Source organism: Plecotus auritus (assembly GCF_963455305.1).
Source record: "Plecotus auritus genome assembly, chromosome: 5".
Taxonomy (NCBI): domain Eukaryota; kingdom Metazoa; phylum Chordata; class Mammalia; order Chiroptera; family Vespertilionidae; genus Plecotus; species Plecotus auritus.
In genome coordinates, this window is record NC_137776.1 from 181,146,626 (window position 1) to 181,284,638 (window position 138,013).

At 57.5% G+C, this 138,013-nt stretch overlaps 4 protein-coding genes across 6 annotated transcripts; 2 read left to right on the forward strand and 2 right to left on the reverse strand.

Moving 5' to 3' along the window:
* Positions 1-2,290: 2,290 nt before the first annotated feature.
* DOLPP1 (dolichyldiphosphatase 1) lies at positions 2,291-11,909 on the forward strand. Of its 2 annotated transcripts, XR_013960619.1 has the most exons (9): positions 2,292-2,386; positions 6,212-6,312; positions 6,583-6,667; positions 6,765-6,864; positions 7,093-7,191; positions 7,706-7,834; positions 8,315-8,404; positions 9,632-10,784; positions 11,047-11,909. XR_013960619.1 is itself a non-coding variant. In XM_080668620.1 (8 exons), the coding sequence occupies exons 1-8, from the start codon at positions 2,311-2,313 to the stop codon at positions 9,666-9,668; spliced, it is 717 nt and encodes a 238-aa protein (XP_080524746.1). In that variant the 5' UTR covers positions 2,291-2,310; the 3' UTR covers positions 9,669-11,042. The 2 variants fall into 2 exon arrangements, 1 of the variants encoding a protein (XP_080524746.1); XM_080668620.1 differs by lacking the exon at positions 11,047-11,909 and having other exon boundaries at positions 2,291-2,386; positions 9,632-11,042.
* Positions 11,910-12,463: 554 nt separating this feature from the next.
* CRAT (carnitine O-acetyltransferase) lies at positions 12,464-27,862 on the reverse strand. Of its 2 annotated transcripts, none has more exons than XM_080670044.1 (14): positions 27,226-27,862; positions 24,606-24,869; positions 21,839-21,957; positions 20,656-20,709; positions 19,981-20,146; positions 19,460-19,634; positions 18,842-19,020; positions 18,238-18,338; positions 17,722-17,841; positions 17,440-17,562; positions 17,227-17,362; positions 16,881-16,943; positions 15,925-16,062; positions 12,464-15,275 (listed from the first exon to the last, which is right to left on the reverse strand). In XM_080670044.1, exons 1-14 carry the CDS (start codon positions 27,250-27,252, stop codon positions 15,060-15,062), a joined length of 1,881 nt encoding a protein of 626 aa, XP_080526170.1. In that variant the 5' UTR covers positions 27,253-27,862; the 3' UTR covers positions 12,464-15,059. The 2 variants fall into 2 exon arrangements, with proteins under 2 accessions (XP_080526170.1, XP_080526171.1); XM_080670045.1 differs by lacking the exon at positions 27,226-27,862 and adding an exon at positions 25,543-25,681.
* A 37-nt stretch (positions 27,863-27,899) lies between these two features.
* PTPA (protein phosphatase 2 phosphatase activator) lies at positions 27,900-55,822 on the forward strand. The gene is made up of 10 exons (XM_080670097.1): positions 27,900-28,197; positions 31,448-31,545; positions 34,249-34,335; positions 38,704-38,829; positions 40,511-40,628; positions 42,469-42,568; positions 43,767-43,891; positions 44,834-44,934; positions 50,428-50,535; positions 54,396-55,822. The coding sequence occupies exons 1-10, from the start codon at positions 28,167-28,169 to the stop codon at positions 54,471-54,473; spliced, it is 972 nt and encodes a 323-aa protein (XP_080526223.1). The 5' UTR covers positions 27,900-28,166; the 3' UTR covers positions 54,474-55,822.
* A 16,186-nt stretch (positions 55,823-72,008) lies between these two features.
* On the reverse strand, positions 72,009-74,679 carry IER5L (immediate early response 5 like). The gene has a single exon (XM_080670144.1). It carries the CDS (start codon positions 74,485-74,487, stop codon positions 73,282-73,284), a length of 1,206 nt encoding a protein of 401 aa, XP_080526270.1. The 5' UTR covers positions 74,488-74,679; the 3' UTR covers positions 72,009-73,281.
* Between the last annotated feature and the right edge of the window lie 63,334 nt (positions 74,680-138,013).

Below are 138,013 nucleotides of genomic sequence, written 5' to 3' on the forward strand. Positions count from 1 at the left end.
GACCCTTCAGTCCTCGGTCCGAGGCTCTATCCACTGAGCTAAACCAGTTAGGGCTGGGGCCCTGATTCTTGATCTAGGGGCTGCTTATAAAGGTGTGTTTTGTTTGTGAAATTTCATCACATTCAATTTCAGGAATTTCATGTATGAATGTTTAATTTTTTTAAAAAACCACAATCAGTCCAGCCAGTGTGGCTCAGTGGCTGCAAGTCAACTTATGAACCAGGAGGTCACGGTTTGATTCCTGATCAGGGCAAATGCCCAGGTTGTGAGCTCGATCCCCAATGTGGGGCGTGCAGGAGGCAGCCCATCAATGATTCTCTCTCATCATTGATGTTTCTCTCTATCCCTCTCCCTTCCTCTCTGAAATCAATAAAGACATTTTTTTTTAAAAAGCACAACCAAACCAAACATCACTCCCATCCTTCACATCTCCCATCTGTCCTCACCACTAATAGTGGTTCTCAAAGTTTTGGGGGCCAAGCCCCTGCTGAACCCTCCCCCGCAGCACCTCACTCTCTCTTGCCCATTTCATCCAGCCACACTCCTGCCTCAGGATACTTGTTTATGCTGTTCCCTCTGCCAGGAAAACCCCACACAGGATAACTCTCTGTCCATAGTTCTTCTTGGAATGCTCCCCCTGAAGCAAGAGGGCATGTACCTTGGTTTTCAGGGGCTCTGCCTCTCTAGGCCTCATCAGTGAAATGGTCCCTAACCAAGGAGGGCAATGCAGCCAGACCTGAGAGGGCGGCCCTGTCTCAGAGGATTATTGTAGGAAACTCACAGCCCATTCTCCTCACACCTCCTGCTTCTCAGAAGCTAATAATGGCAGTGCCTGAGGTAGCTGAGGGTAGGTGACAGGGAAATGGGGCCAGCTGACCCAGACAAGCCCAGGCTGGGCCTGGTGGGGAGCTGAGCACAGTTGAAGGGGGCCAGGGGAGCCCTCCTGGCTCGCTGGTGGACTCCAGTCAGCATCATCCCCCAGCCCTCTCAGCTGAGCCATGGTCCTGGCCTCACCTGTCCTGCAGTCTTGCAGAGCTAGCCATTCCGGGTTTATTTTCACTTCTCACAAGCATTTATGTCATTTATCAGGCTGTTGTTCTAGGTCTGGCCTGGGCCCTGTCTTCATGGCGCCCTGGGCTTCTGCAGGCATGGCTGAAATCACTTGTATTAGAACCCAAAGCACATTAAGAATGCAGACTGTAACCCAGGCCCTAGTGGGACCCAGGAATCTGCATTTTCTATAAACCGATCTTGGTGCCCATGAAGTCAGAGAACCATTGCTTACTGGGAGAGACAGACAAGGAACCGATTCCAGTCCGGTGTGGTCAGTGCCGAGGCAGGAGAGGGGCTCAGTGGAGGCCCCTCACCTGGCCACAGAAACCTCCAAGTGAGAATTGCCACTTGAGCGAGACCTGGCAAGGCGAAGTGGGGCAAGAGGGGCGATGCTTTCCAGGCAGTGCAACAGCATGTGCAAAGGCTGGGAGACAAGAGTGGGTCAGGCTAGCCTGAGAGGGGGGTAGGAGAGGGAAAGGTGGGCGCGAAGCTGTGGCTGTTTATGCAGGGCGGCTACCGAAAGGAATGTTTTGGGAAAACCGGCTTCTGGTTTAAATGCTCTCAAGATCCCAGCATAAATGTGACCGAATCAACAAATCTTTGTTAACTGAATGAAAGAAGGAAGGAGCCTTTCTGAACTTCAATTAAGCTTCCACTCCTAGTATGACTTAAGAAAAGAGTAAGTGCCCTCTGGGGTCTTGGGTTTCTCATAACTAAAAGGCAGTGAACCCAGACCCTATCGTAACGTAGTGCCCCCCCCCCCCCCCCCCCCCCCGTTTCCCGCACGTGCTCTGACGGACGCCCAAGTCCCTTTGGCTCCGGGCGGGCTCGGGTTACCTGGGAAGCCTTCCCTCCGCGCAAGTCCTGGCCAAACCATAGCTCCCACCAAAGTTCAACACGCCTCCCAAACTAAGGCCTGATTGGTCCGTCCTGCCCACACTGGGGAGCCGGCTTCACCTTCTGATTGGCTATGCTGCTCTGTGTTTTGCACTGGAACCCTCCTCTCCCCTGATTGGCCATAAACCTACCTGTGCTAGCCCCGGATTGGACGCTGGCTTGGTCGGCTCACAAGCTCCTAGGGGCCCTGCTCTCTGATTCGCCGCTGGGACCAGCCCTACGGCCTGCACGCTGAATGGCTGCGCCGCTACCTGTACCGGCTTCCGATTGGATGCGAGGCGCCTCCCTGGCGTGATAGGCCAGGACCACCGCCCCCTGGCACCCCATTGGCTGCTCGGCGAAGCCCGGTCTCCGGGTAAGATGGCAGCGGACGGACAGTGCTCGCTCCCTGCTTCATGGCGGCCGGTCACCCTCACCCACGTCGAATATCCTGCAGGTAAAAGGCGGCCCCGGCTCTAAGGACACCTTCCCGGAGCCGGCCCCTCAGCCCCGGGCGCTGCGGCTCGCGCTAACCCGCGGAGGGGGCGCCGGGATATCGGGGTGGGAACTGTCAAATAGTGAGCCGTGGAGGGGCTCGGCCGGCGCGCGCCGCGCACGCGCGGTGGTGCGGCGATGAGCTGGGCGAAATTGTGAGGCTCGCTTGTGCGCTCTGCGGCTGCGCGACGGGGGTGCTCCCTCGGGTTCCGGGGCGCGGGTGGGCTGTAATTGGGAGGGGGTCTGTGTGAGGCAGCAAAGGATCACTGGCCTGGACCTGGGCCCTTCTTCCCCGCCTTCCCCGGAGCCAGAGAGGCCGGACCCCCTCCCCGGCGTGCAGGGAGTGCCTGCTTCCTTCAGACAGTGCATTTGGGTCGCCTGCGAGAGAAAGAGCTCCCTGTCGCTGGAAGTGTGCAGCCGAGGCCAGGCAGCTGTTCGTAGTTAGAGTACTTCTGGTGTGCCACGCCCTGAGCAGGGCGCTGCTCCACAACAGAGGGGACCCGTGACGGGCAGGGAGCCCCCAGGATCTTGACTTCTGGAGCTTCCCATCAGACAGCTCTAGAAGCACAGGGTTTTCCAGCCGGGAGGTCCTGTAGCTACAGTTCTGGAGGCGGTCTGGCAGCATGGGGCAGAGCTTGGGCCTTGGGGTCAGTGGTGTCTGGGCTCCAGTTCAGGCCTAGGCCTTGTGCAAGTGACTTCACCTGTCTGTGCCCCAGTTACTTCCTCTCTAAAGTGGGACTAATCGCAGTGCCTCCCTTCTAGTGGCGTGAGATTCAAATAACAGGGGGCGTGAGAAATGCTGAGTAGGGTGCCTGGCGCACAGGGAGTATTCAGTAAATAACCGCAGTTAATATCAGCCCACCCCGCCCTCCTTGGGTAGGATGGTTGGGTATCACGTGAGCCCCTCATGGAGCCCTGGTTGTCCTAGGAAGGACCTGCTCAGATGCTGCTCTTTGGGGTGGAGATGTGAGAACTTGGCCCTGCTGAGGGCCCCAGGGCTGGCTGCCAGAGAACTTTGACCCTGGGTGTTCTGGGTTATACTGGGGGTAGGGTGGCCCTGCCAGGTGCTGGGCCCTACCAGCCTGCCTGCCCTTCCACCCATCCATTCACTCAGCCAGTATCCATTGAGCGCCTCCTGAGTGCTAGGCCCTGGTCTAGCTCTGGTTTAGCATGGTGAACAGGCAGATCAGTCCCTGCAGTCCTGGGCTATGAAAAAACCCATTTTACAGGAAGGAGTCCATAGCCTGGGGAGGGGAAGGGACTTGGCTAAGGCCTCAGCACCTTCATGACTTCTCTGAGTGCTCACATTCTAACAAGCCAGGAGAAGGCAGCTGGCCGTTGTGAGCAGCATGATGCAGGCTGTGATGGGGACCCTTTGCAGGACTGTGGGAGCCCGACGAGGGAACTGGCTGAGCCTGGGGGAATCCCACAATGTCTAGCCCCCTGCTAACTCTTCTGTGGCCCCCCTGTACTTCTCTGTACCCCTCATCACACTGATCCTTGCTGCCTTTATCCATTCTCCATTCATTTGCCGTTATTTTTGAGCCTAGTTAAGTGCCAGGTGCTGTTCTGGGCTTGGGGGATTGAGTGTTGTGTAAAGAGACCCTGTCCCTGCTCTTACGGGACCTGCAGAGGGAGAGACAGACACAGCCTGATATCTACACCAATAGGCATGTCATGAATGGCGCATGGTTACCTATTCATGTTCCCCGGCCAGACAGAGCTCTGCAGGGGCAGGGACGGATCTTTGCCACTGTGGTGGGTGCTCAGTTTATGCTGCGTTAACCCAGGCAGCGTCCCAGGTGTGGAAGCTGCAAAGTAGGACAGCACATGGCGTGTTCAGGGAACTAGAGTGCGGTCCCTGGAACTGGAGCAGAGGGTGGGAGGGGAGCAGGGCTAGGACGGCCCAATGAGCTGGCTGAAGTGGGACTTATCCCAAAGGCAGAGGGAGCCATGGAGGGGCTGGGAGCAGAGTGGCGAGGCCAGAGTCCCAGCATCTGCAGGAAGGTCCCAGGTTAGTGCTGGTGCGGGATAGGTCATGGAGCTGGCCAAAGTTTGGGGACACCAGCTCCTCCTCCCTGTCCTCACGGCCAGGTGCTCTGGGCATCAGCTGGGTAGCTGAGAGACCCAGAATCTCCGGGCTGGAATCGGCCAGGCCACTGTGTGGGTGAAGGGATGGGTCCAGGAAGGGGAAGGCTCACCGCGCATCACCCAGCCGGCCCGTGGCAGCACCAGCCCGTGAGCCAGCCCTGCGTTAGGTAGGTGTGCGTGAGGCCAGGTGTGTGCCCATTTCTTCAGCCTGAGTCTGGGCTCCACCTATGTGGGCACCTTCCGTGCTGCTTCTGTGAGGCCAGGCTGGTGGTGTGGGCCATTTCCCACGCTGGGTTCTCCCAACTGCTTGGAGAGCAGAGTCCCGAGCGTGGACGTATCCTGGGTGCCAGGGGCCGAGCTGGGTGCCACACAGGCCCCATCTCATTCAAGCTCACATAGTCATAGGAGGGGGTACTCGTTACCCCTTTTCACAGACGAAGGAGCTGAGGTCAGGGAGGTGGAGTTTTTTGGTTTTTTTTTTATATATATATATTGATATTTTACAGAGAGGAAGGGAGAGGGATAGAGAGTTAGAAACATCGATGAGAGAGAAACATCGATCAACTGCCTCCTGCACACCTCCCACTGGGGATGTGCCCACAACCAAGGTACATGCCCTTGACCGGAATCGAACCCGGGACCCTTCAGTCCCCAGGCCAACGCTCTATCCACTGAGCCAAACCGGTTTCGGCTAGGGAGGTGGAGTTTTTGCTTGAGGTCATGCAGCAAGTGCTGGCACAGGAACTGAACCATGCCCTCTGACCCCAGAATGGCCACGTAGCTGACCTGTCTTTTTTTAAAAAAATTTATTTCAGAGAGGAAGGGAGAGGGAGAGAGAGAGAGAAACGTCAATGATGAGAGAGAATCATTGATCAGCGGCCTCCTGCACGCCCCCTACCAGGGATCGAGCCCGCCACCTGGCCATGTTCCTTTGACTGGAATCGAACCTGGGACCCTTCAGTCCGCAGGCCATCACTCTATCCACTGAGCCAAACCAGTTAGGGCTAGCTGTGCTGTCTTGAATGGTGAGGGTGGTCTTTGCACTTGACATCGGCCCTGTCCTTGAGCAAGGGGGAAAGTGGCTCTCATCTCTTGGCTGTGGTGTCCTCGGCTCTCAAAAGGGGCTGGCAGTCCTCACACTGCCTCCCCCCCTGGCCGGTTAGGATGGTAAAAAGCAGGTGGTGAATAGGTAGCCAATTTCTTGCCAATAGAGGCAGTGAGAAGCTGTTACCGCAGCTGGCGTCCATACTGGGCAACACAGCCTTCTCCCTACCCTTGGCCTTGGTCCTTGTGGGAGCCTGCAGCACAAACCCAAGTCTGTGTGTGGCCAGACAATACCAGGTCCCCTGGAGCCCAGGGCTCGGCTGGGGCAGCCTCGGCGCAACACTGTGCTCCAGAGGCACCCCTGTGCCTGCTGGGCTGCCCCCGGTACAGAGCCCCGTCTCTGGGTCAGACGAAGCCGGGTTCAAACTCCTGTCTTGGCAGCGTGGTGGGGGTAGTATGTGGACTAGGCCAGAGACTTGGAGGTTAGTCCGGCTCCCACTCGTGCTGACTAAGGTGTCCACAGCTCCTGGCCCTGCACTCCAGGTCTTATTGGCACCTCCTTTCTAGCTCACGTGCTAATGACCTTGCACGGGGCTGGCCCCTTGCTGATGCTCATGCTCTGTCCTCATCCCGTTTTCCCTGTCGCACCCAGGTGATCTCTCTGGCCACCTCCTTGCCTACCTGAGCCTCAGCCCTGTATTTGTCATTGTCGGTTTCGTGACCCTCATCATATTCAAGCGGGAGCTGCACACGGTGAGTGAGTCTGTCCCCCCCCCCCCCCGCCCCAGGCCCTCCCACTGCTCCCCACTGCCCCCCGCCACGGAGGGGGGTTGCACCAGCTCATCCCAGGTGCTTCACCGCCCCTTCCATGCCACCACCTTTCTTGAGATGTGTGGAGCCTCCTGGTTGGTTCCAGGTTGTTCACCAGTTGGGCTGGGAAATTCAGTCGGGGGCCATGGTCTCTGGGGCTGGGCGGCGGCCAGCAGGCACAGAGGCCCAGCTGACCACACATCTTCCCGACAGATCTCATTCCTCGGGGGCCTGGCACTGAACGAGGGGGTCAACTGGCTCATCAAACACGTCGTCCAGGAGCCGCGGCCCTGTGGAGGTAAGGCCCAGGCTGCAGGAATCTGGGGTCCACCAAGTTGGGGCATTACTGGGAGGCCTGCAGCCTCCCATCATGCCCTGTTCTCTCTCCCCCCCAGGTCCCCACGCCACAGTGGGCACCAAGTACGGGATGCCCTCCAGCCATTCCCAGTTTATGTGGTTTTTCTCCGTCTATTCCTTCCTTTTCCTATATTTAAGGTGAGCTTCTTTCCAGTTGGAGTGGCCCTGGACTGGCCCAGGCCAGCCTTTGCCAGGGACTCACTGAAAGTCCTTTGGTTGCCACTTGGGGTTTGGCCTCCTCCGGGGGTGGGAGCTGCAGCCAGGGCTGAAGGTGCCCAGGGAGCCTGTGGATGGGGCCAGGAGCTGTTTGGGAAGCCTGGGCGCCAGGCTGTGGGCTGAGGCCATCTGACAGGCCTGTCTTCCCAGAATGCACCAAACGAACAACGCCAGGTTCCTGGACTTGCTGTGGAGGCACGTGCTCTCCCTGGGTCTCCTCACCGCGGCCTTTCTAGTCTCCTACAGCAGGTATGGAGGGAGGGAGAACCCCACCCCCACCCTGCCCACTGGGTCTTGCTGGGTTTTTGGTCCCGATTGGCCCTCACTGTAGACCTGCGTCTCAGAGCCTGTAGGGTAGGGCAGGGAAGGGTCCCGGCCTCTTGTTTCGTAGGGTCAGGGCTCCACTGCCCCTTCCCGCCAGTCTTGCTGTCTCCTCCCCACTGAGCCCAGGGTTCGGGGGACACCTCCGCACATCAGCCTTCTGTGGCAGCATCCTGGAGGGGCCCCTTGCAGACACCCGGAGTTCAGGGCTAAGGAGAAGGGAGGCGAGTCTCATCTCCTCTCTTGGAGTCGGAGAGGCGCTGTCGGGTCCACCCCCTGCCTTCGTCCAGAAGTAGATCTGAGGCTGTGTGCACAGGAGTTCCTGCCCGTCTGCATGTTCCCTATGCGCACGCAGGTCCCCGGGAGCTAGGACTGGGCGTGGGGGACTGTGCAGGCCTGTTTCTGGCTGGCTCTCATGAACTTCCCTTTGTCCTCGGCCCAGGGTCTACCTGCTGTATCACACCTGGAGCCAGGTGCTGTATGGGGGTGTCGCTGGGAGCCTCATGGCCATCGCTTGGTTCATCTTCACCCAGGAGGTCCTCACTCCTCTGTTCCCCAGGATAGCATCCTGGTAACTGCTTCCCGCCCTGCCGCTGCCCGCCCACCTTCCCCGGCACCAGGGTCCCGGCCCCTCTGGTGGAAGGGCCGTCGGTGGGAGGGCCTAGGATTTCCTGGCCTGGCCTCGGTCTCCCTGGCAGAGCCCTAGTGTCCAGGCCTCCGGTGGGCCTGAGGCTGCAGGCCCCGTCTGCCTGGCTTCTCTGTTGCCCAGGGGCTCCCTCACGCCCAGAAGCTGGGGTGGCTTCTCTGTCCTCGCCTAGGCTCTCAGCAGCCTGAGTCCCGCCAAGCTGTGTGCACTGTGGGGCGGCCCGCTCAGTGTCACAGGTGGCACTTCCATTCTTGCAGTGGCCGGGGGGGGGCACAGTCCGGGCAAGGACTCTGAGCGGTGGGGGGGAAGGTGCAGAGCTGACTCCAGGCACTGACGGGGGACTCTGGCTTGATGACAGGCTTGTGCCCTGATGGGTCCTGGGGTTCTGGGTGTCTGTCTCTGCAGGCCTATCTCTGAGTTCTTTCTAATTCGAGACACGAGCCTCATTCCCAACGTGCTCTGGTTTGAGTACACAGTCACCCGGGCAGAAGCCAGGTGAGTTAAGGGTTCAGCTCTCACGGGGTCCTGGCTCAGTGGGGCCGCCACTGCTCCCGTTCTTAGAGGCTTCCCAAGATCCAGGCACTTAGCTAAGCACTTTTTTGGCACTGCCTCATTGAATCCTCCTCTGGATCGCATTTTACAGATGAGAGAACAGGCTGAGATGAGGGGGGAGTCACTATGGATGACTTAGAGGTTGTGAGTGGGGAAGCTGGGCTGGGAACCCGGGCCGTCTGACCCAGAGCCAGGCTTTTAATTAACCCCTGTGGCCCAGGCCAGAGAGCTGGGCAGCCAGGATTCTCAGGGTGCTTGGTCCAGACACGTGCCCCATAAATGGGTAAACAGGTGCAGTTGCACAGCAAGTTGGTGCCAAGCTGGGCTTTGAAGCCTACGGATTGAGCTCTCGCTCCTATGGGTCAGGTGCCAGCCAAGGTTCAGAGGGGAGCTGAGGCGAGGTCAGGCTCCAGAGCGAGCCTCTGAGGTTTCCCCAAGGAGGTGGTGAGAGGGGTCATGGGGCAGGGCAGGGCAGGGCATCTCAGCAGCCTGGAAACGTGTCTAGTGCATCCTGGTCCCAATTATCCTAACGAGCTTAAAGGGAAAGCCCTGGATCCAGGAGGAAAGGGGATTTGAGGTGGTTAGGGCAGGCAATCCCATTATTGGAGAGGCCCCAGCTGGCCCAGACTCTCCACCTGACTCGCAGAATGGTCCTGTCCCAGGGCCCTGCCCTGCCTGGCCCCACCCCTGCCACCTGGCTCCACGGCCACCATGCCTTCATTTACCGAAGTTTCTGTATCCGCATGCTCTGCGCCAGGCCGTGAGCTGGGAGGCAGAGAGGGAGACGGCCACGGCAGTCGGGAGCCGCGAAGAGCAAGGCGCCGCCCTGTGTGATGCGTGCCCTGGGCCTGAGAGCTCAGGACACACCCGACGTGGGGGCCGGTGGTTGGGCCTGCTGCTCGGGAGACAGACCTGAGTGTGGAGGGAGTGCGTGCCTGCGGAGTCGGGGGGGTGGGCGGAGTGTTCTCAGAAGAGGGAATAGCATGTGCAAAGCTGCCAGGCGGGAGGAAGTTTGGTGAGTCAGGTCCTGGGGCTACTGGGGTGGGCATTCACCCATTTTGATGGGACCGTGGGTAGGGAGGGGACAGCTAGGGGGGCCACCGAATGCCAGGTGTCCCCTTCTCGGACCCCCAGGCGTCCTCACTTCAGACTCCCACCCCTGTTTTGCAGGAACAGACAACGCAAGCTGGGGACGAAACTGCAGTGACTGGTGAGTGTGGCTGGGTCCAGCCTCCAGATGTGGCCTGCACAATGCCATGCGGGATGGACAGAATGCAGAGGGATGGAGCGGAGACCTCAACAGACCCGTCGCCAAGTGGAGCCTTTTGTTTTCTTTAATTTTAATGAACAAGGTGGCCCAAAGGGCCAGGCCAGCCCCTCGGCCAGGGTCCTGGAGCACCTGCTGACGGGGCCACTCAGCTAGAGACGCACACTGTGCTGCCGCCAGCCCCTAGCCTGGTGGGAAGTGCTGGTGTGGGCGCTGGGGTGTGGGGTAGAGGAGGCCCCGCACCTGTGCTCGCAGGGCAGGAAATCCAGGGGCGTGAAAAATACACACTATTTATTTTTTGGTTTTGTTAACGGCAGGCAGGATTTTGGAGATGGGGCCGGAAGCGCCTGCTCTGCGGTGGCTGTCCCAAGTACAGAGGGCCCAGGCCCTTTGCCCTGAAACGTGGCCTGGGGGCCCAACAGAGGGGCCCACCCCTGTGCCCTCCCTGCCACCATTGCCATTCCAGAACCTCATTCAGTGTTTCCTAGTCTGGGGGGCCAGGGCCTGGAGAGAGCGCTCATCTGGCGGCTGCTATCATTGTGTCCTACCCCGCACTGACCCTACACCACAAGGGCTTTCTCCGGTCCCCTGTCCCCCAGACAGTGGTCCCTCCCTGACAAAAGAGCCTGCACATGTGGGTGAGCAAACCCAAGCTGTTTACAGCTCTTTTTGGTCCTGCCCGTGGGAGTAGTTAGTCTTCATCTCCACGAGAACAAAGTGCAGAGGAGCCGGAGCCGGGTGAGAGGAGGGGTCAGTGGGCGCCTGGCATCCGCGCCCTTCCCTCCCCTCTTCGCTCTGAACATTCCTTATCCTTCCCGACCCCCTCTGAGAGGCTGGGAACCTGCCCGCGGGCACCCTTGAGCCTATTTTGGGGTGTGGCACAGAACCCCACTGTCCAGCTCAGAGGACGGCTCCTCCTAAAGGGACTTGATCTCTCCGTCTCTGTGAAATGGAGTTGTGGAGTGGACACGCTTCCAGACTCTTGGAAGGTTCCAGAACTGAACCAGGCTGCTCGGGACCTGTGTCGAACCCCGCCCCCTCCCTCTCTTTGTGGAGGTTCGTAACCTGCTGCTGAAGCACAATGTTTGGGTGCTTTCTTCTCCCAGTTGTTAAAGACAGTGTCCAAAAGCCATTCCAGATGCCAGGGCCCGGGGCCTGTTTCTGGGGAAGGTTGGTCAGTCCCCACATTTGCCTCCCCTCCCCTCCCCTCCCCTTATTTTTTACATTTTGCCTGAGACAAGCCAAGTGTGAGGTGGTTTAAGAAAAATCAATGAAATTGTTTACTATTGTTTTAAAATAAAATCTTGAACTCTGGCAGCTTGAGCACATGTTGACTTGAGCTCATGAGAGGAGGCTGGAGACACGTGACCCTGAGGAGGCTGGACCATAAAAACACAGAATCATGAGCATCTCAGGTATCGAGTCCCTCCCAGCCCCCAGTGCCGCACTTTGACTGGCTCTGCGACGTTGCCCACTGAGGAGACCTCACTGCCACGGAGAGTTGGAAGTGCCCCCTTTTTGGTCCCGGCCACCTCCCTGCGTGGTCCTGGCTGGCTCTGGACCTGCTCTCCGCCTCGTTCCTCCGTGGCAGGCCTGGGGGACTGGGGACAGCCAGGGTGTACGCCCCTCCAGGGTAACCTCCACTCCTTTAATTCAGTGTTTCTTCAGTGTGCATGGCTGAAGGTCTTGCTCTGGAAGAAATGACTGCAAACAGCTGGTTTTTAGAGGCTTGTAGGAGTGAGGTGAGTGTAAGTCGATCCCAAGGGCTGGCCAAGATGGGAATCTAATCCTTGATTCACAGCTGAGATGCAGAATGGCTACACCCTAGAGTGAGGGGGCCAGAAAGAATTCTGTCCCCACACGAGCTCGAAGGCTGTGGGTCAGGGCCCCTGTGGTCCACAGAACCCTGACGTTCAGTAAACGTGACCTTACCCGATACGAGGCAGAAGCAAACAGATCTCTGGAGGAAGGAACCTCCATCCTAGACTTCAGTCATTCGTATGAATAGTTTTTAAGTTACGGTGAACAGAATGTGGATAAAGATGGCCAAGAGGACACGACACCGTGATGGAGAACCAGCGGGAAATAGGTCCCGGAAACAAACCTGCCAATACCTCGTGCTGGAATGATCAGCCACAGACTGTAAATGTTGTGTTTTTAAAGAAATAAAAGACAAACTTGAAAATGTCTGCGGGGAATGAGGAACTCCAAGGTGAACCCTGGAAGACGTTCAAGTGAATCAAAATGGAAAAATCCAATCGCTGAAAAACAAGCTGAGCTCAACAGGTAGGTTTCAGTTGAAGGAAAAAGTAAACTGCACGACAGGCGGAAGGTCCAGAGTGGAGAGGAAAGGGCTGGTGAGCCCTGGATGTCCCCGAGTCCCAGCCACACTCGCTGCTTTCACCTCAATGGGCACCCCCACACTCCACCCCCCCTTCTTTTCGTTGTTGGTCACCAAGTCTTGCACACTCCAGCCCCGTCTGCCTGGAGGCTGCAGCGCCCCCCACGGTCAGGCCCCCTTCAGCCCCTGGGCACCTTTCTAAATGCCCTCCCTCAGGGTCTCGGATGAAGCACTAGTCTTTAACGTGGCCTCTGTGTGGCTCCCTCTGTGTAGCCCTCCCCCCCCTGCAGGCTTCGTGACAGGCCTGCCCTTGCTTCCGGCCACTGCACTTTCCCCAGGAAGAGCCAAAGTCAAGCTCATGCCAACCTGGACAGACAGACTTAGGGGATCTCGGTAAGAGCCAAGTGATCTTTAATTCGTTTATTACATGTTCACATTTCAAGTAATGTATTGCCCAAAATATATTACTTTAGAACAGTTCTTTTTCACTCAAAAAAAAATCAAGTTCTTCATCTGCATCATTGGCCTCAGGGTCTTGTCCCTGGCCCGCCTCTGGGCCAGCTGACCGAATTCTCCGGGTCCGCTGGCTAAGCTCATCCGTGGCTTTGACAAAGGTCAGCGATTCCGTGGATGCTAAGCGGATGGTTTGAGACCCAGCAGCACTTTCTGGATTTCACACACAATGCTGTCACTGGAAGTTTTATCCCGTGCCCCGAGTGCCCACTGGCATAACAGTGAGACAGTGGAGTAAAAGAACCCTACAGGTGTGTCATCTCCCCAAAACGGCTCCCCGTGCATCCAGAGACCTTTGAGCACCTGCCTGGCCCACACCCAACACTCCCAAGAGTGAGTGACAGTCACATCCTCGGGAGGAATTACTAAATGTCTTCGTTTCCTTGCTTCTCCCCCGCCCCCCCTCCCCCATGCCACCAGGGCCCTCTAGGCCGTCCCTCACACTGACGGTTTGTTCAGGTGCTAACTGGCTTTCCCTGTGGACTTCCGGCTCTAAGGAGTTGAGTAAGCCGTCATACGAGACCTGTCACACCCAGTGCAAGGGCGTGCCCCCACTTCTGAAGGAGAGTTTGGGGGAAACCTGCCTTCTATTCAGCCCCGTGTGGTTCTTAGAACTTGAGTTTTGGGAGTTCCAGGTGTCTGTGCCGTGCCCATGGCCTGGCTCACTGCTCCCCTCCCCCTGCAGCCCCACCCTAGTACTACTCCCACAGCACTCACTCCACGCCTGCGGTGGGCCTCCACTTCCTGGGACTCCCAGGAGCGCCCAGAGGGAGCAGCAGCACCCCCACTGTACAGATGAGGACAGCAGCCTGTGTATCGTCATGGTCTTTTCCTGGTCTCCTACTCTGGCCCAGGAATGGGCATTCATGTCCCCTACCCCCTTCTCCTGGCATCACTCCACTCTGCTGGCCTTGCTGCGGGGGAGGGGGACCAAGAAATGGCCAGGCCCCGGGCAACACCCACTCCCCGCATTGTGTGGGTTCCGCCTCTTGCTCCCTGGGACTTTGGGCAGTGCACACCCTCTTACCCTCATTGGAGGGAGGAGGTTGAGTCCCTACCTCGTGGCTGTGGGGGACTCGGTAGGACCCAGCAGGCCCAACACAGGTCAGCGCCACCTTGTGCCCCAGTCCAGCCAACATCTGTCTTCCTGCCCTGGTCACCTGGGCGGGTGTGATGTGGGCCTGGGGGCTTGGCTACAGGGGCTCCCCATACCCTGACCTGAAGGATGGCTTCTGGGAATCGGTTCTGCTGTTGAGTGGCCTGGTGACTAACCTGAGCCTTAGTTTTCTCATCTGAGAAAAGGAGAAAACCACAGGACCCACCCTCAAGTGATTGTCCCAGGTCAGCCAGGCCAAGCACTTCTCAGGCTCGAACTCTCCCACCCGCATCCGGGCATCTGCCCTGGTTTGCACGTGCCTTAGGGCCAGAGTGTCCCCTGGAGAGACTGACTTTGGCAAGACACCCAGCTTCTGCCAGGTGCCTGGTGTTGGGGACAGGTGGGTTTAGGGTTCTGATCAGGTGGTCGCGTGATCTGGAACGTCACTCCTATTGGGTTCTGTGGGGGCTGCAGGATGAGGCCTTAGGCCCTGGTGGCAGCCACACCTGGCCCACCAGACCCGGGCCTACAGGGTCCTCCTGGCCCTGGGAGAATTGTGCCCATCCATGTAGCCCATGGTACTGGAGAGGCCCAAGTCACGGGTAGGTGGGAGTTGTCTGAGAATGGGGTCTGGGATCTGGTGCCTGAGGACACCTCCTCTTGGCTCCTCGGAGCCCTTGGGGCCACTGGTTGCTTGGACACCATCTCCCAGGCCGGGAAAGCCGGGAGGAGGCCAGGTGCCCCCCCACCTGCCTGCCTCGCAGCTGGAATGCCTCTTCACCAAGACACTTCCCCTTTATTAATTACCTCGTACGGTACTATCATACAACCAGGAACATTGTTCTGGAATCAACAGTGGGCGCGAGGGCGCTGGGGCTCTTGAGCCATATTCTCCAAAAGAGTAGGGCAGTCCTGTGGGAGACGGCCCGTCCCCAGTCCGCCTCGCACCCTGGCCTTGGCCTTGGGGAGGCCTGGAGTCCCCCACTCCAGAGAGTCCTGTCTTGAGGCCCGTGGGCGTTTGAGGATTGGAGTACGGATCAGCCCAGATGGCAGGGACTGGCCAGAGCACAACTATCAGAGAAGGACTTCCCAGTCTCACTGGTGGGGGCTGGAGGTGACTGGTTCCTTTCCCAGAGGAAGGCTGCTCTGGGCGATACATGGGGCGCCTGGGCCTCCGTCCTGCTCAGCCTCTGAGCACAGCCCACGACGCTGGGGGGACCCGTGGAAGGCATTTGGCGTGGGCCTGCAGGCCCCTGGGGGAGTCAACCCTGGCTTGGTCAGATCTGCGGGGCACAGGGGGAGAGGGACAAGGGGGAGCCCTGGTGGGTGGCCCATCTGAAGTGGTTTGGCTGTGGCACGGGCAGGCCAGGCGGAGCATGGCTCAGAGCTTGGCCCGGGGATGGCTCTGCAGCAGCTCGCGCATGTCCAGGAGCGCCTTCTCCAGGTAGTGCACCATGCGGGCAGCATTGGTCTCGGCACAGCTGTTGTAGGCCGACACCGAGAAGTTGATGTGCGACTCCATGGGGTTATAGCAAACGCCATAGCCGTCTGGGACCACAGGCCCAAAGAACATGACGCAGTCCGTCTTGGAGGGGACCTGGGGGTGGCACAGGACTAAGGCACTCGCCCTACCCCACCAGGTCCCTTCCAGCTCCTCAGGGCACCAGCCTGTCTTCCCATGACTCTGCTTCTACTGTGCTCTGCCCGGGAACCCTTTCCTCTTCTCCATCAGACAGGTGACTCCTCCCTCTGTCCTCCGTGTGCAGTTCTGGTGTCACTCTCCATGGAGCCTTCTCTGCATTCTTGGGGGCTCAAACTGCTCCCTCCTCGGGACTCCCTGACCCCCAGCACTTCCTGTGCGTCCAGCCTACTCTGAGAGCCCTGGGGCAGGGCTGGTGCAGTCCCTGCTGTGCCCCAGTACCCAGCACAGGCTGGCATGGATCACATGTTCCTTCATGTCTGACCAGTGAATAAATGAATGATTCTCCCCTGGGGGGTCCCCAACTCCTCAGCCTGAGCTGTAGTGAAGCCCCTGACCCAGACCCTCTGCCAGAACTCAGCCGCTTCGCAGTGGCCTGTGCGGGCCACGTCACCACCGAGGTCTGACCATGTTCTAGACCTCAGCTCTAGTCAGTGCAGCCTTTCTGCTCCAGCTCCAGTGGTTCTGTTCCACCCCAGCCCAGGGCACCCAGGGCAGTGGCAGGGACCCAGAGGGCAGGGATCCCGGGCTCTGGGGCAGTGCCCACCTGGCTGGTGGAGAGGTTGAAGTGCATGGCGATGGCGTAGGACGTGTCCATGAAGATGTCAGGCATGCTCACCAGGTCCTCGATGGCCTGCAGCTTCAGGCCCAGCAGGTGCCGGTCGAAGGCCTCCCCGCGGATGGCCTGCAGAAGGGGGAACTGTCAGGAGCGGGGGCTGAGGGACCATAGGGCGCTGCTGCCCTCCACAGAAGCCTGTGGCAGCGACACGTCTTCCATCCACTGGCCCCTCAGACCCATGAGACCAGAGCAGCCAGGTAGGAAAGCCCTCACTTCAGAGATGGGGAAACTGAGGCCCAGGGAGGCAGGACAGTGTAGGATTTAAGAGCACAGGTCTGGAGCTGGGTGGCTTAGCCCCATCCTGGCTGGGGGACCTTGGCACATATCCATTTGGAACCTCAGTGTCTTCATCTGTAAAATGGGGACGGTCTTTGAACTCCCCTCGTAGGGTGGCTGTGAGATCTAAATGGACATCTGTGTATAACGTGGGCAGAGCCTGGCACACAGGTGCTCAGAGGCAGGGTCAGGATGGGAATCCAGGCCTCCCCACTGCCAGCTGAAGCCTGAGCTGGCACATGGCAGGAACCCTGTTGTCGGCCCGCTGTGTACAGCCTCAGCATCCTGGCTCTATGACACAAGATTCAGAAGGTCACCTGGAAGCTGGGGCCACGGCAGTCACTGGGCCCAGCCTCAGTTTCTCCAACTTTAAAGTGGGGATGTACAGCCTTGCTTCAGGTGCCCCAGGGCTCAGGGGAGGGGTCGTTCAAGCTAAGGGTGAGCAGCTATTTGCTGCAGGAATGGACAGGCAGATGGACAGACAGGTGCCAAGGGTCTGGCACAGTGGTCGGCAAACTCATTAGTCAACAGAGCAGCAAACCGAGGCTCGCGAGCCGCAGTTTGCCGACCACTGGTCTAGCAAATAGGGACAGAAAGGGCTCACTCACCCGGTCGGTGTAGGCGCGGTGGGCTTGCACGGCCTTCCGCAGCAGCTCCACCTTCTGGTGCTCCTGTGGGGTGAGGCAGAGGGAGCTGAAGCACTGTCCCTTCCCTGTTCCTGCCACCCACCTCAGGAGCCCACCCCCCACCAGCACTGCATTCTGGGAAGAGGAAGTGGAACGACCATCACTCCAGGGCAGATGCTCACTGCTGATGAGCGAGTGAATGAAAAGCTCCCTTTTCTCTTGGGCTGCCAGGGAGCTCAGAGCTAAATCCATAGCTCTACCGGACAGAGTAAAGAGGCAGGGAGATGGCTCAAGCCCAGCTCACCCACCCTCACCCTGAATCTCTCACCGTCACACTGGAGTCATCCATGGCTTTGACAAAGGTCAGCGATTCCGTGGATGCTGAGCGGATGGTGTCAGTACGGCCCAGGTGAAACATGCGCAGGGAGGCGCTTTCGTACGTGGCACATGCCTGCCCGTAGATCCTGCGCGGGAGATGGGGCTGAGCACATCCCCTGGCCCGGGTCCCCCCTGCCTTCCTGGCGGCCGGGGCGGGGCTCACCTGTAGTAGGCCAGCTGGAGCGCCATCTGGATGAAGGCGTCAGGGCTCAGCTTCTCTGACTTGGGGAAGTCCTTCCCGAAGTGGTGGAACACGGTCACGATCATGTCCAGGTCCTGGATCATGCTGGGGGTTGGGGACAAGGCAGGTGAGGAGCAGGCACCTGGCAACCCTGCCAACGCCCGGGAGAGAGGTCTCGGAACCAGCCGGGTCCAGTGACGGACCTGGAACAAAAGCCTGCCCGACTCGAGGGGCCTGGCCCCCCACCCAGCGCCCGGCGCTCACATGCTAAGATTCTGCTTGGCCTTCTCGATGTCATTCTTGATCTCGGGGGTGATGTTGAACCGCAGCTTCTTGGGCATGGGCAGGGGTACCATGGGAGACCGCACGACCTCAGCCTTCTTCCTGCATGGACATGGGCTCGGGCTCATGCTGGTGCGGGGAACCTGGGCCCATCCCTGGGATTGGGAGGGGAGGATGGATCCCTAAAGCTGGAGGGGCCAGGCCAGGGAGACGCTTGGGAGTTATTCTTCTGGAGTCACCTCCAGCTTTCAGGTGGCCAGATGAAGGAGGCCTGGAGAGGGACGGGACTTGTCCAAGGTCACGCAGCTGGGAAGTGGCAGAGCCAGAATGCAAACCCTGGTTTGTCTGGCTCTAAAACCCAGGCCGCCTCCTGGCTTCTTTTGAAGGAACAGATGCCCAGGCACAGGGAAAATGCCATCCCCCCAGGCCAGTCTCACCTGTGTGTCACCCTCACCAGGAGCTGGGGAAATGGGTGGAGGGTTGGGGAACCACACTCACGTGTACTCGATGACGTGGTCCACGAGGGAGATGATGGGTGGCCCCTCTGCTGCTGCGTGCTCGTAAATGAGCCCACAGGAGCCATCTTCTGCCACGATGAACTGCAGAGGGGGATGGGGACCTGTTAACCCAGTCCCTGGAGCCACTCTGGTTGGTCCCAGAGGAAATCACCTCAGGAGTGAACGCTGACTGATGACAATCATTAATCAGAGCTAACACCCATGGGGTCCTTGGACCCGTCCTAGGCCACTCCAAGCACACCCCATGCTTGTGCACCTCGTTGGGTCCCCATAACCATTCTACCTGGGCGTCCTACCACAGCCCCATTTTACAGCTGCAGAGAGGGAAAGTCAGGGCCAAATTGCACCTCTCTGCCTGGCCTCTGATGTGCCGAAGGGATGTGTTGGGGTGACAGCAGTTTCTGGGCCAGGCCCAGTAATGATAGGCTGACTGCTGGGTAATTACAGCCGCGTCCACCTGATGACTTCCATCTGTTTACAAGCCAGGAGGCCAGGACGCCGCCGGGGACAGGAAGTCCCGAGGCTGCAGGGGACCATGTGTGGGTTTGCGTCCGGGTGGGAGTCAGGGCCCTGCCGGACCTCACCTGTAGCGTCTTGTCGAACCAGCGGTTGCCACTGTTGAGCTTGCTGCCGCCCCCGTGCAGCATCTGGCCGGCCACCTGGCTGCGGTACATGTCTTCTGAGACCCGAGGTATGACGGCATCCAGGCACACGGTGAAGATGCTCTTCTGGATGGAGCGCACCGACTCCCGGTTCACCTTGTCTGCAGGGGGCATGGCAGGAGGGGGCACAAAAATGGGGGTGTCAGGCCTGGGGCGGCCGGGCCTCCAGAACGTTCCCGAGCGCTGGGACGGGCTTCAGAGCTTCCCACTCAACAGGGCCCTGCGGCCCTGCGGCCCCTGTGAGGAGCGCCCAGTGCCCGGCCCACTTTAGAAACGGGGCAGATCCCACCCAAGTCCCTGACTCAACACGGGGTTGGGGGGACTGTGACGGCAGAGGAGGGCTCCTCGGCCAGGGGACTCAGACTCTCATCCCACTTGCTCCTTACTACATATGGGAAACACATTTGAGCCAGCTGTTTCCTGAGCTGAGGCTGAGAACACCTGCTCCGAGCTGAGAGGGTTCAGTGAGAAGCGTGCACCTGGGCCTGGTGGGGGCAGAGCCTGGGATGTGGGCCTGGCCCCCGCCCCCTCCGCGGGCACCTTTGATGAGGGTGTTGTAGGCCTTGGCCCAGGAGTTGCGGTGGTTGGAGGTGAGGATGCCCACAGGCTCTTTGTTGGTCTGCAGCGACGAGTTCCAGATCTTCTCCAGCTGCACGAAGAGCTGGTCCGAGGTGAGGGGCGTCCCGTCGCTGTGGTACACGTCCAACTCAAAGAACTGTCCGGGTGCAGGCGGGTGGGGAGGAGGGGCTGGTGACGACCTCAGACCCGCCGCAGTCACGTCCCGCCCCCTCCGCCTCCTGGCCCTGGCAGCTCAGAGGCCACAGTGAGTGCTGTCCTGGGCCCAGCTGAGGGGACAGGGTCAGGCCAAGGGTGAGGGAGGAGGAGGATGGCCCTGCATTGTTCTCCGCAGGCTGGGCAGGCCAAGGCCCCTCTTGGCATCCCTGAGGCTGGAGCCCTAGCCGGGCACCCAGTAGAGATGCCCAGAGCATGCCTGTTCCTGGGCACAAGGGTGTGTGTGGGGGCCCTGCCCCTCCTCCCCTGCCCAGCGTGGGCCCACCCACCTGGTAGTTGTGCACCACCGTGATGTGCATGGGCGGCTTTTTGGTCTTGCTGAAGTTGATGACCGAGTCCTGCTTGGGGCCTGGCACGCGGCAGGAGGACAGGATCTGATAGTACTGGTTCATGCACAGCGGCTTCCCGCCCAGGTACTCCACAGGAAGCGTCTCACTGTGGGCAGGGGACAGGGAGGGGCCGCTGGGCAAGTATGAAGGGAGGAGGGAGCAGGGAGCTGCTGGGTCCGGCTGGGGGCCTGGGCAGAGCTGAGTCAGGGTTGACAGCAGTGGCTGTCTGCCCTCCTCATGTCCCTACTTCCCCTGAGCCTGCGCAGGGCCTGCCTGCTGGGCTGGGGCAGGAGGCCTGCCGTGAGTCACCCTGGGAACTCCCTTCCCCGCTCTGGGCTTCAGTTTGCCAAGGGGGAGACGACCTCCGGGGGCTGTTTGGCTGGAACGCCATTGCAGGGGCCTCTCGGGACAAGGTCACCAGGAGGAAGTCCCGGCAGCTGGAGACGGACCGCGGCACCCCAGTCCCCAGGCTCTGTCCCCCATGCCCCACAGAGGCTGGGCCAACAGGAAGTGAAAGCAACCGAGCTCTGGCCTGCCCAGCACCCGGGGCTTGGGTCAAGCTGGAGTGACTGTGTCAATTAGGCAGGCAGGGTAGGGGCGGGCCGGACTGCTCACTTGTCAACCATGGCCTTGAAATCCAGCACACCCTCGATGAATTTGGCAGCAAACCTAGAGGGAACAATCAGAGATCAGCAGAGGTGTGGACACCCTGAGGACAGCCCCAGGTCAGGGATGCCTGCGGGGTGAAGGGAGCCATCGATTACTTCACTCCTCGGGCTTGCAGAAGCTGAAGGAGTGGGTCTGAGTTCAAGTTCCAGCTCGCCCATCTGAGCCTAGAGGGAGATGCGGAGGGCGCAGGGAGAAACTGTTGGCCAAGTGCCTGCAAGATTCAGGTGCGGAGGCACGGCAGCCTGACCGTGGCGGGGTCACGGGTCAGGGCAGCTGGTTTCACTCATAGGGCCCGAGCCCCAAATCATAGTCGGGAGTCTGGCAGGAGGACACCCTTCTCTCAGGAACCAGTTACAGAGGGAACCGGGCCCCAGGGGAGGGGGAGTGTGAATGGGAGGGCAGTGGCTCACGGTGTCCCCTCCCCTAGGTCTCTACCTGTTTCTGGGCCTGTGTCTCCCAGGCCACCTCTCGTACTGGCCTTCGTCCCTGAACTATGTGAGCTACACCGACCATGTCGGGCGCCTGGGCTGCCCCTGGCCCCCAACATGGGGACCACCATCTGGAGTTCCTGGGCCTGAACCCCCAGACCTTCCCAGGGTGCCCTGGTGCCTTTAAGAGAAGCAGGTGGTGGCCACAGTGGCTGGTGCTTGGGCAGGCGATGCTTGCCACTGGTATTTTTATCTCTGGTAGGACTGGAACAGAGGCCAGGGCAAGTGACATGGCCGAATGTGGAAAAGGGGACTGTGTACAAAGGTCGTTCCTGTGGCCAGAGGCGAGAGGGAAGGAGGGGTGAAGTGCCAGAACTGGGGTGGGGGGTGGCCCCAGGTTTAGGGACAGGGAGGGGACCCAGTCCACAGTGTGGTGGTGAACAGCTATGAAGCTTTGGAGCCAGGAAGACCCTGCTCCCTGTCCCAGCTCAGCCAATACTGAAAGGTGATCTTGGGCAGGCCCCTCCCTGCTCTAGGCCTCAGTTTCCCCATCTGTAAAATAGGAATGACACTCGCTACTTCATAAGGCTATTTGTGGGGATGAAAGATAATGAGCATGACTGGGGCCCCTCCAACCTCCTGGAGGAAGTGGTCCTCAGGCCCTGCCCCCTCCTGGCCCTGCCCCAGCCTCAGCCACTCACCGGAGTTGTCCCTGCAGATCCACAAAGTCCTGCCTGGGCAGCACTAGACCGGGGCTGGAGTAGATGACCAGGGGCTGGCGGTACTGGAGGTAGGCCGTCTTGAGCCACCACTCGGACAGCTGGGGAAAGGACCAGAACCTGTTAGGAGGGGTGGTGGGGACTTGGTGACCCTTCCCCCCCAGGGCAAGGGGACCCTCTGTCCCCTCTGTGAGCACATATTCTTTTCTTTTTTTTTTTTTTTAAATATTTTTATTGATTTCAGAGAGGAAGGGAGAGGGAGAGAGAGATAGAAACATCAATGATGAGAGAGAATCATTGACTGGCTGCCTCCTGCATGCCCCCCACTGGGGATCGAGCCGGCAACCTGGGCATGTGCCCTGACCGGGAATCGAACCAGTGACCTCTTGGTTCCTGGGTCGACGCTCAACTGCTGAGCTACACCCGGCTGGCAAGCACAGATTCTTAAAGCAAATACTCAGACCCAGAACCCCCCACTCCCCTACACCCAGTAGTGTCCCATCATCTTCCCTCAGCCTGAGCCAATCAGCAAGAGAAATCAGACGCCCCGGCCAAGGAAAGATGTGGGAAAAAGACTGGCAGGAAACCGGGGCGGGGGAAAAGAGGCAGAAATGTGAATCATGTTTCTTTTCCTTTTTTAAAAAATATATTTTTTATTGATTTCAGAGAGGAAGGGGGAGAGAGAGAGAAACATCAATGATGAGAGAGAATCATTGATCGGCTGCCTCCTACACACCCCATCCTGGGGATTGAGCCTGTAATCCAGGCCTGTGCCCTGATCAGGAATTGGACCATGACTTCCTGGTTCATAGGTCGATGCTCAACCACTGAACACATTGAATCATGTTTATCTTACAAATTTTGGTCAATGATTTTTACTACTTTTCGAAATAAAAACGTATGCCTGATAGGTAGAAGAGAGAAAAATATAGAAAAAGAAAGTCCAATGAATGAGTTTTTGCTCATCCCAAGTGGGCATTTTCCAGGAAAGCGGGGCCCAGGGTTCAATGTCAAACTGGAGATCCTGGTCCCCGGCGGCCTCAGTTTTGCTGGTGTCGGACTGGGCAGTGGACACTCCCTTGGATCTCAAGGTCAGGCCATCCGGGGGAAGCCACCGAGGATAAATCGATGTACGAGTGACAGAGCATGGGCGGCACCAGTGGGGGAGCACTGCCTCTCTGGGGACCGACCGTGGACATGTTGAAGGCTACCGTCCTGGGGCCGTGCAGCTCCCAGGGGACTGGCACCCTTGAGCCTTACGCGCTTGACTGCAACACTGTCCGCCCCACGCCCCTCCCGGGGGCCTGCCCAATGGCCTCTCTCGGCAGGTCCTTTCCTCCCTGGAGACCGCCCCCCGCCACAAAGAGCAGTGGGCAGGGTGTGCCTCTTTACCAGACTCCCCCTGGGAAACTGCTGTCTGTGGCACCAGGCCATTAGCCTCGGGCCCTTGGCAAGGGGCGGGGGGTGTGCCGTGCTCAGGTGCACAGTATGCCAGGGGGTACTTGGAGGAACTGCAGGCTAAAAAGGAAGTTACAAGCTGCTGGACCCCAAACTCTCAGCTCCAGATGCCGGAGTCCAAGGCCCTGAGCTTCCTAGGCTCGGAACAGCCACCCACCAGCCTGCCTCCTCTGTGCAGCCCCCCCCCCACTTCCATCTGCGCCCCTCAGAGCACCTCCCTTATGGGGCTTTCTGTGGCTCTCTCCTACAAACCGGCCTCTCCCTCATCACCCCTTTCTCCAGAAATCCTCCTCTCCCTCCTCCCCCCACATAGTTGCTTTAGGTCAGAACTGTCCCCCCTCCCAGCAGCCCAATCAACAAGTACCACTGGCACCAAGACATACTCTGGACCTAATGACTTCCCACCCTCTTCCTGCCAGCATCTCCCTCGGGGTGACGGCACCGCCTTCCCACCGCCTCCTGTCCCCACTCTTCTTCCCTCCCAGCGGCCAGGGCGGTCAAGTTAAACTTTAGGTTAAGGTCTAAGATGCATACAAAAGTGCACGGAGCATCAATGGACACACATTCCCGCGAGGGGCACGCACCTGAGTGACTGAGACACAGACCGGAGCGATCCGTCACTGCACACAAACCCCTCCTAGAAGCCAGCCCGCAGCCTCTTCCCACTGAGCTCACGTCCAAGTTCCTTCTGCTGGCAGCTCCCCCTCCCACCCTGGCACTCCACTCCAGCCTCTGTCTGTTCCTGGATTCACCAGGCTTGCTGCCTTTGCTGGTGCGGTTCCGTCCGTCTCAGACCCACCACCACCTCCTCGCTGCCTTCCCTGACCATCAGAATAAAGACACTGCCATCCTCCACCGCTCTTTCTCATCACCCTTAAAAAAAAGTGTTTTCATTGATTTGAGAGAGAGAGGGGAGAGAGAGAGAACTGGGAATCGAACCGGCGGCCTCGTGGTGCATAGGACAACGCTCAACCAATTGAGCACACGGGCCAGGGCACAGCACCCTTTTTCCTTTCTACAGAAATGACCTTGACCACCGCCTCTCTCCCCTTCCTACTTGAATGTCAGCTCTTCGAGGCCATCAGCTGTCTCTTTCTTGCTCATCCAGTCTCTGCCTAGAGCCAGCCACAGAGTAAGTGCCCACGAAACTGCACGCATGATTCTGTGTGCAGCAGGGGCAGACCTCACCGCAGGACTCTCACAGCGACCCACCCACGGCCTCTGGGGGGCCCCTGTTCCCTGTAGCCCTCGTGGGAACTGGGGGATGGGTGTACCCGCAGCTCTTACTCACCCAGTTCTCCATCTTCTTGGCCCTGCGCTCCAGCCCCTTCTGCAGGCGCTCTCCGACGCCCCCTGCAGCCTGAAACTCTTCCACCAGCTGCTTGGTGTGGGCCCATTCCTCCTCGCTCACGATGGGCTGCAGGGTCTTCAGGTAATGGTCCAGGGTCTGCTGGAGCGGGGGAACGGGCAGCCGCGGCAGAGACTCCTGGTGTGCCTTGAAGCGGCTGGCAACCTTCGTCAGGGAGGAGGGCTTGAGGAAGCCCAGGGGCTTCACCTGCAGGCAGCAAAACATCCTGCTCATTCTCCCACCAGCTCTGGGAGGCCCTGGCAATCCCAGGCTGCAGTCCTGGGCACTTATGTGCCCATCTCTGCGATCAGAGACAGCCTCTTGGGTGGTGCCAGCCCTGGCTTCCCAGCCCTCGAGCTATAGGCGTTTCCATCTCTCTGGGGCTTGGAGGTGCAGGTATGGACAGGGGCGGGTGGGGTGTGGCCACTGATCTTGCCAAGGCTCAGGGGAACCAAGTCAGGATGAATGGCACCTGCAGAGGTCAAAGGGACCTCTCACCTGTCTGAAAGCACAGGGCCCCGCCTTTCTCACTCTGCGACTATGCACCAGCCAGCAGAGGTGACTGCCCCCTCCCAGAGCTCCCCACCTCCTTTTCTCCCACCCCTGCCAGGTTGAGAAACAGGAGGAAGAAGAAAAAATCAGAGAGAGCCAGATGATTACAGCACCTTTGGATGAGGGTGAAGCCACAGGTTTTTTTTCTTGTCTGTGGGATGGGATGGGGGTGGCATGGGGGCAGCGCTGGGACAAGAAAGAGCCGAGTGGCCTGGCAAGGCGGGTGAGAGCTGGCAGAGAGAGAGAGTCCGGCAGAGAGAGAGAGACGGGAGGGTCTGGGGCTATTGGCGGCAGTAGGCAGGCAAGAGGCAGAGGCTCCGTTCCGTACCTTCTCTTTCTGCTGCCCGTCCTCCATGGCAGGACTGAGGTTCTGAGCCCTGTCTGTCTGCCTTGGGCTGGATGTCTAAGCCTAACTGTGCTACCAAGTGGGCGAGCAGAACCTAGCAAGAGGCAGCCACTTGCCTGGGCTGGAAAGAGAAGACAAGAGCCAAGATTCAGGGGGGTGGGGGGGAGGCAGAGGTGGCAGTGGCGATGGCTGTGGTGGCATCTGGGATTGTGGCTATGGCAGGAGCCCTAGCTTCCAGAAGTGGGGGGATGGGGAGCAGGTGAGTGGGCTGGTGGTGGGCACTGGAGTAGGCGTAAACCTGGAAAACTTTCTCCTTTCTTCTCTGGATGGGCCCGGAGCCAGGGAGACAGGCCAAGAGGTATTAAAAAATCCACCTGCTAGAATCTGGAGGTCTGTTTGATGAAGGGAAACTTGGCTGGAGGGCAGAAACTGACGAGCTGCTAAGGATACCACAGCCCTGAAATCGGGGTTGGAACAGGAGAGCAGACACTGGGAAAGGCCACAGCGGACAGTGGCCACAGAGCTCTGCGCATCCCGCTTCCCTCCAGAACTGCGGGAGCCCTTCTAGGCCGCCCCCCACCAAAGCCTGGTTGTCTCGAGCTGTTGCTCCTTCGGCTGGGGGCCAAGAGCGGGGGACTTGAGGCATTAAAAATAAACCAAAGGACACTGGCTTTGGGATTGGACTAGATTTGAGTCGCCAGATCTACGGGATTCTGGCCAAGTCTCCCCTCGCCTCAGTTTCTCCAGCAGTGAAGTGATCAGGTCACCCAGGAGGCCCTGGAGGGTGACCCAGAGGCTCTCTGTGGGATGGGGACGCAGCTCAGGTGGCAAGCGGCAAGAGTGAGGTGGAGCCTTGGGGTCCTGGACGAGCCGCCAGGCCGGAAGCCAGTGGCTGGGACTGTCAGTTCTCTGGGCCTGGCATGTCTGCGGGAACGATCTTCTTGGCACAGAGGGAGATGCAAACAAAGATAGGCTTGGATTCGAGAGGAAAGGAATCCAAATCAGGGCCGTGGTGCCTCTTGCTCCAGGCTGCCCACTGGGGAGGACTGGGGGGTAGATGTGGACAGGTCCGGGGAGGGCCTGGCGGAGAGGGAGGGCATTGGGGCTGCCACCTGCCACCTCCTGCCAGTTCTCGGGACTTTCTGGGCAGCCCAGTTTGATGCCTCCACGTGAGTTTCTCTGGCTACATACACCCAGTGCCCCTCAGGGACCATTTGATAAGTCCAAGGAAGCTGACCAACTGGATGGGGTTGGAGAAGTGGCTCTGGCCTGGGCAGAGACGGCTTAGGCTGAGCATGCAAAGGGTGTGTGAGTCAGAGAACAACAGTGACAGAGGCTCCATGTCAGCCTGCTCCGTGGCTCCAGGTCTAAGGGTGGGGGTGCTGCCCGGAACCGGGTGCCACTGTGTTTTCCAGGTCTTTGAAATTTAGCGCTACAGGACCTGGGTTCGATCCAGCCTCTGACCTTGAACCTCAGTCTCTTTCTCTGCCAAACCCGGGAAGCCCACCTGCCGATCCCACCCCAGCAGCTGCCGGCCAGGCTGGACAGGGCCTCTGACAGCCTGTTTACCGGTTCACCCATTCAGGCGCAGCTGCAGGGCTGGCCCGGCCCGCGGCCCGACCGCGCCGTCCAGGGCCCGCCAGGCCGGCTCCTGGCCGCACTTACCGCTGTCCTGACCGCGAATGCCAACATCGCCACGGCCGACCCGCGGACTCACAGTCCACCCGCACCCCGCGCTGGGCAAAGTCCGCGCCGCCGCCGCCGCAATTGGTGGGACCCGCTAGAGCCTCCTGGCCAAGGTCGCCGCGTCGCCGCCGCCAGCGGTCCAGGCGGCCCCGCGCCCACCCACCGGCCGGGCGGGTGGCGGGCTGGCGGCGGGGGAGGAGGGCTCTAGGCGCGGTCACGGGCCAGTTCCGAGCCCGGGAGGCTAGTCGCGGGCGCGGGGCGGGGCCGGAGCGCGGGGCGGGGCCGGGGCGCGGTCTGCAGTCGGGAAGACCCGGGAAGACCCGGGAAGAGGGTCCGCTGCCCAGCTCGCTCCCTCCGCACCCCAGATGCCGCCCACTCTTTTGGAGACAGTGGTGTCCCCCCTTTCAGTCCGTTTGGTGTCCTTGAGCGCTGGTCTCCGAGTGGTAGGAAAACACACCCATGTTGACAGGGCAATGTCTTCTAATGTCCCTCGGAGCAGGGTCAGAGCCACGCACGAAGATGACAGGTGGGGGCCGCCCCGCAAAAGCATGGCTGCCGCAACGGCCTTCGCCCGCCCCGCAAAAGCATGGCCGCCGCGCTCCCAGGACCGCGGGCCGTTGTCGCGCCGGGAGGCGAGCCGGCCGTTGGTGCGCATGCTCCGGGCGCCCCGCACCAACATGGCCGCCGCCTCCCAGGCTGCGCCGCCGCCGGAGCCGGCCGTTGCTGGGCATGCTCCCTGAGTGCCCCGCACCGACATGGCGCTTGTCTGCACTGGGTGACTTTAATGCTCGGCTCTCGGTTATAGCCGGCCGGCGCTCATTTCTATTGAGGAAGCTCTGAGCGCGGGGAAGGGAAGGGTGGGTGCGGGAGTGAAAGGTGCGGGACTGCAGGCGTCGGGGCCGGCTCCTGGCGGGAGGAAGATGGCTGAGGGCGAGCGGCAGGCGCCGCCAGGTAGGATGCGCCGGGCCGGTCGGGCCGCGGTGGGGGCGCGGGGGCGGTGCCAGGAGTGGGGGCGGGCGGGGGAGGGTCGGGAGATGGAAGACCTCGAGGGGCCAGAGAGGATGGGCCCCGAGGAGGACCAGAACCCAGGGCTGCGGCGAAGGCTGGTGGGTGGGGCGCAACACCGGGACTTGGGGAGCCCGGGCTGCCGGAGGGTCAGGCGGGCAAGGCCTTGGCCAGAAGCGGAGGCCTTTTCCACGCCCGCGCTGCTCGTTCCGAAGTCAGCCCTTGATCTGGCGGGGAAGATGCCAAGGACGGGGGCTGCCCTCTTTATTAGACCCTGCTCCGGGACGGGGTGCTCCGGGAGGGGGTGCTCCGTGGGCTGGGCCTGCTGGACCCCATCCCCAGCTTCCTCCCCCCCCGCCCCCCCCTCCCCCCCGGGAGGCCGGCCTCTGGAGTTTCGGTGGCTGAGAATTTATTGAGAGAAACTGCTCTCGGTCGTCTAAACCACTAATTTAAGAAGGCTGGTTGTGCAAGGAGATGAGTCTCTCCCTGGCATCACCATCTGTAACTTTTATTGACACCGTGGCCTCTTTTACGTTCATCTCAAATACCCGGGGTGGAGGTGCTAGGGAAAGGATCTGATAGAGACCTGCAACCTGGAGAACGGGGGTGGGGGGGTGGGGGGGGGAGGAGGGGGGGGCTGCTGACACCCCCTCACCCCCACCTTGAGCTAAGAAGACTTAAAATTATGTCAGGAGCACATCGGTTAGCCAAACACACAGCTAGTGTTTGAAAAGCATTTGATATTCCCTCCACCCTGTCTTACATTTTGTGATCCTTGGGAAGGGCTCAGGAATTTTGAAGATCAAAAGAGTCCCTCACCTACAACCCCCCCCCCCCCCCCCCCCCAGCAAAGACCTGGGTGTGGTCTCCTAGGGCGAAACCAGACATACACAAAACTTCTGTGCGTGTGCCCTTAGAACGGGTGGGGAACCTTTTTTCTGCCGAGGGCCATTGGCTGTTTATAACATACAAAATTCTCAACTTAAATATGAGCCTGCTATATTTGGTCAGACGTTTAATTAACTCACCCCTGATGCCTTGGCAGGGCCGGACCAAATGCTTTCCTGGACCTTATATGGTCCTCCGGCTGAATGGTCCCCCCACCCCCCTCCACGCTGCCTCAGAAGTCCTGGTAATGGCATCAGGAGATAGAAGGCATTCTCAACAAGAATTCCCCGTGGGATGTGTCCCTGAGGGTGGGTGGTGGGGGAGGGAGAGAACCTGTGCACTGAAAGATGAAGGCCCGGGAGGTCAGCTCTGTATGGCTGGATGCGTGGCCCTGCTTGGACGTTTGAAGTAGGACGTTTTGGGGCAAGTAGAGAGAACTGCTTATCTCAGTGTAGTGGCGAACACCTTGGCTTATGGAGTTACACAGCCCTTGCTCTGCTGGCCAGTCACAGCCTCTGAGCCTGTTCCCATATTTCTTAAAAAGAGGCTGCCCCTTCTGCATAGGGCTGCAGTGTGCCACAGGGGCTGTGGGCAGCGCATGGGGCATGGCGGTTACGTCAGTGTGGGCTCCTGTTATCCTTTTCAAAGGTGGTACAAGTTGAACACGTGGACGGGTCCCAAATGGTAGATGATACTACATTCACTTTCTGGGGATGTTGAGGAATATCTCTAACACTTGGGGTGTTTCCATCTTGCACTGAGAGGTTTTAGGGGACCCAACGGTCCGGTGGTCCCTTTGTCAGAGGCAGAATCTTGAGGCTGAGAGACTGTGGGTCTGACCTCGTTTGTCGCAGTCCTGTGGTTGAAGGCTTGCTTTTTTTGATTTGGGATTTTGTGTTCTGGCAACTTGGGTGTTGCATCAATGCTTTGTTGCAATGCTTCCTATAGGGCAACCTTTCCCCTGGTAACAGGGCCTGGCCTGCAGGTTTTCCTCTCTGGGAAATAACGTCAGGGGGACCGTCCACTTGCAGGGAACAGTTCTCTCCAACGCACAAAAGGGCTTCGTTCACAAATATCATTTGCAAGTTGCTTATTTGGAATGTGGACCACATTTTCCCATAAAAACAATGTAGTTAGGTTACTAGCCTGACCTACAAAGCTTTTTAAAAATATATATATTTTATTGATTTTTTTACAGCAGGGGTCCTCAAACTACGGCCTGCGGGCCACATGCGGCCCACCGAGGACATTTATCCGGCCCGCCGGGTGCCGCTGCCTGTCCTGCTTAGCAGCCGACTCGTCCCGGGACCGCAGTGCGCATGGGAATTTGTTCATAGTTTTTTTTTAAACTATAGTCCGGCCCTCCAACGGTCTGAGGGACAGTGAACTGGTCCCCTGTTTAAAAAGTTTGAGGACCCCTGTTTTACAGAGAGGAAGGGAGAGGGATAGAGATTAGAAACATCCATGAGAGAAACATCGATCAGCTGCCTCCTGCACACCCCCTACTGGGGATGTGCCCGCAACCAAGGTACATGCTCTTTTTTTTTTTTTTTTTTTTTAAATATGTTTTATTTATTTTTTACAGAGAGGAAGGGAGAGGGAGAGAGAGTTAGAAACATTGATGGGAGAGAAACATCAATCAGCTGCCTCCCGCACACTCCCCACTGGGGATGTGCCCGCAACCAAGGTACATGCCCTTGACCGGAATCAAACCTGGGGCCCTCAAGTCCGCAGGCCGACGCTCTATCCACTGAGCCAAACTGGGTTAGGGCAAGGTACATGCTCTTGACGGAAATCGAACTTGGGGCGCTCTATCCACTGAGCCAAACCGGTTAGGGCACAAAGCTTTTTATTAAGCATCTTACAGTAGCAATTTACTAATAGTAGGGGGTCTCAATTTTGGCTTCTGGGAACAGGCTTGCAGAACAGGTGGGAGGAGGAAGAGAGTTTCTGGTCTCTTTCTTGGGCCCTGGTTTGGATTCTGAATTAGGTAGAGGTTTGCTTTGCTCTTATCTCAGATTCCCTATCCTACTCCTTAGATCTCCAGGTCTCCTGGCACTTCTCCCTCAACAACTGATACCTTGTTTTCCTCGCCGAGAAAGGAAAGTCAGGAGGCCAGTGGGTTAGGTTTCATAAGCCAGTACTCTGTCCTGGGAGTCTGTGTCTGGTTTACACTAGGGCTTGGGTGTTGGAGTCTTGGTTTAAGAGTGTGTGCGTGCGTGCGTGCGTGCGTGCGTGCATGTGTGTGTGTGTGTGTGTTGGGAAGGGTTTCTATTTATTTGTTTGCTTTTTCATTTTCTTTGTCAAGATTCTTCGGAGGAGACCCCTCCAGCCACTCAGAACTTTATCATTCCAAAAAAGGAGATCCACACGGTTCCGGACATGGGGAAATGGAAGCGGTCTCAGGTACCGTGGTGTCTACACTGCAGGGTCAGAGCTGAGAGGAGAAACTTGGGCTTTTTCAAAGACACTGGTTTTCTAGACATGATGGGCTCTGAGCTCCTGACCCTCACGCCCTTGGAGCCACAGCTCTTAGAAGCGAGGAAGAGAGGTGACAGAGGAGATGACATCCCTCCCCATCAGGGGCAGCACTCAGAGATGCTTCAGTGGGAAGATCTCTGGGGGCCGGGGCCGGAGGAACCCTACAGAGTTGTGCTCCTGGTTCTCATACACCATTGCCCCCGAGTGTTGTATTGGCCGAACATGAGTGTCCTAAATGAAGGAGTGTGTTACCTGATTCTTGGCTCCAAGTACCAGCAAGTTGGGGAGCCAGTGTATCAAAGGGAGAGGAGGTTATTCCATGAAAACCTGGGCCAGGGAAGTGACTGAGCCTAGACATACCTGGAGAGCACTCTGGGGCAGACCAGTTTTCTGTGCTGCAAAAGGTAACAGCGTGTCCCTCCTGGCTATGGTCAGGCCGTGGAAAGACTGGGACTGAGAAAAAGAAAGCCAATTTCAAATTCCCAGGGAAGGCCTTGGGTCCAGCTCCAGCCGGGTGCCTCCCTGGTCTGGTTGGCTGGGGTGGGAAGTGTCCCTTGTAGAGAAGGGCAGGCTGGGGTCCTGGCAAGCGTGGCAGGTTTCTTGTGAGGAGTGTGCTGTGCTTACATTGGCCTAGGCCACAGGTTGGCAAACGATGCCTGCCCGACGAAGCTGGCTCTCCGCCTGTTTCTGTAAATACAGTTTTATTGGAGCACAGCCATGCTCATTCCTGTATCTGTTGTCCATGGCTGCTTGCACACTGCAAGGGCAGAGCTGGGAGTTTGTGAACCAGACTGCATGGTCCAGGGAGCCCGAAGTATTTACTGTGTGGCCCATTGTAGGCAAAGGTTGCCAGTCCTGCTCTCGGCACCAACACTTTTAGGGAAGTGTGGCCACTTTCTCTTCTGATGTGCATGATACCTGGTGGCAGTCTCACTCTGAGGCTCACCAGGGAAGTGCGTGGACCTCTTGTGGCCAGACAGGTGACTCTGTGCTGTGGCCACAGTGTTCCACCAGGCAGCAGAGAGCAGCGGCCAAGGGCATGGCCTTGGGGGCAGAGAGGTCAGGGCTGGAAGCCCAGGACTGCCGTCGTCTCTTCTGGTGACTTAGGGAAGTCGCCGAACCTGGCCCAGCCTCGGTTCCCTCTCCTGTAAGATGGGGCTCTTTGGAGGCTTGAATGATTTAAAACCCGTAAAGCCCCAGGCCCAGTGCTAGGCATGCAGTGAGCCTTACTGAGCAGTAAATGTGATGTTTACTGCTCTGATGATGACGACGACGATGATGGTGGTGGTGGTAGTGGTGGCATCTGTAGAGACTTTGTACACAGTCACCTTCATAAGAACGTCCTGAGGTTTAGTCACCAAGAGACTCAGACCCGCCTAGGAGCAGGGACTGTGGAGGGTGACCCTGCCCCTTGCTACTTCCTCTCCTTGCATCCCAGTGTACTTTGCAGAGGCAGTTGTGGACACTAGCCATAGTCAGGATGAGGGCTCAGACTTGCCCTGGGCCAGGAGAGTTGCTGTGGGGGGCTCACTGGGCCTGCACTGTCCCTCACTCTCACCTGCAGCCATTCATAGGCTGGCAAGAGGATCTGCTGTAGGAATACCCGCTTCTAGATACTGAGTGGTTGGTTCTCAGGACTCAGCTGGGGCTGGTATCCTTTAGGCTTAGATAAGGAGGAAGGAAGAAAGCGAGGGGCAAAGGCATGATGAGGAACCAAGACTGAACAGTCACTTGCTCCCAGGAACTGCCCCTCCAGGGGCCTGTACCTCAAAGCTTTTTTATCCCTATGCTGGGTGCAACCTGCAGCCCAACAGGGGAGGGAGTGCCCAGCGGGACGCTGGGATGCGTGTGCCGAGAGCCCTGGCCATGGGCAGAAAACACTTCTCCTGGGAGCTGGCGTCTACACCAGGGCAGACAGCCTGGTGGGGAACCATCTGGAAGATCAGCAGGGGAGAGGGACCCTGTGGTGTCCTTGGAGTCCTGGTGGTGTAGTACAATGGCCGAGCACTCAGCCACTCCGCTTTGGAGTTTGGTTGTCTGGATCCTGCTCCACATCCAATGAGATCTCAGTCTTAGGAGACCTTGGGCAAGTCACTTCTCCTGAAGCCTTGGTTTTCTCGTAGAATGGGGTCAGTGATAGGGTCTAGCATCAGCCGTGGGCAAACTACGGCCCGTGGGCCGGATCCGGCTGTTCTATCCGGTTCTCTTGCTCTCCCCTCTGCTCCTTTACTTTGAATTTATATTAGTTCACACAAACACTCCATCCATGCTTTTGTTCCGGCCCTCCGGTCCAGTTTAAGAACCCATTGTGGCCCTCGAGTCAAAAAGTTTGCCCACCCCTGGTCTAGCTTGTGGGTTGTTGTGTAAAGAAACTGCTGGTAGCAAGGGTGAGCACACAGTAAATTCTGGCTGGAGGCCCAGGGGTCATTGGCTTGCCAGTGGTGTGGGATGGAGGGTAGGGGTGGGGTATTTGACATTATCTTTCTACTGCTCCTGCTACCCAGTTGGGAGCCAGGGGCAGCTTGGAGCATTTTGGTAACTGGGTGCAGCTGGGGCCTGGCTGGGATATAGAGAGAGTGGGGGTCTGACAGCCCTTTCCACATCTCACTGTCCTCCCCTGTTTGGTAGGCATACGCCGACTACATCGGATTCATCCTGACCCTCAACGAAGGTGTGAAGGGGAAGAAGCTGACCTTTGAGTACAAAGTCTCTGAGGTAGGCATGGCAGGGTGCCCGCTGTGGCAGGGCCTTCCAAAAATAGCTCCACGGAGTCATGTGTGCTCATTGCCCACAGCGGGGCCAGTGCAGAAAATCAGATCATCCAAACACACGTGCAGTTGACATTTTTGTGTCTATACTTCTAATACTTTTTAAAATCTGTGAATAGAAAATTGGGATCGAGGTAAAGATGCCATTTTATAGCCTGCATTTTTGCTAACTGGTATCTTTATATACGTTTTCAGTCAAAAGAGATCACGAAAGAAATAACCGTGCTCGCTGAAGAGATTACTGAGGAATGTGTATAACATTAGCCAAAACCTGGCCTCTTGCTATCTTCCCTCTCAGACCTGACTGTGCACAGTGTGGGGAGTGTCATCCCGACCTGCCCTGTGAGCCAGGCCCTCGTTTGTCTAAACGGTCGCCTAGCTGTAGACTTTGAGGATGTTTCCCTCCACATTGCTGCTCTGAGTTCCCTTGCACCAGCATGTGTGGGCATTGTTTCCACTTCTAGGAGTGGAAATGGTGAGTTGAAGGGCACACCGCTAGGTGGGTGCTCTTTGGCTGGGTTTCAGAGACAGGCTTGTCTGTGGAGGGAGGGCGAGAGCTGAGGGGAGGCTGATACCCATGGGAAGGCGTGGTCTTGCCAGTTGTTTGCTCTGCTGGATGCCATCTTCCAGGGCTGGGTCCCAGGCCTCCAGTGGCCTCTTGGATCCTGTCCCAGTTGGCCCAGAACCACCTAGAGCCTCTTATCTGAGCCACCAGGGCCTGAGGAGCCTCTCTCAGTGTCTTGTTTCACCCAGCTCTCTAGCTGTAGCCTGGGCCTGTTGTGTAAACCCTGGCCCTGCCCTGGCCCAGTCTCCCCACCTGTCCTGAGGCTCACATTGGCCCTAACTGGTTGCTGCGTGGCCGAGGTCCTCTTCTGTCACTTGAGGAGAGCCAGTGCTGGGGATTGCCAGTCTTCTCTTGGGAGCTGGCCCACTCAGTGCTCCGGGACTTGAGGCACAGGTGCAGAGGATGGGAGAGAGGGCTCCTCTTTGAGCCTGTGGCAAGAGATGCTCTGCTCTGCTCTGCTCAGTGGGTGGGGAATGTGGTGGGGAAGGCTAGTTAAAGGGGAATGTTATAATTACCCCAGCAGATTCTGAGCTGCCAAATGCCTCCCAGGCCCCTTAATTGCCCCTGAGACTTTGATGGTAGCAGGCCACACCAACCAGGTGTTGTCTTAGCACAGGAGCTGTTCTTTTGGCAGAATTGCAGCGTGGTTAAATGCTTGAATTCTGGAGTCAGGCTGACGGGGTTTTGATAACCTTTCACTTCCAAGCTGAGTGGCCTTGTTCCCTGTGACCCTCTATGTCCTAATCTGTAGAGTGGGAAGAGCCACAGAGTACTCATGGTTCCTGGGGAGGATCTGCTAAGATCCCACATGTAGGGTGGTTTTGCACAGTACTTGGCACATACTAAATGACATTATCATTGTTAGCTACTAGAGGCCCAGTGCATGATTTCGTGCACTTCGTGGGCGGGGGGAAGGGTGGAGTCTCTCAGCCTGGGCCTGCGCCCTCTTGCAGTTCGGGAGTCCCCTGCTGGCCTGGTTGCCCCCAACTGCCCCCCTGCCGGCCTGGCCGCCCCACGCAGCCTGCTGTTCAGTCATTTGGTTGTCCCTCACTAACCCCCCTGCCGGCCTAGTCACCCCACACAGCCGCCTGCTGTTCAGTCATTTGGCTGTCCCTCACTAACCCCCCTGCCAGCCTTGTTGCCCCATGCAGCCTGTGTTCGGTTGTCCATCCGGTTGTTTCAGTTGTGATGGCCCCTGGCTTTTTATAATTAGGATTGTTAGCATTAGCTATTTTGTATTTCTAATTTCCAGTAGTATTATTGGTTCAGTTCCGCTCTTCCTGAGCTGGGGTTCATCCCAGCACCGGGGCAGTGCCCAGAGGTGATAGTCTCCAGAGGGCCCCCAGATTCTGCCCACAGCTGTCAGGGGCAGCAGGAAGCACAGCTCACAGCAAGTGGCCTCAGCCCACAGATGGGAGCTGTGTTCTGCAGAGAGCCGAGGTCCAAGAAGGCCTCAGCATATTGCTTGCCAATTCCAAATAAATACCCAGAGGGCTGGCTGTGAAAGACATGAGTTTATTAGGACATAGTGTATGCCGGGGAGGCCTGTCAGTGATGTCTCTGCTACACAGGTTTTGTCAGTATAGGGTTATGTAGAGTACAGGAGACAAAGCAGCCCTGGCCAGTAGCTCCATGGTTAGAGAGTCAGCCCACCCACCGAAGGGTCTCAGGTTTGAATCCTAGTCAAGGGCATGAACCTGGTTTGCAGGCTTGATCCCCGGCCAGGGGGCATGTGCAGGAGGCAACCAATGGATGTGTGTCTCTCATATCAATATTTCTCTCTCTCTCTCTTTCTCTCTCTCTCTTCCCACTCTCTTTAAAAAGAATCAATAGAAACAAAGTCCTTGGATGAGGATTAACAAACAAAAACAAAGCAAACAGGGTGATAGCAAGCTGAGATAAAAATGCCAGCTGTCTGCCGTCCGGGCTCAGGTCCGGTAATGGCTTCGTTTGGGCCATTCCTTTATTGGGGAGCTGGCCGGGCTCCCAGGGTCCCACAGCTCACTTACAGCGGGTCTTCCTGACAGGCCCCAGCGGGGAGGTGCATGGAACTTGGGAAGGGGCCGGGTTCTCACGTGACCTGACCAGGCCTTGCCCTCCTTATCACAACTTCTTCTGTGGGCACCACCCTGCTAGTTCCTACCAGTGCCAGGGGCTCTGGAGGCATCTCCTTAGACCAGCGGTTGCCAACCAGTAGTCTGTGGACCACTGGTGGTCCGTGAGGTCCGAAAGGTTGGCGACCGCTGCCTTAGACTGTTATGGCCGGTAGACACGGGGTGAGCCTCCTTTGGGCGGGCCCTTCCTCCCAGGGCCACCTGACTTGGACTGTCTTCTGTATCGTGTTCTCCCTGCGCCTTCCGTTGCCCCTCACCTGGCCCATTTCTGTCAGCCTCCTCTGCAAGGAGCACTTTGCTCACCGTCCCGCAGACCTGTGCCTTGGATAGGCCGCCTCCCCGAGTTCTTCGTTGAGTAACATCTTGTGTGCTCATGTTGCCCTGGCCTGTGACACCGATTCCACTCCTCAGGCCCTGCCTTCTGTGGGAAAGGTGGAGATGGGGGACGGGATCTGGAACACCTGTGGTCCTACAAGGCCTTACCCACGTTTATACCTTTGACCCAGCCTTTTCACGGAGGATGAGTTGCCAAATTGTTTATCTCAGTGTTAGTTGTGGTAGCGATCAACTGAAAAGAACCCAAACATTTAATAGCGAGGGATTCGGTAAATAAATTGTAGTTCACTGGCACAGTGAAGTCTTAGTCACTTATTAGAGGCTATTGTAAAGTCATGCTTACATGTTGATGTGGAATGAGGTCCGTGAGGAAACAGGCTACAAAGCAGCGTGTGCCCTGTGCCCCTGTTTAGAGTCTATGTATAATCACACACCGTCACCCTGCGCCAGACACTGCACAGGCATCCTTCACGGGTTGTTATTTAGTTCTCATGACAGCCTCGAGAGCTATTAATCAGCATGCCCATCCATTTTAAGATGAAGAAATAGGCACAGAGAGTTAAAGTCACTGGCTCAAGGTCTTGTGGCAACTAAATGGTTTTTTTTTTTGAATCAGTCCAGCTGCCTTAAAAATTGTCACCATGATAAGCAATAGAAAAAACTGGGGAAAAATGAAGAATGTGTTAAAAAGTCAATAATGCTTATTTTTGGGTGTTAGGATTACTGATCATTTTTGTTTTCTTCCTTTTATATTTCTGTTTTCTGTGGTGAGGAGGTGTTATGTACTAAACAGAAGACCCCACTGATTCTATTGAAAAAGGTCAGGTCTGCCCAACCGGCGTGGCTCAATGGTTGAGCATCGACCTATGAACCAGGAGGTCATAGTTCGATTCCTGGTCAGGGCACATGCACAGGTTGCTGGCTCGATCCCCAGTGTGTGGGGCATGCGGGAGGCAGCCGATCCATGATTCTCTCTCTCATTGATGTCTCTCTCTCTCTCTCCCTCTCCCTTCCTCTCTGAAACCAATAAAAATCTATTAAAAACACAAAACAGAAGGTCAGGGCTTCAGGTCGTGCTTGTCCAACAGCTCCCCCTTCGCCTGGTGCTGGTCCCTTTCTGGAAAGCTCACTGTGCTCCCTGGCCTCTCTTTCATACTCAGCATGTTGGGAAGGAAGGGGGACAGCAAGGAGGATGCCAGTTAGCACCGTGTCTTGGGGTCATTGTTCAGCAACAGTTGGGACTTCCCTCTGGCTCTAGCTTGGTCATTGTGTCTTGGCTGCCTCTATTTTGCCTCCACAGGCCATTGAGAAACTGGTCGCTCTTCTCAACACTCTGGACAGGTGGATTGACGAGACTCCTCCAATGGACCAGCCCTCTCGATTTGGGAACAAGGCCTTCAGGACCTGGTATGCCAAACTTGACCAGGTGAGGCTGCCACAGACAGGCTTGGGGGCTGGGCTGGAGGGAGCTTTCAGGCATGTCAGAACCACTGGGAGTTTGTTAAAATGGCGATTCCATTTACCAGAAGTACAAATGCATTTAGCCGTCTTCTGGGAATGACCAGGTGGATACACAGTTCTCTGCACAGGGCTGTTTAGCAGGCAACTGATCGAAACACCCTAGGTATCCATCTGCAGGGGATCAGTTAAATGAACTAGAATGTCCGCCCTTGGAGCACATGCAGCTGTAAGGAGGAATAAGGAGTCCCACTAGGGAACTGAGGGCAGGGACTCCGCGGTCTACTGTCAGGCTGAAGAGCAGCCAGGCCTACGATGCATATCGCAAGCTGCCTTTTGGTTAGAAAGAGACAGGAGTAAAAAGCATGTCTGTGTTGCCCAGTTTGCATAGGGAGCCATCACTGGGCGGGTACACCAAAGGCAAATAAAGCTGTAGTTTCTCTTGGGGGCAGGGGAGAGGAGGGTGGTGGGGACAAGGGTGCAGTGGGACTGCTCCACGCATCCCTTTCCTCGCCTCTTTGTTTTTGAGTCATATGAAGGTGACACCTGCTCAAACAGACAGACAAACAAAATGCAGGCTTGCAGCCCCGGCCTTAGAAAAGAGTCTGTAGGTCCAGAGCGGGGTCCGAGAACCAGCCTCTCACCGGGTCTCCGGAGAGCCTCACGCCAGGTGTCCGCACACTGAACGTGAGGCGCTCGGGTTCTCATTTCTCTGGCCTGGTGTTGGCACACGGAGCAAGGGGCAGCGCCAAGGAGCCAGCAGATGCTTTCCTTCCCCAAGAGGAGCTCAGCTGCCTCTGGATTCTACGATGGCACATGGGCTTGAGTTGTTGTTTTCTTAAAGATTCTTCTAGAGTTACAACTTAGAGCTGACAAATCGTAGCTGTACAGCTTGATGTATTTTTGCCCTTACTGTATTTTTCCTTAATGTATATTTACCCTTTCACCCACCACCCATAGTAAGCTATAGAACATTCCAGCACTTAAGCAGGGCCCTTGTGCCCCTCCTAGTTGATATCTCCCCAGCTCTTCTGATTTCTATCCCATAGATAGATTTTAACATTTTTTGAACTCCATATAAATGTCTGGCTTATTTTACTCAATGATATGTCTGTATGATTCATCCATATTGTTGTGTATAGCAGTGGATCTTTTTCATTGCTGCATAGTATTCCATTGTATGAACATAGCACAATTTATCCATTCTACTGTTGATGGACATTTCAATTGTGGGTTGTTTCCATGTTTTGGCTACTGTGAAAGTGCTGCCATGAACATCCTTGCATACATCTTTTGGTGGACATATGGCACAAACTCCCTTGCTGGGAGTGGGAAGAAAGATGACATCTGTGGGATGTTGATGAGTTACCAGATGGGAAAGTTTAATGTCTTCTTTTCAGATCCCTGCTCTCTTCCCCCCGGACCTTGTCATCTGGAGGACGGGTCAGCAGATGGAAAGCCACCCCAGAATAGTCTTTGTTTTGTGAGAATAAATGCTCTCCCTTCTTTGCCTTCCGTGGCCAGGCCGAGTAGGGGCCAGGCCATCTGGCAGAGCAGCCTGGGTCCTAGCCAGATGCTGCCCCTGGGCGCTTGCCTACCACGATGCTGCATAATCTGCTGCCACCACTTTGTGTCTCTTGTGTTATCAGGAAGCAGAAAACTTGGTGGCCACAGTGGTCCCCACCCATCTGGCAGCTGCTGTGCCCGAGGTGGCCGTTTACCTAAAGGAGTCAGTGGGGAACTCCACGCGCATCGACTATGGCACAGGTACCTGCCATTCCCGGCACTTACTTGGCTAAACTGCGTCCTTTCCTCAGACTGTTTCCTCTTTGCCTTCGGGTTGTCGCTGGGGACCCTTGAGCAAGTAGCCTGATGGGGATAGCTGGGGTACAGCACTGCTGGTTGCAAGGAGGGTTGGTGCTATTCCTGCAGCTCTGGCTCCAACCACCAGGGGGAGCTGATGCCATATGCCCGCTGCCGTATGAGCAGAGCTGATACCTGTTCTTTGTAAAAATGGTCTCTCTGAGCTCATTGTCATCACCAAAATGCGTTACTGAGCACTTACTGTATCTCAAGGCAATTGCTTACAGAAGCCTTGAGAAATGAGAGCGCTCAGTAGCCTCTGGCAGCATTGTGGCCGCCTTCTCCTATGCCCCTGCTCTTAGCCACGTTCCCTGTGTTCTTGAGTTCTCAAGGAAATGGAACGTGTGGACACCGTAATGGGGGAGTGTTTTCCAGGCCAGGGGGTGGCCGAGAAGGATCCTTGCTTTGGTAGGCCCGCCTTTCCTTTCCCTTCCCCCGCAAAGCAGGCAAATGCAAGTGCTGCTGTTCTCTCGGGCCTTCCCCTTGCCTGGCGACAGAGGTAGGCCTGCGGAAGGGCCCCCTTGGACCTGGGTCCTGGGTCCTGGGTCCTGGGCAAGCTTTGTGTCTGCTTCCCCTGTTGCTAGGGAACAGGTGTATCAAGTTTTGAAACTGACTGAGACTAATAGGGAAAGACTGGGAGGGGAGAGGGGCCAGGTCAGCAGGGGTGGGGTTTTCTTCCTTTCTCAGTTGCTCTCAGATGTGCAAGAGTGATGGTCACCCCTGCATGACGATGGCTTGGATTCTGGCTGGTCATGATCAGAAACTGCAGGTGAAAGGAACAGTTCACAAGTGTTTTTTCCTTGGAGGGACCTTCATTCTGGAGGAGTGGGACAGGAAGTCACTGAAATACTCTCTCCAACTCCCTCCAAATATGTTTTCTCACTCTGTGAACCATGGATTCAGTCCACAGGCCAGTCAGTCAGTGTTTTCTGTCCTGCTGACCATTCCTATTGACACGACTGGGAAAGGAAGAGGGTGCCTCTTGATTATAATGTGATCATGCTTAGAATGTGACCTGCTTGGAAGCCTTCAGTGGCTCCCCATTGCTCTGGGGATAAGGTCTGAGCTTTCACGATGGCTGTTAGGCCTATCTGATCTCAGCCTCATCTGGTCACGCTTTCTCCCTCGCTCCCTGCTTTAGCCATACTGGCCTTCCTGGGGTTCTTCAAACATATCACTTTTTTTTTTCTTGCCTCGTGGCTTTTGCACATGCTGTTTCTTCTGACTAGAATGCTCTCTTTGCTTTCCTCACCCACATGCCTTGCCAATTCTTACTCATCTTTCAGATTAAATATTATTTTCTTAGGGAAACCTTGAGCCCGTATGTCAGGGTCCCCCTGTGACAGTTTTCACCTTCTCCTTCCCCTTCAGAGCTAGGATCATAGAAGTGATTGTGTATTTAATGTCTGCCATAAACTGTCAAACAAGGGCAGGGACTGTCTGACATGGACAGGGACGGCCCCCGTAGTAGGTGTTCAGGGATTAGTGAGTGAGTTAAATTTACAAAATAAAACATAAATGCCTGTTTCAGAAGTCAATGGCCTGGGCCTGTTGGGAGGAGAATCACAGCGCTGGTGGTCCTTCAGAGGCCTCGGTCTTGCTGGGCAGGGCAGAGAACCTGTCATCTCCATGTTGACCCCCCCTCCTTGGAGGGGCAGTTTCAGTGAGTGGGACACTGGTGAGACCAAGACCATCGCACTTTTTTTTGGAAGACTGTCAACCTCGGCTGTTTTTACTCCCTCAGGACACGAAGCAGCCTTTGCTGCTTTCCTCTGCTGTCTCTGCAAGATTGGGGTGCTCCGGGTGGACGACCAAATAGCTATTGTCTTTAAGGTGTTCAATCGGTGAGTGAGACGAGGGCAGGAGGGGTAACTGCTGTGGGAGGAGGAACGAGTGGTCTCTTTCCTCGTCCCTGTCAGGCTGGGGCAGGGAGCTAGAGGGTTCTCGGAGCGCCTGCGGGTTCTCTGGTCCTGTCCTAAACAGCTGGGGCTGCAGATGGGCCGTCCGAGTCTTCTCCTTGCAGGTTCAAATCCAAGTGAAAACAAGCGAAGGAAAGGCTACCTAAGGATGGGAACGCTTTCGCGGTGTTCACCATGTGGAGGCAGGCTAAGTGCTTTACCACTACTCAGTGACTTGGTTTGGCTAAGGGCACTCTGTGATGGTCGCACAACGACGGAACCGCTGAATGGCACATTTCTTTTTTAAAAAAATATATTTTATTGATTTTTTACAGAGAGGAAGAGAGAGGGATAGAGAGCTAGAAACATCGATGAGAGAGAAACATCGATCAGCTGCCTCCTGCACACTCCCCACTGGGGATGTGCCCGCAACCAAGGTACATGCCCTTGACCGGAATCGAACCTGGGACCTTCCAGTCCACAGGCTGACGCTCTATCCACTGAGCCAAACCAGTTAGAGTTTAATGGCACATTTCTCAGAACGTGTCCCAGTCGTTCGGCAGCACATGACTAATTCCCACAGAAACCCTAGGACGTGGCATTGTCACTTCCATTGTATAGATGAGGACAGGCAGAGAAGCCTGGTCTTTCCCCGCGGTCGGTCACACAGCCAGGTGAGCCCAGGCGGCCAGGCTCTGAGCTGTGCCCTCGCCACGCAAATCGCTGCCCGGGAGCGCAGGTGTGTACCCGTCATTAGAGCGTTGACAGTGTTCGTTCTGGGCCCGGCTCCAGCCATGCCGCGACGCAGGACCCCTGACAGCACTGGCATTCCGAGGTTAGAGAAGCTGAGGCGCCTGCCTGGGGTCTTCACAGTGTCAGGAGTTGATGGTGCTAACTCCCTTTCCCAGGGGGTGTTTTGCCCCTTTTGTGGGCCAAAGGAAGGTTGAGTGTGGGAGAAAAAAATAAAGCGACATTACTTGGAGAGTCTCAGCTGATCATGACTGGTGCATGACTTCACTGAAATAGAGACCAGTTATACTCCTAGGTGGTTATTTCTGGCCTCCCTGAGTTCCCGGTGGCAGAAGGGTTGAGACTGTCCTTTTACTTTCGCTACCTCTCCTCTCTTCCCCACCCTCCTGTGCAGGTACCTGGAGGTGATGCGGAAACTCCAGAAAACATACAGGATGGAGCCAGCAGGCAGCCAGGGAGTGTGGGGCCTGGATGACTTCCAGTTTCTGCCCTTCATCTGGGGCAGTTCACAGCTGATAGGTACTGAAGAGGGGCATGCACCCCGCCAGAGAGCATTCTGGGTCCCTCCTCCCACACCTCCTCTGTCCCTCCTGCCTTCTCCTCCTGCCCAGATAGTGACATCTGGTAAAGCACACATTAGACTGGCTATTTATGGAGGCTGCTTGCTGCCGACCTGCTGCACGCCAGCGAGGCAGGCTGGGGAGACGGAGGCAGAGTTCCACCGCGATAATGGAACGTGACATGGGCTGGAGCAATGGCGCTCGTCTGGCGCATAATGGACTGGTGTGAAATGCGCCCCAGCTCCTGGCAGCAGCTGCGGGGTTTTATGTTGAAGATCAGGGGCTCTTTGACTCTGTGACCAATGTCATCCACTGTCATTATTGAGCCACGTGCAAGGGGCCAGTCAGGGAGCTGCCACCAGGTGCTGGGCTGTGGGCCGCTTGCTGTGGCTGCTCTGGTGGACCCCCCACTTTCCCCTGGGTAAGCAGAAGTGGGTGAGTGTGCAGTGATAACCTCGATTTCGGCGGAGGTTGAACTGCCTATGAATATTAATGAATGACCATTTGTGGAGTACGTGCTCTGTGCCAGGCACTGCTCTGAGCGCTCAGGTAGATTATCTCCCCAAGCCTCCTCAGTGAGCCTGGGAACCAGCAACTGACCCTGCGCAGGCACCCGCCACGTGCTTTTCTGTGCTTGTGATTGTCAGGTGGTCCTCAAGCCCGACAAGGGAGGTGCTCTTCCCATTGCACAGGTGAGGGCACTGAGTCACATGGTTAGAAAGAAGCAGGGCCGGAGCTTGTTACACTGGAATGTACACACGCACAAGGCCATTTATCGCTCCTGTGAGGTCCAGTGTTCAGGGCACACAGGCAGGACTGTGGCCCTGGGGTGGGTGTGGGTCAAGGTGCCGCGGTGGCGTGAGCACCTGGTTCTGAACCCGGGGCTCTTTGCTGTTCCCAGATCACCCGTATCTGGAGCCCCGGCACTTTGTCGATGAGAAGGCCGTGAATGAGAATCACAAGGACTACCTGTTCCTGGAGTGCATCCTGTTCATAACCGAGGTGAGGGGGAGGGGGAGGGAGACGCCCCCGGCAGCCTCCGGGCCGAAATAGACGGAGGGGGTGGCTTTGGACAGAGGAGCCAGAACGGCTGCCCCAGATGGCAGGGCTGGCCCCGGGAGGCTGGCCATTGAAAAGGAAGCCCCACTAGGCCTCTCTGAAAAGTGGTCAGCTCTGACCATCCAGGGTCCCCTCTCCTGAATTGGCCGCCTGGAGTTTCCACGTGAGATGAGAGACTAAGGCTCACTCACCCGCAGACTTAGTGACCGAAGCGGCAGGTTTGAAGGTGGGGGTGTCAGCATCTTGCACGCGGGGCCCGAGGGTCTGTAGAGCCCCGTGTGTGGATGTGTGGGATGAAGCCATTGCAGGAGCTGCAGAGATGCTGGAGTGGGCGGCAGGACAGATTTCTCCGTCAGGGCCTGAGGACGGGGCAGGTGAAGCGCCACGGGCCTGGACCCAGCCCACGCAGCAGGAGCTGTTTAACTGGGTCTCCCACAGGGCAGCCTTGGGCTGCTTCCCCAAGGTCGCACTGGGAGCTTGTTAAAATGCACATCCCTTGCCTTGGCTGGTTTGCTCAATGGTTAGAATGTTGGCCCTTGGACCAAGGGGTCTGGCGTTGGATTCCCAGTCAAGAGCACATAGCTTAGTTGCAGGTTCAATCCCCAGCGAGAGGCAACCAATCAGTGTGACTTGTTCTCTCTCCCCCTTCCTCCCCCTCCCTTCCACTCTGTCTAAAAAAAAAAAAAAAAAAAAAAAAGAATGGAAAAAATATACTTCTCAGGTGAGGATTTTTAAAAAGCACATTCCTGGGCCCCACCCCCGCTTTCGGAATCAGAGTCTTGGAGGCCGAGAGCCGGAGTGTGTATTTAAACACACTTTTGGGGTGACTGCCCGTTGCTCTCAGGGCCTCTCTTCCAGGAGGGCCTTCCATTCTCCGGCCCAGCACTGCCCTCCCCCAGCTTCCAGAGGGGCCCTGGCTCTGCTGTCTGGAGAAGGTCTTGTCTCCGGTCTCTTTCCTGATGCCCATGTGCAGGTCTGCTGGCCCCGGTGTCGTCCCGGCACACCTGTAGGCCCCTACCTGTGGGGGCTGCTGACTTGGCTGCCCGTTCTGAGCCCCCTGAAGAGGGGGAGAAGCCTGGTTAAGCAGCTGGGGCTCCAGGCTCCTCCTGGTCAGCATTCGGCTCAGGCTTCTGCCCAACTCCAGAGGCCAGAGGGGAATGACATGTTTTTCCAAGTCAGCAAATGGACCCGGGACTGACGGCTGGGCGGCCCCACTTCATTCTCAGAGATCTGCTGCCTTCAGCAGTGTCGCTGGCCCAAGGTCGGGAGGACTGCGGGGCAGCCTGCTCACTGCTGCAAGAGCCAGTCATGTGCGGCTCCCTCCAGAGTGGAATGCAAGGGTCTGCAGAGCCCGGGGGACCCCAGGAGGAGCTGGAGGAGCAGGGAGGGGGGAAGGGGTGCACATTTTATGCTGAACCGTGGCTTGGCTAAGAGGCTGGTTTAGCTAAGAGGCTAAACCAGCAGTTGCTAACGGGTCTGAAAGGTTGGCAACCGCTGGTTTAAGGAAACCTTTGTAGCAGTGCTCACCAGCTGGTCCGAAAGGTTGGCAACTGCTGGGCTGAACTGTTTTGGCTCCCCCTCGTGGTGAGCCAATCCCTTGGGTCCCTGTCAGTAATTAACAAGGAAGAAGGTGAGGCCAAGCCTCAGGGAATAATGGAATTGACTCCAGGTTAAACTTTGTATTTTTGTTTATTTGGATATCCTATATAATAAAGAGGTAATATGCAAATTAACCCTCACACCCTCACAAGATGGCTGCCTATGACCAGGCCAGCAGGGGAGTTAGTGAGGGATGACCAAACGACAGAACAAGCAGGCTGCGTGGGGTGACCAGGCCAGCAGGGGGGACAGTTGGGGGTGACCAGGTCAGCAGGGGGGGGGGGCAGTAAGAGGCGACCAGGCCAGTGGGTGGGGTGGGGAGCAGTTAGGGGCAACCAGGCCAGCAGGTGGGCAGTTGGGGGCGATTAGGCTGGCGGGGGGGGGCAGTGAGGGGCGACTAGGCTGGCAGGGTGGGGCAGTTAGGGGCAATCAGGCCAGCACACAGAGGCAGTGAGAGGCAATCAGGCTGGCGGAGGGTGGGGGGGCTGTTAGGGGTGACCAGGCAGGTGAGTGATTAGGAGCCAGCAGTTCAGGATTGTGAGAGGGATGTCTGACTGCCGGTTTAGGCCCGATCCCCAAGATTGGGCCTAAACTGGCAGTCGGACATACCCCGAGGGGTCCTGGATTGGAGAGGGTGCAGGCTGGGCTGAGAGGACCCCCGCCTCCCCATGCACAAAGTTCATCCACTGGGCCTCAGACGGACCTAGCAGAGGGATCCAGTTCCTCTGCTAGAGAAAAATCCTACAATGGCCACTAGGTGGTGCTAAAGGCATGTCAAACTTGGAGATGGTTTTAACATTTAATTGGGGAGAGGCATGAACTGGGAGGGGGACTTCTCGGAGGTTCCACACCCTCTCTGCACAGCCTGGTTTTCACTTTGGGTCTGTGCTCGGGCATGGTGGTAAACATTGGATGCTAGCAGGGGTGTGCCCAGAGGCGAGGTGACCAGCGAGGGCCCGGTTCACCCACCTGGCTTGGCTGCTGATTGCAGCATCTACACTACCCCAGCCCCTTCCCCCAGCATTTTGTAGCCCCGATGGATGAGTGAGCGGCCTGGGCTGGCACACCCTGACAAAGGGAGGCCCACGGCCTGGCACTGGCAAGCGGGGACCAGGAGGCCGGTGTGCAGGTCTGTGTGCTTGGTCTGGAAGGCAGCGTTCCCTCTGTAGGGCTGGTGCAGTGAGAGATTAAACAAGAAGCAGGAAATGGAACCAGGCCTCTCCTCCCGGCTAGTCTCTTGCGGGGCTGAGGAGCCTTACTTGCCCCGCTAGCCCTGGGCATCCCAGAAGAGGGTGGACCCCACTTGCAGAGCTGCTGTGGCATCGGAAATGCAGCCCTGGCGCCTTTAAGAGCAGGGCAGGCAGGAAAAGAATTTCAGTTTCAATCTGGCTTCTAAATTTGGAGTTTTGGGAAGGGAGGGATCAGATTTCAGCTGGAAGGGAAGGAGCTGACAGGAAGGCTCTGTGCAGAGCCTCCCCCACCCCCGCCCCATCCCCCCTCAGTTACTGACAGAGGAACCATTTACAAAAGGCCGATTCTCTTGGGAGTGGAGAGGCAGGAACGCAGCGTCTGTGAGTAATTTCCTGCTCAATATGGCTGCTCTGACTCACACGATTCCCCTGGGGTCACTGCGGGACTGCAGCCTGCTTGCTTGTTCTCGCTCTTTCTCTTCTCCCTTTGTGGCTAGAAGGAGCTAATTTTTTTTGTCTTCTTGCCCCCATTCCTTTCCCCCTCATCTGTTTTCCTTTCCCAGAGTTACAAAGTCCTTTTGAAGGACTTGGGGAGACCTTGGGACATTGAAGCCTGGGGGGGCGGTGGGGAGCAGTTCCTCTAGAGAAATGCAGCTCTGGCTTTTTCCTGGGTGGAGTCAGGGCCACTGGGGCTCTGGAGCTCGGGCCTCCCCGCTCTGCCAGCAGGCCAGAGAGACCTTTTGGGGCCCCTCTCCCATGCCCTTAGTGGTGAGGCTGGCCCAGGAAGCAGAGCCTCTGGTTTCCCAGCGTCCATCTGCCTGCCTTGGCCTGAGCGCCCTTGCTGAGTTAGGCCCCTGGAGCTGCTGTGGGACGAAACCAGCGGGGCAGCAGCAGGGTCTCCTGAGAGGTGTGCTCATGGCACCCTGACCAGAGTGAAAACGATCCCGCTCTCCTGTGATCCCCGAGCGCAGGTCCTGGAAGTGTACAAGAGAGGGCTGGAGCCCAGCCCGGGTCCCCAAGGGCAGAGAGCCTGCAGAGGGGGCGGGGCCAAGGAGAGGGTGGAGGTTGGGGTGGAGCCTGCTTGAGTGGGACAGTTGGAACAAAGATCCGTGAAGGCCAGGCTCCTGCAGGCTGGGGCTCCTGGCTACCCTCCTTAGCTAGAGGAGGGGGAGGATTCTGAGTGAAGGGACTGGCCCAGGAGAAGCCCTGCGGGTGGATTTTGTCTCTGTCTAGTGCCTTGGGCTGCGGCCTCACTGCTGGAGGGAGGAGCCTGTTGTCCTGAATTTGGGGGTTGAGATAGGCTTTTGGGGGACTTGGGTCAGGAGAGGGGCAGAATAGCCGTTGGTAAGAGTTGCCCTTACTAAAGAAGTGGAAAGGCCTGTGCGGTCACCTGGCAGAGACCACAGCCAAAGGGCAGGGGTGGGGTGGTGATGTGCTCTTGGGTCTTCATTCTGTGATGCCCAGTATGCAGAGAGAGAGCTTTGGACCCCTCCTTTCTCCCTAGAATAGCTCTCCCTCAGCCCCACCTCCACGCACAGCCTCTTCTGGAATCTTCCACGCTCTTGGGGTCCAAGTCTATGCTTCCTGGCCAGCTTAGCCTCTTTGCTTTTTAAACTCTTTCTTAAGCCTGGGGCTCAGGGTTCTGAACCCTGTTCCCCCAGCATTGATGCTGCTCATCTGCCAAGGAGGGGGTAGTGCTGAGGGACTGTGAACTGCTTGCTTGTTAAATACCAATGTGCTGGCCTCGTGCTGTCTGAGGGCACACACAAGCACACGGACGTCCCCGTCTCAGTGCTGTGGTTTCTGATGTCACGAGAACTCCATGACAGTTGTGCTGGACGCAGAATCCCTTCCTTCCCCGAGGCCAGGCTTTTGGCCCGAGGAGGGACCAGGCATGGAGCTGTCCTTGCTCCTCCTGCCTGTCCCTGCTGGTGCGGTTGCCCTCCCTTCCCTACTTCCTGGCCAGTCAGGTGGTTTTCTAGCAGACCTTCCTCCTGAGTCTGCAGCAGGTGCTCTTAGTCCGCCTCTGCAGTCGATGCCTGGGTTTGGTCTTACCCAGCTGCCATCCTCCAAACCGACCCTTCCCTTGGCTCTTCCAGCTCCGCCAGTGGCAGGCGCAGGCCAGGTGCCCAGTGCAGAGCCCACCCTGTGTGGGGGGCTGGGCTGGGGAAGTTGGGGTCCAGGCCGCTGCTGCTGTTTATCTAAGTGGGACTGGGTCCCCATGCTGTCAGAGGCACCCTGTGGCCCTGGGGAGCTGGCGGGAGATGTACGGGGAGTTTGGGTGGAGATTTTGTAGTTCTGAGGCTGCTGGGTTTGGTGGGTGGTGGGGGTCAGACCCCTCCCTTTGGCTGTGGAAGAAAGAGGTTGAGTAGGGGTTATGCTTTCCCAGTGGGTCTTGCCGGCCAGGAGGGACCCTGTCTCTGTCAGTTAGTGTGCCTGTATGTGTGTGTGCCCCACAGGCAGTTGCTGTGGCCTGGTGCTCATGTGTGCGTGTGTATGTGTGTGTGAGTGCACGCCTCCGTGTGTATGTGTGTGTGAGTGCATGCCTCCGTGTGTATGTGTGTGTGCATGCTTGCCCTGGCCACAGGGGAGCGGGGCATGGGCTCCCAGGTGGCCCACCTTTCCAGCCGTGGACTCTCTTTTCCAGATGAAGACGGGCCCCTTTGCCGAGCACTCCAACCAGCTGTGGAACATCAGTGCTGTCCCCACCTGGTCCAAAGTGAACCAGGGTCTCATCCGCATGTATAAGGCTGAGGTGAGTGGGGGCTGGCTGGCGCCCTTGGGCCTGGGGCTGCTGTTCCCCACCCCCACTCCACTGCTGTGCTCTGAATTTTGGGCCAGCCCTTCTGACACTTGAGGCCCCAGAACCTCCATCTGTGAGATGGGCTTTCAGAAAAGCACTGGACTGGGGCCCAGCTCTGCAGTGAGTGAGGCAAGGCCCTGCTGCTGGGGTGGGGAGCGGGGGGAGGGGAAAATCTCCATTCCCGCTTGTCAGGTGGCCAGAGGCCCCTCATAGCTGTCACCCATGGGGACACAAACATGAAGACATGCTTGGAGAAGGTTTTATCCTTTGGAGGCATGTGCCCTGACCGGGAATCGAACCGTGACCTCCTGGTTCATAGGTCAGCGCTCAACCACTGAGCCATGCTGGCCGGCCGGAGCTGGCATTTTTAATGACCACTTGAGGTGGTCCTCCCCCACCCCCAGTCAGTTTCCAGAGCTCCCCCCACTGGGAGCAGTTGCTGGGCTTCTGAGGGTGTCCCCTGCCTTCTTTGCTTGTCCTCCTTGACGCCCTTCTCCCAGCCGAGGAGGTGGCCTTTTTCTCTTGCAAGCAGGGAGGAGACATTTTATTGCCACCCTGTCCTTTCCACCAGCTCCTTCCACATCTTGGGCAGACCAATCTGAGCTGCTTGACCTTGGCCTGGATGTGAGGTCCCTCCCTAGAGCAATTGGTCCTTTCGCCTTAGACTGGGGTCTGAGGTATTGTCTGTGGTGCCATCTCTTGACCCTTGGCCACCCGTCTGCCTTCCTTGGAGGGAGGGTCTGTCTCTGGACCCGCTGCATTGCACCCAGGGCACTCCGAGCCCATCACAGGCCGGAGCGGGGGAAGCGCGTTAGCGGTCGGTAGAGTCTGGTGGTACAGAGGCTTCCCGTCGGCCTGGCTCCCTCTGCCCTGAAGGGGTTAACTGGAACTGACCGGGCTGGCCCTCTCTTTCCTTCCGCCCCTCCCCCTCCAGTCCTTTTCCTCTGGACTTCACATCCTGTGTTTAGGTTCCAGCCCACATACCTCTAATCTGAGAGGAGGTTCGCTGGGGCAGCCACCCACCGGCCCTCTGCTCTGCCTCTGCCTGGGGAGCCCCGCCCCCTGGGGTTACTGTTGTTTCTGCCTGGCCCCCCCGCCCCCCGCCAGTCTCACAGTGGGTGCTGCTGGGGAACTCTCCCCCTGTGGAGCCCACCCCCCTGCTGGGGCTGTGTGCCATATGGGAGGGGCGAAGGGCCCTTCGCACCCCACCTCCCCACTCCTGGGACGTGCCTGTCACAGGCAGGACTCTGGTGCCTTTCCTGTTTGGGTTCTTAAAATGCCGTCCTGCAGGCTCCTAGTTGAGTAACTAAACTTATCTTGACTTGCGCCCTTAGGGGCAGAACAGGAGACCCTGCCACCCTTCTGCACCTGCCCTTCCAGAGGCCAGTGAACTCTGGTTGACAGAGGAGGAGGGAGGAGCAAATTCAGATCCTAAGGCGATAGTGTTGTGAGGACAAACAGTCCTGTGTGGCAGTGGCAGTATTTCTGTGGATGTTGAACACAAGGAGGACAGGGACCCAAACTACCTGCAGCTCAGGACCAGATGGAGGGAGCGTGAGCAGAAAACACGGGAAATCCCAGCTCTGGGTGCACGCAGGCGCAGTGCGAGCTTGCAGCCTTGCCAGACACAGGGTGGCGGCCGGCCCTCTTTGTGGGACCTCAGCAGCCTTAGGAACACCAGGTCTCTGCGGGGTTTGCACCGCAGCAGTGGCCCTTGGTCTTTCGGTCCCTGGGAGTCCGTGGGGTCCATGCGCCCTGCCCAGAGAGCCAAGGGAAGCACTTGCTTTTCCAGACCAGTTCTCGGTCTGCGGGGAAGCCCAGCGCTGTCACTGAGGCCCGCGCTGGGCGGCTTCAGGGTTTGGAAGCGGCTGCCAGCATCTCCACGCTGCAGTCGGTCCAGGCCTTCCTGAACTGGAGAGCCCAGTGCTTCCAGGGCCCCGGGGTGGCGGGCCGGTCCCTCCTGGGCCGGCTCTTCCTTCAGAGGGGCCCGGCCAGGGCCCACAGAGCCTCTTCTCCCTCTCGAGTCACCGGGCCCAGAAGGCCTGCTGGCCTGCGCCTCCAGCGGGGACAGGCTGAGGTGTTGCTCCGCCTGGCACGTAGGGGTGGCCTGGGCACGTAGCTGGGAGCAAGGCCAGGCCAGGGGTGCCCTTTCACTGTCACCCTGGAGCAGGGGGCTGGCTTTGCCTCAAGCAGCCTCTCGCCTTAGCCCAGCCCCTCCCTTTCCTGGGGCCTGGGGAAGCTTGTCCAGGGTCCCTGGGGGTAGAGTGGAGAGAACTCTGCTCCACCCCCTCCCCAAGCCGCCTGCCTTTGCTGCCAGAAGCAGGTTGACCTTTGACCCTTTTTCAAATTCCAGGGCCCTGCTCCCCCCTTTTACTAACTCCCACCACTTCCTCCATGACATAAGCACAATGGCAGCTGACTTTGCCTCTGGCCTAGATCTGCTGCTGCTCCTCCCCCCAGGGACCACCCCCAGCTGCTGCTCCCCACTTTCTCTGCCCCAGGCCCTGGAGCCTGGATGTAGCCTGGAGTTCTGCTCCCGCTCTGAGCTAGGTTGCCTGTCCTTCCACTGCACAAAGAGATTTCACTTTTCCTGCTCGCCTCCTGGCCTCCCTCCAGGGCTGTGGACCACCCCCACCCTGACCCGCAGCTGCTGAGACCTCGTCTCTGCAGCTGGTTGTTGAGGTGAGGGACCTGGGCCGGTCATGGCATGCCTTGGTCCCTCTAAGCTAGTTGGAAGTTGCGACCACAGCCACAGAAGGCAGCTCACCCACCCCCTCTAAAGCCACCCAGCCAGGAAGTGCCCAACACATTCTGGTTGTTTCTGTGAGAGGAGGCAGAGCCTCAGATGCCTGGAGCTGCTGCCTGTGGGAACCAGCTTGTGACCAGGGCCTGTGTGTGGGGAGGCTGGGAGCTGGGGCCCTGCGGCCCCTCCCCTTTGGGCCCTGTGGTTCTGAAGCATTGCCGTCCCCAGCCAGAGGCAGAGGGGTGCTGGCCTGGGGTCTGCCTGCGGACTAGGCCAGCTTCTGGGGGAGCTTGTTCGTTCCCTCTCTCCGTCTCCTCTCCTCTCCTCTGCCAGAGCTCTGGGGCCGCGGCCCTGCTGGGCTGGGTTTGGGGAGGAGGGCCATCCCCTTGCCCATGCCCCTGTTCTCTGCCCCACACAGGGCTCCTGGGAATGGCTCTGGAGGGGGGACTGTCAGCTGGTTCTTATTGTCTCTCTCTGAAGTGCCAGGATGCCCTTTTCAGTCCAAAGAACTGAAAATTAGAAAAAATGGGCCTTGGGTTCCAGTGTCCCCACACCTTTTGTCCCAGGCTGGGACCTGGGCTAAGGGGTCCCCTAAAGAGCTGGATGGAGGGTTCTTTTTGCCTCTGGTGCCACCCACCCCTCTGGGGCCAAGGGATGTCCCTGGGCTGCCCCTCTTCTTGGCTTTTGCTTTGGGGGGTTGGGCTGCCTTCCCTCTCCCTCTCCCTCTCCCTCTCCCTCTCCCTCTCCCTCTCCCCCTCTTCCCCCCTCCCCTCCCCCTCCCCCTCCCCCTCCCCCTCTCCCCTGCCCTCACTCTCGCACTCAATCCCATTCTCATTTGGTGGGTCTGATAGTCTTGGAGTGGTGGGTCTTGGGTGGGAGGGTGGTCAGGAACAGGTAGGAAGCCTTGCCGTCCCCAAAGGCCAGGGGCTGCTCTGAGGCTGGGCCGCCCCCTGAGCCCCGGATGGGCACCTTTTGAACTGACTGGTTTGAGCCTCTGAGTTGTCTGGGTTCCTGGGAGGCCTGAGCCGTGCAGCCCTCACCTCTCCGCTCTGTGCCTCCTTCCTCACAGTGCCTGGAGAAGTTCCCCGTGATCCAGCACTTCAAGTTCGGGAGCCTGCTGCCCATCCACCCCGTCTCACTGTGCTAGGAGGGGCTGAGCAGCCAGAGCCGCCGCCGCCGCAGTTCCTGTCTGCCCTTCCCGCCCAGCTCTGGTCCCCTCCCGCCCCCTCCCTCTGTTCTTTCTGTTTGGTGAGAGGCTGTTTACTGGGGTGGTAGTGAGTGCGGGGTCGAGGAAGGCTCAGGGCAAAAGGCTGAAATACCCAGGTTGGGACAAGTGACCAAAGTGTGGCCAGTTTCCTGACTTCCGCCATGGTGGATGGTCCCTGGGCCCTGCTCCACCCTGGCCTGCCCCTCCTCCCTCTGCCAGTCCTATTTTGAGATCCAGGCTGTGCCACTGCGGGAGGGAGGCATTTTGCTGATTTTGTTGCTCTCCTGGGGTTGGAGCAGTTGCTCCTCACAGGTGGGTCCCTTTCCCAAGCTGAGTTTGGGTGGCGGGTGTTGTGAGGGCTGGAGGCTGAGGCTGGTGGCAGCCTTGGCTGGAGTGGGGCAGGGAGAGTCACTGGCTGTTCTTGCCAGTAACCCTTCCAGCTCCTCCTCACGGCTGCGCTGGGCCTTCGAGTACCTGTGTTCAGTGCCTCATCCTGGCTTTTCTGTTCTCTGGCCTTGGCTTTGCTGGGTCTTCTCCCCGAGAGTAGCCTCTGGAAGCTGCCCTTTGGGTGGGCTGGGCTCCTGGTGAGGCCTCCTTCCAGCTTTCTCTGGCAGGGGGCAGGGGGCTGGGGGGGGTGGCGGCAGAGACTGAGGAGGGGCGTTGGGCCAGCTGTGGTTGGGGGGAACCTAGGTTCCTCTCCGGATGTTCTTAAGACCACTTCTGTTTGCTCCTCGCCGCGGCTTGCTTTCCCGGGCCCTTGGCCTGGCTTCCCTGCCCCTGTGGGTGGTGGGTGAGTGGGCTGCAGAGGCTCAGGAAGCCTGCTCCCTTGTCCTCCCGCCTCCCTGGACTCACTGCTCAGGACGAGGGCGTGATGGCCCCCAAGCCCAGGCTTTGGCTCTGAGGATGGGCAGGCCCACCCAGAGGGTGAGGGGGCGCCGGTAGCAGCATGTCCATTCCAGAGTGTGTTAGGGCTGCTCCTGGGGCTGACCCTGCCCACGCCCAGGCTGCCCCTCTGCATTCCCCACGCCTCCTGGCTGGGCCACATGCCCTTTGGGACCGGGGAGCACACAGAAGCACAAGCCAGGGTTTGACCTGGGATCTGGGTCAATGGCCTGGCAGAGGCTGGGACAGGAGTCACCAGAGTCACAGAAATCATTTCCCAGGAGAGGCCCCATCAGTGTCCGCCTCCCTCCCAGGTCCAGACACCGCCTTCCTGTGCCCCCACAGGCCCCCTCAGCCCCCTGGCGCCTTCATTGCTGTTCGGATTAAAGCCTCTGTTTTGCACCTGTCATCTGTGTCTTTTTTAAAAAATAATGTTTTTATTGATTTTAGAGAGAGAGACATCGTCGGCTGCCTCCCCAGAACTCAGATCCAGCCCACAAACCTGGGCATGTGTCCTGACCTGGACTTGAACCGGCAACCTTTCAGTGCCTGTATGACAACCTATGGAGCCACGGCAACCAGAGCCACCGGTGTCTTTTCATGTCACGTGTTGGTTCCATCTTCACAGGACTATTGTCCCCCCATCAAGTCCCCTTCCCTTGGGCCATGGAGTCTAGGGCTCGAGCTATTGCACTGGGGTGGGGGTGAGACTTTCCTGGGCAGTGGGGAGGTGCCGCGATGGACATGTTATGGTCGCCCACACAGGCATGGGAGTGGAGACCTGGGTTCAAATCCTGATTGCACCCCCAGCTTTAAGGTCTTAGGTAAATGACTGAATCTCTCCGAGTCTCAGCTTCCTCATCTGTAAAACGGGGACAATCCCAGGGCAGCTGCCAGGATGAATGATGTGAAGTCGTCCTCAGCCCAGGGCCTGGCACATAAATGCCCAGTGCTCACGGTGGCTCATCTTGGAGAAGCAGCCCCTCGGGGCTCCTGGGTCAGCCTTGGGACTAGACTTGGCTATGAGATGGGCCCCTGCAATTTTTAAGGGGGTGCCCTCTATTCTTCCTCTGCACCCATGTCTCATCGTGGTGGAGCTGGGGGTCAGCTGCTGTGCCTGAGACTTCTTGGACACTTCCTTCAACGTTTCTGCCCTGGCTTCTGTCCTCAGCGAGTCTTCTCAGAAGACAAGAGCCGGAGTCTCTTCTTCTGGCCTTAGAGGTCTCGCACAGAGCACGGGAGAGCCACTGTCCTGAGCCTAGCTCTGGAGTCAGGCCCGCCACTCTAGCGAGGAGACCCTGATCTGAGAAACGGGCAGAGCTATTTAGAGTACAGATTGTGAGATTCACTCATTTTACTTAGGGCTGCATATTCCTCATTCTAGTGTGGATGGCAGCAGCAGACCCCACATTCCAGACTGCTATGAGTGGGGTGTATTATCCTATCTAATAAAGAGGGGATATGCAAATTGACCATCATGCCATCACAAAGATGGCGGCACCCACAGTGGAGTCCAAGTTCCCTTAACAAGCCTTAACGAGCAATCAGCAGGGACCTGAGGCTGCGTGGCACTGGGCTGGGGCAGGGGACCTGAGGCTGTGTGCCCCCCGCCCAGCAGGGCTTGATGGGGGGACTTCAAAGCACGCCCCCTGTGCCCGCCCTGGCACCAGGCTGGGGGACCTCAGAGTGCGCTGGGGGACCTGAGGCTGCGCCCCCCACCCGGCGTGCACCGGGATCTCGCCCAGTGGGGGTGGGGCAGGCCGGGTCTGAGTCTCATGCAATTTTGAGGCGCCGCAGGTGGGTGGGGACTTGACTCTGGGTCCCGCAGCATGCCCCAGACTCTGACAGGAGGAAGATTTTCATATACATTTTACTAATTTTTTTACATCTCTGACACTTCTACTATAGAGAAAGGGCAAATAGCAATATTAAAATATTTCCTCTAATTCCCTTTGAATGTGCACGAGTTTCGTGCACCGGGCCGCTAGTGAAGGAATAACAGCAGTTAGGGTGGCAAGGGGGTTACCTGAGCTACAGAAGTTGGGAAAGGCACCTTAGAGGACATGAGAGCTGAGACCTGAGGAGGAGCCAGGGGAGGGGCAGCGGGGAGCTGGGGCGAGGACGGGAGGGAGGGGAATGAGGCATGGGTGGCTCCCGGAAGCCCAGGTCCCCGTCCAAGTCCAGAGGCAGGAAGATGGAGCTGCTCAGTCGGGTGGCAGGGCTGAGCTCTGGTGGACACTCACTTCCTCTTGGGGAGTTTTGTTTTAAAGGAGCAGAGACCAGACTGGGAGAGAGGGTGGGGGCTCGAGGTCAGGAAGGCTCGGAGGGAGTGATGTTCAGGCCGGTTTGCACGCTGCATTCTGTGCGGGGAATGACCCAGAAGCAGGGGGGGACCTGATGGGAGCATCCTTGACAAGGTGCCAGGCTGCCTGTCCGCTGTGTGGAGGGAGGCAGACCCGGGCACCTCGGTGGTGCATTGTGCTGGGTTTACTTCAGAGAAACGTGTGCCAAGCCATGGGTGTCCGGGGCAGCGTGGGCGAGGGGCAGGAGGCGATGGGGTGGAGGAGGTGTGGAGCAGTAGCGGCCAGCGGGACACCACGGACATGGGCAAGGGCTTCAGGGTGGGAAGCTGCTGAGGAGCTGGGAGTGGGGCATGGGGAGGAGTCTCACCTCCTGCCCATGCCCTGCTTGGCCAAGGACGCTGCTGTCATCCTCGGAGGGTCGTGGGCCTGGAGCTGGGCCGGGAAGTGTGGGCTTCTCACCATTGGGGCCAGAAAGGCCCCAGGAGCAAGGGGACCTCCAGCCGAGTTCCTCTCTGGCTCTTGGGGCCCAGTCACTGCGTGCTCACAGGAGGTGAGAGCAGAGAGGCCTCTTCAAGGGAGAAAACCCTTCAGAAGCAGCTGTGTTGGGGGGCGGGGGGGGGGGTGCCCAGAGGTGGCAAAGGTGAGGGCTTGGTGTGCCAACCCTTACACCAGGTGGGAGATCCGAGTACTGCCTACATGCTGCACACAGGCCTTGGGGGACACAGAGGTGAAAAGGGGAGACTCCTGCCTTCCAGAGCCTTCAAGGCACCATGTGGACCATCTTGGAGGAAGGGGATGATGGACTTGGGGGGGGGTGCTCTGTGGAGGAGGCCGCATTGAGCAGGGCCTTGCATGATGGGCACAGGTGGAGGGTGTTCTGCTGAGGCCTGCGGTGTGGGAGGTGGGAGGTGGGGCCACAGGCAGAGCTGGAAAGGCGGGTGGGGCTGCCCACGGAGAGTCCCGCACCACGCAGCCCCTCGCCACGCAGCACAGCTGCCTTTCATGACCTGCACTGTGTCTGCCTTTCTTCCTAGCGGACGAGCCACAGGAGGGCAGGGCCTGCTGGCTGCTGTGTCAAGGCGCCGGGAAACGCTGGGTCAGGACAGGGAAGGTGCTTGCCTGGTGCCTCTGTGTGTGAGTGTCAGGGAGAGAGGAACCTGGTTTGGGACTGAGGCAACTCAGAGCAGCTGTCTGGGCGCGGGAGCAGGAGTTGGGCGTGGGTGATGGGGCTGGAGCGTGGGCCCAGGTAAGAGGGCGAAGCCCTATGTGGGGCAGAGGCGGGCCCTGGGGTGGGAAGAGGGAGATCCAGGTAGGATTTGGTGCTGAGGAGTCTCAATGACCCTGGGGACCTCTCTGTGCCTGGAAGGACCCCCGGGGAAGGGGCGGGCCTGGGAGAAGATGCTGTGCTCAGCTGCGGGGCCGAGTTTGCGAGTTTGTTGGGTAGATATTTGGGCCCGGCTGATGGGCCCTGCAGTGCTCCAGCCCCAGGCTCCCTCCCCTCCCCCGTAGGTCTCTGGTCTCTATGCCTCAGATTCCCGGGCCACCAAACAGTTAGCGTCTGGCCCTCTTCCCAGAATCCTTTTCCCCACTGGGAACCCCTGGTCCTTCAGGGCTCAGCTGAGGCTTCACTTCTCTGCAAGTCCTCACCTGGCCCTAGGTCGGGGTGGGCGTCCTGGAGGTGCCCGCACGCTGCCCGCCTGTCCCTCGGCGCTCAGCACACCCTGGCTGGGAAGGGGTGGGTGGGGGGTGGCTCTGTGTGTGTGTGTGACATCGGCAGCTCCAGGAGCTTTGCGGGGTGGTGTTGGAGGGGGTGGTAAGATGGGGGTGGTGGGGCCGTTTGCTGGGTGGACACAGCTTCTCTTTACTTGGGGTTTCTGGTCGGGGCTGAGGCCGGCCCCGCTATGATCAGCCCCGGAGCAGACCCAAGCAGGACTTACCCTGATGAAACACTGGAAATACCCTGGTGTCCAACTGTTGGGGATGGTTCGAGGCCGGATGGGGCCGTCATCAGATGGCGCGCCTACCTGTCCGTTCCTCTGCAGAGGTGCGTAAGGTGTTGTTAAGCAGAGGGAACAGCGACGAGGTTAACTACAACCTCTAGTGTAAAAAAGCAAAAATCGACAGTGTTGATCCGTCTGTCTCCGTCCATTACAGAGACCAGCGGCTGTGTTGCCAGGTAGGGACGTGACCATGTCTCGGTGGCAGGCGAGGGTTTGGGGAAATCCTTATTGCTTTTCCTTGCTCCCAAAAGAAAGGGAAAATGACTGTGGGTACGTTTTAACTTGGCTTTTTGTTTTCAGATTTGATTTTTAAATCTATGTCCACATTTTGTAGTAAGAGAAGAAATGGACTTTAAAAACTCCCCCTATGGAGTCTGCTGTACCTCTGGCCGGGAGACAGGAGGGGGAGGAGGGGGGAGGACACTTGCTCAGATACATCACGTTAAGGACTGACCGGCAGGCGAGTTCTCACCGGGAGGTTTGCCTCAGAGCCTCCCTAAGAGGGAGGCGGGCAGGTGGCTCAGAAGTGAGCGCTACCGGCCCTGAGTGAAGTGCTAAACATGTCTCACCGCATCCTCATGGGCTGGCTATGTCCCCATTTCACAGAGGAGGAAACTGAGGCTCAGCTGGGTCAAGGCACTGCTGGACAGAGGACATGCTGAGTCCGTTTCCCGCTGAAGCTCACACTCCCGCAGCCTCTCCCTGGGGCCGACCTAGAGCCTCGGGGTGGCTTCCACTGTGTTGGGTTGTCCCCTCTCAGTGGCCGGAGTCACCTCTCCAGAACTGTCCCAGGCCCGGCCCCGTGTCAGGCACCTCCCCGTGGAGCCTGGCTTCCTCCCAGGAGGCCGGTCCTGTCCCCACCAAGACGAAGAGGTGGGCAGCAGGGACAGTGAGGACAACTTGGCTGATAGCCATGTGTCAGCCTGCAAGACATGCGTCCCTGTGCCCTCGGGAGTCCCCACGCGGGCTGAGAGAGGGGCACCACTTTCCCATTGTGGGGTGACTGCCGGGGGCTCTGGCCGCCCCATAGACTCAAGTGGGCTGGGTTTGTCTGACGCGGGGCCTGCGTGGCTCAGCAGGGTGAAGTGCTTCCAGCCGGGCAAGGGGGAGACTTCTTTGCAGTAGCGGGAACCGCTCACAGCTGTGAGCTCCTGGGTCTCCCCCAGGCCCAGCCAGCCCCCTCGGTGGACAGTAGCCATCAGGCCCCAAATCCAGGCATCATCCTGAATTCGTAGCTTCTGCCCCCGCCCCCCATTCCTCAAGTCCAACCTGAGAGCAGGTCCTTTGGCTCTCCCGCAGGTTATAACCACATCTGGTCACTGCCTTTCCTGCACTGCGGCCGGCCACCTTGGCCTCAGCCACGGTCGGCTCTCACGGGATCATTGCACTGTCTCCTCTCAGGTCTTCCAACGCTGCTCTACCTTCTGTGCTCAGGTTCCACACTGAGCTGCTCATAGGAGTCCCCTCAGATTCCTCAAGCAGCTTCTCACTGCCAACAGAACACTCCACTGTGATCTGACCCCTCTGACCCCTTCCACTCTCCCCAACCCCCTGCACTCCAGGCATACTGCTCGCCTCCTGGCCCTCTAAGGTGCCAAGCTCATTGCTGCCCCAGGGCCTTTGCACCTGCTGTTTTCTCTGCTTGGACTGCCGGGGCCCCAAGGCAAGCCTGGTTGTTTAGGGCTCAGCTCAGATGTCACCACCTCCGGGGGGGCCTTCCCTGCTTTCTCTGAGTTGCTGCTGAGGGAGTCTCTGTCACACCAGCTGTTTTCCGACATGCCCTCTGTTGTAGTGGCCTTCACAACGCTCATCATGATCTGAAGGTTTATTATCTACTGACTAGTGGCCCAGTGCACAAAATTCGTGCATGGGGGGGTCCCCTCAGCCCAGCCTGCACCCTCTCCAATCCGTGACCTCTCGGGGGATGTCTGACTGCCGGTTTAGGCCCGATCAGGCCTGAACCAGTAGTCTGACATCCCTCTCACAATACTGGACCACTGGCTCCTAATTGCTCACCTGCCTGCCTGCCTGGTTGCCCCTAACTGCCCCCCCCCCCGCCAGCCTGATCACCCCTCACTGCCTCTGTGTGCCAGCCTGATTGCCCCTAACTGTCCCCCCTGCCAGCCTGGTCGCCCCTCATGCTGCGCCCCCCTGCCAGCCTGGTTGCCCCACACAACCTGCTGTTCAGTCATTTGGTTGTCCCTCACTAACCCCCCTGCTGGCCTGGTCATAGGCAGCCATCTTGTGAGGGCGTGACCGTCAATTTGCTTATTGCCTCTTTATTATATAGGATTGTTGACCTGGTTGTCATCTCCTCTCTCAGTAGAATGTAAGCTTGGTGAGGGCAGGAGGCAGGTCCATGTGGTCACCACTGAATCTCCAGAGCCTGGACCAGTGGCTGCCCTCAGGGCAGGTCGATGCCCAATCACTAAATGTTGAGTGAATGAGGGAATGAAGCTTCCTGTCCCTGGAGCCCTGGCCAGGATAGGGCCTGGGGTAGTTGATCAGGTACCTTCCCGTCCCACAGGCCCCCACCTCACCCTACAGTGGAGGAGTGAACCCTAAGGACCTCAGGCCCCAGCGTGGGAGTAGGTGAGAGGCTTGCCCCCGCCTAGACACAGCCTCTGCTTGGCTGCCTGACAGGCCCTGGTGCTGCCAATGCAGGGCCACCATGCCCATGACACTGCTGGGCAAGCGTCCTGACCCCAGCCTCCCTGTGCCTGTGCCCATGGTGGCGGGGGCAGTGGTCACAGCAAAGAGGAGGCCAGGCAGGGCCCGGGTCCCGGGTCCCGGGGGAAGGGTAGTCAGGGCCTAGAACCTGTCCCAGGGAGACGGGGACGGGGCAGGAGGGCGTTCCATACGCTCGGTGTATGCTCTACTGTCCCATCAGACTTCACTTACAAAACACAGATTCCAAGTAAAAGGGTTATGCCCTGGCCGGTGGCGCAGTGGTTAGAGCGACACCCACATTCTGAATGGTCGTGGGTTCGATTCCTGGTCAAGGGCATGTGCCTGGGTTGCAAATTTGATCCCTGACCCAGTCAGGGCGCATGCAGAGAGGCAACCAATTGATACGCCTCATGTCACTGTTTCTCTCTCTCCCCCTACCCTCCCTCCCACTCTCTCTAAAAGTCCACGGGAAAAATATCCTCAGGGTATTTTTTAATTAAAAGAAAAGATTATGGATTTCAAGACAACGTAAACATTAAACCCCATCGCCACAGCAGAGTATTGACCCCCAAGCATGGGGCCCTTGAATGCGGGCCCGTGACTGCACTGGTCACATGTGAGGCCGACCCTGGCCGGTGGCTCTCCTGCTCACATCAGAGAAAACCTGAGACGCCCAGGACAGGCAGGAAGTGCTAAGAGACGGTGAGCAAGCCCTGATGACATCACGGGAGCCTCTGGGCCCGTGTGCCGGAGCTAGGGCACCCATGGGCCGGAGCTAGGGCACCCATGGGCCTCCCAGGTCCCGGGCCAGGTAATCCCCTCTTCGCTTCAGCTGAGGCCTGAACAGTGCGCGACCCGCAGAGGTGAGGGCCAGGCCTGCGAGTCTGGACACCAGCTTCCTTTCTTGGCTGAAAGCATTGTGCGACTGGCCGTCCAATCCGAATGTCTGCAGGTCACTCAGAGAGCTGACTGCCCCGCCCCACGTGGACCTGTTCTGTTCTCAGCCGGAGCTTTCTCTGAACAAAAGGAAGCTTTCTTCCTCAGCCTTCCCAGCGCTCCCAGGCTGGTTGACGTGGGTATCAGAGGAGACCCTCAGGTTTCACCCTGGGGTGGGGGGTGTAGGTGTGTGTGTGGAGGAGCCTGGAGGGTGGCTGGCTGGGGGCTGGGGAGTGAAAGTGGGAAGGTGCATGAATGTTCAAGAAACATCAGGACATGATTGGTTGGGAGGGGGGGCGGGCAAAAGGGAGGAGTTAGAGACTCAGGGGGTGGGGGTGGGGAAGGGCCTGATTGAGGGAGGGTAGACAGTCACAAATTGCTTCTCCTTTAAATTTTAGAAAAATGGCTTTTAGAGAGGAAGGTAGAGAGAGAGAGAGAAAGAAAGAAACAATGATTTGTTGTTTCACTCACTTACGTGTTCATGGATTGATGCGTGTATGTGCCTCGACTGGGGAATGAACCCACAAGGACACCTTCTGGAAGATTCACCTTTTTTTAAAAACACAAGTGCCAATTTATGGGAAGACAAAAAATCCCACAAAATGCCGAAACCGGTTTGGCTCAGTGGATAGAGCGTCGGCCTGCGGACTGAAGGGTCCCAGGTTCGATTCCGGTCAAGGGCATGTACCTTGGTTGCGGGCACATCCCCAGTGGGAGGTGTGCAGGAGGCAGCTGATCGATGTTTCTCTCATCGATGTTTCTAGCTCTCTATCCCTCTCCCTTCCTCTCTGTAAAAAAATCAATAAAATATATTAAAAAAAAAAAATCCCACAAAGTTTATAGGGCACTTCCTCCACTGTCCCTCCCCCAGTCCCTCCCGCCCCCAGCTCCAGAGTACAAAGATCTTGATTGGGTCTCTCTGGAAAAGGTGCATCTTCTTACTTCTTAGGTCACCAGTTTTTAAAAAAATACATTTTTATTGGTTTCAGAGAGGAAGGAGAGGGAGAGAGAGAGAAACATCAATCCACGAGCCACGCCGGCCACGCTTCGTCTTGTTCAGCAGCAGAGGCAGCAGGAAAGCCGTTCTGCACGCTGCAGGGACAAGTTGGGCAGAACTGACGGGTGACGATATTGCCGCTCTTGTTTATTGGGCACCTACTGTGTGCCAGGCGGGCACTCACGCGCCTCCTCATTTTGTCGACAAGAGACGGGACTCCACGACGGGAAGCGGAGAGCCCCTCGCCACCTAGAAAGCAGAGAGCCCTGTTTGCACTCAGTCTGCGTGGCTCTGGAGGCTGCGCTGAGCGTGGGACCACAGCCTGGGCTTGGGACGGCTGCCCTGGGTGAGGTGGCCCCAGGAAGCCCTCCGGTGCTGGCTTTGTGCCTGTCGGTCCACATTCCTCATCTGATATTCACAACTCCCAGGGAGGGATGTCACACACGGAGCCTGCATGCAGCCCCAGAGCAGACTCCTACCCGCCCTCTTTGCTGAGGGCCCCTTCGATGGTGTGTCCAGGATCAGTCCACTGCGAAGAGAGACAGAGCCTGGATTGGCCTGGAGACTCGGCCTGCCCAGCAGGACCAGGGGAACTGGTTGGGGCAGCTGTCCCAGACTGTGGTTATACTGGTTTGTCCCCTCTCTCAGCTCCCCAGGCCCCCCCCCCCCCCCCCCCCCCCCCCCGGAGCAGGCACTGTGTGAAGTCCCTTCATGGGTCTGGTGACCAAATCTTCTCACCCTGCCTTCCTTTCTGGCCCTGTCTCCTGCCACTCTCCCCCTTGCCCTCACCATGTCACCCCACTTCCAGTGCATGGAACATACCAGATTGGTTCCTGTGTTAGCCTTCGCATTTGCTGTTCCTTCTGCCTGGAGCACTCTCCCACCATGGCTTGTCCAGCTGGTGTGGTAGAAATTTCTAGTGCTCACCCATCTGTGCTTCACCTCTCCTTCCCAGCCCCCAGGAGCCCTGCCCCTCCTAGGCCCCTTGCAGTCAGGCGGGGCATAGGGCTACCTCGGCCAAGGGCAGTGAGTGTGCGGGGAATCACCTCCCTTGCAGGACTCTCTCCCTCCTGAACTGCTGAGTCACCACGTGGAAGAGAGCAGCGAGGAGAGTTGTTGGATGTAGACAGATTTTGCAGGGTCAAAAAAAAAAAAAAAATCAATCGTTGTGGTTGAATTTCTGAGATTTGGGATTAATTTGTTATCGCAGCATAGTCTATCCCAGTGGTCGGCAAACTCATTAGTCAACAGAGCCAAATATCAACAGGACAACGATTGAAATTTCTTTGGAGAGCCAAATTTTTTAAACTTCAACTTCTTCTAACACCAGTTCTTCAAAATAGACTTGCCCAGGCCGTGGTATTTTGTGGAAGAGCCACACTCAAGGGGCCAAAGAGCCGCATGTGGCTCGCGAGCCGCCGTTTGCTGACCACTGGTCTATACTATGCTGACTAACATAGCTGAGCCATTCAGGTCTCAGCTCAAATATATCACCTTCTCTCTAACCCTGTTTTAATTTTCCCATAAGATTTATTTAATTATCTACTGGTCCATTTGCTGATCATCTCCCCCACAGAATGTCAGCTCCATGAGGGCAGGGCCCTCGTCTGTCTTGTTCATGGCTGCACCCTTGATGCTTACCTAGTACAGGGCCTGGCATATGTAGGCATTCAATTTACACCGAGTGGCCAGATGATTACAACCACCCCATCAGTACTTCGTGGGGCCACCTTTTGCCTTCAATACTGCGGCGATTCTTCTTGGCATTGACTCCACGAGATGTTGAAAGGGGATGCGAGGGATCTGACACCATGCTTGATGAATAGCACTGTCCAGTTCTGTGAGATTTGATGGTTGTGGAACCAGCTGCCTGATGGCTCTTTTAACTTCGTCCCACAAATGCTCAATTGGATTGAGATCTGGTGATTGTGGGGGCCACCTAAGCAAGGTAAAGTCTCCCTCATGTTCTTGAAACCACTCCTGCACAATACGAGCACCGTGGCATGGCGCATTGTCTTGTTGGAAGAAGCCATCGCCATGGGGATACGCCATCAACATGATAGGATGAACTTGATCAGCAACGATACTTATGTATGTTGTGCTATTCAGACGTTGTTCCACATGAATTAAAGGGCCCAAATCATGCCAGGAAAACATGCCCCAAACCATAACATTGCCCCCACCAGCTTGAAGGGTTGTACTCATGCATGTGGGGTGCATGCTTTCATGCTGTTTCCGCGAAATTCTCACTCTGCCATCTGCATGATGCAACTGGAAATGTGATTCATCGGACCACATGACTTTTTTCCAGTGCTCCACTGTCCAATCCTTGTGTTCCTGTGTGAATTGGAGACGTTTTATCTTGGTAACTGCAGACAGCAAAGGTGTTCGAACAGGCCTTCGGCTTCCATATCCCATACGATGCAGTGTACAGCTAATTTGCCTACAAACGTCAGGTGGTCATAATAATCTGGCCACTCAGTGTATATTTGAACTAGAGGCTCAGTGCACGAAATTCGTGCACTGGGGGGTGGGTGTCCCCTCAGCCTGGCTGGCGCCCTCTCGCAGTCCAGGAGCCCTTGGCGGATGTCCAGGGAGTGGGCCTAAGCTGTCCCACTCAGACATCCTTAGTGCTGCCATGGAGGAGGTGGGAGAGGCTCCCGCCACTGCCACTGTGCTCACCAGCCATAAGCCTGGCTTCTGGCTGAGCGGCGCTCCCCCTGTGGGAGCTCACTGACCACCAGGGGTCCGCTCCTGTGTTAAGCGTCTGCCCCCTGGTGGTCAGTGTGCATCATAGCGACCGGTCGTTCCGCCATTCGATTTGCATGTTATCCTTTTATTATATAGGATGAATGAATGAATGTATAGTTATTGAATACGTATGCAAAATAGGCAGGAGACCCTGCTCATAGGCAGATGTGGAGTGGGACACGGCCACCTGCCTTTTTCTTACTGTGATGGGACACGAGCCTCCGCTCACAGAAGGCTGGGAATAGTGGTTGCTCTTTGACTTATTGAGTGTCAACATGGACCTTCCTTCTCTCCTTGCACTCAGAGAAGGGAATGTGGGCCTGCTGGGAAAGTGACTGGTCCCAGGTCCCAAGGTAAGCCTGTGGCTGAGCCAGGACCTGCCCCTGGGTCTCCAGACTCCCGATCCAGTGCTCCTCCTGACGAGTGTGGCCACTTCTCATCAGTTTCAGCCAAAGTTGCTTAAAAAGTTTCTCAAGCACATTTGCCTCTTACTACCCACCTGACCAGGAGATTTAGAAACGGAGCGAATCTTTCTGTGATGACTGGCGGGCAGGACTGGATGGAGCTGGGATGGGGTCAGAGGTGAGAGGGAAACAGCTCCTTCCAGAATGTCTACTCCACCATGTTCCCGGGGTGAGCTTGTCTTACACTTCTTTTAACACAGAGAATGCATTCTGGCGACTCAAGGCTTTCTGTTGAGCATTCTGCCCCTCTGGGGTTGAGCCTGCCCCAGACAGGTTGGCTATAGTGCTCCCCCCCCCCCTCACTCCCCCCCCCCACACACTCTGTAGCGGGCTGCACATGGATTATAGCACCTGTCACGTCACAATTTTCCTTTGAAAAATACACGTGTTAATTTTTCTTCCAAATATAAAAGTGATACATGCTCATTGTAGAAAATTTGGAAAATATAGAAATGCATGAATGATAAAACAAAGGTTATCTGTGATCCCACAGCCATTTTAACATTTCTATTCAGCCTTTTATAGCTGCACATTTGAATAGATTGCTACCTGTTCCCTGGATGTCCCAGGCCCCGCCGGCTGCGGGTGTAGAGATGGGCCTCTCCCCCTGCAGGCCAACCCCATGCCTCCCCTCAAAGCCTTTCCTTGATGCCCGGGGGTACCTGGAGGGCCATGATGAGCTCCAGCCAACTTCCTCCACGTTGGCCTGCTTACGGATGCCCACTGCCCGAGTCCCCTGAGGGTGGCCCCTGTCACTGTCCCTGCCATGGAGCCTGCTGGGAGAACCCGCCCCCTGGCCCCGGAGCTGCGGCCTCCCCTCCCCTGGTGATGCCTGAGTGGCAAACCGGGAGGCACCAGATGGCCCTGAAGCCTCATTATCCGGCGGCGGGAGCAAGGAGAATGTGCCTTCCCGGCGCTGTCTGGCCGAGCTGTGCTGGCCGAGCTGTGCTGGCGGCACTCGGTCCCCCAGGCCCTGAAGCGCCGGCCTGTGCTTTCCCCCAAGACCCACGTGGAAACGCCCGCTTCCGAAGCCCCTCTCCCTGGAGGACATTTTTGGCCTGTCACCCTCTGCCACATTTTTCTGGGAAGATCATCCCTTCTCTGCCCATGAGCTCCCACTGGGGGCTACCGGCCACCCTCCCACCCCGGCCACAGGTTTGGGACAGGAGAGTCTTCCCCTGAGATTTTCTGAGTTGAAAATAAGAGGAGAGGCAGCCCTCTTGGGTGGCAAAGCTGCGAGATGGGAAGCCAGGAGCTGCCTCCAGTGAGCAGTGCGTCTGCACTAGGAGAGTGGGAGGCTCAAGTGCAGCGAGAGGGAGGGAAGGAGAGAAGGGGGTGGGGCGGGCCTGGATCCAGTTGTACCTGAAGCCAGCTCCATCCCTGCCCACTGCACAGTTTAGAGCCTGGAGTCAAGAAATCTCACTTTTGTCCAAGCTGATTCCAGCAGGCCTGCTGTCCCTTACCGGGAGAAATACAGTCCACGCCCTGGTGCGGCGGGACACAGAGACCACTGTCCTGTGTCTCTTTATCCCTGGATTCTGTGACCGAGCATTAAGCACTGGGCTGGGGGCGGAGGGTGCTCCTGACCCGCTAGTTGGGGTTCAGTGGGGACTTCCCAACATTCCTAGTAGCCAGCATCAGGGTCACTTGCTTGCATTGTGCTGCAGCCTGCTGTACAGTCTCCCCGCTGGACTGGGAGCCCCAACAGGAAGACTGGCCCCTTCTTGGTCCGTTTTCTCATTTCTAAAACAAGGGCGCGACTAGAGTCTATTTCAGAGAGCAGCTGGGAAACCTGAGTGAATCCACACCACGGGCTTCACTGCTCTTTTATACGCTGTTTCCCCGGGCGGCCAGCCAGGTGCCCTGCACAGGCCAGGCCCCAGGTGGACGCCTTCACCTGTGCCAGCGATGGAGGCGCAGCCAGGAGCCTCCCGGTGTGGCGGAGGGGCACCAGGGAGGGCAGCCTGCGGCTCTGGCAGGCTCTGGGCCGTCACGGAGCAGCTCCGCCACCTGGGAGACAGCTTGGAGCCTGGCTCAGCCCTACACCAGGTACCAGGGCGGAGCTGCGGTGTTCTGGGGGCCGTGGTGGGGCTGGGTGCTGGTTAACCTGGGGCCCCAGGACTTGCTGGGGCTCTGGCTTCCAGAGCTGCTGTTTTCTGGAAGCCCCCACCCCCACCCTTTGTCATTCCCTGGGCCCTCCAGTCTCTTCCAATCTCCCTACCTCCCTAAGCAACACCCCTAAGTCTTGTCTGGGGGCCTTGTGGGTCTGACTTGGTCTTTTTTTTTATTGGAGAAGGGCTTGTCTGTGGACCTGGGTCTGTGAACCCCTGCCCCTCTCCCCTTTTGGAAGACTGTCAGGGCCAGGCATGTACCCCAAGCCCCCCATCTTTCCAGGTGCTAAGCCTGGGAGTCCAGCGTGGCACGCAGTGCAGTGCCAGGGCAGTGTGGGGCTGTGCGGGGTGCCTCAGTGTGCGATGCGGATGGGCGGTGGGTTGTGTGTTGGGTCACTGCGGGCTGTGCTCAGGGCGTTAACCCTTCGTGCGGCTGCCCATGGTTCCTGGGCCCTGAAAAGATCAGGGTAAGGACACCTCTCTTCAGGGTGCTCCAGAGCGCTCTGTCCCCACCCCTCCCCAATGCGCTGTCTCTTGGCGCCGCTGAAGCTCGAAAACCTGGCAGACGGAGGCGAACCCTGGTCGGGGTCCTGTTGAGTTCAGAGCTCTTGTTTAGCACCCACACTCCTGGCCCTACGGGTCTGGAGAGAGTGGGGTGGGGGTTCCCCAGCCCCTTAGCTGCCGGTGCCTTCCGTGCCTAGGTCGGCGCTCCCAACAAAGGCGGCCGGCCACGTGCCCCCTCCGCGAGGCAGTCATGGAGCGGGGACGCGCGCAGCCCCAGCCACGCGCTCCAGTCGGGGCAGGATCCACCCGCGGCGCTGCGCCCCTGTGCGAGCCGAGCAGCCCCCCTCAGTCCCGTCGCCCCCGCTTTGCCTCGCCCACTCGCTGCCTCAGTTGCTGCAAGGCGGGGAAGCGGCACTAGGGGGAGCTCTGGCAACTGGCTTGGTGGGCCGAATCACAACCGTGCATCCAACAGCGCCTCCTTTAGCAGGGAAAATGGGGAGTGGGGAGACACACGCCCCCCACCCCGGAAGCTCCCGACTCTTCCCGTGGGATGCCGAGAAAACAGCTCGTGTGTGTGTGTGTGTGTGTGTGTGTGTGTGTGTGTGTGAAGGTAGTGCCTTTCCTTCCTGTAACTCACGCCTCCATAGCCTCCCTCTTCCCCCACCCCCATCGCGGCCCTTGGCGGTCCCCCGCGCTCGGAGTGTCCCCAAGAACTTCGCCTCGCGCTACACCGGGACCCAGAGCCGAGAGGACCCCTAGGATTGGTTTGCGTCTGCCTCTCGGAGTCTGGGGTGGGGACTCGGAAGCAGCCTCTCCTCTCTCTGCGGGAGGCGTGAAGGCCGGGGCGGGGGCGTGAGTGGTGCTGGGGGGTGGCTGGTGCGGGAAAGTGGAGCGCAGGGCCGAGACTGCGAGCGCGAGAGCATGGGGGAGACAGCGCGCGACGGAGACCGACAGAGAGACATATCAAACAGACGGCAAGCAGCCACTTTGGTTTTTTCCCTTCCCTTCCTTTTTTTTTTTTTTTTTTTTTTTTTCAGTCTTTCTCTGCTATCCCCTGTTTGCAATGCTGGAACCACCCCGCGCGCCCCCGGGCCCGAGCCGCGGCTCCAGATGTGAATTTGGTTCCAGCGGGGAGAACGCGAGCTTGCTCCTCGGGGCCTTGGCACATTCTCCCACTCTGAGGTCATTCCGTAGGTGGTCAGAGGGAGAGCGCGCCCGGAGCCTTCCTGCTCCATCCACTGGGGAGGGAAGAGAGGCGGGCGGAGGGAGGAGAGAGGGAGAGGGGAGGGGCGCGAGGAGGGAGGGAGCCGCCGCCAGCACACCACCAAGTGGCACGGAGCAGTGATAACAAACTCAACTTAAAAAAAAAAAAAAGAAAAGAGAAAACGAAAAAACTTCCCCAAGTTGCAGCCTAGACGTGCGACTTGCGACGTGCGGGCGGAGGCAAGGAGCTGGAGGGGGCGTGGCCCCGAGCCCCCCCTCCCCCGGCCTCCCCCGGCTCCTCTTCCCTGCCGCAGAGAGAGCTCAGACTTGAGGCCAACCAGGCTCTGGGTCCCTGGCGGGGCAGGAAATGTGCAGGAGGCTGGCTGGGCTTCCAGCAGGAGACCCGGGGACTGCCGGATTTTTTTTTTTGGGGGGGCAGTCTCTTTTGGGGAGGAGGCCCCTTACCCCGAGGCCCGCAGCACTGGCTTCATCCCCAACAACCAGCCTCCCCCACACCCTCCTGCTCCCACTCCTGGCCCTGCGGATGTCGGCAGATCCCTGTCCGTAGAGCCAGGAGAGCTGGGAGGGCTCTCCCCACCTCCCTCAATTCTCCCCACCTCCAGGCCGACCTGAAAACAAGGCACCGCCATCCTCTATAATCGACTTTTTATTAAGGTTATAAATTTAAACAATCTGAACAGTTTTACCCGGTGATGTACAATTTCAGTATGCACAAAAATACAGGGGGCGGAGGGAGAAGGGCCGAGAAAGGAAGGGTTGGCAACTGGTTTTGGAGTTCACATGTGGCTGATGGCAGAGAACCAGAGGGGCTGCAGACGCCCTTTTTACAAGAGGCTTTAAATTAAACAAAATCTATCGAGCTGAAGACACAGGACGGGGTTATCACAGGCTCGAACAATGCTGGTTTCATGAAATGCAACCGAAGGCTGAACCAGGACCGTGCAACTTAGAAGCACACACACAAACACCACATCTGATCAGGAACTTAGTGAAGTCTCCGACGCAGGCGGCGGTCCCGGCCCCTCCCTCCCTCCGGGCCGCCGGGGATCCAGGTGAAGGAATCGACTTCCTTTTTTGTTTGGTGAGGACCGCAGTGCTGGGCATGATGGGAAATGTAGTCCGAGGTGCCCGCCCCCCACCCCGTCCCCAAACAGTGTCCGAGAGTGTCGGGGTGTCCGGCGCCACCCCTGAGTCCAGGAGACGAGTGGAGGAGGGGAAGAGAACGGAGCCAGAGGGGCGGGGAGAGGAGGGGTTCAAGACACTCGCCGGGAAGAAAAGAAAAAAAAAGTTGAAGTGTTTTCATTTCTGCCTTCTCATTTTGCGAACTTTGGAGGCCGCCCCCAGAGAGGAAATGTGACCCAAACGTCCCTTTCGGAGATAGGGTTTGCCTTTGTTTTTGCTGAGGATTTCACAAGACCCATTCCTCACCCCATGGAGGGACTCCGGAGGACCAAGCGCCGGGCTTCCTGGGTCTGACAACTGATTGGGATCAGAGTCCCAGGCCCAGCGCCCTCCTGCGCTGCGCCCCCAGCGCGCCCGGGCGCCCTGTCTCGCCCCCGGCTGCCCCGCACCTCCTCCGGGCAACAGCCCTCCCTCACGTGGCTGGCTCCTCGCTAAACACCACTGCAATCTCTACAATAAAAAGAAAAAAAAAAAAACAGTAGGAGAAACACAAAGCATACTTAAATAGGCGCTTTTTCTCTCTGTAAAAATAAAGTCCAAGATCTTAAGATTTCTTTTTTTTTATTTTACAATTTATAAAACATTCGCCGCCTTCCCCTGCTTGTCCCCAGGCTCAGCCCCGAGTGGCCGGGCACCCGTTCCTTCCCTCCTCTCGCCCCCTTGGCCGAGTCTTTGTCTGGCCCCAGCCCCGCGGGACCCCGGGTCCCCGTGCCCTCGGGGGTCCCTAGAAGGCGACAATGGCTCGAGTCCAGGCGCCGAGGCTGGCGAGCGCCTGCTTGGCGCACAGCTGCCCGTTGAGCGGTGGCGGCTGCTCCGAGGAGTCCGGCTGTCGGCTCACCAGCCCCGAGAAGCCTGAGCCAAAGATGGAGATCAAGTTTGAGATGTTGGACGCGTCCGGGGACGAGTCTGGGCAAAAGTCCTCGAAGCGGGCGCGCTTGCAGGGGGTGAACAGGGCGCCCCCGGGGGGCTCGGCTGCCAGGTCGCCCGCGTCCTCGTCGTCCTCCTCCTCCTGGCCAGGGTAATACTTGCGCTTGCAGCCGGCGGCGGAAGCCAGGCCGGGTCCCGGGGCGCCCTGGCCACAGCAGGGGCAGTGGGCGGAGGCGCAGCAGTCCTGGTGCAAGTAGCCGTTCTCCACCGTGGTCACCACGTGAGTGTCCAGGTCCAGCACGGTGGTCTGGCTGCTGCAGTGCACGCCGAAGTCCGAGGGGGCCGGGTACGCGCTCCGGTAGAAGCCAGGGGAGGAGGCGGGGGCCGGGGAGGAGGGAGGGGAGGCGGCAGCAGCAGCCTGAGGGGCGGCCCCTGGGGGCGCGGAGCAGGCGGCTGAGGCGCGAGGGTCCCGCGGGCAGAGCGCGGCGGGCGCGGGCGGAGGCAGAGGCGCAGGACTCGGCTGCAGCGGCTCCAAGGGCTGCCCGCGGTGGGGCGCGCCGTGCGGCGGCTGGAGCGCGGCGCAACCGGGCAGCTCCGAGAGCGCCCCCGCGCCACCCGCGGGCACCCCGGCCGCCGCCGCCGCGCAGCCCCTGGGCGCCGGGTGCTGGTGCTGGTGCAGCTGCTGCTGGAGGTGCAGCTGGTGGAGCTGGTGGAGCTGGTGCAGCTGGTGCCGGGCGGCCGGCTCGCGCGCCTCCGCGTCCCCGCCGCCACCAAGTTGGAGCGGGCCGAAGTCGGCCGCGCTGGCCGGCATGCCCGGCGCCGCGTACGGGAGGTGCTGGTGCTGGTGGTGAGGCGGTTGCTGCTGCTGTTGCTGCTGCTGCTGCTGCTGGCGCCGGTAGAGCTCGGCGTAGCGCTCGCTCAGGTAGAGCTGGCGCGCGTTGCGGAGCACGTAGGATACCAGGAGGTTCTTGTGCAGCTTGATGCCGCCGCGCTGGGTCCGGGAGCTGTGGATCTTGCGCAGGGAGATGCTGATCAGGCTCTGGGCGTCCAGGGCGCACTCCATGCTCCCGCGGAGACGGCTGCGGCGGAGCAGCCGCGGCCGCTGCTGCTCCTAATGCTGCCGCTGTTTTGGCCTCCAGCCGGCCGCCGGGGCGCACTGGGCAGGGGAAACGGAACCCGGATCAGCGGGTCGGCTGCGCTCCGAGAGGAGCTGCCACCACGCGCTGCGCGCCAACCGCAGAACCGTGCTCCCCAGACGGCGCCAAAGCAATGAGCCTCGGCCGGCCCGGCCCCAGCTATTTAGCCGGGCGTCCGGATTCCGCCCCATACCGGATAAGCCAATAGGAGTGCCCAGAGCCTCCCGAGTGACAGGCGCTGCCCGCCCCGGGGCCACTGGGCTGGCCAATCAGACCAAGGCGGTTCCTTTGTGCTATTCAAATACCGAACAGACCCCGGGCTTCTAACGCCGCTGCTGCCTCGAATGTTCTCCTGGGGCCGCGGCGCTGCGCGGGACTCGGAGGCGCTGGGGCCGCTGTCTGCAACGTGGGTCCCCTCTCAGCAGCCACGTTGGAGCCCGTGGCCGCCCTCGGCACAGCTTCTCGGAGCCGGGGTGAGCTCATTAGCGTGCCGCGGCGACGCCCCCTCCCCCACCCTGCAAGGCTGGTCCTCACCTGCGGCAGGTGCGCCTGGCTCCCCGCTCCTGGCCAAACCGCACTTCTTTTCTCACCCTGTCAACCCCGGGTGACCCGCGAGCCCCAAGGCCTTTGCAGGAGCCTAGGGGGGCAGCCGGCTTGACCTTGAGGGACCCTCGCGGGAGGAAGGTTTGGAGGTACCCAACAATCTCCAATGTTGGGCCTGACTCCTCGACTTTTTTTGGCTGAGGAGCCGCAGGGAATACTCGGGGGAAGGGCCGTTTCCCCATCTGCCCGACGGGAAAAACAAAACCTGAATTTGGTCTCTTCTGGTGGAGGAGGCTCTGAGTCATGCCCCACTGATTGCCTGGGCCTTGCCACCTGCTGAGGTCCAGAGCCGCAGTGAGAGACACTGAGAGCCCTAAGCACTGGTTCTGTAACCTTCCTTCCTAACCAAGAGTGACAATAGGAGCCCTTACTGTTTCCCTAGGAGGGGGCAGGCCCTGGCCAGAAGCGCCCTGCCGCCCTCACTGCGACTGCCTGCAGAGCAGGACCGAGGCTGGGGATGGCCCAGCTGGGAAGGGGCAGAGCGGGATCCGGCCAGGACTGTATCCCCGCCAGGACTGTGAGCTCCAGGCAGGAGGCCTGTACCCAGGGCCGGAACTTGACAACTTGACTTTTATTGACATTTTTCCTTCTTGTCCTGAACCATTCGTGGGCCCCCTCCTCCCAGCTGGGGACTGAGACATCGGACAGGGGGACAGGATTATGATCTCTGGGGCTCTCTAAACTGGGGGGCCTGGAAGACGGGGGTGGCTGCTCTGAGAGGGGGGTCCAAGGTGCCTGGGGTGGGGTCTCCTTGAAGTGGTCAGGACGTTTGCTGGAGGAGGGGTCCTTGAGTTGGCCCTTTAAAGGAGAAAGGGCCTCACATAGACTGCGCGCAGGGTGGGCCCTGTGGGGGCCGGGGTGGGGCAGAGCGGGCTTCCTGCTGTGCCACCCTCTCCTCGGGGTTCACCCTCTCCTCGGGGTTCACCCTCTCCTCGGGGTTCACCCTCTCCTCGGGGTTTCTCCTGCGGCTCCTCTTTCCTCGGGCTGCTGTCCTCCGCACCAGCTTCGTCCCTCGGCGGGAGAGGAGAGGCCCGCCAGCCCATCCTGCTGTCTCTGGGTCTCTCTTCCGTCTTCTTTTTCAATCCTCACCCAAGAATATGTTTTACTGATTTTTTTATTTTTTTTTTAAAATATATTTTATTGATTTTTTACAGAGAGGAAGGGAGAGGGTTAGAGAGTTAGAAACATCGATGAGAGAGAAACATCGATCAGCTGCCTCCTGCACACCCCCTACTGGGGATGTGCCCGCAACCAAGGTACATGCCCTTGACCGGAATCGAACCCGGGACCCTTCAGTCCGCAGGCTGACGCTCTATCCACTGAGCCAAACCGGTTTTGGCTTACTGATTTTTTTAGAGAGAGGGGAAGGGAGGGAGAGAAACATTGATCGATGGCCTCCTATACCTGCCCTGACCGGGGATTGAACCCGCAACCTAGGTATGTGCCCTGCCCGGGGACTCGAACCTGAGACCTTTTTTTGGTGCTCGGGAGGATGCTCCAACCTACTGAGCCACCTGGCCAGGGTGCCCTTCAGAATTCTCCAGCTTTATTTCCTCAAACAGTTCTGCAGCATCTACTCAATGCCAGGAACGAGGGTTTCAGCAAAGTGAGGGTGCATGTACTCCGTTTTCCGGATGAGGAGCAGGCGCTGACAGCGGGGGGACTTGCCCACGGTCCCGCAGCTCCAGGCCCAGTGCTCTGTCCTCTCCATGCTGCCGGGGACAATCCCAAACTGGCCCGAGCCCCTGTGACCAGCAGCACCCCTGCCCTACCGCCACCCACAGAAGCCAGGATGGACTTTTTTTTCAGGATTGATATTGTAAGGGGACTACAGAAAAGGGCATCTTAATTCCATTCTAGTGGTGATCTGGTGGCAGGGACACAGGCGTGGAACTTGTCTGTGTGATACCTGTAGGAATAAAAACATATTGCCCCTCGCTTCCCTGGAGCCTGTGTTAAAGACACACAAAGGCTTCATCGATTTGTTTTTGAAGCTCACTTTTGAGACGTCACTGTTACGTGGAGGGAAGCAGGCGGTCCTAGCTGGCTTTCCAGCTATGAGCACTCTGTAAACAACAGGCAAGTCTGGGATCCATGGTGTCTGGCTCATTACAAGAGCCCATGAATGTATTGTTATTATTATTATTATTTAAATATTTGTATTGATTTCAGAGAGGAAGGGAGAGGGAGAGAGGAATAGAAACATCCATGATGAGAGAGAATCATTGATCGGCTGCCTCCTGCAAGCCCCCCACTGGGGATCGAGCCCGCAGCCCGGGTATGAGCCCTGACTGGAAACGAACCGCGACCTCCGCGACCTCCTGGTTCATAGGTCGACACTCAACCACTGAGCCCGCCGGCTGGACTCGATGAACGCATTATTAATGCTGACTTTGGCCTTCATTCTGTCCTTGCCCAGGACTTACTGCGGGGAACTCAGACTTAGAGTTTGTGTGTCTTGCTCAAGGTTACACAGCCAAGGAGGGGTGGAGACAGGGTTTGAACTCAGATCTCTTTCCAGGACTCCCTCTAGGTTGCTCAGATTCAGCCACTTGTTTCTGCCATCGGTGAATCCGAGTTCAGTTCTCCGGGCTCAGCTCATGGTGAACATGACCTTGATTTGATTGACACCCCACTACTTCCCTGCCAACTGCTCTGAGACCAGGGCCTGCAGGCAGGAGTCCAGAAGAAGCCAATATCGGTCCCAGCCTCCGCTCATCATTCACAGCCCTCCTCAGGGCTACACCTTGCACCCCTGGGGACCTAGATGGGGAATCAGGCCAGGGATGGAGGTGGAGTCTCTAGCCATGGGCGGGGGGCAGGGGAGCCAGGCCCTGGCACTTCCCAGGCCCCCCGGCTTCACTTCCGCCCCAAGGTGAGTTTGAGCTCTGCTAAGGCTCCTCCCCTCCCCGGGATCAGTTCACAATGGGTCACCCCGTGGGCAGGACCCCATTCTCTGGGCCTTCTTTCTGGGGCCCATGCTTACTTGGTCTCCCCTCCTTATCAAGAATCAAGAGGTGGTCCAGTGGGGAGGGCTGAGCAGTTGTCTAGCTTAAGAAAACCCCTTGATCTCCTTTGGGGGTGGCCTGGAGGGGGAGTTGCAGCAGCTGTTGGAAGAAACACTTGCTGAAGGAGGCCGTGGAACAGCTGATCTCATGGTGCCCCGGGGGGCAGTGAAGCTGGGGGCACACAGTAGGAATTCACAAGTGTTTACGGAATGGGTGGGTCACACGCGAGCCTCTGATTGAATGCACAGTGGGCTCAGAGCAGGATGCCACAGCAAGTGTGCATGTGTGTGGACGAGGTCCATGTGCACGTGTGTGGGGAGGAGGGGGAGCAGGTCTGAATGAGACACGGATTCTTGGGGTGAAGGGCTGGCGTATTTGTCTGGGCACCTGAGAAAGGCCGGGCACTCACCTCTCCCCTGCAGCTGGGAGGGTACATCTGGACTGAGTCAGAGCTCCCCGGGGAAGTGAATTCATGCCTAAATATTGATGAGTGTCTGTTGGGACAAACCCCAGGTGCTGTCAGCAGAGCCATTCACACTTGGAAAGTGACACATACGCCTTGTGGGCACCTTTTGGGCACCTAGCTTGGAGGAGGGAGTCTTGGCTAGGAAGGTTCCTTGGGCTTCCAGGGAGTGGTTTGGGGAAGAGAAGGCAGAGGCAAAAAGCTTACCTAAGGGGGCTGTGCCAGGGGGAGGAGGTTGGGGGACAGATTTGGAATTCACGGTTTCATTTCTTTGGCCATTTGCCCAGGAGATATTTCCGGAACCTTCCTCTGGAATCCCTGCAGACGGGAGAAGGAGCGAGACGTGATCCTGCCCTCAGGAGGCCGCATGCAGAGGGAAGCAGACCAACAGACCAGATGGCACAGGGCTAGGTCTGTGATAGGAAGGAGCAGGGGCTGGGGGAAGGCAGGGGAGGGCCCCAGAGCTGGCCTGGGAAGCTGAGACTTGGGGTCCGAGGAGGAGGAGGAGGGGCCCTCCAGCAGAGAGAAGAGCAAGGTGCCCAGCACAGGGCCTGGTACCCAGTAGGCACTCAGTATTTGTGGAATAAATCCGTCAATGGAAAGTAAGTCTGCAGAAGACACTGTTAGACTTGCAAGGGCCCTAGAGGTCAAGCTGCCCCCATCCCTAACTTCCAGATGGGTAAACTGAGGTCCTGAAAGGAGGAGGGATGCACTGAGGATGTTGGCGCCTGGAGCTGGGTCTGGAACCAGATGGCCCACCTCCCAGTGCAGCCTCTGGCTGCCCAGCTCTGTCTGTGGTTTGGAGTTGGGGTTGCTCCATGGGGACTGAGACCTGGGACCGTGGTCCTTGGCAGAGGGGGGATGGGGTGCGAAAGGATGCAGGTGGGCGTGGCTGACCACAGGGATCACTGTTGCGCTCTCTCCCTGGTGCTGGGTATTGGCAGCCCTGCCCTGTGGCTGGCGGGCACTGCGGAGCTCAGCTGGGGTCCTGGAGGCCTGGCAGCCCCATCTCCGGCCCCACAACCTGCGCCCTCATCGTCCCAGGTGGAGCTTAATGACCCACCAGGGTCTGCTCGCCCAGCTTGTCCCGGGCAGCGGGCCCAGTGCCAGGACAGATACCGTGGCCCCGGGTCCGAGTTCCTGACGTGCAGTGAGAAAGATTGCGAGCCGCTTGGCCGTTCGGAGCTCTGGCTCTGTGCCCGATGCAGGGCCGAAGGCCTCCCTGGGCCCCTGAGCCCTGCGCCAACCTCTGAGGCACGTTTGGTTGTAATTCCCATTTTAGGGATGAAGCACCCGAGGCTTCGGTGATTGCCTGGGGCACATGGCAGGAGCAGAAGTAACTCCAGCCCTGGCCGGTTTGGCTCAGTGGATGGAGCACTGGCCTGCGGACTGAAGGGTCCCAGGTTCGATTCCGGTTAAGGGCACATGCCCGGGTTGTGGGCTCAATCTCCAGTAGGGGGTGTGCAGGAGGCAGCCGATCAATGATTCTCATCACCGATGTTTCTTTCTCCCCCCTCTCCCTTCCTCTCTGGAAAAAAAAAGAAAAAGAAAAAAAAAAAAAAAAAAGGAAGTGACTGCAATCCCAGGGCTTTGGGGAGGTCACAGCACCCTGAGCAGCAGGAGGGGGATGGAGACCTTAGGGATGGAATGTGTCCAGAGGGCAGACGTGATCTCTCAGCTGGGGTCTCTGCCCTCGCACCTGGCACAGGCTGGCGTCCATTTGTCACTCCCTCATGCACGCACTCGGTCACCGTGGACTGAATGCTGGCCAATGTGCAGGAGCTAAGCTAAGCCCTGGGGAGAGGCGGCTTGCACTGCCGGGCGGCTGAGAATCCTTTGAATCTCCCAGGCCAATTCTGATTGATTGGTAGTGTCTGCCTGGAGCCCGGGGTTGGAAGGGATTTGGCCTATGTCCCAATCGATTAGTGATGTCTGCCAAGGGCTCAGCTGGGAGCCTTTATGGTAGACCTGCTGGACAGCTGCCCTGGGATGAGGATGGTGTGTCACCTTGGGCGTCTGGGGGGTCTAGCAGGCAGAGCGGGAGACACCGGTCCTGGCCTGACTGGCCTGTTTCCCCTGGGGGACAGGCATCACCTCTCTTGGGCCTCAGTTTCCTCATTTGACACCTTCCAGGAGGCACTGTGAGCATCATATGGCTTGAAAGTGATTTGAAGAGTGGAGGGGATTAGTATGGAATGAAACGGGGAAACTCGCCCCCTCCCTCTTGTCTCCTTTCTTAAAATCCTTCCAGAAGCTGAGCGAGCTGGTCAGGCCAGAGTTAATCCCGGGCTCGCGCTGGGTGGGGGTGTGGGTGTGGGTGGGGGCGAGGGTGTGGGTGAGGGCGGGGGTGGGGGCAGCTCCGTGGTTCCTGGCTGGGAGCTAGCTGTTTTTATAACTCACTCAGTGCTGACCTTTGTCCCCACACTGGGCTCAGCTGGGAGTTTCTCAGGAGAAGCTCCTTGGGTCTTAGGAGCGGAATCTTGGAATCTTTTTCCATCTGAGTGGTGGTAGCTGGTGTGTGCGCACCCGCCTCCCCCACCTCCCCATTCCATGCCTGAAACCACAGACCATTGTGCCAGACACAGAGTTATGTTCCACACGGGTTTTTCCCTTAATGCTCAAAACACTCTACTGGTGGGTAGGAATAGAATCCCCATGGTACAGGCAGGGAAACTGAGGCCCAGAGGAGAGAAGGTCTGGGGCTGCACGTCTCCCGGCCGCTGCACGGGACCGGCCTCTGCTCTGATGGAGGGAAAGACCCGTTCTCCACTAGCCTTGCCTCGCCTTTCTCTTTTGTCCATTCCTTTAACTGTCCATCCAGTCCCTCAGCCTTGCGACCTTTCACAAGTGCTAGGTGCCTGCTGTGTGCCTCTGCCTGGCTTCTGGAGCCACCCGTGTGGGCCTTCCTTACATTCCAGACCAGACGGACACAAGCGGAAGTAAGTGAGCAAATAAACAAACAGGACGGCAAGGAGGCGAGGAGGGAAGTAAACGGGACCAGGGCAGAGGAAAGACCGGCCATCCCTGGGCCCAAACTCTGCAGCAGTGGGTTCTGAGCTCAGGCCACACGCCTTGTCCCTCTGCTTCCCACAACTAGCGATTTGTTTTCTGGTGAATCCTCACCTGAGGATATTTTTCTTTTCATTGCTTTTCAGTGACAGTGGAAGGAAGGGAAGGAGGGGGAGAGAGAGAAACATCGATGGGTGAGAGACACACCCCCTGGTTGTCTTCCCACATGCCCCGACCAGGGAGCAAACCCTCAACCCAAGTATGTGCCCCCGACTGGCAGTCGAACCTGGGACCCTTAGGTGCGTGGGCGATGCTCTAACCCCGTGGTCGGCAAACTGCGGCTCGCGAGCCACATGCGGCTCTTTGGCCCCTTGAGTGTGGCTCTTCCACAAAATACCACGGCCTGTGCGAGTCTATTTTGAAGAAGTGGTGTTAGAAGAAGTTTAAGTTTAAAAAATTGGGCTCTCCAAAGAAATGTCCATCGTTGTCCTGTTGATATTTGGCTCTGTTGACTAAGGAGTTTGCCGACCACTGCTCTAACCACTTAGAAACACAGTCCAGGGCCAGCTGGTGAATTTTTAATGCTGCTTCCATGGAACAAAGCAGAGAGTTTTTGTTTTTGTTTTGAGAGCACTTCTAAAAAAATTGTTTCTCAAGTGTCTGTGAGGAGAGAGTGAGCTGCAGACAGCCCAGTCCCAGAGAGGGATGACTGCCTTCAGGTTACCTCTGAGCTGGGGAGAGCCTTTCCCCAGAACTGACCCCCGGAGGCAGCGAGATGGGTCAGTGCCTCGTGTGCTTCCTGTGGACTCCCCGTGCCCGCTCTCCTCTTCGTCTGTTTATTGGGCACTTATTGTGGACGAGCCACTACGTTCTTTTTTTTATAAAATATATTTTTATTGATTTCAGAGAGGAAGGGAGATGGAGAGAGAGAGAGAAACATCAATGATGAGGAAGAATCATCGATCGGCTGCCTCCTGCACGCCCCCCACTGGGGATCCAGCCCGCAATCCGGGCACGTACCCTGACCGGGAATCGAACCATGACCTCCTGGTTCATAAGGTTGCTGCTCAACCACTGAGCTATGCTGGCTGGGCAGCGCTGAGTTCTTTATATGAATCACCTTCCTGAATCTTCATGATGGAACTATGGCTGCGGTGCTGTTATTATCATGCCCGTTTTACAGACAAGGGGGCGGAGGCCCCGAGGGGTGAAGTGACTGCAGACTTCTTTGCCTCCAGAGCTGCTCTTTTAACCCCGACGCCTGGGAGGCAGAGAGGTGGCAGGAGGAAGAAGGTGGCCTCCAGGACTCAGAGCCGAGGCCTGTGAACGGCCATCCCTGAGCCTGAGAAGCTTGCGTTCCGTTCTGGGTGGCCGTTCCAGCCTGCTCTCACCGGCTTTTAGTGCTCAGGGTCGGAGGATGGTTTGGCCCGTAGCCATGGCCCCAGCCGGGAGGCCCCTCTCCCCTTCGGTGGTTCCATCCTTCCTGGTGGCAGGGTCTCTTCCCAGTGCTTGGTTTCCCTCCTTGGCAGTGAGGACATTTTCAGTCTCATTCATTAGAAAATGGGGGTGATTTTTAGAAATGGCTGTGTGAGTTGGACTATGCTCTGTTGCTGTAACAAGTAACTCCTGAACTCTTAGGGACTTGCCCCAATAAAGGTTTCTCTTTTCTCACGCTGCAGTGCAGTATGGGTTAAACAGCTTTCCTTCCGGCTCCTCTCATTGTCGGTTCCACCTTCCTAGATTTTATTTTATTTTTTTTTGCTTCCAGCCTTGCAGGTGTGGGAGGTAGAATGAGTATGTGGATGATGCCCCAAGATGTTTTATGGTGAAGTCTGAATCAGCATTCCTCCTTTCCATTGGCCAGACTGGAGTCACATGGCAACACCTAGCTGCAAGGGAGGCTGGGAAATGTAGTCCTCAGGGGCACAGCAGGCAAAAAGCTAGGTTTAGTGAATACATAGCACTGCCACTGACTTAAAGGCCTTGAAAAAAGCAAAGGCGGGGGCAGGTGGGGGCACTGTGATCCATTCTCAGATCACAAAAGTAGACTAAAATGCTCTCAGCTGGCAGTGGGGTGGAGAGGCCCTCTCACTGCATGGCTACCAAGAAAATGTTGACTTATTTATTTATTTACACGCCTGCCTGTCTCCCCACTACACTAAACTCCCTGTGGGCAGGGCCATACGTCTCTGTGCTTGACAGCTTATTTGTCCCTAGCAGATGATAGGTGCCCAACTGCTGTCTATTCAATGAATAAGCATTGTGGGTAAGGATTTAGATGAACAACTGTATTAGCTTTGCATGTATCAGATGCCTGCAAACGTATATTATAACATCAGTCTAGCATGGAAGTCCCTCTCGAAGAGAAACATAAGTTTTAACCTTAGTGGTGAACACAGTTTTTAAATCAACAAGCACCCACTCATTGTTGACTCATTCATTGATTCTTTGATGAGTGGAGGATAGATTGGGTCATTCTTTCAATAGATATCAGTAGGTATCTGTTGAGTTTCTATTATGGCATTCGATAAACTCAGGGAGACAAGGCTACCCCAAGGTAGTGAAGTCAGACACCATTTAATTCTGTGAAACCATGTCTTAATTTCCCACCTGTAATACCGTACACTGGATTTAATCTATTCGAAGGCCCCCACTTCCCCGATAGCTAACGTCTCTGAAATGGGATGTGTTTTGCCATTGATAACATCTTAGATGTGACAGAGTCTGGTATTTTACTCACTGGTTTATTAATGTTTATAAGGCACATCATGCAGTATATTCTATCATCCTACATCAGCGACTAGTTCTGTCCCTGTGTCGATGAAGGCAATCTCTTCGGTATGTTTAGAGTAACAGAGAAGAAGAGAGAAGAGGAGATGAGAGAAAAGGAGAGGAGAAGAGAGGAGAGGAGAGGAGAGGAGAGAAGGGATACACTCTTTATTGAGAACTGAGTATGTACTAGGCGCTGTGCTTGGTGGTCCACAGCACAGGTGTTTTATGCACCCCATCAGACACCTTGTGTAACCCCCAATTTTATAGATGAAGAGACCAGAGCTTTTCTAGCCGCTCACTGGAAGCACTAGGGTCCCAGCCTGGTGCTGTCCTACTTCAGAGCCAAGCTCTGAATTGTCCCTCCACCCCTCCGTGCAGACACCCACCTGTGATGTAGTCATCAGCCCAGATGAGGAAACAGGTGCATGGAGCTTACCTGTGTCAGAAAGTAGCAGAGCTGGCAGGAGTGGGACATAACCCAAGTCCAAAGCCAACCAGCACAAGGTTCAGGTACAGTTAGGTTCGAGCAAAGCTTGACGTTTGTTCCTATGAGATAGGACTTTCATCAACCCCATTTTACAGATGAGAACACTGAGACTCAGAAAGTAGGCTAGATTGGATTATTGTTCAGCAATTATTCACCCCCCTTCTTCTTGGGGCAGAATAGATCTTCCTGCCCCACTGCTCTGGCCTTGGCCACGTGACTTGCTTTGGCCAATGGACTGTGGGGAGAAGCGATAGCATGCCTCTTAAGAGGCCTTGGGAGATACCATCACATGTTTCTGCTCTCTGTCTTGCATATTTGTGATCTGTCATGACAAAACACATCCTATTTAACTGCTGATCCAAAAGAAATGTGGAGACACACGGGGCAGGTTGAACCCACCTACAGCCTGGAGCCAAGTTCAGCGGACCCACAGCCTGAAACAGAACTACCTAGGTGAGTCCAGCCTCGGCCAGGCAATTGCAGTCCACCTACAGAGCAATGAGTGTGGGAAGAAATATTTGCACCGGACGTCTCTGAGAGTTTGAGGTTGTTTGTTATACAGCGTTATCATGGCAAATGCTGACGACGACAGAAACGTTCAATGGCTTGATTGAGGTCACATAGCTAATGGGTGTCAATAACGTTAGCCTCGCTATAGTCCCTAGCTAGTGCTTATCGGAAGGCTTCAGGTAAAGGTAGCCAGTAGTGAGGACAGAACAGGGAGTGAGGGATCTCCGTAGGCACTAATGGACTTTCTGTAGCTTTCTGTCTTTACCTGTCTAGTGGAGATAGTAAGCATAGTCTACTAGAGGCCCAGTGCGTGAAATTCGTGCAAAAGTAGGCCTTCGCAGTCCCAGCTGCCTCGGGCCGAGGCAGTAGCCCCAGTGGCCGTGTTGGCCCTCGCAGCCGTGGCTTTGGAAGGTCATCCAGAAGGTCGTCCGGATGGTCATTCTGCTGTTCGGGCCGTTCGGTTGATTTGCATATTATGCTTTTATTATTCTAGATATCAACACATCTCTGCTATTGTTGGAATTTCATCACCATACATCTCAAGTGTGGAGATGGAGAAGTGTTTTTTGTTGTTGTTAATCCTCACCCGAGGATATTTTTCCCATTCATTTTTAGAGAGAGTGGAAAGGATGGAGGGGGAGCAGAGAGAGAGAGCGAGAGATGGGAGAGAGACATAGCCATTGGTTGCCTCCTACACACGCCCCAGTCGGGGCCAGGGATCGAACCTGCAACTCAGGTATGTGCTCTTGACTAGGAATCAAACCCACAACCCTTTGGTGTGCAGGCCAATGCTCTATCCACTGAGACACACCAGCCAGGGCAAGAGATGGAGAGGTTTTTGAAAAGAAAGCCATGTGCCCTAGCTGGTTTTGCTCAGAGGATAGAGCATTGGCCTGTGGACTGAAGGGTCCCAGGTTCGATTCCAGTGAAGGGCACATGCCCAGGTTGTGGGCTTGATCCCCAGTGGGGCACGTGCAGGAGGCAGCTGATCGGTGATTCTCATCATTGATGTTTCTATCTCTTCTTCTCCCTTTCTCTCTGAAATCTGTAAAAAAATATTTTTTTTTTTTTAAAGAAAGAAAAGAATGCCATGTATTAGCAATCTTCTGTTGTATGAACTTTAAGGAAATTTGGCAAAACAATTAGACAAAAGTTTCTCCCCTTGTTGAAGGCTGTTTGATGGGTAAGCCAATTTTCTGTTAAAAGAATCTCTTTCTTAGGAATGTAATATCTTTTAGTATGTCTGTGGATATGAATTTTCCTTTGAGTATTGCTTTGGCTACATCTTCTAAGTTTTAATATCCAATGCTCTCATTTTAACATCCAAATACTATGAAATGTCTAAGTAGTATGTAATTTCCTTTGAATTTCCCCTTCATCTTGGAATTATTTGAAAGTTTAAAAAATTTTCACCAAGTTAGATTTAGAATCTCCAGCTATTCACCTAAAATGTTTACTTCACTGTGTTGAGAATGTGTTTTACTTTAGAATTAGTTAAAATTGTCTTTGTGCCTGAATACCATATTATTTAAATATTCTGTGGAATTATTATTTGCAAGAGTGCAAGTTTCTGACTGCTCCAGATACTTGCAATCCAGGTAAAATTAATCGCTCACCCCCTCACCGCTGCTTCTTGGTATCACATACAAATAACTGAAAATTGGGGTGTTTTTGTTTTAAGGGATCACTCGCCAGGGTCCACCCAGCCTGGTGTCTGCTCTGTGGTGACCTTGGGCTCTTCTGAAGAGATGGGCTTGTTGATCGGCTCCTACATCGTTTGTTATAACAAATACTAGAGGCCCGGTGCACGGGGTGGGGGGTGTCCCTCAGCCCAGCCTGCACCCTCTCCAATCTGGGGCCCCTCGAGGGATGTCCGACTGCCCACTGGGATCGGGCCTAAATGGGCAGTCGGACATCCCTCTCACAATCCAGGACTGCTGGCTCCCAACTGCTCGCCTGCCTGCCTTCCTGATTGCCCCTATCCGCTTCTGCCTGCCAGCCTGATCACCCCCTAACCACTCCCCTGCCAGCCTGATTTATGCCTAACTGCTCCCCTGCCAGCCTGTTTGCCCCTAATGGCCCTCCCCTGCAGGCCTGGTCACCCCTAACTGCCCTTCCCTGCAGGCCTGGTCACCCCCAAATGCCCTCCTCTGCCGGCCTGGTCACCCCTAACTGCCCTCCCCTGCAGGCTTGATTGCCCCCAACTGTCCTCCCTTGCAGGCCTGGTCCCTCCGAACTGCCCTCCCTTGCTGGCCATCTTGTGGTGGCCATCTTGTGTCCACATGGGGAAAGGATCTTTGACCAATGGGGGCAACCATCTTGTGTGTTGGAGTGATGGTCAATCTGCATATTATTCTTTTATTAGATAGGATGAGTGGATCCTGCAAACCGGGGGTCCACGTGGAAGGAGCGGTTAATTAATGTTTGACTCCCCTGGGGTGTGTTTGAGGGGGAGGAGGCTGATTTTTGGTTTATTCACTTTTCTGATTTCCCCTCTTCTCATCACTGCATTAGGCTGCCCAATTTGTTGTAACATTTGCATTAAAATGATCTGGGAGACACTGGATGAGGATTATACGACGAACTCTTCACAAATGAAATGACCCTCCAGCTCCTCGCACGGCCTCTGGGCCATTTCCTGGCCTGTGTAGAGGTCAGGGCTGTTGCCCCATTGCGGTGTCTGGTCCCTGGCCCAGTGTGTGGCACCACCATTTATTTGCTTGGCTCCTCCCCCGTCTCAAACTCTCACCATCATCACAGCTGTGCTACGGGAGTGGGACTTCTATGCCCCCATTTTCCAGATGGGGACACTGAGGCCTGCGTAGGTTCAGGCAGTGGTTCTCAAACTTGGCTGCATCTCAGAGCCACCCAAGGGCTTGCTAATCATGGGAGGGAGAGGGAAGTCAGGCTGACTCTAATGTGAGTCACGCCCTCACTCAGACTCCCTTCTGGGGCGCCCCCGCCCCCCGCCTCCCCTTAGCCAGCACTTCCGGGCTCCCAGGGGCAGCAGGGCATTCCCTGGGCCGTGGGAATGTCATGGGTTCAGAAGGTAGGACAGGCAGGGCCAGGTGAGCGCCCATCAGGGAGGGAGCTGCCCTGTGTGCCATGCTGGGACACTTCCAGAGCGCCGGCCCCGTTCCCTGCTCACCCTCATTCAGCCTCCGGATCCTCCCCGTCCGTCCTCTGTCACATCCATGGGCCAGCCTCCAGCCTCGCCCTCCCCTGAGCCGTGGTCTGTGCCACGTCCTGAGAAGACTCTGGGGGAGCACATGGTCTGATGGGGAAACAGAGTCCTGGGCAGGCAGCCTCCACCGCCGGCCTCCCCCACACTCAGACAACACAGTGAGCGCGCGCCCAGCCCCCTGGATTCTTTGGGTGTGAACTACAATCGCTTCAACATGTCCCTTCCAGTCTGCTTCCTCCAGGAAGCCCTTCTCGATGACCCGAGCACGTCTCTCTGTCCCAGTGTCTCTGAGCATCTCTGCTTAGCGAACATTCGTTCCATGGGTCGGATTCACGTGGGTGAGTGTCTGTCCTGTTCTTCTCCCCCGTCCACGGCCAGCTCCTCCCGGAGGGGGTGCAGTGCTCAGGGGCACCTGCTGTGGAGGCAGAAAGACCCGGGGTCCGGCCTGTGGAATTTCCTCCCGGGACCTCGGGCAACATGACTTCGCCTCTTGTGGGACCCGCATGGCCGGGGACTGCCGTCACGCCGGCTTCACCCCGTGGCTCTCTAGTCCTGGCCCCCCTGCCTCGGGCTCACCCTGTAAATTAGGCCGAGCTGTGTCACCCTTAACTTCGGCTCCTCGTTTGTTCAATAGGGATCGGAACAGCCCAGCTCGGGGGTGTGAAGGTTCTGAGGGGACACAGCGCTTGGCACAGGCCTGAGCTCGCCGAGGCCAGCCCCCCCCCAGATCATCAGCAGCCAGCAGCTTCTTGCTTTGTGGTCCCCTCCGTGGAACTCGGATTTGAAGGTGAGAAGAGCCTCTTCCTCCCCCACCAGAAAGGAGAATCACGGGGGCCGCTGCCCAGGAGCCTGGCGGCTCCCCTCGCAGACCCACCCAAAGACCCCCGAATCCCAGACGGGAAGACAGGCCCAGAGGGGCCAGGAACTTGCCCGGGCCCCACAGTGTGGGCCAGGGAGGGCTGGGCCAGGGACCCAGGGCTCCTCACTGCTGGGTGGTCTAACATTTTTCCTTTGGGATCGGGCGTGCACTTCCACTGCTGCAGCCCCAGGGCTGTGGGCCCCTCACGGGTCTGGGTGGCCTCACCGTCCCTTCCTCTGTCCTTGGCTCCTGTTTGCGAAGCAGCGGCTCTGCTCTGGGAACCGTGACGGCCTGGAGGCGGCCTGGTGGTGAGTCACAGAACGGCCACAGCGGCCTAGGCACAGGACGGACAGCCCAGGCACAGGACGAACAGCCCTGCGGAGGCACCGACCGCCGCCTCCGGGAAGCCCTTCTGGCTTTTGCCTCCGCGATACCTAGCCCGTGGCTCCCATCCCCGCAGCACCAAGTGGCCGCTCTGCCTCCAGGTGTCATGACAGCATTCCAGGGCGGAAGGTGGGTGTGAGCACTGGGGAGAAGTGACGGGCGGGGCGATGTCCCCTCTGTATCCAGGGAAACAACTGATTTCCTAGACCTGTGGTCGGCAAACTGCGGCTCGCGAGCCCCATGCGGCTCTTTGGCCCCTTGAGTGTGGCTCTTCCACAAAATACCACGGCCTGGGCGAGTCTATTTTGAAGAAATGGCGTTAGAAGAAGTTTAAGTTTAAAAAATTTGGCTCTCAAAAGGAATTTCAATCGTTGTCCTGTGGATATTTGGCTGTTGACGAAGGAGTTTGCCGACCCCTGTCCTAGACATTCCCGGCAGGAGACGCCTCATTCCATGTCACTGGCCCAAAGCAGGTCAGGCGGCCCCGCTAGCTGCCAAGGAGTCTGGGAGGTACATGTTTTTATCCGAGCCTATTGGCCCATTTGAACAAAACCGAGGTTCTGTTGGGAAGGAAGACAGGGGGACATGGACACCCCGTTGGTCTCTGTCCTCGAGGGGCCCGCATTTGGGGTCCACATAGATCGGGGCCTGTTCCCTGTAGCATGAAGCGGGAAGCAGCTGGCCCGTGCCCTGGAGAGACCCCGGCTCTCTCGCGCCATCCGTAGAGGCAGGTCCTGTGCCCGGCGCAGTGCCTGGCACCCCGTAGAGGCTCCATCGATATGTGTTGGGCCAGAGGGGAGGTGTTTCTGGAGAGCAGCGTTTCCGGGGTCTAGGCCGGAGCCAGGCTGGCTTTTGCGGTGGTTTCCGTGGCGTCCTCGGCTTTCAGTTCGGGCCTTTATGAAAAGCCTCTTCTGTGGATGAGACGGTGTGGGGTGCGGAGGCGGGATGCCAGCCCCTCTTTTTGTGGGAGCTTCCGTGGTGCACGGACCTCCGTCCCTGCATGGAGACCTTTGCCCACCTTTGCATCAGAAGCCAGAGAGGCCGGGAGCGGCCCCTTTTGCTGAGAACGATGTCCACTCCCAGGTGCCGGGAACTCCCCACACATCCTCTCACAGCCCACCCGAGGAGGCGGGGCCCACATGGCCTGTCGTCCAGGCAGGCACCTTCCCGTGGCTCCCCCAGGTCCCCGAGCTCGTAAGTGGCAGGTCTGGGTGTGAATCCAGGTCAGCCAGTGCCCCTGCCCCCAGCGGCCGACACCACCTCTTCCTTCTCGATCCTGGGCATCCTGGGCTGTGGCTGTGTGGGGTAGGATGCTGGGAGGTGGGGAATTCCGGGGGTGGAAAGGCAGGGGGTCAGGAGGGAGGCAGGGGATGCAGGAAGAGGTGCCAGGCTGCTGGGGGCCACGCTCCTGCAGCCACGCCCCATGGAGGGCTCAGGCCCAGGGCAGGGACAGACGCACCTGGTGGCGCCTCCCTGAGCCTGGCACCCTCGGCCCCCCTGTCCTTGTGGCTGACACCCAGAGGCAGCGTTTCTCCGCCTCCTCCTCCCTTTCTCTCCCAGACGCAGTGAGCTTGGCCGTGGAGCCGCTTGGCTCTCTGGGAAAAACTTGTTTTTGTCGGTGAACTCTGGCCATGACTCAGAAGGCACCCAGGGAGCAGCCTCGGTGTCAAGGGGCTGCTCTGCTAATGAGCCAGTGTTTATAAAGTGCACCGAAGATGCCACGTTCCGCGCGAGGCGGAGGGCGTGCGCTGCTCTTTGGGGGTGAGGACGGGGGCTGGGGAGCAGGGAAGGGCACACGCTTGCTGAGAAACGGCCCCAGCCCCTTGGGCTGTGCAGCCGGGCTGGCTTTGCTCGGCGTTGCTGATGCAGGCGCCTGTCTGGGCGGAAGCAGCAGCTGCCCCTTTGTTCAGAGCAAAGCACATCTGAACCCGACACACCGCTTTGATTTTGTTTTCCTTGTAGCTGGGGGCGGGGAGGATGGGACCTGGGTGGTCCCTGCCCCGGAGACGGAGATCTTCAGGCTGGGACAGTGAACTAGGACATCAAAGCAGCCCCTTCCCCAAGCTTGGCACACATTCCGTAAGCAGCTCGCTCCTTCCTTCCTTCCTTCCTTCCATCATTCATTCGGCAAGCATGTCTGGCTGTTCCAGGCACCGGCTGGGAACAGGGAGCGAAGAAGGCAGCTCCTGCCCCCTCGGAGCTCACCTCCTGGAGGGGATGATGTCTAACAGGTGACAGTGACCGCTACCCTGCAACGGTGAGAGAGACAGGCAGAGGAGGAGGGACACTGGGCGGGTGTCACGGGCCCAGGAGCGAGACCTGTCCATGTACCAGGAGGCTTTCCCAGGAGGGGCGGCTGGGAGAAAGGGCGGGATTTCCCGTTCCCAAGCAAACAGGGAGAGAGCACGTGGGGCAGGGGAGCAGCATTAATTAACACACTAATTAGCTAATCCAGTACCTCGAGTGAGTGTCTACTGTGCGCCACACACTGGGGATGCAGAGGCGGGGAACGCGTGCGAGAATCCCGACCTCTCCCGCGGAACTCACATTCTGTCGAATAAGCAAATGAGGAGACACATGTGAGGTCTCGGAGAGCGAGAGGAACAGTGGTGCATGAGCAGGGCCACGTGCTAGCGGTGCCGGGCGACTCCCTCAGGTTGGGGGGTGGACACGGAGGGCCTCTTGGAGGAGGTGGCCTTGGAGTTGAGACCTGAAGGGTGGGAGGAGCCAGCCACCAGTAGATGTGGGCAGTGCAAAGGCCCCGAGGCAGGAATGAGCTCCGTGTGGTCCAAGGACCCATGGAGGCCAGTGCAGCGGCTGGAGGGCAGTGAGCCCCAAGGCGAGCCGTCAGATAGCAGCTCAGCAGCGGCCACTCACGCAGGGCCGTGTGCCATCAGCATCACGTTCATTGCAGAGAAAGGAGCTCGACTGCAGCGGCTTAAGCAGATAGGGGATTGTGACTTAGACAACAATCAGGCGGGGTGAGTAGTCACGAGTCCATATAGTAGCTCATAAATGACACCGTGCACCCTGGCTGTTTCTGTCTTTCTTTTCACTAGTGTGTGTGTGTGTGTGTGTGTGTGAGAGAGAGAGAGAGAGAGAGAGAGAGAGAGAGAGAGAGAGAGAGAGAGATGCTCTGACTGGGGATTGAACCCACAACCCTGGTGTATTGGGATGATGATGCTCTAAGCCAGGGGTCCTCAAACTTTTTAAACAGGGGGCCGGTTCACTGTCCCTCAGACCGTTGGAGGGCCGGACTATAGTTTAAAAAAAAACTATGAACAAATTCCTATGCGCACTGCGGGCCCGGGACGAGTCGGCTGCTAAGCAGGACAGGCAGCGGCACCCAGCGGGCCGGATAAGTGTCCTCAGCGGGCCGCATGTGGCCCGCGGGCCGTAGTTTGAGGACACCTGCTCTGAGCAACTGAGCTACCCGGGACTTGTGCTCCGTCTCCGTGGCTGGACCTGGGTCCCGTGGCCACCTCAAACTAGAGGAAAGGCTGGGGAAATGAAGTTTTAAATCTTTGCCTGTGTCTACAGGAGGGGAAGGAAAGGGAGAAGGGACTGGGAGGCCTTTGGGGATGCCAATCCATAGCTTTGGCCCAAGGCCTGCCAAGGCCCCTGGGAGGGAAGGTTTGGTGAATTCGGGGCAGAAGGGGTGGCAGGGAAAGGCTGAGGAGCGTGGGTCCCACCTGAGTCTCCAGGGAGCCAGGGACGGCCTCTCTGGAGCGACGTGGCCAGGTTTGTGCTGAAGTGCTGCTATGTGAACTGAGCCCCGTGATGTTCTCCGAGGGGACCCATGGGGACCCTGGCTGGGGAGCCCCCGGGGCTCCGATTAAACTCTACTCCTCCGAGACGGGCTTTGGCTCAGAAAGTCGTCACCATCACCTTCCCTCTAGCCCCTGCTGTGAGACTGCGGGACCCGCGTACCTCTCTCCTTCGCGTCCCTCCCTTCCTGCAGCTGTGCCCGCTGGCACTCGGAGGCGGCCCACGGGTGGCTCCCGGCTGGCCCACCGCATCGCACTGGGGCACAGGACGGAACGCGCCTCACTGGCCCTCCTGCTTGTCAACGCCGGGCTCAGAGCCATCACCTTTGGTTTCTCTGCTAAAGCCACCCCGTGCGGGGGGTGTCCCGTGCCATCCCTCCACTGGTGGGGAAGCAGGCTCAGAGGTGAAAGCCTGCACGGGGAGGGGCTGGCTCCGCCACACCGAGGGAGGACACCACGGGGTGTCCTCGCCCCTGGAGCCCTTCCTCACACCGCCGTGTGCAGGGCTCGGTGGTGTGTGTGTGTGTGTGTGTGTGTGTGTGTGTGTGTGGTGGAGAGGCCTCTCGAGGATACACAGGCCCAGGCCCTGTCCTTGGGGGGTTGGAATGTGGGGCTGCCTCCTTGGACCCACTTCTTCTGGCTTGTGGTGTGACTCCGGGCAAGGCCCCTCTCTCCCTGGGCTAATTTCTCGGGGATAATGAGGGAGTTGGCAGGATGGCTCTGGATTTTCCCGTTACACCCATCACAGTCACCCTGTGGATTTTAAAGATGCCAGTTCGCTGTCGGCTCTCTGTTTGTGTCTGTCTTTGGCTCAGAAAATCGTCGCCATCACCTTCCCTCTTGCTGCTGCGATCAGACTGCAGGCTGCCCTGCTTGGGACCCGGCACAGGAATGATCTCTGCGATTAAAGGTCCCAGGTCTGTCTCCCTGCCTGGACTGTGTGCCGGCAAAGACAGGGACTATGTCGGTCTTTGTCTCTGTCCTCCAAGAGATTGATTAGTCCAGGGCCTAGCACATAGTAGGTGCTCAGCAAATAGAGTAGCTGTGGTGATGATGATGGTGATGATGATGATGATGATGATGAAGAAGAAGAATGAGCTGGAGAGACAGCTGCTGGAGCGAAAGGAGCCTGAGCCGGGCAGCAGGCAGCCAGCGCCCTCAGCCCTCCCTATGCCCAGACTCCCTAGTCTTCAGGCTTCAGGCCGTACCCCTATGAGGAGAACTACAATCCCCAGAAGGCTGTGAGGGGCGGTGCCGTGGAGTGTAGCATGATGGGAGTTGTAGTTTAGGTAAAGGCCCCCCTGCCGCAGCCCAGTGTGCGCAGAGCAGCTGGGCGCCCGCGGGGCTGGCGTTGGGGGTAGAATCCCTGGACAGCCCCTTAGCGTTCTCCTGGGAGCCCCTTAAGGGTGACTCCCCCACTCTCTTCACAGACGGCAGCCCCCTGGACGTCTGATCCCTGCTTTAAAACCCGTGATCTCCCTGAAACCTTTCCCGCTTGCTTCCGCTAAGTGATTGCCAACTGTGTGTCTGGCCCTTTGGGACTTTGGGGTACAGCAGTTACAGTCAGGGAGGGCGTGAGACATGCGTCTGTTAAAGCACATCAGATAACCCCCACCCGAGTCCAGGGGAGGGCGGCACAGGGTCTGAATGAGGTCCCGGACCGTGACATTCAGACAGGGCCTGGGACGGCCAGGTCAGGAGCAAGGGAAAGTGTCCCCTGTGAAGGAACAGCACAGGGAGGGCTCTGCGGCCAGAGGGGAGTTGGGGCTTTTGGAGAAGCCAAAGGGGGGAGGCTGGAGGGCAGAGAGCAATGTGGGGGAGGGGGGATGTGAGAGAGCTGGTGAGTCCAGTCCCAGCATCTGAATGACCTGGAGCCACGGTGACGAGTCCATTGGATCTGGAGTGAATGGGTGACCGTTTCTCAGGCAGGATGGTTGGCCCGAGCTTGGCCAGGGGTCAGTGGCAGAGCCTGGACCTGGCTCAGGGACCCTCTTTCTCGGTCCTGGCTTGTCCCTGGGGCCAGGGGGTGTTCCGTGCAGGGCTGCAGCTAGAGCTGTCCCAGGGCTGTCCCCCGAGTCAGGCGGGGAGTGGCGGTGGGGAAAGGCACAGGCCCCCGGCGACTGGGAGGGAAACTGAGACTCAGCAAATTTCTGCCCAATGAGCTTCCGTGTGAGATCCCAGAACAGCCTTTTCCCCCTCAGACACTTCAACTGTCAGGGACCAGCCCTGGGAAGTGGGGGAGGGTCATTTTCACACCCCCCCCCCCCAGATGTGGCAGAAACAGGAAGGACTCAGCCAGATGTTGGGGGTCCGCAGGCCCAGGAGGTTGCCTGGGGGCGGGAGCGGCTGTTTGGAGCTCTGCTGGTGAAACGAGCCTTGATTGGGTCACGGCTCTGGTGGTCCCTCCTCTGGCCCTGACGCCCCGCACACCCAGGGGACATGCTGTGGGACTTGGGTAACATCTAAAGGGAGAGGCGGGGGCCGAGCCTCAGTGCTGACGGCACCTGGGCTCCGCTTCCGTGAGAACCTTGACAGATTGTTCTCGGCCTGTTCTCCATCCCCTCTGCCCGGACCTGGCCACCCTACCTGGCACCGTGGGCCCCTGGCCTTCTGGGGAGAGCCCATCGGGAATGAACCCTCCGTGCCCCATCGGAACGGCGGGTCTGTGTTCTGGGTGAGGATGGCAGGCGGGTCTGTGTTCTGGGTGAGGATGGCAGGCGGGTCTGTGTTCTGGGTGAGGATGGCAGGTGGGTCTGTGTTCTGGGTGAGGATGGCATCTTGTGTGGCCTCGGGCCCAGCTCAGAGGCCTGGTTGGCTGTGATGTATCTTTGATTAAAAAAAAACAGGAAGCCAATCAATGACCCCTTCAAAAGTGCAGTTCAGATGGCAGGAGAGGTGTCTCAGGCGTGCGGGCCTCGTCTCTGAGAAAGGATTGGAACACATGGCGAGTGTTGGTCTTTGACCCCCCCCTCCCCGCCCCCAGTTCTGGTGGAACTGCCCGTTTGTGCTGAAACAGGGAGGGGACTCTGACTAGCTAAGGTGAAACCTCGGTATGCGGGACCACGGGCTGGGAGGACCAGGGCATTCCCCGCAGAGGTCCCCTCTCCAACGGGGCTCTCAGGCGCCTGAGGAATGGAAATGTTTCCACCTGAGCGCTCACCCTTTGGTGGGATTTGGGGCTGATACCATGGAAACCAGATGCCTTCCCCCGGTGCCTGCTGTCTGGCAGTATGGAATCTCCCGGGCTGGTTAACGTAGATCCTGGCCCCTCCAGCCCTGAGATCCCCCTGCAGCGGGCCCCAGGAGGGGCCAGGAACGCAGCTCCTGAGGCTGTGGTGCGGGCAGCTGAATGTGGAGACCACGGCCTCGAGCGAAAGGCAGCAGTGAAGTGTCGGGGACACAGCTCAGGCCCCCCAGGCCCGCTCCAGGACAGCTTGGCTCTCACCGCACCACGCGGGGCCGGGGCGTCTCCTCTCTGATCCCGGGCCTTTGCCTGTAAAGTGGTTACAATGCCAGCCGCCTCCCAGGGTGCACAGGGCGTGCATACGTTCAATACGAGGCCGTTACTCTTTTTGTTACCATCGTCATTATTGGGAGGGAGGAAGACGAGGTACTGCTTATGATTGATTTGTAGAGAGAGGAAGGAAGAGAGAGAGAAACATCGATGGGGTGCCTCCTGCACCTGCCCTGACCAGGGACGGAACTTGCAACCCAGGTTCCTGCCCTTGGCCGGGAACCGAACCCCCCCCTTCTGGTATATGGGGCGACGCTCCAACCAGCTGAGCCATGTGCATCAGGGGCTTTTGAACTGATCACTAAGTGACTCAGTTCCCCTCAGGTGCACACCGTGGGATGTGGCGTCCCCCCTCCCCCTCGTGCTGGAGGGAGACCTCCCCCCAGAATCAGGGCAGTTGGAGCTGCAGGGCCAGGCCTCCTCATGGAAGTTGGGTGTGGCTGGAACAGCTGCCCGATGGGGGTGGGCGGGACAGGTTATCCCCTAAAGGCCTCCCAGAGAATGGTGTAATAAGCCCCACGTTGGCATCTCCTCCTTGGGACAGTCCCCCATGCCTACCCCCCAGGCGGCGGGGCCGGGTCCTAGGCGAGGGGTGAGCTTCCGACCCGGGACCGCCTGGCTGCACACACACTGCCTGGGAGAGGGTGGCCGCCCCAATGACCTCCTCAGAGAAATTCTAAAGCCGCCAGGTGTGTGTGCCCTCGTGGCCACGGCAGCACCACTCAATAGTCACAACGTGGGAGCAGCCAGGTGTCTGTCCGTGGACGGACGGTGGATGAGCAAAGGTAGTGCACCCACACGCGGATGTGATGCGAGCAGTAGGAAGGAGGGAGACGCTGCCACCTGTTCCCACGTGGGTGAACCTTGGGGACCTGACACTCAGTGACATAAGCCAGACACAGAAGGCTAACTGCTGGAAGATTCCACTCCTACGCGGTCCCGTGGGGTCAGATCCACAGGCAGGAGAATGCGGGGTGCCAGGGGCTGGGGAGGGAGAACGGGGGTTAGTGTTTCAGGGGGACAGAGTTTCCGTTTTGCAAGATGAAGCATCGGCGGGGGAGTGGCTGCGGCAGAGGCAGAGGCAGAGGCGTCGGTGCACTTACTGCGCCGAGCTGCACGCCAGACACGGCGAGAGGGTCGGCTTTCCGGTGTGTATGTTACCACAAAAAGCCTCCACATGTTCCTGTGAGGGGAGTTACTTAGTTTTAACTCCTCATGATGGAAATGTCCAAACGCTCACCAAGAATGGGGAGGATGGTCTAATGCCACGCGCCATCGCCCGCAGGACCAGTGACCGCTCCTGGCCGGTCTCCTTTCGCCCCGGGAAGCACTGCCGCCTGCAGCTCTGGAGAAGGTGGGTCTTCCAGAACGTCACACTAAGCGATGATCCCACAAACCCAAGTCGTCATCGATTCACGTCTCAGAGTGTACATATCTGCATATAGGTATCTCAAACATAATTATACACGTGAAACGCATAGGTAGTGTCACCAGATTTCCAATGGTCTCGGTTTATATTTATAAGTACATCCCATAAATATAACACATAGCTCTACTAATATAAATATAATATGCAGCTCTAATATATAGCTCTATTGTAGTTTTATTTAATATACACTGAGTGGCCAGATTATTATGATCTCTGAACGCATAATAATCTGCCACTCAGTGTGTGTGTGTGTGTATATATATATATATATATATATATATATATGTTATATATATGTTTAGAGGCCTGGTGCATGAATTCGTGCATGGGTGGGGTCCGGCCAGCCTGGCCAGGGGGAGGGGACATGGGCGGTTGGCCGGCCTGCCTGATGGTCAAACTCCTGGTCGAGGGGACAATTTGCATATTAGCCTTTTATTATATAGGATACACACTCAGTGGCCAGATTATTATGTGTTCAGAGATCGTAATAATCTGGCCACTCAGTGTATTTAGTGCATTCATGTGCCAGATGTTTACTCTATAACTTTATTTGTGTATTGAATATGATTCATATCATATAAAATACATACACTACATGCTCCTATGTACTTGTTCCTTTGGAACCGGGATCTGAGTGAGGGCCGCACACCGAAGCTCATGTGCTGGAAGTCTCTTCGTCAATAGGCCCGGCCCGTGTTGCTTCCCTGCCCCGTGTCTGCGTCGGTCCGGGAGAGCCTCGCTCGGTCTGGGTTTCGCCCACGGCCCCGCGGGCTTCTAAGCTGCTCTCCGCTCCCTGTACTTCCTAGGAATCGGCCTGGGGTCTGAGGCTTGTCGGGGTCCAGGTTCCTGTTTGGGGAAGAGGCCTTTTCAGCCGTGGCGTTTCCCTCTGGTGCTCTCCTGTTGGGGGTCCGCAGCTGGTGGCCCGTGGTTTTCTGGGCGCGGTAATTGACGAGGGCGTGAGGTGCGGACAGCCCGCGGGTCCCTCCTTCCTCATCTGTCAGCGGTGCCTCCGCTGTGCTTGGGCCCAGGCGACGCAGAGTCTGGGGCAGGTAGGACAGTGGTCCACCCTGTCCCTGCACCCACCACCTTCCTGCTCACCTGTTTCTCGACCCGGGAGGAAGCTGAGGTTCTGAGGCAACGTGCAGCCTGAATTCTGGGTCCCAAAGCAGAGGGTTAGAAAGGCTCCCCTGGGCAAGGGCTAGAAGCTCCCTGTTTTCCACTGGTCACTTCTGCAGCACAAGAGGTGAAAGGGCAGCCATCACTGGAACTGACCTTGACCCTCCCCCTGACCCCGTAGCCCCCGGGCGATCACTGAGGGGCGTGTTGGTCTCTTAGCCTCAGTGTGTGGACGGAGTTGGCACAGGTCCCAGCAAGCAGTGGGCCTGCCTCTCTCCTTACCTCCGGCCGCTCGGGGCGGCCCTCCCTGCTGGCTCTCAGCCTTGGCCTCTCCGCGGCCTCGCCATGTGGGCCGGCCTCCCCCAGCCGTGACCAGTCTCTGTGGAGGTTTCTGGAGGCCTCCTGGTTCTCACCCTGAATGCTGAGCTCCTGCCCTTTGCTGATGTTCTTCACAGGCCCTTGCATAGGTACTAGCATTTCATTCATCGACTGTTGTTTTTTTAAATTTCTTTATTGATTAAGGTATTACATATGTGTCCTCATCCCTCCATTAACCCCCCAAACTCCCCCACCACCACACTCATGCCCTCACCCCCCTGGTGTCTGTGTCCATTGGTTAGGCTTATATGCATGCGTCCAAGTCCTTTGGTTGATCTCTCCCCCACCCTCCCCTGCCTTCCCTCTGAGGTCTGGCAGTCTGATCGATGCTTCTCTGCCTCTGGATCTGTCCCTGTTCATCAGTTTATGTTGTTCATTATATTCCACAAATGAGTGAGATCATGTGATATTTATCTTTCTCTGACTGGCTTATTTCGCTTAGCATAATGCTCTCCAGTTCCATCCATGCTGTTGCAAATGGTAAGAACTCCTTTTTTACCGGAGCGTGGTATTCCATTGTGTAGATGTACCACAGTTTTTTAATCCACTCATCTGCTGATGGGCACTTAGGCTGTTTCCAAATCTTAGCTATGGTGAATTGTGCTGCTATGAACATAGGGGTGCAAATATCCTTTCTGATTGGTGTTTCTAGTTTCTTGGGATATATTCCTAGAAGTGGGAATTACTGGGTCAAATGGGAGTTCCATTTTTAGTTTTTTGAGGAAACTCCATACTGTTCTCCACAGTGGCTGCACCAGTCTGCATTCCCACCAGCAGTGCACAAGGGTTCCTTTTTCTCCGCATCCTCTCCAGCACTTGTCGTTTGTTGATTTGTAGATGATAGCCATTCTGACAGGTGTGAGATGGTACCGCATTGTTGTTTTGATTTGCATCTCTCGGATAATTAGTGACTTTGAGCATGTTTTCATATGTCTCTTAGGCTTCCTTCTGTCTTCTTTTGAAAAGTATCTATTTAGGTCCGTTGCCCATTTTTTGATTGGGTTGTTTATCTTCCTTTTGTTGAGTTGTATGAGTTCCCTGTAAATGTTGGAGATTAAACCCTTATCGGTGATGACATTGGCAAATATGTTCTCCCATGCAGTGGGCTTTCTTGTTGTTTTGTTGATGGTCTCCTTTGCTGTGCAGAAGTTTTTTATTTTGATGAAGTCCCATTTGTTTATTTTCTCTTTAGTTTCCATTGCCCTAGGAGCTGTATCAGTGAAGAAGTTCCTTCGGCATATGTCTGAGATTTCTCTGCCTGTGGATTCCTCTAGTATTTTTATGGTTTCCCGTCTTATGTTTAAGTCCTTTATCCATTTTGAGTTTATTTTTGTGTATGGTGTAAGTTGGTGGTCTAGTTTCATTTTTTTTTTGCATGTATCTGTCCAATTTTCCCACCACCATTTGTTGAAGAGACTATCTTGACTCCATTTTATGTTCATGCCTCCTTTGTCAAATATTAATTGAGCATAGTGGTTTGGGTTGATTTCTGGGTTCTCTATTCTATTCCATTGGTCTATATGTCTGTTCTTGTGCCAGTACCAGGCTGTTTTGAGAACAGTGGCTTTGTAATACAGCTTGATATCTGGTATTGAGATCCCGCCTACTTTGTTCTTCTTTCTCAGGATTGCTGGGGCTATTCGGGGTCCTTTTTTAATTCCAAATGAATTTTTGGAAAGTTCGTTGTAGGTCTGTGAAATATGCTGTTGGTATTTTAATGGGGATTGCATTGAATCTGTAGATTGCTTTGGGTAGTATGGGCATTTTGATGATGTTGATTCTACCAATCCATGAACACGGTATGTTCTTCCATCTAAAAAATATGGAACGCTTCACGAATTTGCGTGTCATCCTTGCGCAGGGGCCATGCTAATCTTCTCTGTATCGTTCCAATTTTAGTATATGTGCTGCCGAAGCGAGCACGACTGATTATTTTTTTCTTTAAAGTTTCTTTTTAAAAACAATTTAACAGTTTCATTGCATATAATTGATATGCAATAAAGTGAACCTATTTAAAGTGTGCACTTTAACAATGAACTGATAATTAACTGAGCACCTATTATGTATCAGGTACTTGCCTGACAACCTGTGGAGGCAGAGCAGTTTTTTTAAAAAAATGTATTTTTGTTGATTTCAGAGAGAGAGAGAGAGAGAGAGAGAGAGATATGGAAACATCAATGATGAGAGAGAATCATTGATTGGCTGCCTTCTGAACACCCCCTACTGGGGATCGGAGCCTGCAATCTTTGCATGTTCCCTTGACTGGAATCGAACCTGGAACCCTTTGGTCTGCAGGCCGACTCCGTCCACTGAGCCAGCAGGTGAGAGCAGTTCTGATGTCAGACAACCTGGGTCAGAATCCAGCTGGAGTCCCAGTAGCCAGCAGGTGACCTTGGGCCGCTTCTGTGCCTGTGGAGGCCCTGAGTCTTACCTGTGAAACCCCTTAGCGCAGTGGTCGGCAAACCGCGGCTCGCGAGCCACATGCGGCTCTTTGGCCCCTGGAGTGTGGCTCTTCCACAAAATACCACGGCCTGGGCGAGTCTATTTTGAAGAAGTGGCGTTAGAAGAAGTGTAAGTTTAGAAAATTTGGCTCTCAAAAGAAATTCCCATCGTTGTCCTGTGGATATTTGGTTCTGTTGACTAATGAGTTTGCCGACCACTGGGCTAGGCGGTAGATGGGGTATCATTCTCCAGTTTTCGTTCTCTCCTGGAATGGAATTACAGGTGCATCCCTGCTCTTTGCGGGGGCCTTGGCAGCGCCTCCCCGGAGTAGAGGGGGCGTTCCCAGCCCACTGGAGCGTGGGCTTGGCCAGTGACCAGCTTTGGCCAATCGGGTAGGAACGGATTTGGTCAAAGCCTTGGCTTGCCGTTTGGTTGGGCTCTTGGCTTAGCTGCTTGAGCCCCTGCCACGTGCTACAGAGCAAACACGTCCCAGGGAGCCAATGGTTCCAGCAGGAGACACTTGTGGAGCTCACCTGGATGTAACCGTGGCTTGAAGCTAACCTGAGGTGACCCACAGAATGCAGGAGAAGCGCCCCGTTGACCTCCAAGAGAGGAAGAGAAGTGTGGCAATTCACTTGGTTGGTGGCGTTGTTGGTTAGCAAGCAGTACTGTGGCCAAAGCAGTCCAGTCCACACGCATAATGATAGTACCCACTACACAGGGTTGTTGTGCCAGTTAGATGAGATGATATACTTTAAAAATATAGTCTGTGTATGAAAATACTCACGTTAGAGTCTGGCAGACAGGAACCCCATGAGCGAGTAGATATCATTATTAAGCGGAGCTTTTCTCATGTAGCAATAAGCGTGTTTTTCTTGATGTGTCACATGTGATCTTGGAGAGGATGAAGGTGTGACACCTGCTCTGTCTGGACCTCAGTTTCTCCCGTGGTCAGATGTGGAGCTGGGACCACGGAGCTCCGTGGTCCTCGCGCTCGGGCCTCCCCGCCTCGCATGAGCCTGAGCATGGAGGCTGAGCATGGAGGCTGAGCATGGAGCCTGAGCATGGAGCCTGAGCATGGAGGCTGAGCATGGAGGCTGAGCATGGAGCCTGAGCATGGAGCCTGAGCACGGAGCCTGAGCATGGAGGCTGAGCATGAGCCTGAGCACGGAGCCTGAGCATAAAGGCTGAGCACGGAGCCTGAGCATGGAGGCTGAGCATGGAGCCTGAGCATGGAGGCTGAGCATGGAGCCTGAGCACGGAGGCTGAGCACGGAGCCTGAGCATGGAGCCTGAGCATGGAGGCTGAGCATGGAGCCTGAGCATGGAGGCTGAGCATGGAGGCTGAGCATGGAGCCTGAGCATGGAGGCTGAGCATGGAGCCTGAGCATGGAACCTGAGCATGGAGGCTGAGCATGAGCCTGAGCATGGAGGCTGAGCATGGAGCCTGAGCATGGAGGCTGAGCATGGAGCCTGAGCATGGAGGCTGAGCATGGAGGCTGAGCATGGAGCCTGAGCATGGAGCCTGAGCATGGAGGCTGAGCATGAGCCTGAGCACGGAGCCTGAGCATAAAGGCTGAGCACGGAGCCTGAGCATGGAGGCTGAGCATGGAGCCTGAGCATGGAGGCTGAGCATGGAGCCTGAGCACGGAGGCTGAGCATGGAGCCTGAGCACGGAGCCTGAGCACGGAGGCTGAGCACGGAGGCTGAGCACGGAGCCTGAGCATGGAGCCTGAGCATGGAGGCTGAGCATGGAGCCTGAGCATGGAGGCTGAGCATGGAGCCTGAGCATGGAGCCTGAGCATGGAGCCTGAGCATGGAGGCTGAGCATGGAGCCTGAGCATGGAGGCTGAGCATGGAGGCTGAGCATGGAGCCTGAGCATGGAGGCTGAGCATGGAGCCTGAGCATGGAGCCTGAGCATGGAGGCTGAGCATGGAGGCTGAGCATGGAGCCTGAGCATGGAGGCTGAGCATGGAGGCTGAGCATGGAGCCTGAGCACGGAGGCTGAGCATGGAGCCTGAGCATGGAGGCTGAGCACGGAGGCTGAGCACGGAGGCTGAGCACGGAGCCTGAGCACGGAGCCTGAGCATGGAGGCTGAGCATGGAGCCTGAGCATGGAGGCTGAGCATGGAGCCTGAGCATGGAGCCTGAGCATGGAGGCTGAGCATGGAGCCTGAGCATGGAGGCTGAGCATGGAGCCTGAGCATGGAGCCTGAGCATGGAGGCTGAGCATGGAGCCTGAGCATGGAGGCTGAGCATGGAGCCTGAGCACGGAGCCTGAGCATGGAGGCTGAGCATGGAGGCTGAGCATGGAGCCTGAGCATGGAGGCTGAGCATGGAGCCTGAGCATGGAGGCTGAGCATGGAGGCTGAGCATGGAGGCTGAGCATGGAGCCTGAGCACGGAGGCTGAGCACGGAGCCTGAGCATGGAGCCTGGGCATGGAGGCTGAGCATGGAGCCTGAGCATGGAGCCTGAGCATGGAGCCTGAGCATGGAGGCTGAGCATGGAGGCTGAGCATGGAGCCTGAGCATGGAGCCTGGGCACGGAGGCTGAGCATGGAGGCTGAGCATGGAGGCTGAGCATGGAGCCTGGGCACAGAGCCTGAGCATGGAGGCTGAGCATGGAGCCTGAGCATGGAGGCTGAGCATGGAGGCCCGGCCAGGCTCCTGCGCGCTCCGCCTCTCTCAGCCGCGCTGCTATTTAAAGTGGCGGCGGTTTTGCCCGCTCTTTTTTTAAAAACCATTCCCGTACTCGAGCCGAGTTCCACAAGGCCAGCTGTCACCACTGAAAATGTCTGTCGTGTGACAGCCACCGGGAGGAGGTGGGAGGAGGCGGGAGGCCCCGGATGGGACCCCCGAGTGGCTGGATTTAAAAAAAACACAGCAAGGAAAAACAAACCCCAGCCCTGCAAGGAAGAAACAAAGGGCGGGAGGGGTCGCTTTCCCCGCTTCCTCCACCCTCCATTCGGTCCGGGCCCCTCGTGGGCGGCTGAGGACTGATGGCAGCAGGCGCCCATCCCCGGGTGCGGTCCCTGCTGCTCTCCAGCCCCTCCCTGCGCCCCTGCAGGGCTCCCAGCACCCCATCCTCATCCCACTCACCGGAGGGAGGACGGTCGCAGGCTGTCACCCCAGTGAGGGGCTGACACAGGGCTTCCTGGGGAGAGAAGGGGAACGTTGGATGAGCGCCACACCCCCCCCCTTTGGTCAAACCTGTGAGACACTTTTTAAGGGATTAAATGTTCACAATAAACTTGACTAGGAGCCTCTGTTCTCCCCACTGTACAGAGAGGGAAACTGAGGCTCCCGGGTGGCTGTGGGGACGGGGCACGGACAGGCTGGGCGGACTCCTGGCTGGGGACACTCTTGCAGTGCTAACTGGAGCCGGCGATTCTCCGGCCTCAACCTCCCCAGCTGTGCAGTGGGGCAGAGCACACCTGCTTCCCCAAGATGGTGTGAGGATGGACTATGTCAAGGTGATTGGGGCATGGACCGTGCTGGGAGGTCGGAGCTGGGACAGGGTCCGGGGCAGTCACTCTAGCAGGGGTCCTCAAACTTTTTAAACAGGGGGCCAGTTCACTGTCCCTCAGACCGTTGGAAGGCCGGACTATAGTTTAAAAAAAAACTATGAACAAATTCCTATGCGCACTGCGGGCCCGGGACGAGTCGGCTGCTAAGCAGGACAGGCAGCGGCACCCGGCGGGCCGGATAAATGTCCTTGGCGGGCCGCATGTGGCCCGCGGGCCGTAGTTTGAGGACCCCTATGAGTCTAGAGCAGCCGTGGGCAAACTATGGCCCACAGGCTGGATCCGGCCCGTTCGGCTGTTCTATCCGGCCCACGGAGCCGAAAGAGCGGAGGGTTCTCTTGCTCTCCCCTCCGCTCCGCTCCTTCACCAGCAGCAGTGTTAACATGGCAACGTCGGGAAACACGGCCGCAGCTCCTTCTTCTGAGTGAACGGATTTATATCTGCCCATTCAGTAGAAGGAACAACCTCTCAATCTTCCAGAGGCTCCTTGTAATGCCCGCGGACACGTCCCCCGACATCACCCTGGGAATGCGGAGACACGTTATCGTGGTGATGTAGGGAGACACGCCCCTGGAGAGCACAGTATCAGAGCACAGTTTGAAATGAATAAAACTATTGAAATAAAAAAAAAAAGACCGTATCCTTTTATGTAATGATGTTTACTTTGAATTTATATTAGTTCACACAAACACTCCATCCATGCTTTTGTTCCGGCCCTCCGGTCCAGTTTAAGAACCCATTGTGGCCCTCGAGTCCAAAAGTTTGCCCACCCCTGGTCTAGAGGCTGAGTTCTTTCCATCCTGTGTTTGTGGCCTCTCAGGGCTGCTGGGGGATGGGGGAGAAGGGCTGGGGGAGCTTGGGGGGTGGGGGATGGAGTGAGAGGCTGCCCCTCCCTGCTCTCCTGCCTCCCGGTACCTCGATGTGGCCCCGTTGGACCCTGGGGGGCTGTGGGCTTTCTGAGCTCGCGTCTGAATGTGTAGCTTCTCTGAGGGGGGCTCCTGGCCCTCACACGGTCTGGGTAACTTTAGCAGAGACCCCCTGGGAGAGACTTTCCTTCTAAGAAAAAGGGAATGGTGCAGTCGTTGGAGACACACGCCAAAGAGGACTTCTGTGTCTATGGAATTGTTGCCTCTTCCTTCTCGGGGCTCCCCGGCTGCACCTCCTCCTCCTGCTCCCGGAACGCGGTCCGGTAAGCCTTTGCACTCGGTGGTGACGGGAGTCGCTGCCCTGTGTTGCAGATCTACTCTGCACAGGAGCTCTTGTGGCTGTTTTCATCCTAAAAAGCTTTGCGTGTCTCTCCGGAAGGTGTGTGTTCATCTATTTATTTGGATGTTTTTTAGAGAAAGTGGAAGGGAAGGGGGAAGGGAGGGAGGTGAGGGAGAAACATGTCTCATTTATGGGTTGCCTCCCACAGGCACCCCGACCCGGGGCAGGGACCAGACCTGCCACCCAGGTATGTGCCTTGACTGGGAAGCGACCCCGTGACCCTCTGGTGTGCAGGCGGATGCTCTAACCCCTGAGCCATGCGGCCAGGGCTGTGTCCACCTGGTCAAACGTGGACATCCGTGGCTCGACTCGTTGGACAAACCTTCCCTCAGCACCCGGGGAGCGCCGGTTTAGCTGGCCGCAGCCCCCAGGCCCTGACAGTGCGGGCAGGTGCGCACAGCGGGGCTGCGGGGAGCGGCTCTGGCGATTTTCACTCTTCCCCAGGGATCTCTGACGTGGCGCTGGGACAGGACAGGGCCCTGAGCTCACAAGGTGACCTTTCAGGGGGAGGGACACACGGTAATCAATCAAACACACGCGGAAATGATGGCGGTTAGCGATGAGCTGCGGGGAGGGGGCGAAGAGGGACGGGGAGGGGCCGTGTCAGCGAGGTCCCAGGCAGGGCCTCTCCGCAGGTGGCGATGGAAAAGATGCATCCGTCCACGCAGGCCCGCGTGTGTGTGGCTGCGTGGAGCCTTCAAGTGGTTCGAGCTCAGACCGAGGACGTGCTCCGAGGGGAAGCCCTCCCACCTCCGCTCCCCTCTCCCGGCTCCGGCTCCCGGCGCGCCATCGCTGCCGTCGGCTTTTACAGCATCGCTGGGTCTCTTAGGCCGCCACAAGCCGACATCCATATTCCACTCAAATGAGAACGCCGCACACAACGGGCGCCCACTTTGGAGCTGAGACCTGAATGGGAAGGAGCCAAACTGGGGCAGTGAGCCCGGCGGTGGAGGGCAGAGCTGAGGGCAGAGCTGAGGGCAGGCACGGCCAGCGAGCCAGGCCATCGGGGCTGGGTGGGCTGTTGGGGATGAGGCGAGGCTTCTCCGGATTAGGCTCCATCCTGGGCCGGGGGGGGGGGGGGGGGGGGGGGGCGGGATCGGGGGTGCTCTGCCCCGCCCCTCGGGATGGGCGCAGGTGTTAGAACCAGGTTCACGTCTTCCAGGCGAGGCTCTGCCCTTTGCGACGGCTGGGCTCTTTGGGGTCAGCTCTCCCCTGTGGGAATGGGCGGACTGTTCGGGACAATGTCGGCTCTTCAGGGCGAGGCTCGACCTTAGGGCGAGGCTCCATCTCCGGGCGAGACTCTGCCCTTGGGGGACCGGCATTGCCCTGCTCTTGGGGGTGGGCAGAGGGCTGTTCAGGAAGCCACTGCTGGCTGTCAGTCGGGGTGTGACCCAAAGGGACATAGGTTTTACCAGGGTCCCTGGTTGTGTGGGGGCGAGGGCAGGTGCAGGGGGACCGTGCCCGAGACTGGAGCTCACTGAGTGTCGTGGGTGTCAGCACACGCATTGCCCGTGAGCACCTGGCAGCTGCTCTGTGCCTCCGTTAGGGACCCTGGAGGCCAAGGGCCAGCGCTGGCAGGGGAGACAGAGCAGACCAGAGGCCTGAGGCCCCGCAGAGGCTGCAGGGCTGGGAGGGAGCTAACGCAGGCTGGGGCCGCCTGGCCGATTCTGTGCCCGGATGGGGCCCCTCTGCTGCTGGGCCCAGAGCTCATGGGTGGCCCAGGCCTGTCCCTGGTCCAGGGGCACCAGCCCGTCCTCCTCTCCCCAGAATCCTCACCCTGGGGCGGGCGGGCAGGACCGGCAGGCAGCTTGGGGGAGAGAGAGGGTGGCCGGCCAGGAGCTGCTTGGCGGCAGACTCAACCCCTCTCCTCCGGGTGCTCCCCTAAATCTCCGCGGAAATGAGGCAGAATCAAAATCAGACCCTCTTCATCAGGAGAAATTACTCATTTCAAATATTTGCAGCCGCTTGAACTGAAATTGAGCGAGAAGAGGACTGAGATGAACAATCTGGGGCCTTTTCAAAGACAGTTTGACTCAGCAGTTTTCCTGATTTCAGAGCCCCGCCTCCTGCCCGAGCCCCCTCCCATCAGGAGCCCCCTCCCCTCTTCTCTCTCAGGCTGCCTCTTGTCACCCCCAATCCTGGCCCATTTCCCCTCCTTTCGTCTCTTCTCCTTGATTTCTTTTGCTAAATCTGCAAATAATTTGCCGGGCGCCTCCTCCTGCCTGGCCCCGAGCTTGGCCTGGGCCCCCGGCAGTGCCGAGATGGTCCAGGCCCTGCCCACGGGGAGGCCGGGGTTCACAGGCTGGGAGTGCACCCCGTTAATTGCCCTGTGTGGCATTTCTTAGTATTTTAAAAATTTGCCTTTCCACGCTAAAAAAAAAAAAAAAAAAAAAAAAGGACCCTTATATAACCACCTCTCTGGAGGCCCCGTGGAGGCTGGAGGAAATCTGGAGAGTTCTGCCTTCTCCCCTGACCCCTCCGTCCTCCGTCCTCCGTCCTCCACGGCCTTGGATGAGCTCAGCCCTGCAGGAAGTGACAGGCGCGGGGGTGCCTGGAGGAGGGGTGCGATGAGGAGGCCCACGGAGAGGCCATGTGCCCCTCCCCAGACCCCGAGCACATCATTCCCCAAATAACGGCATGAAACTGTGACCTGCCCCAGGCGAGGGAGGAGGGAAGCCCAGGGCGCCCGGGTCAGGGGCCTGGCCTGTCTGGCTGGTGGGGAGGGAAGGTCTACTCGGAGCGAGTCTTGAATGATTGGATGTGAGCCCTGAGCACGTAGCACCCCGTAAATGCCTGTTGTTGCTGCCCTAACCCCTTCCCGGGGCCTCATGCCCACAGTGCCCCCCAGTCACCCCCAGCTGGTCTGTTGTCCGCCCGAAGGCAGAGAGGCCTGTAGCTGGTCCCGGGTCCGGGAAATCGGTGTGTCTCCCGCTTCCGCCCTTTGCCGAGAGGTGAAGGCGGGGCAGCTCTGCCCAGCCACGCTCTTGGGACCCTCTCTGAAGTCCAGGGTTCGACTGCAGGTCCAGTGGAAATGCCATGTGAATCTTTGGGTTTCCCACCCATGAAGAGAAGGAAGTGGGAGGAGGCAGGGGCTTAAAACAAAAAGAGATGATGGAGATGGGGTTCAGGAGGGCCCGTCGGTGGCCACCGTGGGAGGGTCCCCAGCCCCCACAAGGCGCCTGGCAGAGAGCTGGGCGTGGTCCCTGGGGAGTGAGTGGAGGGACCACCCGGTTGTCACTTGGGTTCCACTGCGCTGTCCTGCGGAGACTGGCCGCGGGCTCTGCGTCCCATGTGCGTCCCCTGACCTCAGGCACCGGGAGCCATGGATAGATCTCAGGGGGGACACGGCGTAAGGACGCCTGGGATCAGGGTTGCCACATAAAATGCGGTACACCCAGTTCAGTGTACGTTTCAGGTAAACAGCGAACAGCTTTTTTAGTATAAATACGTCCCAAATACTACATGAGACCCGCTTGCACTGACATGTTATTTGCCGTTTATCAGAAATTCACATGTAACTGGGCAGCCTCTATTTTTACTCGCTAAATCCAGCAACGGCCAACGGGCTGAGAAGCCAGTGACATGGGCCCCTCTGGGCTGAAGTGCTGACTTCCCCGTCGTCTTCTCGGAAGGCCCCTGTTCCAGACGGGGAGCTCCAAGTGGGGGAGCCCTCCCGGCCTGGTTTCCCGAGTGACCGTGTGGAGCAGAGCAGTGGCCGTGCCGTTAGTGACAGAGGAAGGCCTGTTGTGGGAGCCCCTGCGGCCCGGGCTGTCTGTTCCTGCAGCAGAGCCTGGCCTGGCCTGACGAAGGCTCTCCCACCTCCACGGCCCCACCCCTGTGCCAGAGAGGGTGGGTGCCCATGGCTCCACATGCCCGCCCCGTGGGGAGGCTCGGGGTGGGTGGTGGAAGGGTGCTCAGCCATCGCTCCCCAGGACTGTCTGTGCGAGGCAGAGCTGCCTGCCGTGCGGGGTGCTCCGGCTTCTTGTCCCGCGCCGGGACACTGGCAGGGCTTCCGCTCGGGGCTGGCACGGGCCAGCCTGCCTTCTCTGTGGGGCCTTTCTGGACCTGGCGGAGCCACACAGCATTGGGGCACAGCTGGGGTGCCTCCTGTGTGCACCCGCTGGAGCCAGGCACTGCCACAGGCCCAGCTGCTGCTGGCAGGGCGGGAGGACATCTGTGCCACACTAGCCCAGGTGCTTCGGAAAGTTCCAGAAGCCAGGCATCACCCCTAGGCCAGTGAGGGCCTGGCTGGCGGGAGCTCAGTCTGTTGGGAGCTCATGGCTCTGGCCTCTCCAGCCTCCTCCCTGCCCGTCCCTCCGGCTTCTCCCTCTGGATGCCATCTCCAGCTCAGGGCCTTTCCTGCCGTGTCTGCCTGGCACGCATGCCCGCCTCCTCCGCCACACCCCTCATGCAGGGGTGCAAGGGACACCCTCCTTTCTTCTCCCGCTCACTCTGCCACTTCCACAGGACCCCTGCCCTTGGCCTTGCACCCCTCGGTGGACTTGTCCGTCTGTCGGAGGAGACCGTGCGTGCCTGGGGCTCTGGCCCGGCGGGGGGTGGCCGTGCTCCCAGCCGTGCTGTGCGCCGAGCAGGTGAGCGGACACCACGCTGCCCGCTTAACGGAGCGCTGCTACCTGCTGGGCTCCCCTTGGCCAGTCGGCTGTGTGGTCATCGCAGGCCTGCGAGGCTGTTCCCTTCGGTCCTGTCTGAGCCTGGCTGCACCGAAAGCAGAGCCGAGGAGGACCCGGTGCAGATGGTCAGAGGGCAGGGCTCCAGGAGGCTGCGTGGGGGGCGGGCGGGTGAGACGGGAGGAACCCGTGCAGGGAGGGCTATGGGGCTGCTCACCACGGGGGCCGTGGGCGCCCAGCCTTCCTCTCCAGGGCCCTCCTCTCGAGCACCCTGCCCGCCCTGGCAGAGGGTGGCCTGGGGGTGAGAAGTCCCCTGCACTCCCAGTGTGCACGCCTTTGGGGGGGTTCCCACTGGGGGTGGTCACAGACAGGGGCTGAAGGACTACGGGGGTGCGGGGGCGCAGGGTCGAGGGCGAGTCTTCGCCTGCCTGCGTCTGTCTCCGCCTGGAGGTCCCCAGGGCAGAGATGAGGCCAGGGATGTGCCGTGGGCCCAAGAGGCACCCGATTCAATTCCCACTTGACAGACAGACAAACGGAGGCCTGGAGAGGTGCCGTCCCCTGCCTGCTGCCCGTCTCTTAGGAAGCCAGCACTCCGGACTGTGAATTCCCTCTTCCGTCCTCTCAGACCGCATCCGGCTTGCCCGCCCTGGGCCCCCGGTGGCACGTGGGACGTACGCGGTGAATGAGAAGCACTAACGCTGCCCCCGTGGCTTCGGGTCCTGTGGCGGAGGGGGGGGTGGTTGGCGCTCATGGTCCTCAGAGCCCGAGTCGCCCCCGCAGCCCGTGTGGAATCCTGGCTCAGCCTCTCTGATCCTTCTGTAAAATGGGCACATCACGGTCTTCCCCTCACAGGGCTGTCTGGGGCCGGGTCCCATGAGCCGGGTCACCGATGCTCCAAATGCGACAAAGACACTCTCAGGTGCCGGGGCCCTTTGCTGCGAGACGTGTGTGGTCCTGCCCTCGGGAGGCTGGGCGGGCTGGGGCTGGAAGTGGGCTCTGGCCTGCCTCCCAGCCTCGGTGGTCCCCCTGCCCAGGCAGTGAAATTTTAAGCAGGCACATTCCTGCTGCCCAATTTTCATTAATTGGACTAAAAGGGTTTCTATTTTCTCCCCAAATGCTGATTGATCCAGCCGAGGTAAACAGCACCGCCAAAATAGGGGAGGGGGGGGGGAGCCGAGGGCTGCTGAGGGAGATGCGATAACTAATGTTACTTGACATTTACTCAGAGAGAGAGAGGGAGGGAAGGAGGGAGGTGAGTCACACGCGGAGACTCAGCCCACGTTCTGTGGAAATGAGCAGCCGCGAGGCAGGCAGGAGCAGGAAGGCCTGGAGAGTTTTGGCGCCCACAATCTCACAGGCTTTGGGGACCCCTGGGGGTTCTCCCCTGGGGAGGAGAGGCGTTCTGTGTCCTTAAATGGCTGTGCATTTAGCCCTGGAGGTGGGACCCCTGAGGACGTGGCGAGGCTGAGCCGATGGCGTCCTGTTTGTGCTGGGAGAGATGTATACGCAATCGCAACAGCAACCTCGGTGGAAGCCCTTTGCCGGGCGGAGGATGGAAGGGGGGGGTACAGGGTTGGGGGGCAGGGAGTCAGGCAGCAGGGGCTGGGACTTGGTCTCTCCATCTGCCAGTCTTGGTCTCTGACGGCCTCAGGTCCCCAACCTGGTGCCACGCGCGCGGGAGTTGGCAGGAGGCACAGTCATGGTTTGGGAATCACAGGTAGGGGAGCGGGCAGCGTGCTGGCCTCGTGTGACCGCCAGCCAGTCACCGACGGGGCAGGCCCTTCCTTTATTTGTTCAGCCAGTGTGGAGTGAACCCGGGTCGTGAGCCAAGCTCGGCTGGATCCCGGGGCCCGGAGGGCACGGCCTGCCGCTCGGCCTCCCTGCTCTCGCCTCGGCCGCCCATCTCCCTCGTTGCCTGTAGAGCCGTGGGTGCCGTGCTGGGCAGGCCCGCCGTCCTGCAGATCTTCCCCTTCCTGCCCCCTGCCTCTTCATCCGGGAATCCTGCTGTCTTCTGCCAGGAAATTCCTCTTCCGTGGGCACCAATGGCTTTGGTTTTCTTGACTGACGTTCAAAGCTAGGTCCACCCCCTCCCTAACCTGCTTCTCTTCTTCGGTCTCATCTTAGCGGGGCCCCTCTGGCCAAGCAGCCCCTTGAGCCGGACTTGACCTTCACCCTGCCTCCACCCTCCCCTCATCCTAAGCAGCCAACCACCAACCGCCAAGTCTGGTTCTGCCTCCTCGGCATCTCTCACCCTGGCCCACTCTCCTCCTTCCCGGTGGCCGCTGATCCGGTCCGGGCCAGTGGCATCTCAGCTTCTGGCTGTTTGCTGGCGTCTGGTGTGGGCCCTGCACGTCATTCTCCACTGAGCAGTGCCCCCGGCCCTCCAGGTGGGCAGTGTCTCCCGTGGTTGTGCAGAGCCGTCAGCTGTGCTTCCTACGAGGGCTCCCTCCACAGCAGGTCTGGCTCTTTCTTTAAGCACCTTTGGTTTTCCGCAGCTTCCCTGTGATGGACTGAGGTGTGGGTTCTTTTTACTTACCTTTCCGGGGACTCTTTCGGTGTCTTGACTCTATGGCCTGGTGCCTTTCGTCAGTTCTGGAACATTATCGGCTTCCGTCTCTTCAACATTGCCTCTGCCCATTTCTCTTTCTCCTGGGACTTCAATTAAACTCTTTTCTGTCCTCTCTGTCTCGTAACCTCTCCCCCTTTCCCATCTTTGTTGTCTCTCTGCAATGCATTCTGGATATTTTCTTTTGACCTAATTCTTTCTTTGGCTGCATTTAATCCATTGTTAAACCCATCCGTTGAGTGTTTTTTTTTTTGTGCTTTATTATTTTGAAATATAACAACACATGCATGAAATGCATAAATTATAAGCACACAGCTTTGTGGAAGAGTGAAAAAATGTGCAGTTTAACGAATGATTAAAAACCAAAACATGTATGGGGCCATCACCGACAGGTCAAGAAACAAAGTCTCTGAATTTTAAATTTCACTCGTTGAGATGCTTATTACTAGAACTTCTGTTTGGTTCTTTTGTCAGTTTGCTTTGTTACCATTTGTAGTTTGGGCCCAGTGCACGAATTCGTGCACCTTAAAAGGAACTGTGGGCCGCAAGGCTGCGGTGGGCCCAGGGGTGGGTCTCGGCCCATCCTCTGCGCCCCTGCCCGACCCCTCCCGCTGCGGCCCCCCGGTCCCCTGTCTGCTGGCAACCTTGCTCCCATGTGCTGACGGCACCGGCCCCGCTCGCACCTGCTGATGGCGTGGAAAGATTGGGGCTGGCGCCAGCAGCGGGTGCAAGTGGCAGCTGCTGCCCCGATCGCCCCTTAGGAGCAGGGGGAGGTGGAGAAGCCCTGAGGGGTGATTGGGGCCGGCAGCCGCCACTTGCACCCGCTGATGGTGCCGAGCGATTGGGGCCGGGGCTGGGCGCTGGCAGTGGGCGCCCAGATTGGGGCTGGTGCCAGCGCGAGCGCCCGGTGGGACTGTGGCACAAAGGAGCAAAGAATTTCAGTAACCATTGGAGGCTCGCCCCAATGACAGTGTCCGGCACCCCGCCTTGGTCTGGCGCCCCCGCTCACCTGCTCCACCATCCCACCGCGGCCGATGCCCACCATGTTCCACACTCTGCCGCCTGCTGCCGACACCCACCATGTCCTGTGTGCACGCCCCCGTAGTCAGTGCACGTCATAGTGACCGGATGTTCGGTTGTTCGGTTGTTCCGCCGTTCGGTCTATTTGCATATTAGGGTTTTATATATGTAGATATTCTCTGGTGATGTTTCATACTTGTCTTTTTTTTTTTTTTTTAACACAGTAAGCATGGTTGTGTTAGGCTAATTCCAATGTCTGAAACATACTTTACAGGTATATTTCTGGTGTGTGTGTGTGTTTTCCCGTGGTGTCTTACTTCCTGTGGCCTGGTTTTCTTCATGCATTGGTCATGGTATTTGAAAAAGTAGGTGCGGGAGTAACTTAAGGCATGGATGAAGCCACCTTCCTCCACAGAGGAATTCGGTGTGTGCCAACCACACACCTGTCTCGATCCACCCTCCCAGGCTTGAGCTTCCTGGAAGAGCTGAGTCCCTCAACCCCGGCTGTTTCCTCAGAAGGGCCGGTCCACTTCCGGTCACCCTCTCCCCCAGGAGGGAGCCCCTGGGGTCCCAGCTGATTGTGGGAGGCTCTCCTGTTAGACCGTGGGCCCCCGTCTCCTTCACTGACAAGGGAGGCTCCGCTGAGCTTGTACGAAGAGGCCTCCTTAGGCCCGCGGTCGGCAAACGGCGGCTCGCGAGCCACATGCGGCTCTTTGGCCCCTTGAGTGTGGCTCTTCCACAAAATACCACGGCCTGGGCGAGTCTATTTTGAGGAAGTGACGTTAGAAGAAGTTTAAGTTTAAAAAATGTGGCTCTCAAAAGAGATTCCCATCGTTGTCCTGTTGATATTTGGCTCCATTGACTAATGAGTTTGCCGACCACTGCCTTAGGCGAAGAAGCCTCCACGTGCCCGCCCTTCTCCGAGTCCCTCTTTTCCCTTGAGGTTTGGTTTGGACGTCTCTTACTCTCCTGTAAACTTTGAGTGCTTTTGCAAGTGTATCTCTATATTAGACCTAGACGTTTTATTTGTAGGCTGTCTTCAGCGGGAAGCCTGGTCCGAATAACCCAGCCCGCCCTCATCAAACGTTCGAGTTCTCTTTGTGAACAGGACACCCCATCTCTCCTCCATTTGGAAGTCTTGACGGGCTTCCGCTGCCTTCCAGTAGCGATCCCCCCCCCCCACCCTTTTTAATCCTCGCTGAGGATATTTTCCCATTGATTTTGAGAGAGAGGGGAAGAGAGAGGGGAAGACAGAGAGAACTATCGATGTGAGAGTAACATATCCGTTGGTTGCCTGCCGCACGCGTCTCGATCAGGGCCTGGAGCCTGCCACCGAGGTACCTGCTCTTGACCAGAATCGAACCCGCAGGCCGATGCTCTATCCACTGAGCCAAACGGGCTCGGGCAAGATCCCACTCTGGACTGTGTCTCTCAAGGTCCTGGCAAATCTGGCTCCAGCCACCCCCTTCTGCAAATGCACCCCCTGCCCCCCCGACGCTCTCCCCTCCAGCCACACTGAGCTGTTCTTGTCCCCGAAGGCCACGCGCCCTGGTGTGGGCAGGCTCTGTGTGGCCCCTCCAGGCCGAGATGCGCTTCCCTACCTCTTGGCCCGACGAGGTGCTGCTTGCCCTCTGAGCCTCAGGTCAGACACCATGCCTTCCAGGCAGCCTTCCCGGACTGCCCCACCCCAGCCTCTTGCTAGGTCAGGTGCCTCCTCGGGGCCCCACAGTGCCCTGCCCATCTCCCTCACAACACCGGCCACATTGGACTGTGATCACCTGCTTCCCTGGCTGGAACTCCATTAGACTATGGGCTCAGGCAATATTTGTTGAGTGAGTGGTGGATGATGAATGGATGGATGGATGGAAGGATGGATGGATAGATGGATAGATGGATGGATGGATGATGGATGGATAGATGGGTGGATGGCTCTTCTCATGTCTGCACTGACATTGTAACTTGTTCTGGCTCTTTGGGAACCATTCCTCTACCCCCCAACTGAGCTGGCAGTGCCTGGCCAGAAGGGCTGTTCCCTCCTCACCCCTACCCCTGCCAGTCCATCCCACAGAGCCATCCGGGCTCCTTCTAGAACACTCTTCCCCGAGGCTGCTGCCTTCTCCCGGCTCTAAGTCGAGAACTGGGGCGGTAGGTCCCAGGAATAGGAGAATATACCAGAGGGGGCAGTTTTCATTCAAATTACAGAACACCCTATTTCATGCCACGTTCATTCCTGCACACGCAAATTCCAGAGCCTGCTGCTAGGAGAAAGCCAGCGATGATGCCCAAGGGCTCTGCGCCTCTGACTTGGGTTAGACTCCCTGAGTGTGGGACCCTGAGGAAGCAATCTAACCATTGGTTGCCTCCGTCTGCCCATCTGTGAAATGGGAGAGACTGTGTTCCCTGTCTCCGAGCGTGGACGGGGGCTGGGTGGATGGCGCTCTCTGACCAGATGCTGTCTACTGTCTTTCCGTATGCCCTGCCCCACCCTCCACGTCCCTTCCTGCCCCTCTGCCTTTGCCAACACCGTGCCCCTTTTCCAGAATGTCCTTTCCCTTCCACTGACTGGTCGCATCCATCTTGTCCTGCAGGGCCAGGAGAGTGCGCTGACCGCCCCGGTCCGTGCAGGCCTCTGCAGGCATCGTCCTCAGCGACTGGAGGAACAGCTGGCGGGCGGGCATCGCCGTTCCTTTGGAGCATTGATTGAGCACCTGCTGTGTGCAGGGCCCTGTGTTGGGGACAAAACAATGAGTGAGACCTTCAAGGCCCCCGTTCTCTTGTTCTGGGGGGTGTCCCACCTCCTCGCAGACCAAGGGCTCTTGTAGAAGCTGCTTGTCTGGCCTCTGGGGGGTTCCGTCTCCCCGCTCCCGGCTGTCTCTCGGAGGAGGGCGCTGGGACTCAGGTGGGGTGCGTGGTGGAGGAGCACGTTTTCCCACCGGAGTTTGTCCGGGTGATGGGGACGTTCCCAGATTTAAAGTGGAAGTGCTTCGCTTTCATTCTCACACCTGGTCTCCGTTGAGGAAGGCAGGGCAGGCGGCTCATCTTTTTTTTTTTTTTTTTAAATATATTTTATTGATATTTTACAGAGAGGAAGGGAGAGGGATAGAGAGTTAGAAACATCGATGAGAGAGAAACATCGGTCAGCTGCCTCCTGCACACCCCCTACTGGGGATGTGCCCGCAACCAAGGTACATGCCCTTGACTGGAATCGAACCTGGGACTTTTCAGTCCGCAGGCCGACGCTCTATCCACTGAGCCAAACCGGTTTCGGCAGGCGGATCATCTTAGAGACAAAGGGACCTGAGACCAGAGAGGGACAGAGACTGCCCGCGGTCACACAGCTCATTGGCTTCACTTGACTCAGGCTTCGTAGCCTGAGAGCCCCACCCCAGAGCCCTGCACGGACACGCCCTTTCCCTCCGGAATCACCTCCACTGAGGCGCAGGGCAGGGCAGCCCTTCCGAGGGCCCCAGACGTGGTGCCCCTGGTGCCCAGCTCGGACCTGGCATGGGGTGGGAGGGGATCATTCCAGTGTGGGGAGCCCAGGAGGAGTGTGCAGCCAGGAAAGGGCAGCGGCCAACCAGGCTGGGGCTGAGGAGGAGGCTGCAGACATGGAGACAAGGGAGACATGTGAGAGGGGTGGACCTAGGTCCAGGTTGGACGGGGCGGGGGTGGGGGGGGCTGTGGGGTGCGGAGGCCTTGAGGCTCTGAGGGGGCAGCTGAGAGGATATGGAGTCATTTGCAGAGTGAGGGGCCCTGGCGGAGGAACCTGTCTGCCTGGGCACACAGGCGGGCAGGACAACGAGGAATCAGGTACATGTGGGGCTTCCATGGAGGTGGCTGAGACTTAGGGGCGAGCGATGACCGGCTGAGCCCCTCCCTGACCCCCGGCCTCCAGGGACGCTGGGCCTCGGGGCCTGAGACTTGGGGCGTGAGCAGCACACAGGCCTCATTTCCTTCCCGACAGCTTCCCAGGGAGGATAACACCCAGGCACTTGGTCGAGCCTTGGAATTAATTTCCTTCAAAGTGCAGCCGGGTGTCTGATCAGGTGGGACTTGCCTTTAAAATGACTCATCGGCCTCCTCAGAGGAGGGAGGCCCCGCCGGCCGGGCTGGAGGGAGGGCTCCGCGGCCCACCTGCGTCCCCACGCCCGCCCCGCTGGCGGCGTAGTGCGGATCAAGCCCCTGAGCGTCCCGCTGCCTCGGTCTCTCCGCCCGTCTGTCGGGAATGGAGACTGTCCTGCTAAGAGGGAGCAGGGAGCCGTAGACGCAGGCGAGCCTGATCTCTTAGGAGCAGCGGCCACCACGTGCTGGTGTCCCTGTCCCCTCGGCGGGAGCTTGGACACAGGACTCCGGGCCTGTCCTCCTTGGCGTCTGACGTGTTCCCCATTGGCTGTCCTCGCCCCCGGGGATGTGAGCCCCACGAGGCAGGGAGCTTGTGTTGTTGGTTCCTCAGAGTCTATCAGCCGTGGGCAAACTACGGCCCGCGGGCCGGATCCGGCTGTTCTATCCGGTTCTCTTGCTCTCCCCTCCGCTCCTTTACTTTGAATTTATATTAGTTCACACAAACACTCCATCCATGCTTTTGTTCCGGCCCTCCGGTCCAGTTTAAGAACCCATGGTGGCCCTCGAGTCAGAAAGTTTGCCCACCCCTGACCTAGAACATGCCTGTGGGAGAGGGGTGAATGACTGCCTTCCCGTTTGTCTGAAGCTCGGGGGGACCGTCTGCTCCTTCCTGGGTCTGACCCCAGGGCCGTGGACAGCTGCCCCGGGCCCGCCTTCCCATCACTCAGAGCGAACGCCGTGAAGCCTCAGGGTGGGGCTCTCGTGGGGATGAAATGCCACCGTCCCTGCAGGACTCTGGGCGCAGCGGGAGCTGAGCGGTGTCTGCCAGGAGAGTTATTGGGGTTCACTCCCACCCCGGTGTCGGCGAGGCTTCAGGCTGACCATGTTGCAGCTGTGCCTCCGCCCCTTCCAGCAACACGAGAACGAACGGGTCCCCTAGGCTCTGGGAGGGTCCCGAGGCTCCTGGAGCCGAGTGACCGCGTGGGTGTGACGCGTGAGAGAGCAGCGTTTCCCACGGGGGCTGCAGGACCGGCAGCGTCCTTGCACATTGCAAAGGGCTTTGAAATAGAGGAAATGCTCCCTCGGCCTTCTCACACCCCGTCTCCCTCGCGGAGGGCAGGACGGGGCGGGTCGTGTTACTGACCCTTGTCCAGAGAAGCACCGTGGATGCCCAAGGTCATGCAGCTGCCCAAGGTCATGCAGCTGCCCAAGGTCATGCAGCTGCCCAAGGTCATGCAGCCAGTCGGTGCACAGAAGCCATGTTTCCCCTCCCCTCCCCCGCCAAGCGGGGCAGCAGGAGAGGGTCCGAGGGGAGGGTTTGCCTGCCTCTCCAGCTGGCCCATTGTCTGTCGGGGTGCACAGGGCCCGAAGCCGCGGCAGCACCCCGGGAAGGAGAAACAGGAAACATTGGAGCCGACGTTCTGAGACTGAGCTGTCCCTCCAGACGGAGACCTGGGGGCACCCCAGCTTCCTCTCTGTCCTCTCCCCGCACATTCAGACTTCTCTCCATCCTGCGGCCACCGCCTCGGGTCGTCAGCACCGTCACCCCACACAGCGGCCTGGGCGACGGTGTGAAGCGGACACCAGAACGCGCCAAGCCCTCCTTCACCCCCAGTGGCCTCTGTCCCCTGCCTGCTTTCAGCCTGGGCTCCCGCCCTGCGGGGTCCGGCCTGACCCTCCTGGCCTCGCTGCCCCTGCCCCACACCCCTGCCCAGCACCCCAGCCACGCCCGCCTTTTGTCCGGCCCCCACCTCGGGGCTGCGCGCTGGCGGTTCCACCCCCTGACATGCTTTTCCATGTGCTCCGCGTGGCTGGTCCTCAGCCCGAGGCCTCCCCAGAGGCTCCCCCCCCCATCAGTGTCCTCCAAGTAGGTCCCTCCTGGTACTCGCTGTTCTGTATGGTCACCCACAGTGTGTCTGCATTCTCTGACCCCCTCTCCTCCCTCCCTGTCTGTCTTCGCTTCCTCCGCGGCTGCCTGTCCTACTGAGAGAACCTTCAAGGAGGCAGGGACCCGGGCATCTTTGTCATCCTTGCGCATCCGCCCCCTCACCAGGGCCGGGCCCTTAGCAGCTGCTCGAGGCATATTTTTTGGAGAAAGAAACACATTTGTGCATGAAGTCGTGATGCAACGGGCTTCCTGGGGTTGGCTGAGCGTTCCGAGCGACCGGGCCCGGAAGCCCTGGGCACGCAGCTCCCGGCACGGGGTCGGGGCGGAAAGAGGGTGGCTCGTGCCACCCACCCTGAGTCCCGAGTCCCACCACGCCTGGCACAGCTGGGCAGTCAGCCTGCTGGTTGCGGGATGAGAGAGTTACCAGACAGAGGGATAGGGTTAGAGTCGCTGTGTTCAGCCATTGTGTTGTTGCCTAGGAACCGCCACCCCCACCTCCCGAGGTGATTGACTTTGTTGGGTGAAAACAAGCAGTGAATGCCGGGCCCAGAAAGAACAGCCCTCGCCACCAGCAGATGGGCAGAGGGGCGGGGGAGGAGGGGGTCAGCTCTGTGGGACCCAGAGCTGGTCCCCTGTTTGGGCAGAATTAAGATTCACAGCGACTTCCCTGCTGTCCACACGGACAAAGGGGTTCAGCATAAGCAGCGCTAACTTCTGTGCTGTGGCTCCGAGTCGGTGGAAGGATGGGGCAGACAGGACCCAACGCGGCTGTCCAGCAGCTCCAGGGCCGTGGGCTGGCTACGGAGGAGCGTGGGCCCCCAGAGGTACCCAGATGGCCCTGCGGCCCCCGAGAGCACGCAGGGCAGGGTCTCTGTGGGTGTTGGGGTCAACACTTAGATCCTTAAGGCCCAATACGGCTCTGCTGTGCTCCCACCTCGGAGCTCCTTTGGATGTCCACCTGGGCTCCCTCCTCCTGTCCCAAGGTGACCTCTTGAACTTTCCACCTTGGCCCGTGGCTGGGGAGAGGGGTGGAGCCCAGGTTCAAATCCCGCCTCCAGTTCTTATGAGCCATTGTTCCTTAGATGATTGCTGAACTCCCCTGAGCTCGCTTTTCTGTAAAATGGGGACGGTAACGATGGTTCTTTCCGAACGTGGTGAGCGTTTCATGAGGCAGCATCTCTGAGGTGCCTGGCATGGGCCCCACTGGGGTCCCGGGTGCCTTCTGAGCTGGTAAGGCTCTTGCTCTGGAGGAGGAAGGAGTGGGGGCGCCCTCTTTGGAGCTGGGTCCCAAATGAGGTGTAGCGTGAACAGGAACCCAGGAGTTCTGGGGTCCCTGGGGTGGGGGTCAACGAACCAAGGCTCCACATTCAGAAAGGTTGTTTCTCCCATGGGGACGCTGGAGAGCCTCCGCCCTGCCAGCAGCAGCAGCAGCAGCATAAATGGCAGCAGGAGTGACAATGGCAACAATAAAGGCAATCCTCACCAGCCGCACGGAGCGCCCGACTCTGCCTTGTGCTGTCTGAGTACCGCACCAGACTTGCTGTCATCCTCACAGTGGCCCTGTTTTCATTTTAGTCAGAAAAGCCCACACGCAGGGAGCTGGGAGGACTTGGCCGAGGTCACCCTGTTGGTACACACCGTAGGGGAGGGGCAGGCTTGAACCCAGAAGTCCAGCTCCCACGTCTGTGCTCTTGACTTCCCACCTGGCTGACTTCTGTCCATTTTCTCCCTCCTCCCTGTGCGGATGTCACCTCTCCCGCTTCCTTCGCCCAAGGGCATCTGCCTCAGAGCGGGATGAAGGCGGGCGTGGTGAGGGACTGAGCAATGATGGGGTGTGGGCTGTGATACCGGGTTTCTCTCACTTGTTCTGTGTGGTAGAGGGCTGTCTGTGGCTGTAGGGGAGATGGGGCCAGGGCTTCCTAGCAGTGGAGCTTGGCATTCCCTGCTCAGCTCATCCCAAATCATCCAGACCTTCCAAGAGGATTGACAGCTCTTGGCACCTCCTCCTTGCAGGCCTCCCTGACCAGGCCACTCCTCTGAGCTCCTAGGTTGGCAAGAAAGTCAGGGCTCTGAAGGCCCAGGTTGAAATCCTGCCTGTGCACATCTATGAAAAGCCCTCCACCAGCATCATACTTAATGGCGAGGACTGAAAGCTTTCCCTCTAAGATGGGGAACAAGCCCAGGATGCCCGCTCTCACCACTCCTATTCAGTATTGGACTGGAGGTTCTAGACCAGGGGTGGGCAAACTTTTTGACTCGAGGGCCACAATGGGTTCTTAAACTGGACCGGAGGGCCGGAACAAAAGCATGGATGGAGTGTTTGTGTGAACTCATATAAATTCAAAGTAAAGGAGCGGAGGGGAGAGCAAGAGAACCGGATAGAACAGCTGGATCCAGCCCGCGGGCCGTAGTTTGCCCAAGGCTGTTCTAGACGTGCAATTAAGCAAGAAAAAGAAATAAAAGTCATTTAGGAAGGAAAAGGTAAACCTATGTCCATGTGCAGATGACACAATCTTGTTTCTAGAAAGCTATAAGGGATCCACTAAAAAACAGAATGAGTAGATGAGCAAGGTTGCAGATATAAGGTCACTATACAGAAATCAGTTGTATTTCTATACACTTGCAATGAACATCCCAAAAATGAAATTAAGAAAATAATTGCATTTACATTTGCATCCAAAAGAATAAAATGCTTCAGAATACATTTAACAAAACAACTGCAAGATTTGTATACTGGAAACTATACAATGTTGTTAAAAGGAATTAAAAAAAGACCTAAACAAACATTTCGAACCCATGCTCACGGAATAAAAGACAATGTCATTAATGATGGCAATACCAACCAAAGTGATCTATAGATTTAATGCCACCCCTATCAAAATTCCAATTGGCATTGTAGCAGAAATTGACAAGCTGATTCTAAAATTTACACAGACATGTGAGAGACTCTGAATAGCCAAATGATCTTGAAAAAGAAGAACAAAATTGGAGAACTCATACCTTCCGACTTCCAAACTTACTACACAGCCAAAGGAATTAAGACTGTGTGGCACTAACCAAAGAAGAAATAAGATCAAAAGAATAAAATTGGGACTCTAGAAATAAACCCATACATTTATGTTAAATTAATTCTTGACAAGGCTTCCAAGACCAGTCAATGGGGAAAGAATTGTCTTTTCAACAAATGGTGTGGACAACTGGATAGAATGAAGCTGGATCCCTACCTCATGCCATATACAAAAGTTAACTTGAAATGAATCATAGGCTTAACTATAAGAACCTCTTAGAATAAAACATAGGAGTAAATTTTTGTGACCTTGGATTAGGCATATAACACTAAAAGCACAGAGACAAAAGAATAAATGGATCAATGGGGCTCCTTCAAAATGTATAACTTTGTGCTTCGAGGGACACCAAGAAAATGAAAAGACAGCCCACAGAATGGGAGACAAATTTTGTAAATTACATATCCGATAAGGGATTTGTGTCTGGAGTAGATAGAGAACTCTTATAACCCAATGACAAAAGACACGTGACCTAACTGAAACGTGGGCAAAGGATTGAACAGACGTTCTTCCAAAGAAGACATGCAGATTGCAACAAACATATGAAAAGATGCTGAACGCCACTAGTCATTAGGGTAATGCAAATCAAAACCACAACGAGATCTCACTTCATCCCCACAAGGATGGCTAACATGTTTAAAAAAGACAAACAATAACAAGTGTTGGTGAGGGAGAGAAACTGGAACCTCATACATCGCTGGTGGGATTGTAAAATGGCGCAGTAACTTTGGAAAACATGCCTCCTGAAAGCGTTAAACACACGATCCAGCCATTCTCTACCCAAGAGAAGTAAAAACATATAGTCACACAGACACTCGGACACAGCTGTTCACAGTAGCATTATTCAGAAGAGCCAATAAATGAAAACAGTTTCAATGTCCATCAACTGATGAATGGATAAGCAAAGTATGGTATACTCATTCAATGGACTATGAGTTGGCAATCAAAAGCAACGCAGTACCGATACATGCTGTAACATGGACGGACCTTGGAAATATTATGCTAAGTAAAAGCAGCCAGTCACAAAAACCCACATATTTTAAGATTCCATTCATATGAGATATCCAGACTAGGCAAATCCAGAGAGAGAAGCAGGCTGGTGGTTGCCGGGGGCTGGGGGGAGGGCGGAACGGGGGTGTCTGCTGGTGGATACAGGGCTCCTGTTAGGAGTGATGACATGTTGGATAGTGGTCATCATAGTCGTACATCTCTGTGAATGTACTAAAAACCATCGAACCACACACTTTGAAAGGGTGAATTTTATGGTACGTGAATTACTATATCTCAACGAAACAGTTATTTTAAAAGGAAGGTGCCCAATTTCTAGTTCACAGGAAGTGTAGGGATAGAGACACAAGTGGAATGACACCGGGAGGAAGCAAACAGACAAGTCCAGGAAGGGACATTCAGCGGCACAACTGACTCGGTTTCTTCAACATGTCAGTGGCATGAAGGTAAATTTTTAGACATGTAACGGGATGTAACAACCGAATGTCATGTAGATCTTACATGGACCCCAATCAAACCATCGCCTCGCTCTCGGCTGTGGGCTGTGGCCAGGGCCACCACAGAAGGCTGCTTGTGGCCGGCCCCGGGCTGCAGTCAGAACAGCAAGGATACTGGGGTCTGCGCTGGGATGTAGGTGACGGCCCGGCTGGCTGTTGATTTAGCCAGGTATACTGAGGCTGCTGTGGTTGTTAGAACAAGTCCGTGAGCTTAGAGGGAAACTGAAGTGTGGGAGATGCAATGACGTGTCAGGATTGGCTTTAAATCTGCTGCAGTGGCAACAACGTAATAACCCAACGGGACAGATAAAGCTGGTGTGGCAGATCTCAATGATTATTGATTTGAATGATGGGATATGGTAATATATTATAATCTATTTACTTCTGTGTATTTTTGAAAATAATCCTAATCAAAACCTTTTTTTTTTTTATTCTCTAGCTCCTTATTTTTTTACTAGAGGCCTGGTGCACGAAATTCGTGCACAGGGGTGTGTGTCCCTCAGCCCAGCCTGCACCCTCTCCAATCTGGGACCACTCGAGGGATGTCCGACTGCCTGTTTAGGCCTGATCCAGGTAGGATCGGGCCTAAACAGGCAGTCGGACATCCCTCTCACAATCCAGGACTGCTGGCTCCCAACTGCTCGCCTGCCTGCCTTCCTGATTGCCCCTAACTGCTTCTGCCTGCCAGCCTGATCACCCCTTAACCACTCCCTGCCAGCCTGATTGATGCCTAACTGCTCCCCTGCCACCCTGTTTGCCCCTAACTGCCCTCCCCTGCAGGCCTGGTCACCCCTAACTGACCTCCCCTGCAGGCCTGGTCCCCCCAACTGCTCTCCCCTGCAGGCCTGGGTCCCCCCCAAATGCCCTCCTCTGCCGGCCTGGTCACCCCTAACTGCCCTCCCCTGCAAGCTTGATCACCCCCAACTGCCCTCCCTTGCAGGCCTGGTCCCTCCCAACTGCCGTCCCCTGCTGGCCATCTTGTGTCCACATGGGGGCAGCCATCTTTGACCACATGGGGGTAGCCATCTTGTGTGTTGGAGTGATGGTCGATTTGCATATTATTCTTTTATTAGATAGGATAGAGGCCTGGTGCACGGGTGGGGGCCAGCTGGTTTGCCCTGAAGGGTGTCCCAGATCAGGGTGGGGGTTCCCTTGGGGTGTGGGGTGGCCTGGGTGAGGTGCCTGTGGTGGTTTGCAGGCCAGCCATGCCCCCCAGCGACCCAAGCGGCGGCCCTGGTATCTGGGATTTATTTATCTTCTATAATTGAAACTTTGTAGCCTTAAGCGGAGGCCAAGGCAGCCAGGGCTGTGGAAACTTGGCTTCCTCCATCGCTGGGGGCAACTCAAGCTTCCTGCTCTCTCCAGCTCCGTGGCTGCCACCATTTCTGTTGGGATTTATTTATCTTTTATAATTGAAACTTTGTAGCCTTAAGCGGAGGCCATGGCAGGCCAGGGCAGGTGGAAAGCTTGGCTTCCTCCATTGCCGGGGAAACCCAAACCTCCCTCCTGCTCTCTCCGTGGCCGCAGCCATCTTGGTTGGGTTAATTTGCATACTCGCTCCTGATTGGCTGGTGGGCGTGGCTTGTGGTGTAGCGGAGGTAAGGTCAATTTGCATATTACTCTTTTATTAGATAGGAGGATTCTATGCAAAGCCCAACCCAAAGAGTCCAGGTTACTCTCAGGAGTAGACAAGGTTACTGGTTCCCTTGTGTACATCCTGGTGCCACTTTCTGTCAGCCACACACTAACCATCTTTTGGGTGATCCGCTCTGCAGAGGAATCCATTAGCTCAATATATACTTGTGGGTTTCACCAGTTGTATCCAGGGTGCAGGGAGCTCAGGTCTCATTCTGAGGGTCTCTTCCTATAGTCTTAAATAGAGAGGAATTCTTTGTCTGCCAGATGGGTCCTGGTTCTCTTCCTCCTCTAATTGTTTCAGCAGGACTAAACTTGTTTCTTGAACGTCTTCCATCTCGAACAATTCGGTTCTCGATCAAGTTGTTCACAGAGGAAAATTTCTTGGTTGTCGGCCAAAACTTCAGTTTTTGACCTCAAAACCTTTTTAATGTTTAAAAAAATCCTGTGTGTTGCCACCATGTGCCCACCATCCAGATATCATTGCTGACATGTACACATAAGGAACTGTTTGACATTGAAACGGGGACTCAGAACTGTTGGACATTGAAATTGGGACTCAAACATTTTTTGATATTATATGTTTATTTCTAGTCTGCAGAGGCAAGATTTTTTAAAGGAAAGAAATGGAAAAAAAAATAGATACAGAGGCAAAGAAGCATTGAACAGACTGTCAAACTACAGCGGGAAGGTAGGGGAGGTTGGGGGGGTTGCTGTAAGAGATCAACCGAAGGACTTGTACGCATGCATATAAGCATAACCAATGGATACAAGACACTGGGGTGGGGGAGGGAAAGGCATGTACTGGGGGAGGCCTGGGGGAGGTCAATGGGGAAAAAAAAGGAGACATATGTACTACTATTTGTAATACTTCAAACAATAAAAAAATAAAAAATAAAAATAAATAAAAAAGTCCTGCGTGCGTGGCGTCAGGCAGGCCACTTCTCTGAAGCTGGGTTTGCACACCTGTGAAATGGGAGTAGTGTCCGTCCGTCCCATTTTGCAGATGAGGAGACTGAGGCTCAGAGAGGCAGCATGAACTGCCCAGGTCTCGCGGCCAGCACTGGAGAGTCAGTGTTAGAATCCCAATCGGTTGGCTCTGAACCTCCTTGTTTTCCTGGGGTGGCTGTCCTCAGCATTTGTCACCTCTGCAGTGTGCGTGTGCGTGTGCGTGTGCACGCGTGTGCCACCTTGGGACCCATCTGAGGCCATCCTGAGGCCCGACCCGAGGTGGAGTCTGTTTTCTTTCTCGAGCAGCACAGTGGCCTCTGGGGCGTCCGCTGGGCTGCTGCTCCCACACAGGCCCCTCAGTCCACCCTGCCCTCGGTCACCCTCTGCCCTGACTCCAAGCGTCCAGGAGCCAGCTCGGCGGCCAGGCAGCCGGACAATGGGCCCTTTGGAGGCTGGGCCAGAGCCTCGGTCTCGGCTGTGGGCTGTGGCCAGGGCCACCACAGAAGGCCGCTTGTGGCCGGCCCCGAGCTGTAGCCAGAAATAGGTCCTGCCGGCACCGGGCTCTTGGGCACCCGCCCTGGGCGTGGCCTGGGAACACGGGTATTTGCAGAGCTGAGGGGAGGAGACCTTCGCCAGGAAAGCAGGTCTATTTTGGGGCCTTTGGGAGGCAGGGAGGAAAATTGACCCCGGCCCTTAGCGTCCGCCTTCAGCCCATCCGGTAAGTGCAGGGGCCAGGACCACAGGTGCTGGGTTCAAATCCTGACTCTGCCCCGCCTGCTGTGTGCCCTGCGTGCTGCGCGGTGGGTCATTTCCCTCTCTGAGCCTCGCTTTGCTCATCTGTACAATGGGGACAGATGGTGATACTCCTCCCTGGGGTGTGAGGATTCCGGATGATGCGTGCATGGAGCCTCCAACCGTCTGTGATCCTAACGTGCTTGTTACTAAAGTGCTTCCCCTCCCCCTCCCCCCACCTGTCTGGGGGTGTTTCCTGCCCCTGGGGTCTCATCAGCCCCAGCCCCAGCCTCTGCAGGGCCTGGTTTGGGCACACATTTGCATCACCGTTGTTTGGCGGAATAAAAGCACTGGAGACCTGGGCAGAGGCTCACAAGCACCCCGCGCTGGGCAGCCCCCTCCCCACGCCATCCCTGCCCTGCCGGCTCCCTGGGCTCCAAACTGGATGCAGCCTTTCTGTCCTTCCCTCCTGGGCTGGCCCTGCAGGAGTCCTGCTCCCTGCTCGGAGCTGGCGGTGGGCGTGGCCTCGGCGTTTTCCCACGGGACCTCACCTCGGCCTCTGCCTCTGCCTCTGCCTCTGCCTCTGCCTCTGCCTGTGCCTCTGCCTCTGCCTCTGCCTCTGCCTGTGCCTGTGCCTGTGCCTGTGCCTCTGCCTCTGCCTCTGCCTCTGCCTCTGCCTCTGCCTCTGCCTCTGCCTCAGCCTCTGCCTCTGCCTCTGCCTCTGCCTCTGCCTCTGCCTCAGCAGGGTGACAGCACGCTGGCTGGGCGCTCTCCGAGTTCGGGCCTGTGGCTCATACACAGGTTCAGACCCAGGTTCAAATCGGAGTCATACGGGCGGAGGCCCTGGGAGAGGGAGAGATGGGAGTCCTGTGTCTCTAGTTCTGGAAGCTGGGGACCAGGCCCCCCCCCCCCAACCCCCTGGACGTCCTTGGAGCTATTTTTATGTCCTGCTGGAAACCGGAATTACGGCCAGAGCACCGGGAGATTTCCCGTGCGCTGGGGTCTGCTCAGGGGTCACGGCCATTCCCAGCAGACCGGTGGCCAGATGCGGCACTGTGCGGGGAGGAGCCTGGCCCCCCCGCCCCCCTCGAGCCTGGAGGTCACTGTTGACTGGTCTGTGACTGGCAGGCTCAAAAGTGAGGACTTAGAGAGGCTGTGCTGAGGGTGTACTGTCCTGGAGTCCTTGAGGCCTGCGTGAAAATCCAGAACGCTCCTGAAGTTCAGCAATCCACCCGTCCGTCCATCCACCCGTCCACACCTCAGACCTCCGCTCGTCACGTATTTGACCAGGATCTCCTCGGTGCTGGCGGGGGGTTACCCACAAACACACAGCCCTGCTTCTAAGGGGCTTCACGGTCCAGCTCAGACCTCCCCTGGCTCCCACTCACCACTGGAGATGGGGGAGTCTCACACTGTGGCAGAGGCCAGCATCCCCTCACCCCGAGGCCTCCCCACGGGGACCCTGGCCTTGCCTGGTCAGCTCTCCCCCTGCCCCCTGCGGAGAGCTCTCTCCTGCTCTGGTCCCGCGTGGGCAGGACTGCAGGTGCCGCAGAGGGGCAGGGGGCTACGTAATTGGGGAGAGCAGAGAGGACACAGAGAGCTGGGGTCCCTGAGGCTGACTCGGGCTGTGTAATGAGGAACTGAGTGAGCAGAGAGAGGGCAGGAAAGCCACAGGCGGGGCTGCAGGGGAGGGCTCTCGCGTGGGCGTGGTGCCTGGGGTCTGGGGCCCGAGCGCTGGAGGGAGAGGGCAGGGCGTTGAGCAGCATGGCTGAGGGTCAGCCTCCTTGATATTCTTTGCAAGACAAAACCTATTGGAAGTACCCATAACTAATTGGTGGTTGCTGCCCACGCTTCTTTTAATGAGACTCTGAAGGGACAGGGCCACACAGGCGCCAGGAGTCCCTCGGGTGGCATGTGAATGGCTTACAAGGCCTTCCGTGAGCTGTCTGCCCGGTTTTTTAGCTTTATGGGTCATCTCTCCCCCTTTTTCTTCCCCACCTCCTCATCTAACGTCACCTTCCGGCCTGACCTTGTTCCATGGCCCCGCTGTGACTTCCCTGGAACCCACCCCGCCCCACACCTGCCTGTTTCCCAGTGTTTCGTCTCCCGGGCTCTCTGTTCCCATGTCTTGGTCACCGGCTTCAGCACGCACTGACTGCTTCCCTCTCGGTCCCTGCATTGGGATGATTCTAGTGCAGTCCTAGAGAGAAGGGATAAAGTTAGTGCCCGGTGAGTGTGCCCAGTCTGTTCACACTTAGCGAGACACATACAGATGGCCAGAGTGTCCCGGGAAATGGCACTGCGCGGCCACTGTCTCTCGGGTTCACAATGAACCGCAGGTTAATCCGTTAAAAACGTTCACTGGGCACCTACTCTGCGCCAGACTAGTAGTGTATTTAATGCGTATATTTAATGGAGCTCAAGTGTGCAATCCAAACCCTAACCAACACCAAACCTAAGCCCAACCCTCAGCCCAATGCCAACCCTAATCTTGAACCCAACACTAACCCTCATCTAACCTCAACCCTGTCCGAGCCCAAACTCAATACCCTTAACCAAAATCCAACCCTAACTGAAAACTTGACATCTAACCCCAAACCCAACCATAACCCCAAACCCAACCCTAACTCCAAATCCAAACCCAACTCTAACTCCAAACCCAAACCCTAACTCCAAATCCAAACCCAACCCTAACCAAAACTCAACATCTAACCTAGAGCTCAACCATAGCCCCAAACCCAATCCTAACTCCAAACCCAAACCCAACCCTAACTAAAACCATCTAACCCAGAGCTCAACCATAGCCCCAAATCCAACCCTAACTCCAAACCCAAACCCAACCCTAACCAAAACTCAACATCTAACCTAGAGCCCAACCATAGCCCCAAATCCAACCCTACCCCCAAACCCAAACCCAACCCTAATTCCAACCTTGGTGTCAAACCTTCCCACAGTGTGTGTCTCCTTGATGTCATCGTCAGTGGAGCGCACTGAACCATGTGATCCCGCATCATCCAGTGCCTTCAGCCTGGAAAAGGCGGAGGGCAGGTGGGACCAGATCTAGGAAGAGCCGAATCAAGGGGATAACCTGGAAACACAGGGGTGTATGTTTCACTGTGAATCCCCATGAGCCTCTGTTGTGGTCATTTTCTAAAATCCAATCCGCAGCCAGGCCTCCTCCCTCAATGGCCTCTGGGCCACACAGACCCGCTCCTTCCGAGAATGCCCGAAGTCTCAGGTCGCCCGCACGCTGTTCCCTTTGCTTGGGACACCTTTCCTCTCCTCCTCACAGCCGACTCCTGCTCCATCCTCGGGCCCCTGTGAACTGTCACTTCCTCAGGGAGGCCCACCCTGCCTGCTCTCCCCGACGACGCGCGTAGTTGATTTCCTTCATTCTCTCGGCTCCCGCGTTTCCTCTCGGGACGTTCATGGATGTCTGTGGCCACGTGTTTGTTTCTTTCTTTAATGTCTGTCTGCCCAGCCAGACGGGCACATCTTTCAGGGGCAGACCCACAGGAGACGTTGTTGAATGAATGAATGACTGCATTTTTCACTTCTTCATACAAGTGAAAGAAACATCCCTGCTAATGGATGCTGCTGGCCAGGGGAGGTCTGTCCCAGGCCCTATGCTGAGCCCTGGGGGAGCCGGGAGGGAGGAGCGGGGTCTCTCCCAGCAGTTTGCCACTGTTTCTGCTTCCATTGACCTCTTCCCACTTCCCTGGAACAAGCACGTTTTGGGAGAATCCGTTTCCTCATTTCATATTCTCCACCATACCGAGTGGGAGGCCAGCAGGTACCGTCCTCACTGTGTGACCAGACACTTTTGCCCAGAGAGGTACAGACACTGTGTGGGTCACCTGAGTGGTTGGCAGCAGTGCCCAGACCACGTTTCTTGCCACCAGCTCTTGGCACCTAACCTTCCTTCCTTCCTGCCCCTCCTCCTGGGGGTGCTCAGCTCGGTGTCTGCCTCCAGGAAACTGGAATCCTGACGGACTCCTGGACCACCTTCCCATTCTGTTGACAGGCACAGTGAGGCCAGTGTTGAGACCGACCTTGGGCAAATCAGTCGGAGTTCATCAGACTAGGAGCCTCCGACGGAGAGGGTCGATTCTTCACACCCAGATGGGTCCTCCTTCCTGGAAGGTCAGGGTCACGCGCTGTCACGGGGTCACTGCAGCTGGTTGGCGTGTGCGTTTGCATGTTTATCTCTCTAATGTCTGTCAGCAGGCCTGGGCGCAGTGCTTGTTATCCCACTGGAGCTTTGCACGACTCAGGTTAGCAGGTGAAGAAACCAAGGCACCGGAGGTGCAGTTACTGTACAGGCACCCAGTTAAGTGCTCTGGTAGGACCTGAACCCACACCTGCTGGACTCCAGAACCTTAACCTTACACCTAAAGGCGAAGGAAACCCCAGGAGCGACGAGGAAACGCTGTCAAGATGTTTCCAAACTGCACGGTTCAGGCGATGGCGAGAGCATCCAGGGCGCTGCGGACCCTCCAGGGTCCCGCCCTTGTGACCCGGCCCCGCCCTCAGTTTTCTGACGTTGCGGCCCCGCCCCGCCCCGCCCCGCCCTCCAGCTCCGGCCTCGCTCGGCTCCGCCCCCGCAGACTGTGCGGGCCTCCCATTGGCTGCCGTTTCCATGGTTACGCGGGGCTGGCTGAGCTGCCAGCTTCCCGACACGTGTCCCCCGGAGCCGCTCGGAATTTGACAAGGGACCATGTGCGCGGCAGCGCGGGAGCCAGACAAAGGGCCGGGGGAGGCGGGGGACGAAGCCGGCGGAGAGGCCGGTGCGGCCCGGGCGGGGGAGAGGCCTGCGCCCCTCCTGCGAGCAGGGGCCCCCCACGCGCGCCTTTTGTATTTTGAAGGAAAGAAACAACAATAAAGAATTGCCGTGGAGAGCGAGGTGGGAGAGGTTTTCAGCCAGTCCCACCGGCTCTCCCTCCTCCGGAAGTCCGGTCCGCGGGCGTCTTTTCTCACCTGAGAGCTCAGTGTCCTTGTTTACGCCCTGGGCTTCTTCCCAGCCTTGACCTTGATCCTGCAGCTTTAAATCCTCCTTCTCTGGCGTGTTCAGGAAGCGAAAGCTTATCCAGCGTGGTTGTTTTGGTGCTTGAGAAAATGAGACCCAAGGAATTGTGGGGGATCTCAGCACCCAGCCATCCTATCACAAGCTATGCACCCCCAAGTGTGATGATAGAACGGCCACCCCCCTTCACTGGGGCCCCGGACTCTGTGTCCAGCTGGGGGTGGGGGGCCTGGGCTGGGATGCTCAGGTCAGTAGATAGACCTTGCCTGTTCCACATATTTACCCTCCCGTGGCCGCTCATGGTTGGTGGCATCGCTAATGGTTTTGTATTAGGTCGAACCATGGGAACTTGCCAGCAAAATTCGGCCACTTTGACCTACAAAAGTTACAATTGCCTGTGATTGAAGCCTTGGCCAGGCGCTGCTTTCCCGCAGATCCCCATCGTCAGGAACCATCAACGCGCCTGCTGGGGAGGGAGGCTGCAGATGGTGGTAATTTCCTGGGACTCCCCTCTCCTTTATCGCCTTGGCAATGAACCCTTCCAGGCCCGGCGGATTCCGTGTTGGGTGAGTCTGCGCCTGAACGCTACTACAGCTCCCACGGGTTAGCCAATTTCTCCAATTTCCGATGGTTCTCCGATTTCTTCACATCCTGGGGGATTACCTTCATGCATCATGTCTTAGAGCAGCGCGGGAGGTGACCGCTAGTTGAGCTGGTGTAGAGTAGCTGTTAAGGGCAATGAATTTGGCATCAAACAGCCCCCAGTGTGTGCTCAGTAAATGCTGGAGTTATGGGAAACAGATAGGCGCTTGAGTCACAGCTCTGCTACGTCTTGGCTTGGAGACCTTGGGCAAGTTATGGTCTCTGAGCCTCAGTCTTGTCCCCTATAAACTGGGACGCTTATGGATGTACCCACCTGACCAGCTAGAGGGAGCTGATGGAGGCAAAGGGCTTGCTTGGCCTGGGGCTGCGCCCCCGTGAGCTTCGCCGCAGTTCGGGCTGATGGTGGTGGCGTCCCTGAGCCGGTCCCCTCTCTCTCTCCTCTTCCTGGTCTAGACATCTCTCACCTGGCTTCCCCACCCACCTCTTCCCCTCCAGCCCCCTTCTACCTTCATCCGAGGATTGATCTGCGTCCTTGTCCGTGTTCCTGACACTTCCTACTCAGCTCTGCAGGAGTGACCTCCGGGTCCGTCTCACCAGCCACATTGCCAGCCTCGTCTCCGATGGCTCCCCTGCACCTCAGCCAAACGTGTCCCTGCGCTTTCCGCCCCCGACCCCGCCCAGCTGGCGGGTTTCTCGCTCTTCTCCAGCGGCCCCTCCCCCGCAGGCTGCCTTGACCTCACCCAGTGAGATGATGATAACCAACGAACCACTGTCAACTAAACAGGGAACAACAGGTGTTGGCCAGGATGTGGAGACACTGGAACCTTGTGCGTTGTGGGCGGGGATGCAAAATGGGCAGCTGCCATGGAAACAGAGTGGCGGCTCCTCAACAGGCCACCCCTAGAAGGACCATATGATCCAGCAGCCCCACTTCTGGGTCTTTCCCCAAAGAATGGAAAGCGGGGTCTTGAAGAGGCATTTGTACGCCCAGGATCGCGCAAACACAGCGCGATTCCACTTACAGGAAGTGCCTAGAATAGTCCGATTTATGGAATTAGAAGGGGGAATGGGGATCGTCAGGGCTGGGAGAGGGGGAGCACGGGAGGCTGCGGTTTCAAGGAGACCGTTGGGGAAGATGGAAGATTCCGGAGACGGATGGTGGTGGCGGCGGCACAGCAGTGTGAGCGTACTGCATAGCCGTTAGCTGCACTCAAAGATGGGTACGGTGGTCAACGTGTTAGATGGGTTTTACAATTTGAAAAAATAGAACTTGGAAGACTGCCTTTGCCTGAAGCCGCCATCAAGGGATGTCCTTGCTCAGTGGGACAGAGGGCGGTCTGCACCGAGGCCTCCAGTCAGGCCCCAGGAACATTCCCCACCTCCCCCTTCCTCCCCTCCCCCGGCCCCCCACTACAGGATCGGCAGAACCCCTGATGAGCAGGGCCACTCTGAACTCGTCCTCCCCTTACCGGCCCTCTCCTTGCTGTTTTCTGAGATCCTGTCCTCCAAAGACACTTCAGCCCCTGCCTCACTGCCACCTCCACGGCCGCGCCTGGCTCCTGGCCTCGCCAGTGCCGACGGCCTCCCCCATCGGTAACCTCCATCTCCAGCCTCCCATGCTCTGACTCCTGCATTTTCTCCTCCTGTCTTTCCACACACTGCCTCTGTGACTTTGATTCCCATAATTCTTTGTCCCCTGCAATCTTTGATCCCCTTTTCCTTGTCTTCCCCCCCACCGCCCCCACTCCTTCTCTTCTCACTTGGGTTACAGTCTAGTCGTCTCTGTGGCGTACACCCTCAGCCCCCTGCCCTCTCTCTGTTCCTCGTCAAAGGGCATATCCCTGGCCTAACCCTCAGCCCCAGACGCCTCCCACGGTCGGGTCCCGAGTCGTGCCTCCCTGCCTGCTGAGCACAAGCCTGCCCGCCTCACAGCACACGGAGCCCCGGCTTTCTTTTTCTCGGGTCAGAGCTCATGGAGTCGTCCTTGACTCCTGCCTCTCATCTCCATCCAGACCAGCATCTGATTCAGAGGCACATCTGGAGCCTGGCCCCTCTCCAGGTCTCCGGGGACCCGCTGGCCAGCCGCCACCCCGATCCTGTATGAACGGTCTCCCTGCATCACCCTCCTTCCCCTTCATCCCCTCTCCACACTGAAGCCCAAACCATCCTTTTAAAATGCAAGTCAAATCGTCTCTCACTGGCTCAGCATCCTCCAGGGCTTTCAGCACAGGCAGAGGAAGATCCAAAGTCCTTGCCGGCCCACCAGGCCCCACCTGACCCTCCTCTGTTACTTGCTGACCCCTTCTGAGCCCCTGAGGCCAGGGCTGTGGATGTGGGCATGGCAGGGACCGAACATAGGCCACGCGTGGTACCACCTTGGTGAATGAGTAAGCAGGGACAGGTGCCCGCTCTGGCCTGCACCTGGCCACTGCCCCGCCCCCTTGACCAGGTGCAGCCTCAAGAGCTGTTCCCTCTGGTGACCGACTCCCCTCAGCAAAGGGGGTGCCCCAGGGACCAAGGTTTTGTGGTGCACCCAGGCCCACATGAACCTGTGTGAATGTCCTCATGATGTCCTGGTCACCTTCCCAGGTCTCTCCCTTCACATCCCCGACCAGGTGGGCGTGGCCTGTGCTCACTCGGCCACGCCCCGTCACGAGCACGCCCCTCTTGGAGCCAACCAAATGCCCTGAATGCTGGCAGTCTGCGGGGAGACCTTGTGCGGGGAGTAGGTCCCTCAGGCCCCTCCCCTCCGCTTTGAGGAAGGGGAGGTCCCTTGTCCGGTCTGAGGGGCAGGGTCCGGGGATTCAAACTCCGAGCGTGTGCTGGACTCAGGGCCCATCGGCTCGTCCCGGCCTTGCTTCCCACTCCCACATGAGGTTGCACCAGGAGCCGAACAGAAATAGAGCTGCAGGGATGGGTTCCAATCTGCAGACTAGATGGCGTTAACGATGGAAACGTTCAGTGTTAAGTTTCTTTACTTAAAATGTTCCTACATGTTTAGCACCTGCCAGTATTTGTGCGTGACATTCAGTGACGAGGAGCTGCACTCACCTGCCCCAG

Coding starts and splice junctions, on each gene's coding strand:
- PTPA (XM_080670097.1), top strand. CDS start 28,167: ATGGCTGAGGGCGAGCGGCAGGCGCCGCCAG. Junction 43,892..44,833: donor GGGCAGTTCACAGCTGATAG/GTACTGAAGAGG, acceptor TGCTGTTCCCAG/ATCACCCGTATCTGGAGCCC. Junction 50,536..54,395: donor TCCGCATGTATAAGGCTGAG/GTGAGTGGGGGC, acceptor CCTTCCTCACAG/TGCCTGGAGAAGTTCCCCGT.
- CRAT (XM_080670044.1), bottom strand. CDS start 27,252: ATGTTGGCATTCGCGGTCAGGACAGCG. Junction 21,958..24,605: donor CCAAGAAGATGGAGAACTGG/GTGAGTAAGAGC, acceptor TCCTTTCCCCAG/CTGTCCGAGTGGTGGCTCAA. Junction 20,710..21,838: donor GATCTGCAGGGACAACTCCG/GTGAGTGGCTGA, acceptor TGTTCCCTCTAG/GTTTGCTGCCAAATTCATCG.
- IER5L (XM_080670144.1), bottom strand. CDS start 74,487: ATGGAGTGCGCCCTGGACGCCCAGAGCCTGATCAGCATCTCCCTGCGC.
- DOLPP1 (XM_080668620.1), top strand. CDS start 2,311: ATGGCAGCGGACGGACAGTGCTCGCTCCCTGCTTCATGGCGGCCGGTC. Junction 6,668..6,764: donor GGAGCCGCGGCCCTGTGGAG/GTAAGGCCCAGG, acceptor TCTCCCCCCCAG/GTCCCCACGCCACAGTGGGC. Junction 7,192..7,705: donor TTTCTAGTCTCCTACAGCAG/GTATGGAGGGAG, acceptor TCCTCGGCCCAG/GGTCTACCTGCTGTATCACA.